Genomic DNA, 144,179 nt, shown 5'->3' with positions numbered 1-144,179 from the left:
TTTTATTAAAATGTTGCTAGATATGAAATAACATTCTTCTCATTGAATGGTCATAAATTGAGAAATATGAAGAAAACCAGCTTGCACAGCTGTGAATATCTAGTTATTGTAAACCAAATTTTTGCTTTTGAAAACTTCATTCATACATGAAGCAACTATGAAATTATTGAGACATGTGATAGTTTGAGAAGCTTAGGCATGATTTATTATTTTTTAATTCATCTTTTAGTACTTCACTGTTACTTAAATTAATTCTCATGCATTGGTCACATCAGTCAGTTCAATGCATTAATAAAATGGACATGGCCACACTCTGTTTATTGTTAGATAAATTTGGGAAACTGGAGATGACTATATGGATCATGTCCTCCAAGACCTCTGAGGCCACCTTGAAAAGCTAAGGCTTCTGGAAAAACATCACATGATTCACCTCCACCTACCTAAGTTTCCATGAAGACAGTCCTCTTATAAGAAAATCACTCTGCTAAATAAATGTTTATTACAAAGAGACTTGAAACTTTTTGTAGAGACAAATAACATTTTTCAAAACAACATATTCTGTATGGTTTCAGTAAGTACAATTTTTACTATACTCATAAAGACTTGGGGTTTCCGTTTTTAGTTAACTAAGGAATATTTTAAAGAAATTAGTATTTCAGTTTTTAATCAGAGTAAGGGAGAGGTAGGACTATCATGAATAAAGAAATTCTATACAGATATGGACCAGCTGTTCCTTATCTCCACTGGGAGAAAAAAATTAAATAAATTAGGAAAGAAAGCCCTCAAATGTGCAGAAGGACATTTAGATACTGAGAATGACTGAAGAAGGTTATGAAACCTCTATACCTGGAAGTCTTTCAAAGGACAATCCATACCTACCTGGGGTGACCAGGTCCTCCTGCACCAGAAGCTATCTCGAAGCCCCAATTAATCTAAATATTCTATTTTTGACAGATATACTCTTGGGGTTTCTCTGACAGGAAACTGACATTTACAGTTGAGGAGTGCACCTTTGATTGTTAAGTACTAAAATATCTGCCCAAATTAACCTGACCCAGGATGTGGACTTTGATCTCAAAATGGTTGAATTCCAAAAATACTGTCATTGTCTTTAGAAAAAACCCCAAGAGCTGGAGACAGCTTTTTAAGTAGTATAATTCGTGTGGAAGCATCTTTCACAGATTTCATGGCATAACCTTCCGTGAACCTGAGAGGGAAGATTTCATCACAGCCAGCAACTGGGAGGGGTTTTCCTTACATTCCTATTTATCCAGTTTAAAAAAAAAAAAAACAAAAAACAAAAAAACTTAAAACTAACTAAAGCACATTTAGGGCTCAAAAACTGTAGTACTTAAGAGGATTTATTTAAATCTCTCAAATAACAGCTTGAAAACAAATCCTGTTAAATGCTCCATTTCACTATTCTTGTCAAAAATTTTTGCTTGGCCCTTTCCCTTTTATTAGACTCTGTAGCTATCCATTATGTTGCAAAATAACATGTATGGTTGTTAGCAATCACCTGTAGCCATCGGCATTTCTGAAAGCAGTTAGAAAGCAAAGCCTTGAGATTTGCCAACATGGTAAAGCTGGATTATGAAGATATGATTCATCAGAGAAAAGAAACTGAGAATTTTTTTTGAAATGCTATGAACACACCCCTTCTTCTTCAGATCTTTTTCCCCATTAGCATCACCTGCAAGAATTATTTGCTCTATGAGTGGGTGCAAATACCAAGTTTTAAACCGAACATACACCGCAAAAGCTGATGGGCTTCACTTGTCCCAGAGGCAGGAAAGGTCAGCCAGGTCTTACTTGCAAGAAGACTCAAGGATTCAAAAAAGCTTTCGAACTGCTGAAACTGACATCTGACTGCCAGGGCTAAGATCCCTAAAATGTCCAGGAAGGAGGCCTCCCACAGGTTCCAAGCACAGTGCTTGGGTGGACACTGTACAAGATGGAGATGATGCTGATGGTCTGATGAGGGAAATAGGCCATCCTAAGAAGATGAGGTCAAACACTTAACCCAGGGACACAGTTGGTGGGGGAGGGGGGCAATTACAGGAGACAATGACTTTGAGTACCTCTCAGTTGGGTGATACTCAGATTACCTTCAAAGGAAAATGCCTATAAAAAATATTAAGTCATAGGGAAGAGTCAAGCTACTAGAGATGAGAAAGGAAGAAAGCAAGAGACAAAAGAGAGTATTTTCCCACTTTCATGTGGAGACCACTGGAACAAGACTGAAGAACAACTAGAACGAAGCCACTTGGAAGTAGCAACAGATAATACCACAGATACCTGGGAGCAGCATGGTTTTGCTGAAAGTGACAGAGCAGAAATGCAAGGTGAGATATGTGGAAAGCTGCTAAACCGAAGGCCTTGATGAGAGATCGCAGGATAAGTCTTTACTTGATAGCAAGCATTTTGGGGTATTAGGAATCCATTGATTTCGCTAAGCCAAAGATTATTGCTTTTCACCAATGTCATGATCCTGTCGTGGCTGCAGATAAGAATCCCAAAAGAAAGCAAGTGTAATGAAATACTAAATAATCTAAGCACTACAAGTTTTGGTCCCGGCTGCATACCTTCTTGTCAAGGGAGGTGCCCTCTGACCTGATTTCTCCCACCCTTCTCTTTATCTGCCCCTGACAAGAATCCCCACAGCCTCCCTGCTGTTGATGTCCCTTCATACAGCACTGGGGCACCATCCTGGCCAGCTGGTTCAAGCCTAGTTGGCTCCCACAGCAGCCTAGAGATCCAAAAGAAACTCAGAACCTTGCTAGACCAAACAGTGCTATGACCACTGGCAATATTTCCATCCCTGCTCTTCCTTCCATTTCATGCCAATTCCTGTTTCCCTTACTCAAATTAGCAAGTCAGCTTCATATGCAGATGTCTACCTGTACAGAAGAAGCCAGTCTTTCTTTTTATTAGCCACCCTTACACATTTAAAAGGCTGTCTTAGCTCTCTCTCACTTGATCTGGTGTGGGGGGGGAGGTAGGCGTCGCAAGAATGTACTGTCCACTAAGCCAACAACTTCCCTAAATTCCCCTTGACTTCCTCATGTAAATGGAGAGGATAATAGCAGGGATAGTTCTCCCACCTCTTAAGTAGGTCCTGCAAGGATTTTTGGAGGTTCTGTTCAGAAGAGAAGGATTACTCTCTTCATTTTGAAAGATTTATTTGCAAATCTGAGACAAAGAAACAGTTCAATTCAATATCCTGTTACATCCAGTAAGCACCTTACTAGAGGGGATGTTAAATGGGGCAGCAAAAATGCTTGCTAATCAAAGAAGCAGTGTCAGAATCTTTCTTAAGACATTATCACTGCCATTCTATTGGTATAAAATATAATAGCAATATTATTTTTATTCTTATTCTATAGGCAACAAAAATGAGGCTACAAAAGGTTAAGAAGCCTGCCCAAGATCACACAACTAATAAGGGATGACAACAAAATTCTAACCCAGTTTCTCTTGAACATACTGTAATAACATTACATGGTGGTCAAAGGTGTTGTGATAGTTGTGATTTGACAGACTGTCACAAGTATCTCCTATTGTTTTCCCTTAAAGTGAATATTTTATCTAATTAAATCAATATCCATGTGTTGACCCGCCTGAATATTTTATGTCCCTAAAAACTAAACTTTAGAGTTGTAGCATCTCAAATAGATATTAAATGGACATTGACCTAAACATATGGCTAAACCCTCTATATCTACAAGATCAATTATTTGTAAGTTGACTCTTCATGTTCTAATTCTCTAATAGATTTTGTAAAATTGAGAATCCATTCTCTGTTGTGTGAGGACAGCAGAGTCTGTAAGTATGATAGTCTTATATCTATATCTACTACTTGAGACTGTCTCATATTGTACATCCTCTAATACACAGCAGGCCAATTACAGGCCAATTAGGTAACGTGGAAAAGTCATTAGTGAAACTAAATCTAGCATATCTGGATTTTCAAGCAAGCACCATGCAAGGGAAACAAAAAAATCAATCTGATCCAGCTTCACTCTAAAGATATTACAATTCCAGTTATGCATTGCATCATGTCCAGTACAACACATCATTCTAAATACTAGTGAATTTTAACGTTCTGTCTAGGAATATCCCTGAATAATGACACATAGATTTGAGAAACCTTTATAGGGCAGCCAACTTTTAATTTTGTCCTAAGTATATTCCAATTAAAAGTCAAATGCCAACTGGATGCACCCAGAGAAAATCCTGTGTTCAACAACAAAAGCTTCAGCTGTGAGCTAAGGCAGTGAAGATTATATGGTTTTCAAAGGTGCTGAGTTAGTTGCTATTTCATGCCAAAATGAAGACAAAATCCCTGCGCTTAGGTGACCTAGGAAGTTCGGGTACAGGTGGGGAAATACAAAGAAGAATAAAGGACACTTTGGGAGTACTCAGGATGGAATAAATTTACCCTTCTCAAAGCAGAGGAATGAATACATAGTTTACTTAAATGAATAGGATTTGAGGCTTGTATGGATTGTCAGAAACTTGACTGAAAGAATTAATTAGCACATCTAAATTGGATCAATCATTTCAAAGCAAAGAAAGAGAAGAGTCACAGAAGGAATGCACAGGTGGTGCTCATCAAACATTGTTGGAAGACAGGATACCCTGCCAGGCCAACATGCATATAATAATTTTGACAGGTTATATAGTAAGGAGAACACAGCAACTGTAAGGTCCTACAATTAAACATCTGAATCATATATAAATTTCCTTGTTCTGATTTTATTCTTATCAATAAATATTCTAATATTTAGCTTCTTATGGAATTTTTCTATAGGAAGAAACTTCACTTGTCCAGTACTTGTTCAGTATTTTTGTAAATTAATAAATTAAATTTTCAGGTTTTATGAATAAGTTTTATATCACTTAGGGCTTTCTGGAAGAAAGTGATTAAAATTACCTTTGACTAATGTAATCAAAGGAGAACTTATTAGAAAGACAAATAGTTGGAAGACTAGAGAGTCCAGTCCTAGAAACAGGCAGGAACCAAAGCAGCTCCAGAGACCAGAAGCTGGAAATACTAAAGTTGTCTTAGAGCTGGAGCAACCTGGACAGGGAACAGCTTCTAGGCTGCTTGACTTCCATACCTCTCACCTGTCATTATGCCATATGTACAAAATCTAAATCCCAGAAGAGAATATCTGCTCGGCCAAGCTTACTCACATAACTGCTCCTGGCCATAGCAGAGTAATGAAAGTATATGGAAGGAGGAGCCTCTTCATCTGCAGTAGAAGAACAGGTACCAGAATTCGCTGTGCCACCAAGACAACACAAAAGAAGAAATAACCTCCTCTCAAAAAAATCAGTGCTGGTGGGAAGGAAGAAAAGATGTTTGATGGCCAGAACCCAAATGGCTACCACACATTCCCATGAGTTTTTTAATGGGACTCGAGAGTCCCAAGTCTGGTTACATTTGGGGCAAAGACAAATTTAAATTCTTAAGGCTCCAAGGGTGAGGGCCAGAGTCTGAACCAAGGCAAATTCACAAAAACAAATGTCACTTTATGAGTTTTGGGGTGAAGAGCTTTTATAGAATATACAGTCTTACTCCATCTCAACCTCCCCATCAATTACTGGTATTCTATTACACATTGTGTCTGAAAAAGATTGCTTGACCCGACAGTTTCCAAATTTACTTCATATCAGAATCACCTAAGAAGGTCAAACAATACAACTCCCAGATTTCCAGTGCTGCAAGGAGTTCTGGGGTGGGTTTAGGGATCTATACATTTATACAACCCCCCCCCCCACCAAGTCACTCTGATACAGCCCACTCTACCTTATGACTATTCTGAATACTAGAAATTTCTTCCTTCTATTGACCCCAAAAGATACAAAACCATAGATTAATACAGATTAGCACATATTTTAACTATTGGGACTAAAATGAATAATGACTCTTCCTTATTCTCCCAGCAGCTTTCAGAAATTTGAAAGCGACTATTCTGTCCCATTACACACTTCCTCATTTTCAAGACACCTCCAGGCCAGTCATTCCAAGCTTTTCCTATCTCTCCCATCATGACAAGATTTTAAGTCTTTTTACCTACCAGGTTACCCTTCTCTAATGCTCAATTTCACTCTATTACTCTTAGATATTTCAAGTGATCTGTGATCAGTGCACATATTATAATTTCTCTTTTGTAAACTAAGATCACACTAGCTTGTGGGTGGCTATATCTCACATGGCCCATTGACAATGATCTCTATTATTTTTGGTAAACAAGCATTATGACCAAGCTAGTCCCCTGCCCCAGTCCCCTTTCTCTAATTCTGTATTGTTACAGCTTGTTCAATTTTAATTTGGACTCACACACATGACCTTACAGTCAACTCAAAAAACTCATTTACTTAGGTTCTGCTTATCCTTCCTGTTTGTCAGTCTTTATCTATGCTACTAATTTTGTCCTCTAAATCAAAGTGACTGCAGAATTTCTACCCATGAGGGTCTATGACAGTGGGCAGGAATCTAGCTGGAGACAGGTTCTTAAAGAAGCATTTGCCAAACATATTAACAAGACTGAGAAAATTTCTCATGGAGGCTATTGAAATGCGGGGCATAGTTCTGCCAGTTCATCTCTTGATGTCACCACGCATCAAATATTTGATATTCGTCCCAGTCTCATCAGCAAATTTGAAAATCACACCTTTCATATTTTCAAGCAAACTATTGACAGAATGTTACACAGAACATTTTGAAGATAGAAATATGTTTATATTCTGATATGCAACCAGGTTAATACTGATTAATTCATCAGAAATGCTTGGTTATTGTTGTTCAACTTATTATTACACTACCAAATTTTACCTCCATACAGCCTTTGTATTTCTTCAATTCAAGGTTATCACGACACAGCTGGTTAAAGTAAAAATAAAAATAATACAGTTCTAAGATCTTCCTGTAAAATAGCTTTGGCAAAGAAAAAAAAAGATTAATATGTCTTGTTTTCAGTAAATCCATCCAGTCATTCAATGGCTATCCTACAATTTTGCCTGGAATTGACATCAATTTCCAGAGTTTACCTTTGAGTTTAGTATATTGAAAACTCCATGACAGCAGGGAACCATAATTGTCTTGTGTCCTGAGAGTCCTGCAACAGTGCCTGGAACCCTGAGGGCACTCAATAAATGTTACAATGAGTGAATCTTTGGTTCAATAAACCTACTTGTTTCCATTTTTGAAAAATCAAAGTGGCATTTATCTCAGTGTTTTGATTCCTCTACTATTTCTCAAGAAGTTCTCTGCCTAAGATGTGGCAAAATGGTATCCAGTTATGGGAAGGATCAGCCTTGAATAGACCCTGGGGCAATAATAGTCGAGTCCTATCCCTCCCAACCAGTGAGTTCATAGCTCCCACATCATGTGATCTGGAACAAATTTTGTGTCCTGAATATCTAAAGGAGTTCTTACCTTTAGACCCTTATTCTAACACTGACCATATATGTCAGAATATGCACTAGTATACACCTGACTACCCTTGCATCTAATTTCTTTTAACCTGAGTGATGAATAATCTAGGCATATAATTTTTCACTGGAACTAAGCCCTGGCACGAATCCCTGCTGCTAATGGTAGTGAACTCTTTTTTTAATTGCCAGCCAGAGATGAAATCTTGCTTCTAATATTCCTGTTACTAACTTTATGCAGCAATATGACCTATCAGTTACACGCTGTTGCCATGCCCTGCTCTACCAATTCACAGGGCCCCTTGGTACCACCAGAGTCTGAATGGAATTAGAATTTGCTATCTCCTTTGTACTGGGGGGCCTTCAATGCCCATCTGATTTCTCCACATGTGGGAGTAGATCTCTGGTAAGCTCTAATGTATTGTGCTTAGTTTCCTTAGCTCCCATTTTGCCAGTCTCTCTCTGGATTCCTAGCATGTCTCCTGTTCATGGGAAGAGTGGCCTCCAGAGTGTAAGCCATCTGTGCTAGGAGACTCAACATCATTTCAACCGTCTAGGTCTTCTCAGAATCTCTGTCATCCTGGGCTCTATTTTCCTTGTATAATTTCAGTTCTAGTCTATGTGGTTTGAAGATTAGTTTCCTTGACAGTTAACAGAAGCAAAAACAATTGAGGAATTCTGGTTCTTTTTCTTTTCTATTGATATACAACACCAGTTCTTAACATGTAAAATACACTTCCATATTTTGTGTTTTAATCTGGTTGTTGGCATTATTTTTATAGGCATTATTATTATGTCACTCTTTTAATCACCCATGATTAAATGTCCTTCTTTTGATGTTTTGTACACATTATTTTCATTCACTTATTCCAAAAATATTTCTAGGTGTCTGCTCTTCACCAGATCCTATTCTAAGTGCTGGTGATACAACCATGAACAAAACAAAGGTCTGTTCTTAGGAGCCTACATCCTAGTCTGAGGAGAAGGAAAATCAGCAAACAAGTGTAAATACAATGTCAGGTGGTAAAAAGTGCTATAATGAAAAGTAAGGCAGTATAAAAGGGATAGTACATAAAAGTGAAAAAGGAAGGTGTGTGAAGGTCATATTTGATCAGACAGCATGTAAGGGAGTGGTTAAAAGAATATCTGGGGGAAGAATACAGGAGGCAGAAAGGAGACAAAGGCAAAGACTTGAGGTGGGAATGTGTTTGGCTCGTTCATGACAGTGGATGAAGTAGAACGAGCAAGCAGGGGTGGCGAGTGAAATAAAATGGAATACTAAAAAATAGAAAAAGAGTAAGGAAGAAATAGAAGAAAAGTAAACAGATGGGACAAACTGAAAACAAATAGCAAGATGGTAGCTGTAAACCAACCATATCAATAAATACATATGATATAAACCAATTAAAAGTCACAGATTGTCAACTGGGTTAAGGAAGCAAGATTTCTATGAGAAACATACTTTAAATATAAGGATTCAGAGAGGCTTAAAGTAATAGAATGGTAAAAGATGTATCACATAATCACTAATCATAAGAAACTATATAATGGTATGGCTATATAATGCTAACAAAAGTGAGTTCAAGACAAGAAGTATTACCAGGCATAAAGAGGGATATTTTATAATAGTAAAATGGTAAATTCTTCAGAAAGATACGATACTCTTTTATTTTTACTGTGGAAAAATATACATAATGTAAAAATTACTGTTTTAACCACTTCTTGGTATACAGTTCTGTGGCATCAAGTACATTTACAGCACTGTGTAACGGTCACAACTATCCATCTCTAGAACTTTTTCATCTTCCCAAACTAAAACTCTACACCCACTAAACAATAACTTCCTATTCCCCTGTGTCCCCCCATCCACTGACGACCACCATTCTGTTTTTTTCCCTATGAAGATGACTACTCTATATAACTCATATAAGTGTAATCACAAAATATCTGTCCTTTGGTCTGGCTTATTACATTCAGCATATATTTTCAAGGTTTATCCATGTTGTAACACACTTCAGAATTTCATTCTTTTCAAAGAGTGAATACTATGTCACTGTATGTACATGCCACATTTTGTTTATACATTCATCTGTCAGTGGACATTTGGTTGTTTCCACCTTTTGGCTATTGTGAATAATGCTGCTTATACGGTTAGGCTTTGTGTCTCCACCCAAATCTCATCTTGAATTGTAATCCCCATAATCCCCACATGTCAAGGGAGAGAACAGGTGGAGGTAACTGGATTATGGGGCCGGTTTCCCCCATGCTGTTCTCATGATAGTGACTGAGTTCTCACAAGATCTGACGGTTTTATAAGGGGCTCTTCCCCCTTTGCTCGGCACTTCTTCCTGCCTCCTTGTGAAGAATATGCCTTGATTCCCTTTCACCTTCTGCTATGATTGTAAGTTTCCTGAGGCTTCCCCAGTCATGCTGAACTGTGAGCCAATTAAACTTCTTTCCTTTATAAATTACCCAGTCTTGGGCAGTTCTTTATAGCAGTATGAAAACAGACTAATACAGCTGCTATGAATATGGGTGTACAAATATCTGTTCGATTCCCTGCTTTCAATTCTTTGGAGTGAAATTGTTGGATTATATGGTAATCCTCTGTTTAATTGTTTTGCAGAACAGCTGTACTATTCCCACAGGGGCTTCATAATTTTACAGTCCTGCCAGCAATGCACAAGGGTTCCAATTTTTCTGCATCTTCACTAATACTTCTTAGTTCCTGCTTTTTCTGCTGATAGTCTAATGGATGTAAAGTAGAATCTCCTTGTGGCCAATAACTAGTGCTGTTAAACATCTTTTCATGTGCTTATTGGCCATCTGCAGATCTTCTTTGCTGAAGCTTTTATTCCTTTGCCTATTTTTATATTGGGTTGTTTTTTGTTGTTCAGTTGTAAGAGTTCTTTATACATTCCTGATATTAATTTCTTACCTAATATATGATTTGCAAATATTTTCTCCCATCCAGTTGGTTGTCTTTTCATTCTGTTGATCATGTCCTTATATGTATATATAACACTCTTAATGAACTCCGAAAAATATGATGCAAAACCTGACAAAACCAAAAAGATAAATGGACAAATTCACAATCACAGCTAGTTCTTTTAACATCCTCTCTCACAATTGGTTCTAGTTGATGGAACAACTAAAAAAGACACCTGTAAGAATAATGAAGACTTGAGTAAGCAACTTGAAGTAATTGACATTTATAAAATCATATAGTTAATAACTACAAAAGTAATTAGAAAATAATAACAGAAAGAGATCTAAAAATGTCAAAATATTTTTAAATGTAACACAGTTTTAAGTAACCCAAGAATAAATCATAAAGGAAAATGAAACAGATTTTAACTAAATATTTAATTGGCAATATAAATACAACATATCAAAATTTGTGTTATTCAACTAAAGCAGTGCTAGAGGGAAATTTATAGCTTTAAATGCATATACAAGGGAAAAATTATAAAAGTAGTGATTTTTCTACCTTAAACTAGAAATAGAAACACAAATGAAAGCCAAGGTAAGTAAATGGAAGGAAATAATAGATACCAGAACATAAATTAATGAAATGACAGACAAACAGCAGAGGAAATGAACAAACACAAAAGATGATTGTTTGAAAAGAATTTAAAAACTGATAAACTTATAAAAGACTGATCAAGAAATCAACACAGAAAACACAAATTAGTAAAAGGAGATATCACTCCAGATCCTACAGACATTAAAACTCTGTTAAGGGCTATTCCACTTCTGGAATGGTCCTTACAGAAAGATGCAAGAGACCATCACTCTTTATTTATTTATTTATTTATTTTGAGACGGAGTCTAGCTCTGTTGCCCAGACTGGAGTGCAGTGGCATGATCTCAGCTCACCGCAAGCTCTGCTTCCCAGGTTCACGCCATTCTCCTGCCTCAGCCTCCCAAGTAGTTGGGACTACAGGCGCCCACCACCACACCCAGCTAATTTTTTGTATTTTTAGTAGAGACGGGGTTTCATCGTGTTAGCCAGGGTGGTCTCGATCTCCTGACCTCATGATCCGCCTGCCTCGGCCTCCCAAAGTGCTGGGATTACAGGCATGAGCCACCGCGCCTGGCTGAGACCATCACTCTTATCCTAACAACTAAAACAAGGCAGATCAGTTAAACTAAAAAATCATAATATTTTAAAAGGAATTAAAATACTAAAGATCTCAAATGAACTAAACATCAGAAATTGAGAAGCCATAATATGTAAGTAAGGGAAGCCTTCCCGGTGCTCTCATCTCAGGCAGAAATGTGGAGGATGATGAATCTACCACAAGTGGAATTCGTATACAAGGTAATAAAAGCAATTATACTTTTATCTCCGAGCAGTGAACAACTGGAAAATAAAACAAGTTTTCTATTTAAAAAGCACAAAAGAATATACAATACTTAGGAATACATTTAACAAAAGAAGTGCAAGACCTGTCAAACCATTTCTGAGAAATATTAAAGTAGTCCTAAATAAATAGAGATAAAAATATTCACAGATTAGAAGAGTTCACAGTGTTAACGTGTTAATTTTATCCAAATGGTTGTGAAAATTCAATGCAACCCCAATCAAAACCCATAATTTTGTAAAGATTGACATGTGTATTCTAAAATTTATATAATAATATCCTAAAACAGTCCAAAACAGCCATACACATACACGTGAAGAAGCGAAACAGAGCTGCATAGATAATACTACAGGTACTTTGTTTCAAGTCTTTAACATAAAGCCACAGTAATTAAGTTGTATGCATGTGTTATTAGTCTAAAGATAAGCCAAAAAAAATCTATGAAACAAAACACATGAGGGTGTATATATTAGGATTTTTTTTTTTTTTTTGCCAAAGTGGTAAGACAATTTAATGAGGAAAGGAAAATTTTTTCAAGAAATGGTTCTGAAACAAGACATTCTTGTGGAAAAATAAATGAACTTCAGCTCTCATTTCACTCACACGAAAGCTAATTTGAGAAGGATAACAGACCTAAATGTAAGAGCTAAACTTATAAAACTTGGAGAAGAAAATACAAGTATCTTCATCACCTTGTGGTATGCAAAGTTTTCTTAAAGAGGATACAAAGCACTAACTATGAAAGTACATATTGATAATATAGACACTACCAATATTAATGACTTCTTAACAAAATGCACATTGAAACAAATGAAAAAGCAGCAACACACTGCAAGAACTATTGCAATACATACATCTAACAAAGGATTTGTGTTCAGAATCCAAAAAGAACTACTAAAATCAATAATAAAAAGACAACCCCATTTATTTAAACGGGTAAAAGACTTGAACAGACAATTTATACAAAAAGATAAACAAATGGACAACAAATGCATGAAAAGTGCTCATCATGGAAATGCATATTCAAGCTAGACTGTGGTACCATGTCACACACACACTGGAATGACTCAAACTAAAATACTGCCACCATATGTTGGTGAAAATGTGCGGCAGCTAGAACTAATACACTGCTGGCAGGAGTATAATAATGGTACAACCACTTTTGAAAACTGGCGGTTTCTTACAAACATGTGTCTATCCTGTTACCTAGAAATTCGTCTTCTAAATAGTTACCCAAAATAAATAAAATCATATGCCAACAAGAACGTTCATAGTAGCCTTACTCATAATAGCCAAAACAGGGAAAAAAACGGAATGTCTATCAGCAGGAGAATAGATTAAAAACAATAAAACAACTGTGGAATAATCATACAATAGATTGTTATTTAGCAATAACATAAAGAATGAATTATTGATATAAGCAACAACTGGATAAATCTTAAAAACATGTTGAGCAAAAATCCCCATATAGTTTGTTATTCCATTCATATAAAGTCCAGAAAAAGGCAGAACAAATCTAGGTGTTAAAAATCAGAACAGTAATCGCCATGGGGTTGGAGATTGCCTACAAAGGGGCACAAGGGAACTCTCTAAACCTTGAGTGAGTTGTGTTACATGGGTGTTCCCATTGTCCACATTCATTGAATTGTACACTGGCAATTTATGAATGAATGGTGGCTGCGAATTACAAAACAATAAACTGAGTTGAATAAAGATTCCAGGAGAATCCATGGTCAGTGTTTAGCACCTGTCAAAATATTTAGATATTTTGCATATATTTATACATGCATACAAACCCCAGTGACCAAGATGGGGCAGAGGAGAGAGGGAGACAGAGAATAGGAAAAGGGGAAGCAGAAAGTGGAGTGCTGTGGCTTGAATATGTCCCCTCCAGAATTCAGGTAGAAACCTAATCCCCATTATGATGGTATTAAAATGTGTTACTTTTGCGAGATGGTTAAGTCATGAGGGCTTTCCGTTCGTCATGAATGGATTAGTGCCTTATAAAAGGGCTAGGGGCAACCAGCCTAGGCCTCTTTTTGTTTTTTTCCTCTCCATCTCCTCCCAAGGATGCAGCAACAAGGTGCCATCTTGGAAGCAGAGAGCAGCCCTCATGAGACACCAAACTTGCTGGTGTGTTGATTTTAGGCTTCCGCTTTCAGATCTGTCAAAAATAGTTCTTTACAATTTACCCAGTATATGGTATTTTGTTTTAGCAGCACGAACAAGCTAAAACATGAAACTGGAAAGTAGGGATAACTCTTTGGGGAAGTTCTGCTATAAAGAGATTCCAAAAAATGGAGCATGAAGGAAATGCAGACGCAAAATTGGCTCAAGTTTTTATAAAGTCATGAGATATTTAAGCATTTTTGTACCATGAGGATTATTCAGAAAAGAAGGAACGTATGAAGATGCAGGAAAAAGAGGGCACACATGTGGAAGTGATGGCTTTGAGAAGGTGAGAAGGGGAGAATCCAGTGTACAAAAAAGGGCTCTTCTGAGCCCTTGTTTCTTTAAAACACTGTTTAAAGAAGTGTTTAAACCACTCTGTTTCTTTAAAACACCCCAAATTCAAAGAGATGGTGTGCTTAAAATGTTTATTGCGGTATATATTCAGTTAAGAAACTAATTATTATTGGCAGCTGCTCTTCCTTTCTCTTTCCCTTGATTACACAAATTACATGCCATGGGTGATTGCACAACAACTTACACTCCTTCATGCATGCACAGAAAGCAAACTTTGTACTAGGGAAGGATGATGAATGTGCATTAAGGGATTGTCACAAAAGGTTTTAGAAACTGATAACTTTAATAGTTATTCTCAAAAGAAAAGCACAGCAAAAAGTGGAAACGTAAAAAAACTTCTTGGTCCAATCCAGGTTTAAGGGCTGAGTAAAAGTTACAGTAGAATAACTGTTCATCATCCTTTCCTCATTTTGAACTGATTGAAAGCTCCAACTCTTACATAAGTGCTACAAATATCCTAAACTGCCTGTGATTTTCCTAAGCCTCACTGGTTTAGAATTAATATCACTAAAGCTCCATTCTTACCACATACAGGACTATCTCACAAAAAAAAATCCTGTGCTCACCATCGACAAATACCCACAGCTTGAGATTAATAGTCAGGATTTAGGAGGGCAGGAACCTTCTACAAAAACCACATGTGAAGGCCAAAGTGGATTTTTAATATTGGGGACAACAAGCATTAACTAATTTTTCCTACTGGAGTGCACTGTCCTTTAGTCTCTATTTTTGCTCCTAATTGTTCCTGCAGGTAGTAGGTTAACATGTAATGTACTTAGAGAAGGAAGCAATTGAACATGGCATAGATACTGAAAGAAAGGGCTCAATAAAAGAGCAGCATGTGCTCTAATCTGGCCTTTTACAACATCCACTATCAAAGAGCTTTGGGGGTTTAAGGGGATTAGATACCATAACCCATCTGTCAGGTCATTATGGAAGGAAACACTCCTGCTGTTTTCAAGGGAAGATGCCCTACTGTATATTATTATCATTAAGCATTTACAGAGTACTGTAGGCTTGCAAAGCACTTTGAAAGCATTTTTATTTGTTGTTCCTCATAAAATGCTGTCAACTCTAAGAATTATCTACAGATGAAGAAACTGAGGTTCAGGAAGATGGTGACAAATGTTTCAGTCACCCAGGGAGTGGCAGGAGCTATGAGGAGACTTGGAGCCTTCAGAAGAGGGAATACCTTCTATCTCCTCCTACCTAAAAACATGCCAAAGGGGTGTGTGTGTGTGTGTGTGTGTGTGTGTGTGTGTGTGTGTAAGGCCCAAACCAATTCTCTTGGGTTTTCCTGCAATCTTATACATTATTCCATAACGAGTACTTATGAGTTATTTTCTGTAGACACAGGATGTATCTTAACAGCAGTTGTACGTCATGATTGACACTGTTCCATATGGGAGGAGAAGCAGGATGCATTCAAGCATGAACATGTGTAAAGATGGACTGATATATCGCAGCTATCATTTACAAAACTGGAGATCCCAAATCTAAAGCATAATGAGGCAAAAATGAAACACTACATGCGCATTCATCCGTGTTGCTTGTAATTTGCTAGAAATAATTTAGCATTCCAGTAAATTCTAAGCAAGTGACTTAGTATACAGGGCAAAAGATAAAGACATCTACTGGAAAACAGCAAAGCTATCTAATACATGCTCCCAGGAGAGGAGCTCTGACACTCACAATAACATGAGTGCAGTTACCTGATATCATTTCTTTTGCTGAGATTCACCCTTCTATTTAGAACAGAATTATGGGACTTATTTTTGTGAGTCTTACAATGAGGGGATTATCATTTTCCTTTGAAAGGGAATTAATCTCCATTAAAATAAGGAGCAAATAGCACTGATATATTTAGACATTAAAGGGAGAAATTGCCTCAATTGTTTAAATATACTGATCAAACTGGATTACTTAATTAATGGCTATGTTTTGTGTCTTTTAAAGTTGTTGTGTCTTGAAGAAAATGGAGAAAAACCATTTTTCATACTATTTTTTAATCATGAGTTGGTAAAAATGATTACTGATATTCACTTATTTATTCTATACTGAGCATCATCTATATGCTAGACACGATCTCTTTCCCAAGGAGTTCACAGCCTGATAAAAGAGATAAGGTATATTCACATATAACTACATTACAATGTATGGGGTGATGGTTCCACAGCAAATTATAGGTAAATTACCCTGGAGCTTGAGGGAAGGGCCAGTGCTTGAGAGGATTATCATCTCATTCATGGAAGCAGGGGTCAGATTAGAAAGGAGGGGGAATATGGGAAGGCTTTACAGGACAGATTTCAACCAAGGTGCTTCTCCAAGGTTGTATAGGGATTGGGCAAACAGAAAAGGGAGAAAATGAGATATTCCAGGTAAAGGCACAGGGGCAAAGAAGGAGCTGGTAGGGGAGCTCTAACAGTAGCTGGTAGTAGTTCACAGTTACTACATGCTTAAGCTAAGTCATACATAAGTAGATGTAAAAGGAAGGAGGGGAGAAGGCGAAAGCAGACCAATTCGTGCCATGGTTCCCAAATCTGGCTAATCCAAGAGATCCTGAATCCTGGAGTTTCTGGTTTTGGCTTCATAGATTCAAAGCCCTTCTACCCTAGCCTTTGAATCTATGTAGCTATAATTATCCAGCTACTTGCAATCCTCTCTCATTCATTTATCCCTTCATTTCATACCCAGTGCCCTACCTCTGGTCCTTCTTATCTCTCACCTGGATTATTGTAATAGCTTCCTGCCTTGCTTTCTCATTACTGCTAGAATCATGTTTCTATAATAAAATGTATATACTTCCTCACTGCCCTACTTCAAAGCCATTAATGGCTCCATACTGCGTAACAAAGGACATGGTATACTAGTTTAGTCAAAATCTAGGCAAAACCTACCATTTCCCTAGGACAAAAGCACACTTACAAACACACTCTCTAAACATTCCCTAAAACCCATTCAGCCTCTGTCAGAATGCTTTGTGCTCCTCCTGTCTTCCAGCAGAAATATTAATAACATTTAGCATTTCATTCCTGGGAATCCATCCTAAAGAAATAATCTAAAATGTTAAAATATCTCTCTTTAGCCTCATCTCTTGTGATTTCCCACCTCACTCTAGCTGCAGCTGTAAGAAAGTACGGGGAGTTCTCATTGCCTCTGGGTCCCTTTGCAAAGGGTGTTCCCTCTGTCTGATGGTTTCCTGCTGGTAGATTTTTTCCTTCTTGCTTTTTATTTTTCTGTATTTCAGCCTTAAAGGATCAGTTAAAACGTCCATACTCTGTTGCATCTTCTCCATTCTGCTAAGCATTTAGCTATTCCCTTCACCAGTTTTCCACAGCACCTTGAACACATCTCCACTATCACGCTAATCACATTGAAATATAATGGCGAGACTCTGTCTCAAAAAAAAAAAAAAAAGAAAAAGAAATATAATGGCTTAGAGGTCCATCCCTCTATAAACCACAAGAGCCAAGAGAGCAAGAAGCATTTCTTGTCGATCTGCATGCTTTATCACAACATTTGTGAACAGTTCAAATGAAAATTATGAAAGCTTCACCCAGGAGTGTTTGGAAGTCTATAGCAGAGGTAGAATTTATAGGGATTGTTAAATGTGTGTGGAATAACTAACAGAGGTGTCAAAGGCAAGGTCAAGCCCAGGTGATGGTGAGGATGATCTTGACAAAAGAAATCAGACAACGCAGGATGAGAAAGTGGTTTAAAAAAGAACATTGACAAATTCAGCCTTGAAAAAAACAAGGCAGAAAAGACCTCTGAGTTCTAGGTATGGAAGAACCATGGTCTGTTCATTCACTCTCTCTATATCTCCTTTATCGTCTCCCTCTGGCTTTCCTAGAGTCAGAGGAGTGGGAAAGGAGTGTCTAGAGAAAGAGATGAAATATTTTCACACAGACAGTGCTCCTTATAGCTATTGACTATTCCTGGCCTCTTACACGCCATCTGTAGGTCCAAATGTTAACTTTTGTGCAGGATCTATTTGTGGGTATTTCACTGCCCCCTCAGCTCCCAAGAGAGGTATGGATCGGCTCATTCATCCCTCCTATAGGCTAGGAAGTCTGGATATTTCCAGCTCTACCTATGATTCTTCTTCCTTTAGCTCTTATGCTATTGAGATGCAGTGTGGGTAGCTGTTAGTCACTTGTATGACTACATAAGAATCAATAGAAGTGTAGCCAGTTTATTGAAAAGGCTGAACGTAATGAGTACAAACAGGAAGCAGCTGTATTTCCCTCCTACCAGTGCCTTTCAATATGTCAGATTCCCCTTGCCTATAACTTAATGACATTTCAGGCAGCTCCCATAGCTTTCCAATCATTTTAAACAACAACAACAACAACAAAAAGCAGTCTCATTTCAGTAATTATGAGTCACTTCTAGGTAGTAAAAGGCTCTGGTAAATTTTAAGATTCTAATTGCTTATCTCATTCAAAGCTTCTCCCCTCTCCCTAAGACAAACTCAGTCCCCACCTGATTCCAAGCTCCTGCAGTGGAGAAGCTGGGCATGGTCTGTTCTTTCACTCTCTCTCTGTCTCCTTTACCACCTCCCTCTGGCTTTCCTAGTCAGACCAGAAGGGAAGAAGATTCTAGAGAAAGAGACAAAATATTTTCACTTAGACAGTGCTCCTTATATTTCTCTATTGACTATTTTTGGCCTCTTACACGGCATCTGTAAATCCAAATGTTAACTTTTTGCAGGGATTTGTGGGTAATTCACAGCCCCCTAACTCCCTGATGTGGGCACTCTCTGGCTAACCTCCTGTGATCCGCATATTCTCTCTCTCTCTCACTTTTACATGCACGCACGCGTGCGCATGCGTGCACGCACACACACACACACACACACACACACACACACACACAGAGTCCCATCAAGGCAGCTGGAGCCTGGTTACTTCCAACACTTGCTCCGTGGAAACTGTACATCTGTGTGACACTACATGATGGGAGGATGGGCTTGTCTAACTGCTGCCCCTTCTCCCAGCACAGGTGGCTCCATAAGCCCCACAAAAAAAATCTTCATGAGTTTCCCAACGCTCAATAATGAACGGCCTTTTCTGTGTCTCGGAAGATCAGCCTTGTTAAAATAGAATGAAAAGAAAGAAAAAAGAAACAGTCAGTGCTCAGTTCTGAGTTTTAAAGTAGATTTATGAAAACTGATAGCAGAGACAAAAGTGTGAAAGCAAAAGCTTTTACTTGCAAGAACTAGGTTATTTTGCAATAAAGAATTGTTTTGTTGTTGTTGTTGTTTTAATTTAAAAAGTGTGGTTTGGAGAATTAAGCAAGGAATAAAAAGGCAGAGCACTGAAGGAGCTCAGGGCATAAGGTTTATGCCATAAACACTAATGAGAAAGCCCAAAAGAGAGCCAGGCTACTGCACTCCAGCAGAGATAAAGATTAAGAGGACTGGAAGAGGGAAAAGACAGTAATGAAGGAGAATGTGATGAGGGTAGAAGTCAGTGAGGCCCTTGCTGGGGACCCACGCCTGGGAGAGAAACATGGTATACCCAGAAACTGCCCAGCCTTTGCCAGAGCAAAAGCCATATGTCACCATCAAGCACCAGAGAGGCTCAGGGAATTATCTCATCATCCAAAGTCCATTCTGAGAGCAGCCAATGAACCACTGCATATGACTTGTGCTGAGAAATTACATCAGCTGTACTTTTCATCACCATCCAGGGAGAACTTACTATCTACTGCAGTCTACTTACCACTTGGCATAAGCTCCAATTGAATCACCATTTGTGAACAATCCACCCTTTCTCCCTGACCCTTTAGTGGCTCAGAACATGTGAAAGTTCCCAACACAGTGCCCTGGGATCTTAGCATGGTGGTATTACTGTGGGAAGAGAAGTCCCCAGCCCCGAGCTCCTACACATGTGTTGCACTACATAGATTGCTCTCACCCAATACCTTTAGCAGCCCCCATGCCAGAACACTGCCGTTATATACTGGTTTTCTTAGGATAAGGTCTAAACACACCATAAAACAACCCAAGACTTACCTAGAAGACAAGCATGACAACAACAATAGAAATAAAACCTGGCAATTTGAAAAATGCAGAATAAGGCAAGGCAAGTTTCCATTCTACTTACAAGTAGATACAAGTTAATCATACCAGTCACCTAACCCTTTCTTCAACTTGAATATGTGGGAAAATGGACTTTCCAGGGTAGCTGGGCATCAAACCAATTTCTTCCTTAGTGTCATATATTAAAAGCAGTATAACAATAATACTTTGTTCTCTTCCAGAAACTAAATTATGTAAAATAGGTTCCTTGCCTTATCAAAAGAAAACCTAGGAGAATATGTGGAAGAGATGTGGCTATGAGGAATACCAAAGTCAAATAAACACAAGTATTTAGAGATCTTATATATCGAATCTGGTAGCACTGAATTTTCAAAATTAAATACCTAAAATTTACCAGGTCACAGAAAACATCCATAGTGCATTTTCCATTTCTCTAGATATTCACAGGCAAGCATTTCAGTCAGCCTTAGAGAAATTTTCCAGAAAGTCCTAAAATGTGTTTGTGTTGACCATTTCAGAACCTTTCAGTGCTGACCTCAACAATTCCAAGTCGCAACTCCTCCCTCCTATTGCTTTCCATATCAAGAGGCAGCATGGCTAGAAAACCTTCAATGTTCAGTTAGTTTATTACAGTCCTTGGAGGAGTGACTACAAATAGTTTATATACTCTATTCACACCTGTAGTCACAAAGTACCTTTGTCGGCTACAAGGTATTACTCAATAAAGCACTGTTTTCTCTGATTTTCAACATTTTAATAAATATTTACTCAAAATCTACTTTGGTGTGCTAGGAGTTGAAGATACAAAGATGAGAAACAATCCTTGCCTTTAGGGAGTTCATAATCTCTTTTATTTAGTGTGTTTATATGGTGGCTTATTCTTTTTCTTCTATTCAATTTATCTAGATAAATGGGGCGTGTATGTTGAACTTTGTATTCATACTCTATGTCGCTGTGTTGCTGTGTTTGAGGGCAAATCCCATTCTCTCTTCCTCTCTTTGTAGCTCTCCATATGAATGCCCGAAGTCTTTCTTTTTCTGATTATCTCCCTCCCTTTACTTCAAGCTTCCTCCCTTCATTCTCTCTTCTTTAAAGAGTTAAGTGGGAATATATTTTATTTGTTAGAGTTGTTAGATTTTTGTGTTCCGATCTTAAATTTTTGCACTTTAAATTTTTCCATATTATTTACTTAACTAGCCCTTATGTAATTTTTTTCCATGTACATGTCAGTAGAACTTGACAGAAAAACCAAGTTCTCAATCTCCTGAACTAACTGGTCCCAGGTAAGATATATAAGATACATATACATAAACTCATACATAATGGAAGGATAATTATATTCATCACTCATTTTTACTCATTGATATCAAAAGTCTCATTATGATTTTCATTAGGATTTGGCTTGATTTCTTTTATGCTCATAGTATGTGGGCCAGGAAAATACAATTTAAGAGCAATAAGAAACAGATAAATACGAATGCTGGGCACAGTGGCTCACGTCTGTAATCCCAGCACTTCGAGAGGCCAAGGAGGGCAAATCATGAGGTCAGGAGATTGAGACCATCCTGGCTAACACGGTGAAACCCCATCTCTACTAAAAATACAAAAAAAAATTAGCCAGGTGTGGTGGCACGCACCTATAATCCTAGCTACTCTGGAGGCTGAAGTAGGAGAATTGCTTAAACCCAGGAGGCAGAGGTTGCAGTGAGCTGAAATCGTGCCACTGCACTCCAACCTGGGCAACATAGCGAGACTCTGTCTCAAAAACAAAACAAACAAACAAACAAACAAAAAAAACAAAAGAAGGAAGGAAGACAGAAATAGGAAATACCCCTAAAAGAAATCATGAAATGGACAGATTATAAGCAAGAAGAAAAATTCTGTGATACCTAGAATATCATGTCAACAAACGTGGCTCAATCACCATTTAACTTTATTTCATACTCCCATATAATTAACTCCCCAGTATAAAATAAAAATCAAGTTTTACAAATATATTAATCACACCCTATTTTCTAAAGCACTACTATTCTAAAATCAGTCAGATTATTTACTTTATTCATTCTTATTTTGGGGCTTATTATTATTATTATTATTTTTTAATTTATTTATTATTATTATACTTTAAGTTGTAGGGTACATGTGCATAACGTGCAGGTTTGTTACATATGTATACTTGTGCCATGTTGCTGTGCTGCACCCATCAACTCGTCATTTACATCAGGTATAACTCCCAATGCAATCCCTCCCCCCTCCCCCCTCCCCATGATAGGCCCCGGTGTGTGATGTTCCCCTTCCTGAGTCCGAGTGATCTCATTGTTCAGTTCCCACCTATGAGTGAGAACATGCGGTGTTTGGTTTTCTGTTCTTGTGATAGTTTGCTAAGAATGATGGTTTCCAGTTGCATCCATGTCCCTACAAAGGACACAAACTCATCCTTTTTGATGGCTGCATAGTATTCCATGGTGTATATGTGCCACATTTTCTTAATCCAATCTGTCACTGATGGACATTTGGGTTGATTCCAAGTCTTTGCTATTGTGAATAGTGCTGCAATAAACATATGTGTGCATGTGTCTTTATAGCAGCATAATTTATAATCCTTTGGGTATATACCCAGTAATGGGATGGCTGGGTCATATGGTACATCTAGTTCTAGATCCTTGAGGAATCGCCATACTGTTTTCCATAATGGTTGAACTAGTTTACAATCCCACCAACAGTGTAAAAGTGTTCCTATTTCTCCACATCCTCTCCAGCACCTGTTGTTTCCTGGCTTTTTAATGATCGCCATTCTAACTGGTGTGAGATGGTATCTCATTGTGGTTTTGATTTGCATTTCTCTGATGGCCAGTGATGATGAGCATTTTTTCATGTGTCTGTTGGCTGTATGCATGTCTTCTTTTGAGAAATGTCTGTTCATATCCTTTGCCCACTTTTTGATGGGGTTGTTTGTTTTTTTCTTGTAAATTTGTTTGATTTCTTTGTAGGTTCTGGATATTAGCCCTTTGTCAGATGAGTAGATTGCAAAAATTTTCTCCCATTCTGTAGGTTGCCTGTTCACTCTGATGGTAGTTTCTTTTGCTGCGCAGAAGCTCTTTAGTTTAATTAGATCCCATTTGTCAATTTTGGCTTTTGCTGCCATTGCTTTTGGTGTTTTAGACATGAAGTCTTTGCCCATGCCTATGTCCTGAATGGTACTACCTAGGTTTTCCTCTAGGATTTTTATGGTATTAGGTCTAACATTTAAGTCTCTAATCCATCTTGAATTAATTTTCGTATAAGGAGTAAGGAAAGGATCCAGTTTCAGCTTTCTACTTATGGCTAGCCAATTTTCCCAGCACCATTTATTCAATAGGGAATCCTTTCCCCATTTCTTGTTTCTCTCAGGTTTGTCAAAGATCAGATGGCTGTAGATGTGTGGTATTATGTCTGAGGACTCTGTTCTGTTCCATTGGTCTATATCTCTGTTTTGGTACCAGTACCATGCTGTTTTGGTTACTGTAGCCTTGTAGTATAGTTTGAAGTCAGGTAGCGTGATGCCTCCAGCTTTGTTCTTTTGACTTAGGATTGTCTTGGAGATGCGGGCTCTTTTTTGGTTCCATATGAACTTTAAAGCAGTTTTTTCCAATTCTGTGAAGAAACTCATTGGTAGCTTGATGGGGATGGCATTGAATCTATAAATTACCTTGGGCAGTATGGCCATTTTCACGATATTGATTCTTCCTATCCATGAGCATGGTATGTTCTTCCATTTGTTTGTGTCCTCTTTGATTTCACTGAGCAGTGGTTTGTAGTTCTCCTTGAAGAGGTCCTTTACATCCCTTGTAAGTTGGATTCCTAGGTATTTTATTCTCTTTGAAGCAATTGTGAATGGAAGTTCATTCCTGATTTGGCTCTCTGTTTGTCTGTTACTGGTGTATAAGAATGCTTGTGATTTTTGCACATTAATTTTGTATCCTGAGACTTTGCTGAAGTTGCTTATCAGCTTAAGGAGATTTTGGGCTGAGACAATGGGGTTTTCTAAATATACAATCATGTCATCTGCAAACAGGGACAATTTGACTTCTTCTTTTCCTAACTGAATACCCTTGATTTCTTTCTCTTGCCTAATTGCCCTAGCCAGAACTTCCAACACTATGTTGAATAGGAGTGGTGAGAGAGGGCATCCCTGTCTTGTGCCAGTTTTCAAAGGGAATTTTTCCAGTTTTTGCCCATTCAGTATGATATTGGCTGTGGGTTTGTCATAAATAGCTCTTATTATTTTGAGGTACGTTCCATCAATACCGAATTTATTGAGCGTTTTTAGCATGAAGGGCTGTTGAATTTTGTCAAAAGCCTTTTCTGCATCTATTGAGATAATCATGTGGTTCTTGTCTTTGGTTCTGTTTATATGCTGGATTATGTTTATTGATTTGTGAATGTTGAACCAGCCTTGCATCCCAGGGATGAAGCCCACTTGATCATGGTGGATAAGCTTTTTGATGTGTTGCTGAATCCGGTTTGCCAGTATTTTATCGAGGATTTTTGCATCGATGTTCATCAGGGATATTGGTCTAAAATTCTCTTTTTTTGTTGTGTCTCTGCCAGGCTTTGGTATCAGGATGATGTTGGCCTCATAAAATGAGTTAGGGAGGATTCCCTCTTTTTCTATTGATTGGAATAGTTTCAGAAGGAATGGTACCAACTCCTCCTTGTACCTCTGGTAGAATTCAGCTGTGAATCCATCTGGTCCTGGACTTTTTTTGGTTGGTAGGCTATTAATTATTGCCTCAATTTCAGAGCCTGCTATTGGTCTATTCAGGGATTCAACTTCTTCCTGGTTTAGTCTTGGAAGAGTGTAAGTGACCAGGAAATTATCCATTTCTTCTAGATTTTCCAGTTTATTTGCGTAGAGGTGTTTATAGTATTCTCTGATGGTAGTTTGTATTTCTGTGGGGTCGGTGGTGATATCCCCTTTATCATTTTTAATTGCGTCGATTTGATTCCTCTCTCTTTTCTTCTTTATTAGTCTTGCTAGTGGTCTGTCAATTTTGTTGATCTTTTCAAAAAACCAACTCCTGGATTCATTGATTTTTTGGAGAGTTTTTGTGTCTCTATCTCCTTCAGTTCTGCTCTGATCTTAGTTATTTCTTGCCTTCTGCTAGCTTTCGAATGTGTTTGCTCTTGCTTCTCTAGTTCTTTTAATTGCGATGTTAGAGTGTCAATTTTAGATCTTTCCTGCTTTCTCTTGTGGGCATTTAGTGCTATAAATTTCCCTCTACACACTGCTTTAAATGTGTCCCAGAGATTCTGGTATGTTGTATCTTTGTTCTCATTGGTTTCAAAGAACATCTTTATTTCTGCCTTCATTTTGTTATGTACCCAGTAGTCATTCAGGAGCAGGTTGTTCAGTTTCCATGTAGTTGAGCGGTTTTGATTGAGTTTCTTAGTCCTGAGTTCTAGTTTGATTGCACTGTGGTCTGAGAGGCAGTTTGTTATAATTTCTGTTCTTGTACATTTGCTGAGGAGTGATTTACTTCCAATTACGTGGTCGATCTTGGAGTAAGTACGATGTGGTGCTGAGAAGAATGTATATTCTGTTGATTTGGGGTGGAGAGTTCTATAGATGTCTATTAGGTCTGCTTGCTGCAGAGATGAGTTCAATTCCTGGATATCCTTGTTAACTTTCTGTCTCGTTGATCTGTCTAATGTTGACAGTGGAGTGTTGAAGTCTCCCATTATTATTGTATGGGAGTCTAAGTCTCTTTGTAAGTCTCTAAGGACTTGCTTTATGAATCTGGGTGCTCCTGTATTGGTGCATATATATTCAGGATAGTTAGCTCTTCTTGTTGAATTGATCTCTTTACCATTATGTAATGGCCTTCTTTGTCTCTTTTGATCTTTGATGGTTTAAAGTCTGTTTTATCAGAGACTAGTATTGCAACCCCCGCTTTTTTTTGTTCTCCATTTGCTTGGTAAATCTTCCTCCATCCCTTTATTTTGAGCCTATGTATGTCTCTGCGTGTGAGATGGGTTTCCTGAATACAGCAGACTGATGGGTCTTGACTCTTTATCCAGTTTGCCAGTCTGTGTCTTTTAATTGGAGCATTTAGTCCATTTACATTTAAGGTTAAGATTGTTATGTGTGAACTTGATCCTGCCATTGTGATATTAGCTGGTTATTTTGCTCGTTAGTTGATGCAGTTTCTTCCTAGCCTCGATGGTCTTTACATTTTGGCATGTTTTTGCAATGGCTGGTACCGGTTGTTCCTTTCCATGTTTAGTGCTTCCTTCAGGGTCTCTTGTAAGGCAGGCCTAGTGGTGACAAAATCTCTAAGCATTTGCTTATCTGTAAAGGATTTTATTTCTCCTTCACTTATGAAACTTAGTTTGGCTGGATATGAAATTCTGGGTTTAAAATTCTTTTCTTTAAGAATGTTGAATATTGGCCCCCACTCTCTTCTGGCTTGGAGAGTTTCTGCCGAGAGATCTGCTGTTAGTCTGATAGGCTTCCCTTTGTGGGTAACCCGACCTTTCTCTCTGGCTGCCCTTAAGATTTTTTCCTTCATTTCAACTTTGGTGAATCTGGCAATTATGTGTCTTGGAGTTGCTCTTCTCGAGGAGTATCTTTGTGGCGTTCTCTGTATTTCCTGGATTTGAATGTTGGCCTGCCCTACTAGGTTGGGGAAGTTCTCCTGGATGATATCCTGAAGAGTGTTTTGTAACTTGGTTCCATTTTCCCCCTCACTTTCAGGCACCCCAATCAGACGTAGATTTGGTCTTTTTACATAATCCCATACTTCTTGCAGGCTTTGTTCATTTCTTTTTCTTCTTTTTTCTTTTGGTTTCTCTTCTCGCTTCATTTCATTCATTTGATCCTGAATCGCAGATACTCTTTCTTCCAGTTGATCGAGTCGGTTACTGAAGCTTGTGCATTTGTCACGTATTTCTCGTGTCATGGTTTTCATCTCTTTCATTTCATTTTGTTTATGACCTTCTCTGCATTAATTACTCTAGCCATCAATTCTTCCACTTTTTTTTCAAGATTTTTAGTTTCTTTGCGCTGGGTACGTAATTCCTCCTTTAGCTCTGAGAAATTTGATGGACTGAAGCCTTCTTCTCTCATCTCGTCAAAGTCATTCTCCGTCCAGCTTTGATCCGTTGCTGGCGATGAGCTGCGCTCCTTTGCCGGGGGAGATGCGCTCTTATTTTTTGAATTTCTAGCTTTTCTGCCCTGCTTTTTCCCCATCTTTGTGGTTTTATCTGCCTCTGGTCTTTGATGATGGTGATGTACTGATGGGGTTTTGGTGTAGGTGTCCTTCCTGTTTGATAGTTTTCCTTCTAACAGTCAGGACCCTCAGCTGTAGGTCTGTTGGAGATTGCTTGAGGTCCATTTGGGGCTTATTATTAAGCCTTAGCCTTTGTCAAACTTAGCTCAGAGTACTGAGTGATGAACATTATCAACTGATTTTTCCTGAAACCTTTGCCTCCTTCCAATCTACTTCATGAAGTTTATGAATCCTCGGCTATAGATTGCTGCAGCTCCCTGTCTCTAACCTGCACAACATGTCTGAGTTCTCTCTGTGGGGACCTATGATCCTTTGTTCTGACGGCTGCCTTCTCTCTATGTTATGTGATCGGAGAAAGTTTTGAAGATCTTTTGGTCGCGTTTCTGCATTTGGAGCTTAAACTGAAAGTCAACTTCACCACTTTCACTGCTACCCAGAGCATCTGTGTAGCTCAAACATCCCCTGCCCTCTGCTAATCCCCACAATAGTCCTTACTGACTTCAGGCTCAACTCTCACAGTGGGCCATGAGTAATTTAGTTCAGTTGAAACTTAGGCAATATATACTCTTTGCTAGACAATCTGATAGGTGTCTGGAGACACAAAATGGAAAGACAGGAACCTTGTTATGATTAATTAGTGCACAATTTCATAAGAGGGAAAAACGTGAATAATCACAAGAAAGTTTTAATGCAACATTAGAAATCAGGATTATATAGCCTCAACATAAAAGACTGAGACACTTTTTAATGGGGACGGTAGTGGCAGGTGGGGACTTTTGACAGATTTCAGGTCAGAGGAGTAGTATTTCACAAAAGGAAAAGCAAGGAGATAAACAGTAGAGCTTCTTCTGAGAGTTTGCATGGGGTATATGGAGCACACGTTATGGATAAGTAAAGAGCGGCTCAAAGAGGTTACGTAAAAGGCTGAAGATGGCAGCACTAGTGTTCAAAGCAGAATTAATACACAGGTCTATCTGACTCCGAATTCATGTTCTCTACATTACTGCCTCAGAACAGATGTCATTTACTGTCTGTGTTATACACATAGAGCAGCGTGCGATGCTTGCTTAATTCCTTGTTTGGTACCTGTGCTTCCCACAGTATGTTCAATCTAATTTAAACTGGCTTCCTTCTCCCCATTGAAACTGCCTTTATGAAGGTGACATACAGCCTCATGTTGACTCATCCACCTCTCTTATCTTACCCAACTTCTACACAGCTTTCAACTCCTTGAAACAATTTCTCCCTTCATCCCTATGACTCCACAAACCCCTGGTTTTCCTCTGACCTCAGTGGCTGTTCTTTTTCAGTCTCCCTACTACATTCTCACCTCCTTCACCACCTCTAGCGCAGAAATACCTAGTCATGGCTGGGCGTCTTTCTTCTCTCTACCCTTTTTTCCCCAAAAATTAGCTGATTTCGACATCATGGTCTTAAATGTCCCTAACCTTGAACACCCAAATGGCAGAGGAGTGGCTAAAAATGTAAACTCTGGATCCAGGCTTCCTGGATTCTAATCTGCGATCCACTGACTATAAACGCTTAAGTTAGGCGCTTAACCTCTCTGTGCCTCAGTTCTCTTACCTAAAAATGGAGAAGACAATGGTAGCTATCTTTATACACAGCTACCTTCCCTACAACTTCACTTAGATATCAAATTTAATGTGTCCCAACTGAATTCTGTATTCTCCTCCCCTCATAAGCCTGTTCCTCCCCATGTAAATAAATATCATCATAAACTCAGATACTCAAGTCAAAACATTTAAGCACATCCTCTAGTCTTTCCCTTTATTGACTCCCGACAGCAGCAAGTCTCAACTGCTGATATGTATGTACCCTCCAAAATATGTTTTAAACTTCTCCAGTTTTCTTCATCTCCTCTTTCCCACTCTAACCCTAATACCATCATCTCTTACTTAGACAACTTTAGTGGCCAGCAAACTGACCTTATATTCACACTTGCCACCCTACAATCTATTTTCCATACAGAAGTAAGAATTATTTTCTTCAAAGGGTATAGCAGATCACATCTTTCCTCTGCTGAAAACCTTCCAGTGGCTTCCCACTGAACTTAACATCCAGACTCTACACCATGGCCTAAAACGCCCCATGTAAATAGCTCCTTCTTTTCCAGCCTCTCTGTACCACCTTCCCTGACTCCTCACGCAGCTGTCATAATGGCCAATTTCTGTTCCTTAAATATGCCATCTTGTGTCACTCCAGGACCCTTGAGGTTCCATGGAATGTTCTTCCACTGGCAAAGATCTATTTGCCACTAAACTGCTAGTACTTACAGAAGTGCCTGGCACGTAGTATGTGCTCAGTATGTACCTGTTTAACAAATTTATGGATTTATAGTTCTTTAAAGTTAAGATTTCATTCATTTAATTTCTATTTTAAATTACTAGGAGTGCTCTCTGTGTAAGGGAAACCTGAAGTGAAATATTTTTAAATGTGTAGAATCATTCTTAGGCTACAATTTTAAAAATAGGATTTTTGTCATTTTTATATAGGCAATTACAATTGACTTCTTATATAGGAGAGATAGATAGATGATAGATAGATAAGATAGAGACAGAAAGGTATCTATTATACATATATACAAATGATCTAAGAACATGCTTTTTTATGAAAAAAAAGGTGGCTCACTGAATACATAAAACCTGTTATAGTCTGAGATAACAATGTTAAATATAAAATTGGACCAAGGATCTAGAAATAATTACTACATTTTCAAGCCTAGGTACAAAAAGATAAGAGTAGTACCACACCACAAGGGTTCACAAGGCAAATGCCTTCTTTTGGCATTGACATTCCTAACACATGCCTGTCAACATTCTGAACAGCAAGCTATAGAAATCATACAGATATTTATACAGAATTTGTTAAATCCACATGCTCTTGCCTATAAAGACTTCTAAAAATAAATATTTTAACACTAAATCATTTATGTGCATTTTGTTTTTTTCTGAATTTTTCTTAATTTGCAATCACATAAAAATAACTTTCCTGAAAGCACAGAACTGTTGCATTTATTTGTAGCCATTACCGTTTTTTTTTTCTTTTTCTTCACCTACCCTGGTAAATGCTTCCCACTCCCGAGGCTGAAAAGTATCTGAAGATCTATAAATCATGAGTTTAATAAGTATAATAAGTCATTTGTTACAGTTATTTTTAAGACTTAACCTTATCGAGTTTTAACTGATATGTTTTGCAGGTACTCCTGCTGTTATATGGAAGCAATATAAGTTTAATATTTAGTTACCGCAACCTAAGGACACTTTGTTTTACTGAAGTATGAAAACTGTGAGTGGAAACGGTGTCCCTAAAATAATTAAGCCAGGACTTTAAACCACAAAATACAGCAAAGTTTCTAATTAAGGTTAATCTTTGAAAGTTCACAATTTAGTGATGAAATCTTCAGGCTTCCATTTTATGGGCAAATGTCAGTTGTTTATATTCAAACAACTGTCATTACATGTAACAGTAGTAAAATATTAAAGAAAACTTCTAGACATACCAGTTCTCTTAAAGTTGGATATATACTGTCTTAAAACAAAATTTAAAATCCACCATTTACACATTTAAAACTATTGCAATTTTTCCTAACCTTATTAGTGCAGATGCAGAAAAGGTATCCTGTTGAAAGCCATTTCTGACAGGAAAAGCAATGTCAATTTTTAGACATTCATAAATGTGAATCATAAGTGAAATCATAATGAAGTAACATATTGTGCATAGAAAATATCTAAAGACAAAAAGATGATCTCTATAGAATGCATCATCAACTGCCGTAACCCTAACTAATCACTGTGCTTCATCCATCAAGTTCAGAAGCAGGTGAAGTAACAGATTCCTAAGTAACACATGTACATGACCCTACTGCTTACAATGTAAAATGGCCACTTCAACATACTTTGTTACGTGTGCTTATGTTGCTCTCTCTTGGTGGAAAAGCAGTACTGTTCAAATTGTTTACCACTGATTTTTTAAAACTTTTTAAAAGGCTTTCAGGTTAAGAGAACCAGTTTGTTTTGATACAGTATTTTCAATGCCATTTGCACAAATTAAAGTGCTAATTGCTAACCTTAGAACAGCTAGAACTACTTTAAATAATTCTGAGTTTCTAAATTGACGTGAATTAAAAGCCGGTTGGAGCACACACTGAAATGTTTTCATTTATGGACTCCCAGGAGATTTCATCTTGTAATAAACAAAGTGCCAAACAAAATGAGAGCAAGAGGGTACTAACTCTGTAAGAATTCAGCTTTGAAAACCTGATTCACTGAAAGAAGATGAAAATATTGGTAGAGTCTCCTGAGTGCTCCATCCATTTATATATTTGCAGAAATAAACTATGATTCAGTTTTTTTAAAGTTACTGGATAAACATAAGTGGTGGTAGAAGTCCACACATGTAACAGAAAAAAATTTTTTTGTGATAACGGATTTTAAGATGAGAACCAGTGGCATGCTGGAGCCGGCTGGTACCAGTTTGTGAGAGCTGACTGTGCACATATCTTCCCAACTCCATGTTCAGTGGCATAATTTTGACAGTTGAAATCTATCATGGTGGGAGTTTTTACACTAGAGAAATTTTCAGTCATTGTAAGTAAAGGTTTTGTCTTTCTTTTTGTACTTGTTTCATTTTTTTATTTTTTGGAGGACTGCTTGTTATTTACCAGCATACCACTAGAAATGCCAAAGAACATGCCAAAAAGAAAATCTTTCTCCCTTTGCCTAATGACAATTTAAAATGTTTCTTAATTGCAATGGATATAAATGCCAAATAAAGGACTTCTCAGAGGAAGTCCCTCCTTTTAATATACTTATAAGTCAAACAATATATAGCATTTTATGATCAGAATAGAAATTGTTCACAATGACTACTTCCCCTCTTCCAAATCAAGAGTCTTTTCAGAGAGTGGCACAGCAGTTGTATTTCTAACCAGTTCTCTACAGTAGCCAAAAACAACTGAGTAACCTTTGGGAAATTGTTCACTTATCAAAATACTACACTCAACCAAGTGAAAAAATGTTTTGTATGCTGATGTATTTTAAATATGAGACTGGTAACATACATGTTCAATAGCATGAATGAAGATGTCAAAGATGGAAGCAAAAATTTGGCAAAGACTTGAAAATGATGCTTCATAAGCCAAGCCCCTCGTGTGCTCACTGGGTTACCCTTACCTTTAGAAGAAGGCAAGACGTGGGAACGTTTTAGGGTCTTCCTTTCACTTGGGAGATTTACCCATAAGTTCAGAGAGACAATTTCAGAAAACAACTGTTATGGCATTTAAAATCTTAGAGAAGGACCTCCTATCTAGAAAACATGAGAGCTTAACTTCTGAAGCATCACAGACTTCTGCAGCTCACATATGTCAATAGCATGGAAATGAACTCATAATGCACGGTCTGGTAGCTTGCGTTTGCATTAGGTACAGCGCACTGTGTGGGGAGGATTATCAAGGGAAGGTTTGATTGATTATTACTCCATTTCTGCCTATGCCCCCAGGACCCACTTGAAGACATTATACTTCAAGGTGACTATTCTGTTGAAGAGAATATAATATTAATTAATTAATGGTTACATATAAATAATGGAAAGAGACTAATTGAGCGATAGTTCAGCTAAATAGCCCCAACAATGTCACCAGCAGTGACAGCACCGCTGAGCAACTGATAAACAGTATCAGCCATGGAGGGCAGATACAGAGCCTTTTAAATTCATCTTTTCATGTATTTCCTTATAATGAAAGCCAATAACAAAAGCATGTTTTAGGCGAAAAGATGTTAAAGAAAATATAATCATTGAACAGCAAGAGTTATTTGTTTACACAAACACTAAAGCCTCAGAATAAAAAGATAGCTCATGATATAAGATTGTTTCCAATTATTGGCAGAAGGACAGAAAGATCATCATATCAGTAACATAGAAAGAACAATCATGCTGCAAAGAACAATCAATGGAAATGCAATTTTCAATGTTACAAATCATTAAGCTGAAGATATATGAGAATCAGTTTTAAATATAACATGCAATCAGAATCTGCTGTAAAACCAGATAAAAAATAACTTTGAAAAAAACTGTACTAAATCAATGAGGTATTTATTTAATAAAATAAAAATTCGACCTCTGGATACAGTCATCCTGAAGGCTCTATCATAGGGAATGAAAATGAGACTTCATCTCTTAACTTTAGAAATGCAAAAATCTTCATAACAATCTTATGGGGACTATAGTTATCATCCCCATTTCACATATAAGCAAAATGAGAAACAAAGTATTAAGCAACTTACACAAAGTCAACCCATTAGTAAGTGGTGCAGCTGGGATGTAAACTCTGGCAGTTTAGCTCCTGAGTCCAGCCTCTTAGCAACTACATTACACACCTCTCATCTGGATAAAACATAAAACTGTAGAAAATCCAGGAGCCCTTTCTAAAGAGAGAGGTTTTAGTTGGGTTTTCGAGGTAGATTGTCTTTATTTTTTCTTTTTGCCTCTTTCTACTATATGCCCTTATTTATAACCTAAAATATTAGATATGCAATTCTGCCTTCTGTTAAGCAAGTGACCCATTATACCTGATGTCCATAAGGGCCATTCCATCTGGAAACCAGAGGTAGTCTCTTAATTGTTCCATGCTGATAGTTAATAGAACATTTGATAGAATTCCTTACATATACCTTTGTTATTTAGCCTTATGACATTTCATTAGAATTATTTAGATGACTTTTTCCTGTACTAGAATTTGAACTCATGGAAAGTGAGGATGTTATTAATAATTTGTTTCTCTGTTATCTAGCATAGCAATTGACACACAGCTGGCACTCAACATATATTTGTTCAATAGAAATTACTTGCCACAGCGAAAGAAAGCCTGAAAGAAACAACCTTAGCCTGCATATTAAACGCACAGATAATTGCCTGTTTTAACTAAATGAACTTTTTAACAACAATGAAAAAAATTTTTAGACAAGTTTCCTGACCTCTATCCTTTATTCCTCATGTAAAATAGGTCACAAAGTCTAAACGATCCTTTCTCAGACACGTCTCCTGAATCTGGATCATCACCATGCCACCCGGGGTAGGCTCTGGTCCTAACAGGCCTGGACTCTGAGCAACGGTGTCCTGACTGCTCTCCTGACACCTGCCACTCCTAGGCCCGGCCACTCGCTGTCTCATCGCCCCCTCGCGGCCCTTCTCTACCCACCTCGGGACCTCTCAGGCCTCCTGGCTCCGCAGACCCTCCCTGTCCTAGATCCCGCCAGGGCCCACTTGGGTTCCAGCCGCTGCCTGGGACAGCCAAAGGCTGGCCCGGGCAGTTCTTCCCCAGGTCCTCCGGGGCGTCCCGGGCCGCGCCGGCCTGGCCCAAGGGCACCGAGGAAGGCGCTGACCCAAGGACCACTGTCCGAGAGACTTCCCCCGGCCCCCCCTGGTGCCGCGTCCCCACCAGCCCAGGGTGGCAGGTTCTACTCGGGAAGCCTGTTTTATGTCATCTTTCACGCCGATTTCACACCGACAGGGGTGAAGCTGTGGAACTTATACCTCGGCTGGGCCCCGCCGCCAACTCCCCTGGCATGGGAACTGCGCACTGGCCGGGGTTCCCCGAGGGGCGGAGCTTCCCGCTCTGCCCTCGGGCTGATGAGCCGAAGCCTGGCACGTGGGCCTGGATGACCTGACAGCCCTGGCCCCCGCCGCCTCTGTATCAGGGAGAGCGCCTGGGAGGCGCCGCTGCCTCTCTCTCCCCACGTGCCCACCTGCCTCTAGGAACTGGTGAGTTACTTCAGTTGTATGTGACTCTCCAGTGCCACAATTCAGTGTGTATACCAAACGGTGTTATTGAATAGATGAAGATGATTACCACCTGGTAATGAGTTTCCTTAGTCCCATTCTTACAGAACCTGAAACTCAACGCTAACCCCCCCAGACTTAGAATCACAAAGTAGATAGAATCTTTCTGACAATCGGGTGAGTTGGTTTTGTTTTTTAATATACAATGAGAAAATTACACTTTACTCCAAAGACTAGTGCTTGTTATTTTCCTCACAACAAAACTCTCAGATAGACAAAGTTGGCAACCCTATTTCTCTCAGCTAGTCGATAGAAGAACCAGGATGGAACTAAGATGGGAACCCACATCTTCAGCTTCCTGTTGCAGTGTATGTTCTATTACAGATGAAAAAGAGACAATAAAGTAGAGGATAGGTAGGAAGCTAAAGAAGCGAGGAAAGGAGAATCCAGGGTTTGTAAGGAGCTTCGTTTTATTTTCCCAAAGCTTGGAGATTACTTGGCAAAGTGTGATGGTGCTACACAGCCCTTAAGAAATTTGTAATCACCCATCTAACAAGTACCTAGGTTGGATCTGCAAACTACGTGGAAATTTCTAGCACGGGTAGGAAGAAGCAAGATCAATGTTTCTTAGAACATTTCAGGTCCTGAAGTGGCCCTCTTGCAGTTTACCAGAACATATAATTCTCAAGAGATTCTCAGTAGCCACAGAACTTACAGAAGTTGTCATTATTTACCTACTGCTCAGAAAAACAGGACACTGACTGTGGGCCAATTTTCTAAGAAAAAAAATTATTCCAAGAATGTAAATAATAATGTAGAAGTGCAATCTGCCTTTGCTCTTTCTTACAAATATAAGAAAATGTTTTCATTAAAACAACCAAAAAATAGACAAGATTTACCCAGTACCTTTAGAATGAGAGTAACGTGGCAGTGCTTCACTGGGAAAAGGTGAAGCTGAATGAGATGAAATTTAGAAACTGAGAAATGGTCAGGAAAAAACAAGAATTCAAAAAGCAAATAGAAGTATTATTTGACTGAAAAACCCGAGGCTAAAATATGAAATCAAGCTAATTTCCGAGGTATCTACTTATTCTTTGTTTCAAGACAAGTCTGACTTCAGTTTGGGAAGAGTCAAACACAATGGAATTAGCTAAATTTGCTTATTTTTCAAAGACCCCTCAATTTCTTCCCCAAATTTGAGTTTCCCTTTGTACTTCTCACATTATGATGTAGAACATTTACTGAGCAAACACCAATTTGGACTAAAATGATATTAGGTTTTGATGATCTACCTATTTTTAGCCTAAGGACTAAGTGGTTTTCTGAATTCACATTTTCATCGTTTTAATGAAAATGAAGCAATATTCTGAAATGGTATTTTCTTAGATTGTATTAAGGTTTATATACCTAGATTTTTCACATACACTATGTCATATACTTTTCCTCTAAATCCAATATATTATGAACACACGGATACTTTTTACTGCTAAAAGCATGCTGTAGGTTTAAAAAAATGTTTCTTGACCTTTTACAAGTTATTCTAACACTAACAGCAGCATAGTTGTAACAGGATGGAACTTGACTAGATTTATTAATACAGACTTTTATTATCCTTGATCATTTTTGTCACTGCAGTGTCTAGTAAATACTTAAAGGGTTTTTGTATGTTTGCACCCATTCTTAGAGAGGACAAGAGTTTGAATTTGCATATTCTCATTGTATGTTTCTTTACAATATCAAAGATTGAAGACTGCCTTAATAAAACATTTCAAAAACAATGAGAATCCATTGCTGTGCAAATAGTCAAAACACTACTAAGTCTAAAAAATCTTAGTATTTTTGATAACTGTATAAAATAGCGCAATTTAGGTCACTAAGTGCCATCAGCATATACTCCCTAAATACACCAAATAGTGGTATATTTATTGTATTTTTAAAGAAGGAGATTAATTTAGCAGTATTTCACATGGAACCACACAGAATAGAGTATAAAATTTCTTAAGGCCTAACATGTTACTTAAAGAAAACTTAGAAAAAATATCTGACTTGATAAATGCTCTCTCTCTCAAATATGACAAACTCTGAATAAATTCCAGCTTTGAAGGAAGTAAGTCTGCCATAAACAGGCCTTTTTGTTTTGTGTAAGAAGATACTTTCAGATGGCCAGCAAGTGTTTCTAGATATATCCTGTTATTATGCAAAGTTTTCATCTGCTGATGGATGACTTTAGACTCTTATTAAAGATGAACTTTCATCATATATGACCCAATAAATGATTAATATCTATTCATAAAGGTTTGGATGACATTCTGACCACATTCTCAAGCATTTTGCATTACTTCGCATATCGTGATTATGTCGCAAATATCTAATATAACGCATGTTTATCATTAGGGTTATTTACCTCTGGCCATCCTTCCTAGCCTCAAGGCATCCCTCTTGAACCCTTGTTCAAATATTCCCCTGGAAATGACCAAATTCTCAAGTGACAAGTGCAAATAAATTTCTTGCACCAGATTTGTCAGGGTTCATATTTATACCACCAGTCTATATTTGATAAATACATGATTAAATGCTTTGATTACTTTATTAGTGAATGAATTTGTGTATTTTGGTGTTTTCCAAAGTGTGCTCAATAGAAGTCTAGTCCTGGGAGATGCACTGCAATAAAAGATACCATGGTGAAATTAGTTTGGGAACTGATGCAGGTTCCTGTCCCTTTCTGGAAAATCTCAACGCATCTGAGGATATTAAAGACTCTTGAAAGTACTGAAAGTAGAGAAACACCTTCCAATTTTTATACTGTTTCCAAATTTGCCTGACCATGGTGATGGGCATCGTTGTCACTATACTGTATACATACCTGATGAATAACCATTAAAAGATAACTCTCTCCAAGTTAAGGATTATGTTATTCTCTACAAAAGAACCAAATGCTTATTTTGTTTTTAAGGTACTCTATAGTTTTCTAACACTTGAAATTATTCCAAGATTATTTTGTAATTTAAAAAAGTTTTTCATTCAATTAAAGATGAAATTATATATATAATTAAAATTATTTGATAAAATAGGGAGATAGCAAACTACCCACATTGGCCTCATCTTTAGCAGTCATTGAAAGAAATAAATTCAACTTTCAAAGCCTTTATAGAATATTTTAACTTTATAAAAATAACGAATTTTTAAAAATACATGTTTAAGAGTCAACCATTATACCATTTGGTTGTCAGTTCCAAAAAGCAAGGCATACATGCATTAACATTCTGATTTCCTAAATTTTTATCCAAAGTGCATCTTTTTTTAAAGGAAAACTATTCTAGATACGTTATACATAATTATCCTAAAGAACAATGGCATAAATGGCAATATGATATGCTTATTTTTGAGGCTTAGTATTCTAAGTTTTGACAGTAACAAGATTATAAATTACTGAAAAAAATGAACTTCATAGCTGAGATGCTGACATAATTCTAATCAGATTAGTAATACTTTTGCTATAATCCATGATGCTAGATACAAAAATGTCATTTCTAAGTTTTAGAACAGTTGGCCTTCTAGTTAACTATGAGAGGAGTTGACACAAATTATGTTGACTTGACCTGACTTTAATAACAGGCAGTTATCCCCATAGTGCGATTGCTGTCTGTAAACAGTAAAAATTACTGTAAAAATATATCTCATCAGTCTGAAACCTTAATTGGGAGCCAATCTCTTCTATTACACAAAGCCATTTGTGTGTGTGTGTGTGTGTGTGTGTGTGTGTGTGTGTGTGTAAAACAGAAATAAGCATTTGATGACATATTGTAGCTTTCTTAGGTTAAACTTTTTTTATTGTAGTAACATATCAGAGTAATTGAAATAACTTCACCATACAGATATCACATGCTGGAGCATGACAATGCAACGCTAATTGCACACTGTATTGACATTTCAAGCATATTTTCTGTAACATTTGCATTCATATACAGGTAGTAAAGCACATGGGGATAATTTGAGTCATGATTCATGTTAGCAAATGTATGGCTTTCAAGCTAATCCTCATACCCAGAATCTGTGGCAAAACCATTAATATTCAGATGTTGTAGCATGTACATTAGTTATTGTATGAAATGATTAGCTCAGGACCCAAGAATTGCTGTTAGCCTTTGAAACAGAAATATCAGTGTTATCTCATTACTTTTGTAAGGTAAGCCTTATTACTAATTTAGGAACTATTGGTCCATTGATTATAGCTGTAGATAATACAGCACAGTTAATGTAGAATGTGTAACTTGAGTAATTTTCCCTCAATATACAATACATCCCTTTATGATGAGGCCCCAAAAGCACCAAAAAATGGCAGCAATCTCCAAGTGTGCAGTAAATTTTAATATACCAATTTTGGTTGCAAGACTTATTTGTAGCCATGTAACTTGCTTTATATGGATCCAGACAATAAATGTTTTTTTAGGCATAGAGACTTCAACCTGGTTCTTAAAAATAATCTCAGCAGACAAACTGAACTTGATGCAACAACATATTTTATGTTTTATTATTGCTGAGGCAAAACCACACCACCATAAAATGCAATGAAAACCAATGTTTAAAAGGCAGGATTTCTCTTTTCTTGAGGCTTTGTTAATACAAAGATCAAAATTTCACCTTTGAACTAAAAAAGAAATAAAGAAAGAATAAGCAGTGTAAGTAACAAAATTGTCATCATGAATATATTTCTAAATTTTTATTTATTTGTAAGTCAACATTAGACCAAAATATTTAGGTAACTAATATGGCCCTTGAAAACTTAAATTTCTTGAGAGAAAAGCAAATTTTCAAAAAATCATCAGGTCATAAGAACACAATTAATTGTACAGGTATACATTTTATTATTTAACCCCTATGACCAGGTAAACTAAGACTCAACGTTTAAATTTGCATTACAGAAAAGGAAAGTCTTCTGTCACTCTTGAGGTATTTACTATTTTTTAAAGAATATACATTTAAGAATGAATCAATGTTTTATAGAAAATCAAATAATGGCATTTCTGCAGCTATCAATTTTTTGATACTTTTGAAAAAGTCAAGTAATGTATATGTTTAGATCTAAATAAATTTTTTAAACTATTAGTACTTTGGCATGCTAAAGAAGAAAGTATTTGATTATTAAAACATCTGAAATTTCAAGTTAGATACAAAATTCCATACTCATATATTTTACAAATTAAAAAGACAGTTAAAATGAAATCTTTTTATTGATGCCTAGAAGCTACTATTATCTAGTTGGGTGTAACTATTAGATGAAAAGTTTAGGTTTCTTCATTTGGGTTTGCTTTAGTTTTAGTTTTAGGGTGGAAGAAATAGTTGAAACTGTGTATTTAGACATCATTTTGACATATGATAAAATTTGTATAGATCTTTGCAACTTACAGATAACCAAGGACATTCAACCATGTTCTAGGCAGAGTTACCATTGCCATTTCTATATTTGATCCTGTTACAACTTCATTTTTATATATTTAAGGTAAATGCAATGCTACTAAAATAAAAATTTGTTGCTAGTAAAATTAATCAAAATATGAATAACAGTAGTTCCTTCAATAGACTATATAGAGCAAATGGTAACTAATCTACAATGCTGAATTATTCAAGTGAAAACTAATTTGCAGTCTCAGACTACGTTTGTAGGTGATTATTTAAAATAAAAAAGGTTGTTTCTTAGACAATTCTAGAAATTATTCAAATATTGCACAGTTCTAGAAAGCATTCCAATCTTAGATTTACTGAATGAGCAGGGATATGTTTTTCTATAGCAGAATGAAAATATGCTTTCATTGTAAGTAAACCCAGTTCCCCTATTAAAAACCTCTGATAAGATTAAAGTTTTTGGAGTTTTCAGATAAAGCTATTTTCTCTCCTAGAAAAGGGAGTCACACCTGTACTATCACTTATGCTGATATGTTTTAACCTATGAATAAAAATTTATAATAAAAACTGGGGAATATTTTACACCTCTAAATCATTTCCATGGCCTCTCGAGACTTCCATGGTTTATTGTTGTGTCTTCTCTTCTTAGTTGCTCATTAGGGAATAGCACTAGAGCAGACACAGTACATAGCATACCAGGTAGTATATATAAATAATGAACACAAGGCTTTTATTCACAACTTCATCATATCAAAATACATCACTCTAAATAGGCAAATGAAGGCAATAAAATTGTAATGCTCAAAATAAGTCCAGACATAAGTAGCTAGAGAAATGAAATTTATTTGTTGAAATCAATTTGTGGGGTACTTCCACACATTTAAATTTACTCAGTTTTAAAATTGTGTGTGTATGTGTGTGTGTGTTTTCTGGGAAGAGTATTTCTCCTAGTGATGGGCACTCTTATTTTTTGTTTTAAATAAAAATTTTGCTCTGGTACAAAAGTTGCAAAGCACACACTCCAGCAAATTAAGTAATTATTTGTGATTTAAGATAATGCAAATGAGTGGCCAACAAACTGGGCTGTTATCATATATCAGACACTTAAAGTTATATATATATTTTTTGTGGCCATATGAATTTAAAAGAAAAATGAACTCCATGAAAAGACTTATTACTTGTTGATCATTCTTATGGATCATTCGGTAATATCCCAATTTTTGCATTATTTTTTCTAAAAAAATCCATAACATATTTAAGAATTCACAACATGGAGTCATAAACAGTGTAGTCACTGTAATTTCCTTCATTCTGATACCCTTATCCTCTTCTTCCACAATAGCAAATTCTTCTTTGGGACGCATGCAGAGAGGAAAAGTATCTACCAAATGTGGATGTTAGGTAGTCATAAAGAATCAAGTAGCTAGCAGTAATTTAGGAAACAAACAAATTATTTCAGCCTAAAAAAGACTCAGAAGATGGCTTGGAAAGAAAAATACATCTAACTTATAACTTTAGGTTGCCAATTATTCAGGCTATGAATTAAACCAGGCCAATTTGCCCCTCTCAGTTCTCCTGCTTTGGGGCCACTTCCTGAAATAACTTTTAGAATAGTAAAAGGAGGTAAAACATTCATGAATTTCGAAAATAATTAGCAGCTGTGAGAAAATAAAACTGTTGGGGGAAGAAGTTTAAATACATTCTAAGAAGTGACGGCTGCACTGATTATTTCATTGTCTAAGTAATACGGCTTATATTTTTATGGAAATCTGAAAGCTCATTCTTGGTTTTAAAAACTGTATTCAAGAAAAGGAAGTAAACTGCTATGAAATTTATGCATAACAACTTTGGACAAGAACACTTCATTCTCTGCTTTGATTTTTTTAAAACCCTAAAGGGTACACTGATGACTTGTAATATGTGGTCATTGAAATCCTCTATTCACAGTCCTTTAACTGTTTTCTGTGGTGCAATGAGAAACTACTGTATTAGACTTTGCAATATAAATTGGTTTCAACCTTGAGAGATTTATAAAAATAAGTTTGTCTCATTATCCTATAACACTAAAATGAGTGAAACCTGTCAGCTCTTCTACTTCTGCGAAACAGGAGAAATTGCATTTAACCATGTTAAACCCATCAAAGTTATACTTTCCAAATAAAAATGAGTGGTGTAAGACATAAAAGCCATATAGAAAGATTTTGTTACCATCATTTTCTGTTCCTTTATGTGATTCTCTATGAAAAGTAAAAATGAAAGCTAGTTTACATTTTATTTTTAACCCATTGGATTGTCTTCCATTTTATTTATTTGTATCTTATTTATTTATTTATTTATTTATTTACGTTTTTGAGACGGAGTTTCACTCTTGTCGCCCAGGCTGGAGTGCAATGGCACGATCTCAGCTCACTGCAACCTCTGCCTCCTGGGTTCAGGTGATTCTCCTGTCTCAGCCTCCCATGTAGGTAGGATCACAGGCGCTTACCACCACGCCCAGCTAATTTTTGTATTTTTAGTAGAGATGGGGTTTCGCCATGTTGGCCAGGCTAGTCTCAAACTCCTGACCTCAGGTGATCCATCCACCTCAGCCTCCCAAAGTGCTGGGATTACAGGCATAAGCCACCCTGCCCGGCCTATCTTCCATTTTAGACCATAATATGATCTCACCAGATCCTTACTGAAAATGTACATTATTACAAGTAGCTAAATTTCCACATAGAGGAATAAAAAGGTTAGAGAATCAGGTTATGACTTTTCTAGTACTTTAGTGTGCTATGTTAATGATAAACCCGTTTTAAATTTCTTAATCTTATCATCAAGCAACACCAGGCTTCTAAATCTTTTTGTTTCATTTAAAATGGCTACTATATATGAGAATTTTTAAGGTATTATACTAAACCCTTTTTCAGGTCAAAAGGCATGTTATCTAGAAAATAATTTAACACTGTAATTGGATCCTCAAGATCAATTTGTTTTATATACTCTGCAGCAAAAATAACATTTCTAGTAGGAAGGAATTAATTATAAACCTAGCAAGTTCTAGACATTCACGTATTTTTGTAAACAATTTTAACATGGTTTATTACATTTCCAGAAAGGTTAAGTCTTATATTCCATTTTCTGCTAATTCTTATTTCATATATTATTTAATATAATAAATATATGTTATTTGGGTGCATATGTGCATATATTTTCACACATATATATGTCTTATATACATAAAACAGCACTTAATGGTCATGTTCTTTGCATGTTCAACTTCAGAGGAAAAAATGAATTGCTGTTATGTATAACCAATGGCGATCTTCCTTTCTGTTTCACAAATGGCCATATCTGGATGTAAACAAAACATTGGAGCGAGTCATTCCAGGTGAATTGTACTTCAAGTTGTAGGTTGGTGTTCTCAAGAAGAATTGGGTACTCCCTGGTAGTAAATACCTAAAAACGATAGTTAACAAATTAGATTTTTACAAGCAAATTATAACTAACTCACTAAAGGGTTATGTGATTAGCAATTTACGTATTCTATATGAGAAATGTTACTGTAACAAAAATGCAATTCATATAAAAAGATTTCCTCCCCCAGACTGTAGGAAAGAAGGAGAGAAGAGCTAAATATAGATGCAATATATGACGTTAGCATCCCAAGACATCCCATAAAGAGCCATTGTACTCAAATACTGTGAAACTGTTTATGTGGCTAATGTTAATTTAGAATTCATCATCAGTCCTTGTAATATGTGGAGCCAAATATTTTTTTAAAACATGTGATATGAGAATTTGACTAGCCACATTAACAATAATTGTTTGTTTTGAGGGAGGCAGAACCACTGATTGTAATTTAATAATAGATCATTGATGTATTATTATTATAGGTAACCTAATAGAAAACGTTAAAGATTAACATTCCTAATTAGAATATAAATTTTATATTCTTTGACCATAGAGTGCTCATGATTACAGAATATCAAAAACAATCAGCTGGACGCAGTGGCTCACACCTGTAATCCCAGCACTTTGGGAGGCTGAGACAGGCGGATCATCTGGGGTTGGGAGTTCAAGACCAGCCTGACCAACATAGAGAAACCCCATCTCTACTAAAAATACAAAATTAGCCAGGCATGGTGGCAGATGCCTGTAATCCCAGCTACTTGGGAGGCTGAGGCCAGGGAATCGCTTGAACCTGGGGCCCGAGGTTGCGGTGAGCTGAGATCGTGCCATTGCACTCCAGCCTGGGGGACAAGAGTGAGACTTCGTCTCCAAAAAAAAAAAAAAATCATGATTACAGGTTGCATGTAACCCTTGCAGCCAAATGTATTTCAAAATATGTGATTTTTTTCAGATTTTAGAAAGATAATATGGTGATTTATATATACTATTTATATTACTATATAACACCTCCATCAGAGCCTTGGAGCAGCATCTTGTAAACAAACCATTACATTTCTGTAGTAAAATGTATTAATATTCACAATAAATCAGATAAAGACTACAAATAACTTCATGTCAATTCAGGTCAGATTTGGCAGCAGAGGGGTTACATTTTTTTTTTTTTTTTTTTGAGATGCAGTCTGGTTCTGTCACCCAGGCTGGAGTGCAATGGCGTGATCTCGGCTCACTGCAACTTCTGCCTCCGAGTTCACGTGATTCTCCTGCCTCAGCCTCCCAAGTAGCTGGGATTACAGGCGTGTGCCACCATACCTAATTTTTTTCTTTGTATTTTTAATAGAGATGGGTTTCACCGTGTTAGCCAGGATGGTCTCAAATGAGTTATGTTTTGTTTTCGAGTTTTCAAAGTTTTGGAAATTAAATATTGCAAGTAAGAGATTGTGCACCTGTAGAATCTGTTTTCCTGTGAAAAATGTTGACTAGCATTAGGCCAGTCCAATCTATATGTCCAGAGAGAAATGGCCAAGGAAATCTATATAAACAAATGCAAACAACGCTATTCAAAATATAAGTCCTAGTAATGATGATAAGGAAATGCTATAAAATCAAGATAAAGATACTTATGAGGAATGTCTAAGAGCAGAAGCAGCAATATACAGAGATTTGTAATTAGTCGTGGGAAATAAACAGTGGGATGGATTCAAATCATTTATTTTCTTCACTTGACATTAGAATTCTCCAGGGATAGTATCATACTCCCACAGATACATGATAAACAGAGGACTGAGGGCACAATTAGCTGTCTATTCTATGTTAAATAATATTGATAACTATGATAATTCTATGTCAATGGAAAATTGTATTTATAGTTGTGTTAAATGAATTATGTAGAAAGAAATGTATTATAATCAAACTATATGCAGCATTCAGATTAAAATAGCAGAACTTTCTATAATATCCATAAATATCATTTTATCATGAATTATCTAATAATATCTTCTAAACCTATTACCTAATATCACAAACTATAAATAATTACTCAAATCATTAAGTTAATAGAGCAGTAAAATAACATAAAACAAACCAAATTAAATCAAAATTGGATAACAGGTGATGAATAATAAAACAAATGATTTCTCACATCACAGATTATATAAATTACTTTCTTACGATCACTTGGGTAATTTATATGGATTAATTACTATGTCAACAATTGGTGAGGTCATGATGACTGATTCAGTATCTTCTGCCATGAAAAGGCTATCCTTCCTATCTAGGGCAAAGTTGCAAAAGAAAACAAGGTGTTTGATCAAAATCCACTATTTCATAGTAGTTGAGAGTTACTCTACCTTCTACTGAAGATACATTCTGATTATACTGATAATTACACGGTAAACAGTAATGTCTACCAACTTTCTTTCAAAGAATTTCCAAGTAACAGTTACTATTGACATTTCAGTAACATTTACATATTCTTTTGAGATAAAGATCACTATTTTGCACATGAAAAAATAAAAGTACAAAGTCCAGGATCACAACTAACTTACACTCTTTTACTGAACAAATATTTAAATAGTGTTTTCTATGTGCCCAGCACTATTCTAATTGCTTTACAGATATCAACTCATTTAGTTCTCATAACAATTCTATATGGTAGATATTACTGTTAGCTCCATTTTACAGATAAATAAACTTCATGACGCATACAGGGGTCAAATGCCTTGCTCAGGGTCTCCTACCTAGAAAGTGGCAGGGCCAGGATTCAAATCCATACAGGCTAGCTCCAGCAGCAGAGCTCCTAGCAACCATACTATATTGTCATGACAATTCTACATAATTATCATTGTATACTAATTTCAGTTTTAAAACTAATGGGTACAATTATTATACTCATTTTTCCAGAAATGTGAAGTATAAAATAATCTAGAAAATAGAAAGATAATTATATATGCCGCAAACCTAAACTTTTTCATAGAAGAAGAAAAAGATGAAACTTTTTATTCAGACTTGAAAAGAAGTTCGGCATGAACTAAAAAAAGCATATAAAATTACATTGGAAGAAACACTTTTCTTCCCTAATGCAAGAGCTGTGGGATATTTTAAAGTGTTGCAGGGAAATACAATGGATTATTTGCCTTAATATCTCCATTAATATGTCTTGGGAAATCCAACACTAGCTGAACATCGAAGATTGTTTTTGAAATGTTCCTTGCAATGAAGATAAATAATTTGATTTTTTTAAAGCAGAAGACTATCTCAAGGAAGTGGGTTTACGGATTAAAGAATTTGTGTAAGGCACTAAAAAATGGGAAAAGTTTAGAGCTTACCTATTTTTCTAGCTTATTATTTACATATGAAAATGGCTAACTCATTGCTAATTCATGCCAAGGAGAAATACCTCAAACTACCCTATTTGTTTCATAGCCTCACTCCTCATCCTCCTCATCCCTAAGGCAGGTGTGCACATCTTTACATAACCATTATATTAAATGCAAACATAGAGCCCGCATTTATGTAATTCCTGATTGATGTAGAATTAGTTTGTCTTTTATATACCAATTTATTGCTGACCGGGAGGATCTCTGGAACATGAAGCATATCAAGACTGGTAGAAATTAACCTTGAAAACATAAGCTACACCCACCTCCTTTTCCTCTTCCTGGAGTTAAGACCAGGACCCCTGATTTCCCCAGAATAATTTTAGGACCTGGTTTGGAAAACCAGGGGTAAATAAAGTCCATCAGAATATTTGTCCTGTCTTTTAAAAATATTTATATTATAGTGAAATATAAAACATGAAATGTACTATTAAACAGTGTTTTTCTTACCATTTTTAATTGTATGATTTAGTGCATTAAGTACATTCACAATGTGTGTAACCATCACCATTAATTTCAGAACTTTTCATCACCTCAAACAGAAACTCCTTACCCTTGAAGTACTAACGCCCCATTTTCCCTCCCTTCCTACCCCTAGTAACATCTATTCTATATTCTGTCTCTATGAGGTTGCGTATTATACATGCCTCATATAAATGGAATCACAAGATTTGTCCATTTGTGTCTGGCTGTGTAACTTAGCATGTTTTCAAAGGTCATCTACATTGTAACCTGTATCAGAATTTCAGTCCATACTGTGGCTGAGTAATATTCTATTACATGTGTATACCATATTTTATCTCTTCAACTGTTCATGGGCATGGGTTGTTTTCATCTCTTGGCTATTGTCTTATAAATAATGCTTCTGTGAACATTAGTATACAGGTATCTATTTCTTTGTTTTTCATTCTTTTGAGTAAATACCTCAGAGTAGAATTGCTGGGTCATATGGTAATTCTATATTTATTTTTTTTAGAAACTCTCAAACTGCTTTCTACAACTGCCACACAGTTTTACATTTTTACCAGCAATGCATGAGAAATCCAAGTTCTCCACATCCACATCCTTGCCAACACTTATTACTTGGTACTTTTTTGATAATAGCAATTCTAGTGGATGTGCATTGTCCTGTGGTTTTAACTTCAAGATTTTTGGGGAAAAGCCCCAGTTTCAAATTCTACTTTTGCCACATTTAAATCCAATATGGATTTAGATAAACCTCACTTTTCTCAGCTGTACAAAATTCCAATAGTTTCTGCCATATATGGCTCACAGAGTATGGAGCCAATGAAATAGTGTACATGAATGAAATATTATATATAATTTATATATTATGAACACTGGCCTCAAAAACAAGAATATCTCTGTTCTTAGATAGAGATATCCAACTATCTTAACCTAAGGGCATAAATAATACCATATATTTAACTCGTTTTTTAAACTTTTAAATTATAAAATATAAGGTATTTTAAAAAGTACATAAAACATAAATGTTCAGTTTAATGAGTATTATAAAGTGATTACTTGTCATTACCACCCATGTTAAGTAACTGAACATTCCTAGCATCCCAGAGCCCTGTATTATAGTACCCTCACTCCTCATAAACTTAACCACTATTCTGACCTTTATGGTAATTACTTCCTTGTTTACTACCCAATTATACATTCCTTAAACACTATCATATAATTTTGCCTGTTTTTGATTTTTCAATAAATGGACACAATATATATTCCTTTGTATCTGGTTTATTTTGCTTAATTTTATGTTTGAAACTAACCCTATATGTGTAGGTGCAGTTTGTTCATTTTCAATGTTGTATACTATTCCATCGTATGAGTATTAGAAAAAAATGTGCCCATTCTTTCATGGACATTTGGGTTGTTTCCAATTTTTAGCTATTATGAGTAAATGCTACTATAATCATTCTCGTAAGGGTCTTGTGCACATGTGCACACATCTCTGATAAGAATTTACAGGGAGAGTAGCTGTAAAAAGGGTAGGCTTTAGATGTAATGAGAAACTGCTTGTAAAAGGTACCAACTTTCACTTTACAAGCAGGGTAAGAGAGTTCCTATTACTATATGTTCTCATCAACACTTGTGATGGATACGCAGTGATTTTGAGATTTGGCATTTCCCTGATTATTAATTAGCTTAAACACTTTTTCAAATGTTTATTGGTCCTTGTTTTTCAGTTATCTTCCCCATTTTTCTATTGTGTGGTCTGCTTTTTTCTTATAAATTTGTAGGAGTTTCTATATAATCGTGTAATAATTTTTTATAGATTATATTGGTTGCAAACACTTACTTCCATCCTGTGGCTTGCTTTTCCACCTCTTAATGGGGCCTTCTGATGAACATATGTTTTTAATTTTAATATAATCTTTTCACTTATTATGAAATTTTTTGGTTCTATTAATCTTTGCATACCTCAAGGTCATGAAAATATTCCCCTGTATTATCTTCTGAAATCTTTATGCAGTTTTACCTTTCACATCTACAAACTAATTTCATCTGGAAATGGTTTTCGTTTATGGTGTAGGTAAAGTTAAGTTTCTTTTTTATTATTTGGAAATACAATTGTCCTAGAACCGTTGTTTAAACAAACTTCCCCTTCCTCTCTCATAAATCAGGTGTGCACCACTTTTGTCATAAATCAAGTCTCCAGGTAGGCCTGGGTTGGTAAATGGTTTTTCTGAATGGTTCCAATGGTCTATTTGTCCATCCTTTTGCCAATATTATACTATCTTAAATTACTTTAGCTTTATTGTAAGTCTTGAAACACTGTAGTTACTAAATCCTATGATGTTATACTGCTCTATTTCAAGATTGTCTTATTTATTCTTGGTCCTTTGCTTTTCTGTATAGTGACAGAACAAACTTTGGTCAAATTCTTCTCCCCACCAAAAATAAAAAATAAAAATTGGTTGAGATTTATAGCAGAATTACATTGAATTTACAGATGTATGAAATTATTCGAGAAAAACTGACATATCGATAATATTGAATGCAATGACGACTAAGACATACTTTTCCATTTTTCACATTTTCCTGCATAAAGGTCACACACATTTCTTGCTAGATTTATTCCTAAGTATTAGATATTCTTTCATACTTTTGAAAAAATATTTAAAATTTTATATCTCAGATATTTGTTGTTGATAAAGAAAAGTGCAATTGATTTTCTTATATTGACTTTGATTTATATGATTTCATCAAAATTGTTAAATTCACTTTATAATTTATCATAGATTTATTTACATTTGTATGAATACAATCATATCCATTTACTGAGTTTAGTTCTTTCTTTCAAACCTAATGCCTTTTCTTTTTCCTAATATATCCATTTAAATCTATAAATATCCCTATATTACTGATTTAGCCATATTCTACAAGTTTTATTTCTAATATTTTTGTTATCGCTCAGTTCAAAATATTTTTTTATGTCCATTATAATCTCTTATTTGATTCGTGGGTTATTTAAAAGTCTATTTTTTCGGCTGGGTGCGGTGGCTCATGCCTGTAATCCCAGCACTTTGGGAGGCGGAGATGGGTGGATCATGAGGTCAGGAGATCGAGACCATCCTGGCTAACACGGTGAAACCCCGTCTCTACTAAAAATACAAAAAAATTAGCCGGGCATTGTGATGGGCACCTGCAGTCCCAGCTACTCGGGAGGCCGAGGCAGGAGAATGGCGTGAACCTGGGAGGCGGAGCTTGTAGTGAGCCAAGATCGCACCACTGCACTGCAGCCTGGGCGACAGAGTAAGACTCTGTCTCAAAAAAAAAAAAAAAAAAGTATATTTTTTGACTTTCCAAAGCATAGATTTGCTGTTTATATTTTTCTGTTGTTTTCCAGCTTAAAGGCATTTGGTAGGAAAAAGTCCTCTGTATAATTTCAATCATCTGAAATTCTGTGAATTTTTTTTTTTTTAATTCCACTATATGGTTTATTTGGCAAAATTTCCCATTGTGCCTGGTGTACTGAATTCTGAAGTTAATACATTTACTTCTATATATGACAGTTAAGTCTGTTAATTTTATTGTTAAAATTTTTATATCTTTACTGAGTTTTTTTCTGAGAAACGATTATTAAATCTTCCTCTATGGTTGTAAATTTATTTCCTTTTTGTTTCTGTCAACGTTTGCTTTGCAAACCTTCTCATGCATTGTTACTCCTAGGAATCTAGAGTGTTGACAACAGCCACCACCTTTGGCAGTCCCTGAACTCCTATTTTATCCCTTAGGCCCACACAACTGTCAAAAGCACTGCTCAGCACTAACAAATACTCACTAACAGGTACTGGGTTAGCAAGTACTTTCAAGCAAATGTGATATTTTGTACAGCATTTCTAGTTATCATCAGAGGCAGGATTTATCCAAATATTTAATGTTGTATTACCAAAAGCAGAAGTGCTAACTTGGTGGTTTTTAAAAATTTTTTTTTAGCTATGGAACCCTTTGTGAAATAAGCTTATAAGAAAGCTCAGTACATGAAAGGTAGAAACCCAGAAATGTCTCTTGGGTATGCACACTATTATTTTTTTCTGAGATTGCAAAGTTGAAGGCCACTCTCTTCCATGTAATAGATGCCACATACTCTTTAAATCCTCTTAAGAAATATCCTGTAGATCTTTGGTAAAGATAAACGTGGTCCCTAAACCTGTCTGCTGTTAGCTCTATTTCCTATCTGTTTTAATTTTATAAATAAATTAACCAAAGATGAATCTCCTCATAAATTATTTAGGTATACTTCATAAGTTATTTATATTAGGTACATTTACATTTATTTATAAACATTATAAACATAAATTCATGTTTATATTACCAAGTACACTTCATAAATAAAATGTGTCAATCTATGAATAGATATTAAATGACTTCTACATTTAAGTAAAATGCTAAAGAGTCCATTTCTTACCTATGAGGAAAATAAATATGGCCACTTTTTACATGTTGTTAAATTAACGTGACACTGACTTCGGTTTTAATAGCTAGACATTAGGGAGAAATGTTTACTTCTCTTCACTCCTTGTGTTCCAATGTAGAAGAATTTCCACTACTGTGAACTTCCTGGTCTCTTACCAGAACCAAATTATCTGATTTGTGGATTTAAAAGAAAGAAACAGGAATGCTTGGCGCAGCCTCTTTGTCTTTCTGGCTCTGCCTTTCTGCAGAAAGGATGCATCTTTTCTTGCTCTCCTGCCAATGCTAAAAGAACTAGACTTTATGGGCTAGTGACAGTGGAAGGTTTGTGTTGATTCTGCTCTGCCTTTGACTGGGTGGATAAGTTGAATTCCAAAATTCAGTATTAGAAAACTCACTTGGCTCACATCTACACCATGTGCCCTAATGTAACTTTTATTAGCAATAGTGCTATAGAGTAACAAAGCAACAGATGATGACCGTATGTCTGACTCTGGTATTTTTCTATCATATGGTTCTGAGCTTGGATAGGAATGAAAATGTATTTACTGACATCTCAAAATGAATATAATCACAATAGTGGTTCATTCTGACCATTTATCAGAAGTCCAGAAGTTAAGATTCCATGGTCAGAAATAATCTCTTTTGACCACCAGCAGGAGAAGAAAATAAAAAAGTCTGAAGCACCTGTAAAGCATACCTTTTTCCTCCAATGTAACCAAGAAGACTCATCCTACTTTGTGTACCCACAAAAGCTACAAGGTCCATCAACAGAAATTAGTTTATGAAATCTAGGATTGTGGGAATTACATTAAAGAGTCTCAGTGAATTCCTTCTTAGACTGAAATTTAAGATTTTCCTGACCATGCTCCCAGATTATCACCCCTTAACAAGAAGGCTCTTCATTTATATGGTATGATGTCCAAAAAATGGTTATCATTCTTTTAAATCATATAAAAGTATTAATGAAAGTATTAAAAGTTTTATTTCAATAGCTTGCTTCAGTCAAACCATTAAAACTGTAGAATATAACTTTGATATTTAAATTTTTTAAATATTAATGGTTACCTTTACCACTGCTATTATTGTGATCAACCAGCTTCTATTTATAGAAGAGTTAAAAGAGGTTAAATGTCCTGCAACACTACAATGACAGAATCCAAGACAAACAAAAATGTAAAATATTTCTCTTAATACTTTCTATTAAAAATATTCTGAGCCACTCTGCTGATACAGGAAACATTTGTAATAAAGTTATTTTTATTATATTCCCTGAGATTTTTTAAATAGATCAATTTCTAGGTGTTTTCAAGAAAAGAAAATCCAAGCTATAGGGGTTCCATTTTCCTCATTGTTTATTCAACTATTCACTGACATTTTGACTATCACTTAGTTTTTCAAAGTCATGGCTTAACTTCTTCTATCCTGCATAGTACTACAACTTACAAATACTAAAACTAAAGTTATATATTCATCTTTATTTCTAATGAGAACTACAGTTGTCTTGAGAAATGCTAAAAGGTACTTTCTTTACTCTGTGTGTTTTTACAGCTTAAAAACAATACTGCTTTTCATGCTTTTTGGACAACTATTTTAACTGAATGTTTATGAAACTAATTTTTCAAATAGAACTTGACAAAACTTTACCTGCTACATATTTGGTAATGAAGGGAACAGCAGAGGCAAATTGAACAATAAAAATGAAACCAAAGGTATCTTCCCAACTGTAGTAGGCTCAAGGATAAATGTTGAAATCTCTCTATTAGAGAACAAAAGTTAAACATATTACCACATTTTTGGATGCTCTTGCTCTGGACTTTTGAAAGTGAAGGTATATAAGTCAAATAACTTCATTTCCAAGTATGTTTTATCACCTTTAGGTTCGTGATTGCTGTCCTTGTTCAGTCCCTTAAAGGTAAATACTGTACTAATTAAAAATATTTTGCAGATAATAGCATGTATGAACTTCAGTCTTTAGCTTTTTCTCTAGTCACGTAAAGAAAAAAACACTGTTAATTTCAAACTCTGATTTAGCATTACTTTATATAAAACTCTCAAGGGTTAGAGAATGTGAACAAGTACCTGGAATTACCCCAGTCAGGACCAATGCCTGAAAGCGATCCTCTTTTGTCAGCTGCATATTTGTAAACCACTAGCAGGCACTGTTTACAAAGCTCCACCAGGCGCTGGCAACACTGGAGCTGCAAAGGAGTCACCACCTCTGGGCTTTTATTGAAAATACTCTCCCAAGAGGATCTGTTGGCATGGAAACAGACATGATCTCATGTTGGCTGTTAAAAATGACAACCAGCTATATCACTTCCCTAGCAACAAGCCAATAAGGGCAATAGAAATGGCCTCATACATTTGCAATAACTATGAATGGTTTAAAGATATATAATAAAAACAAATTAGGAAATTTATTTTTGTATTAAAGAAACACAACATCAAATACATATACTATTTGTATGTGTGTGTTTGTACGTGTGGGGGTGTGTGTGTGACAGTGTGTCTCACTATGTTGCCCAGACTGGAGTACAGTAGTTATTCACAGGCACAATCATGATGCACTACAGCCTTGAACTCCTGGCCTCCAGTGATCCTCCTCATTTTAGCCTTGAAGTAGCTGGGACTACAGGCATGTGCCACCATGCCCAGCACTATTTGTCCTTAAAGCTTTTAAAGCTGCCAACTCTGGACGGCTAATAGGATAGTTTTCCAACACCTCTTAAAAAATGGAGTTACTCTATATTAAGGTATTTGTAAAATACTGAGCTAATTTCTCAAAAATTAAGTATTCTTGGAATTTAGGCTTTCTTGGAATCTGTATTTACCTTAACATTAAGAATGATCCCTTGAAATGATTAAAAAGTTGCTAAAACAATTGTTAACCTCTCTTCACTAAGAGAATTTAGGTTAATACTTGATTGTGACCATCCCTTTCAAAACACTTTTAGACATAACTATATCCATATTCCTAGAGCACAGGTTCTGTGTGCTAGAAGTAATGCTATCTTAACAAGTACTGCCCTACTGCCATCCCAGAAGCAGCATGCCTTCTCCTTCACTGAACTCAGCTTATTCCAAAGCAGGTAATGGTGCGTACTTTCTTGGTAAACTTCAGTTTTGTGTGGGGTGGGTGGGTGGGTGGGGGGGTGTGTGTGTGTGTGTGTGTGTGTTAACAATTCCGAAGTTAACCATCATGGTATCATGGTTTATATCAGGAAATACCTCACTACTCCACCACTACGGAGAGAGAGACAGACGAGAGAGAGAGACAGAGAGAGAGAGAGAGAGAGAGAGAGAGAGAGAGAGAGAAATTTATTCCACAGACTTATTCCTTGAAACTCTTCAAGCCTCCAGGGGAAATTTTGGTTTGAGACTTGGTAATGATTCATATCTCATTTTACATAAACCAATTCACATAACCCTCAGAGAGAGAAGCACAGACTTTCAGAAAGGAAAAAGTATTCAGGACAATATTTTCCTGAAGTAAACTTCCCAATGGGAAACACAAAGACTCCACTTTCAACCTTCTGTGGATATTTGATATATCTGGAATTTTTTAAAAAATGCCTTAGAAACAGAAATGTATTTTTTACTAGAAAAGCTACTGTTTATTTTTTCAGAGAAATGTGGCCCCAAATAGCATGTCATCAATGAATGAAAGGTTTTCTTAAAGGGAGTAATACTGAAATGAATTAATTGAAAGAAACAAATTTTCTTCAGTGTTCTGAAATGTTCAGGGCTAAATATAATAGGCTTTTAAAATACTGGGGTTTTTTAATTGGCAAAGGAATGAAAGTTATTTTTATTTAAGAAATAGTAATTTGATGGTTAAATTAACTGTAAAAACAAAATTTAAATTATTGCTAGATGGAAGAAAAACTAGATATGACACATATGTGTTTATCAAGATTTATATATGTAGATAGAGACATAAAATCTACTTACCTAATTTGATTAAAAAATGCTGGAAAAATAAATTAATTAGGGAATATGTTTATAATCAGTATACTTTGATTTAGCAGACCCTATAAAATTTCATATAAATGTGAATACATACAAAAAAATCCTATGTTTTTAATGTCTGCCTAGCACTTTTCTTTCTGCTGGGATTTTGGGTATGTCTATAAAAGTCTACCTCCATCACCACCCTCTACTCTCAACTTGGATATATTTATTTATTGATACTGTGGAGCTATTTGATCAGATCAACTATCAGGTCACTCATGGTAATTTTTCTTTAGAGGTAGGGAAAGAACAAATTAAATGGAAGAAAGCTGAAAGGGCTTCTTCTGTAACACTCTAATCTGATGTTAACTTCTTGAATAATACGTAAATTATAATATGACCAGCTTTGGCTTCTCATTCTCTCATTCTCCCTTAAATATTTAAAATAAATATATGAATCAAGGTCCTATACATATTGATTTCCAGTGTATATATTTACCACTACTAGCCAAGACTACATTCTACTCTATGTATTAATCCATATTTAGGTGTCAGCATACCAAAATACTCAAGAAAATGAAAGCAACCTGCTTCATTTGGCCCTAGGGCAGTGGTGCCCCCTCTACACAAAGGAAACCTGAGTATAGAACTGTATCCCCTATTCTTACCTGCCACCTGGCATAGCTGAGTAGATGTGAAATGTCTCTATACGACTACAGTATTTCAGCTTTCAACACTAGCAACACAGTTTTTTAAAAAGGTGAAAGGAGGTAAAAATAGTTAAAATACCAGTACTTTAATCAAAGAACCCCAGGTCTCTTCTACCTGCTTTTTGAATCTAAATTCCAAGGAAACAGGGTCATCAAAATCCATGAATTCAAAAAGAAAAATTAAATGATTAAAAAGTTCTTTCTGGCTCTCCCTAATCCTCACAGCAATATAAAAGGAAATCACTTTAAATGACTTTTTTAGTAATATAACAGTAAGATATAGAATACTGAATATTTCTGGCAACAAAGGAAAGTTATTCATGCAATCCAGAGACTTAGAAATCCTCACATTATTCAGTAATCCAATAATTTTCACCCACTTTCTCATCAAAACATTTCATAAAGCAGTTATCTAAAGAGTGAAACTGATTCATTCCTTTCTCCACTGGTACAAGCCCTGACTGAGTAGCCCAAAGTTAAGTGGCAGAAAGGAGAAGGGAAAAGTTGTGGTGGGTGTCCCTAGAATTGGCCCAGGGGTTTTACTGATGCATCAAACAGAAAACACCCTTGTCCCTCCCTTTTCCTCTTCCAGGCTGCTGAAGTTTATACATACCAATACAGTAATCACCAACAGAAAGATTAATAACCTAAAAAGTATAACAACAACACATCCAGTTGAACATGATACAAGAACAGGGAGATTCACATCTTTTTAAGTAGTCTATATATTATGCATAACTTTTCGAGTAGGCATAATCCAGCCTAGAAATAGACTACTGCCTTAGAATATTCCCTAAAGTTTCTTCTTGCCCTAAGATTCTAAAAGAAAGGCTTTTACATGGCAAACCCCCACAGGAAAATACTTTTGACTAGGGAATCCAAGCCAGATTCTCTTCTTTGGGGTTTACATATTAGGATTTTGAGTGGAGATGGGGCTTTCCCAAACCATGCATTCCTTCTCCCATATTACCCTGGCTCCTCTCTTGGCTTTACCCCCACAGACTCCTACTCTTCCTGTAACTCTCACCTGAAATGCCACTTCCCATAGCCACCATTCCCCAGCTCTCAGGCCTAAGTTTGAGTCCCATGGAACCTCAGACTTCCTCTATCCCAGTAAAACATGGTAGATAATTTTATTTATGGAAATTCCAAGAGCTATTTCCCTAAAGTAAACATATTCCAAAGTGGGCATCATAACACTCCCAGGAGGCTGCATGTGATCAAAGGGTTACTGGGCATGGGCATCAGCAGCCTGGTAGAGGAAGAGAGGAAGAAGGGTGTTTTCTGTTTGATACATCAGTAAAACCCCTTGGCCAACTCTAGGGAAACCTACCACAAAGATCTACATTACTCTGGTGTTTCTGGAGGTAGACAGGGATGGTTTACTTACTTTGTTTTATTGTTGGGGATGTTGATAGGCAAAGGCAACAATCAAGGCCTTGGATTCTTGGACATAATCAAAGACTTGGATTATATTTTTCTAAGATTTTACACCTAACTGCGAAAGAAAGTTGAACTTTATATTAAAATCATTCCTTAAAAACTGAGAAGAGTAGATTTTCACCATGACTGTTAGGCCTTCAGACCAAAGGTTAAAGGAGTATACACTGAGAAGGCATGATTCAAAGGATAAAGAAGAACTACTCTGGGTCCAAACTGAGAATCAAACACACACAGTACTATGTGACTTCACTAAATTGAGGAAGCCTAAAAAACTCATTAATGCAAAATAAAATCCGATATTAAACTCACCTCTTTAAACTACTAAATTGAAAGAAGTAGATGAGAGTGGAGTCAAATTGGTCTCAAAACTACTCCTGCCTCACCTGCACAGGCATAGTAGGCTAGGGATTTGGCTAATGCTATGGACTTGCAGTAAAACAAGCTTGGCAACCATTGGCAAATCTGCTTTGGGGAATGTCAATGAAGCATAGAGTTAAGAGCTTGGGCTTTTGACTCAAGACTACCTGGATTTAAATACAGGTTCATACAGTTACTATGTTTATACTTCAATTCCTCATCTGTAAATGACGGTAATAGTTTACTCAAAATACTTTTTGTGGAGATTATACAAATATTTAATATGTAAAACAATGTCAGATATTTAGTAAGCCGTCAATAAATACTACTTACTATCCCTATGATTACTACTACTAATAGACACCACCAGAGAAACTGGAAGGCAGTACTGTGCCAAGGATAGGAGAAAAGGATTCTGAATCAAGTTAAAGTATGTTAGCAAAATAGTTCAGGAAAGAGGAGCCCTAGAAGCAAAGAAGCACCATTTCATGGGTATCTTTAGAGTCTGGTGTTGGAGATTATCTATGGACTCAGAGCCACAGCACTGATTTCACTAACAGATTTTCTCATTGCTCTCCATGGTAGAGAGTAGCTGGGATTCATACATGGCATCAAGCCAATGGATCAACCAACAGAAAAAAAACATTTCCATTTTAAGTTCAGATTGGGAGAACTTTTACAGAGAGCCATCAACTAAGGGGCTGTGGAGTTCAAATGTTTCACTTAAGTCTCTGTAGAAATAATAGCCCGGATGATTCTCAGATTTCATCACACCCAGAGTGCCTTATTAATTCTCCCTGTTGGTGAATGGTAGCTAAGAAAAAAAATGGTAGAAAGACTGAGTCTCCAAATGATATGAATGATTCTGTATCACATGACTAGAATATTTAAATGGAGAATATTCTGAGATCATTTCAGAATAGAACAGTCTGTTAAGGTTTTACAGAAGAGGCAGGTATAGAATGGGGCTTTACATTCGATTCAAATAATACAGAAGGTACCAGAAGGCTGGGGTTATAGAAAGCCATCCAATCAGATATTAAATGACATCAACAGTTCAGAGGAAGAAAAAGACAAATTTTTAAGAAATCTGAAAAAAAATGAATTTGTTTTTTCTGGAGCAGAATTCAAGTAGGAGAGTAATGAGAAGGAAGACTGGGGAAATAAGAGAAAACAGCATATTAGATAGCCTTGTATCTGTAGATAAGAAGTTTAAACTTAAATTATAAAGGAGGAAAATCACTACAGATTTTAGGATATGATTCTGACAGTAAGATGGATATGAGAAACAAAAAACTGGAAACAAAAATGCCTAGAAATCTATTCATTTCACTTAGCTGTCTTACCAAAAACAGGCTCATTTTGTCTAAAATCCTGTCATACTTTATCTGTATCTCTTTTATAATGATGATTTAGTCCATTCTCACACTGCTAAAAAAGACATACCCAAGACTCAGTAATTTACAAAGGAAAGAGGTTTAATTGACTCATAGTTCAGCATGGCTGGGGAAGCCTCAAGAAACTTACAATCATGGCAGAAGGGGAAGCAAACATGTCCTTCTTCACATGGTGGCAACAAGGAGAAGTGCCAAGTAAAACGGGGAAAAGCCCCTTATAAAATCATCAGATCCATGAGAATTCACTCACTATCAAGAGAACAACAGCATGGGGGTAACCACCCCATGATTCAGTTACCTCCCACCAGGTCCCTCCCATGACACGTGGGGATTATGGGAACTACACTTCAAGCTGAGATTTGGGTGGGGACGCAGACAAACAATATCAAATGATTTGCTTTGTATGTATCATACTTTATCTGCTAGAGATATCAGAGTTTATAGGTTAAGAGCATGAACTCTGGGGTCAAGGCTAAATGAGTTCAAATCCCAGTTCCACTAGGTCCTTAGCACCTATCTGTGCCTCAGTTTCCTTATCTATAAAACAGAGATAATATAAAACCTGACTCAAACTGATGTTATGAGGATTAAATCACTTAACACATGTAAAGTGATCAGAACAATGCATCTCACACAATAAGTAGTATGGTTAGTTATTATCTGTGTCAGATTCAACACTGTATCTCCAAAAATATTAGCACAAAAGTAAGTACTTGATGATTGTTGAAAGAATGAATGGAAACAAGCTAGTTTAGCCATGTGGGAATGTGACAGAAAAACAATAGGATTTAGCAAATGATTAAATAAAGACAGTGAGGGAAAAGGAAGATGCAGGTGCCCCTGTGATATCCAACTTGTATGACTGAGAGAATAACAACAGGATTAAGGGAAGCCAAGAAAGGAAGCCATTTCGGAATAAAAGGACGTGGAATGTTTGGTTTTAGATATCTTGAGGCTAAAATGACAATGAGTCACAGCAGCTTTAGCAGCACTGGGATTCTGGGGAGGAGGAGAAGTCTGGCCATAATTTTAGAAGGTGACTGCAGAAGAACTTCAAGGATATTGCTTTGTATTTTCTTTAATTAGGACTACCTTCTCTCCACTGAATTCAAATTAATTAGGTGGTGTTGTGTTCATATTCATCATCTTATCTAAATCACCTTAATTGATATAAATTATAGTTGAGTACTAAACATTACATGCAGTAAAAAGAAATCCATATTTTAAAAGATCATTCAAGCATTTTATTAGGCTACCTCTATAACTAAATAGTAAAATATTAAAAATGATGATAATAAAAGATGACTGAGAACTTACCCTGAATCACAGAAACAGTTCCACAGCCCTTGGCCATGACTCCAGAGTAAGCGATTAAAAACCCGGTTGAAAATCCGATATAAATTTACTTCTTCGACATCAGGCACCTTCCAGATGCGTGGAAGAACCGTACGAATGCTTGTTTTCACTATGTCCAAAACCTAGTGGAAAAACCAAAGTACTCATGATCTAGGAATGTATATCTGTGTCTAAAATTCAAAGATGTAGCTTGAGCCCAGGAGTTCCAGACCAGCCTGGGCAATATAGTGAGAACCTGTCTCTACAAAACTTTTTAAAAAATTAGTCTGGCATTATGACCCACATCTGCAGTCCCAGCTACCTGGGGGGGCTAAGATGGGAAGACTGCTTGAGCTCAAGTGGTCAAGGATGCAGTAAGCCATGATGAAAAGTAAAATAAAAATAAAATTCAAAGAGGAACACACACACACACACTGAACAACAGTATAGAACAAAAAGTCTAGAAATAGGCCCATGCATTTATGAAACTTCAGTATATGACAGAGGCAATAACTCAGATCAGTGGATAGAGATTTTGAAATTATAATCTTTATGGATTAGATGAAGAAAAGATAAAGCTGAATCCCTCATTAAAAAGAATCAACTCTAGAGGGGCTAAGGTCTTACATGTTAATAAAAATAAACTATTCTATATCTCAGGGGAAAGTATAGGAGAGTATTTATTGAACCATGGGCTAGAAAAATACTACTTAAGTCACAAAAAGATATGGACCATAAAAGATTAATAGATTTTGATTATATAAAAATTAAGAACTTCTGGTCATTAAATACACCTTAAAGAAAATAAAAGACAAACTTACAAACTGCAAAAATATATTCAAATAATATATGTCCAAAAAAAGATTAGTATCAGGAATATATAAAGAATGTTTACCAAAATTTTTAATAGAAAAAAAAGGACAAAACATTACAAACAGGCATTTCAGAAAAGAGGAAATAAATATGCCCAATAAACATAAAGAACAAAAATTAAAGTTATAATAAGATATCCACGTAGTTGACAAAAATTAAAAGTCTGATGATATCAAGTGCTAGAGAGGATATGGAATCTGCCGGGTCTCTTAGACATTGCTAGTGTGAGTACAGATCGGTGCACAAATTGGAAAACAGTCTGGCATTATCTCCTAAAGTTGAAAATTAATATCCCTATGGCTCAGCAGTTTTACTTCTGAAATAATCTCTCACAGGTAAAAATAGGAGGTGGCATGTACAAGAACGTTCATAGCAGCTGTTAACAATTGTAAACACCTAGAAACAATCAAACTCTTCAACAATAAGAGAGTGAATAAATGAACAGTGGATACTCACCCCCTCTGGACTATTACACAGTATTAATACAGTAGTCGAAATGAATCAAATATGACACACAAGACAGAACATCTTCATAATAAATGGTAAGGTAAAAAATGTACTAGAGGCCGGGCGCGGTGGCTCAAGCCTGTAATTCCAGCACTTTGGGAGGCCGAGACGGGTGGATCACGAGGTCTGGAGATCGAGACCATCCTGGCTAACACGGTGAAACCCCGTCTCTACTAAAAAAAATACAAAAAACTAGCCGGGCGAGGTGGCGGGTGCCTGTAGTCCCAGCTACTCAGGAGGCTGAGGCAGGAGAATGGCGAGAACCCGGGAGGCGGAGCTTGCAGTGAGCCGAGATCCGGCCACTGCACTCCAGCCTGGGCGACAGAGCGAGACTCCGTCTCAAAAAAAAAAAAAAAAGTACTAGAGACTAAATATATAGCATGATACTATCCCCTTTTTTTGAGGCAAGGTCTTGCTCTGTTACCCAGGTTGGATTTCAGGGGCACAATCTCAGCTCACTGTAGCCTCAACCTCTTAGGATCAAGCTATCCTCCCATCTCAGCCTCCTGAGAAGGTGGGACAACAGGCACACACCACCATGCCCGGCTAATTTTTGTAATTTTGTAGAGAAAGGGTTTCACCACATTGCCCAGGTTGGTCTTGAACTTCTGAGCTCAAGTGATCTGCCCACCAAGGTTGCCCAAAGTGCTGGGATTAAAGGTATGCGCCATCACCCCTGGCCATGATACCCTTGTAATAGAAGTAAAAACAATTAAGTTTTAAAAACACATGGGGAATACACATAAACATTTTTTATATATATGGTATATATACCATATATATATGGTATAAGGTATATATATATGAAAGAAAGAAAGAAAGCCAGAGAGAGCAAGAGAGAAAGAAGAGGAGCAGAGGGGAGGGGAAGGGAGGGGAGGGGAAGGGAGGGGAGGGGAGGGGAGGGGAGGGGAGGGGAGGGGAGGGAAGGGAAGGGAAGGGAAGGGAAGGGAAGGGAAGGGAAGGGAAGGGAAGAGAGTGAACACTGAGTTCAAGAATATAGCTACCGGGGAAATGGGGAGCCACGGGGATGGAAGGGAATCATTTGGTTATATACGTTATTTCCAAGAATCTAGCTTTTGATTTGGGTGTTGGGTTCACAGGTGGTATAGTAAACTTCAAAACACTAAATAACACTAAATAAAAGCAGGTCATGCACAAACCAATCATGAAAGAGTATCGTGAAATAAGGACTATGATTAATCTGGACCACTGAAATCCTAGAGGTCCTAAAAAATTTGTAAACCCCAAAAAACTCTTTTGTCTAATTCACATATACTTGATACTTATGCAATGTAGGTATTTCCAATAAAATTCTTTTGTAAAAAAACAAAACAAAACAAAGAAAAATAAAATATCAAATAGTAATATTCTGATCTCCATTCATCAAAGTGGATTTTTCACTTTTTATCTAGCTATAATTATGGCAACTGCCTATAAAAATGAAAGTGAAAGATGAAAAGGGAAAAAGACTTTCAAACATAAAGACTAAATAAAGACATTTCTCTCAACAGACACAAACATGAAGAATTGGAAGCAGATGAAAGAATGATTTGTTTCTCTTTAAAACAGCAATATTTAAAGAAATGATGTTAGTTATCTCTGATCAAGGCAAATTTAGAATAAACATTTGTTTAAAAATAAATTTAGTAAAAAGTTTTCAAGGTGATATTTATAGAAGACTAGGAACTACAGCTTCTCACAGGGAAATGCGTGAGCAGCAGCATTCCTTCCCTTCCTGTTCCAGCTTCCTGCACTGTGATGGGGGCAGTAATACAAATCCTACTGTAGGTTAGGGTGTGTCCTAGGGGAAGGGGCAGAGGATGAGGAGGGAAAATGCAATCTGTAATAAAGTTGTGTGTGAAAAACTCATGGAAAGGCTCATTATTACAGGTAACAAATGCTTCATTATAAAGAGGAATATCTTAAAACCTTTCACAATAATACTGAAATGTGAGTATCAAGGCATTAATTCCTGCCTTTTAGTTTTTACAATTTTAATTTAAGCTATTAGTTTAACTCTTTATATTTTTTAGTGTAGAAAGCAGTGCGCTCATGACTATGTGATATAAGAATCAACACTAGCTGTAAATGAGAAATTTAAATCATCTTTCTTCTCAATTTTCCTTTCTACTTTCTGTCAATATATTAGTAAGTAATAATAGGCCAAAAGTCATAATGCAGAAAGGAAAGAATAAGAAAGTAGACAAGATAACCCATATATTAGTCTCAAGGATAAATATGAGTTATATAAAATAACCGAAATTGAAAAGTGTTATTGATACTGACAATTTTAACATTACCTTAAGTTCATCAGTATTCATATTATATTATAAAATGATTATTCAACTTTAAAATGATAAAGGATTTGAGATCATGGAGTATTCATTCATTTCTTTTTAAATACACTTCAAGGGCAACTAACATGTATCATCTGCCTGCTCTATGCCAAACACTGTGCTAGGTACATTACTTAGATTATTTTGACCACTACTCTGCATATATTTTCTTCTTAATTTAGAGGGAATTTTAATAGCATGACAGTACCATATTCTAGCCCATACATGACTAAAAGCAGCAACTTCAGAATGGAACCAGGGAGTTAGGGATGGGGAATGCTTCTGCTCCATTCCTAATGTTTTCTTCAATATGGAGGTGGAAAAATCTGCAGGCATCATGGTACTCCATCAGGCACCCCTATCTAAGAAGCAATTTTCCAGATTGGTGAGACTGGCATGGTCTGGGCAAACTAGGCACATTCTCCTTCCTGTCCAGAGCAAACTACTGGGAATACACATTCCTCTTTGCTTCTCTTTGCTTTCAGTTTTCAAGAAGCCTCTCCAAGAAGGCAAGCTTTGGTCCTGGGAGACCCACCCCTAATTGGAGGACATTGAACAACACAAACTGAGGGAACAGGAACCCAAATCCTTCAACTCTCCTCTGAGTCTTCACATAAGCTCTTTCCTCTGCCTGAAACAGTCTTCTCCTATCTCTTCATCTGATAAACTTCCATGTTTCACTTCAAATGCCACTTCTAAGGGAAACTTTACCTGTCACTGAACTATTGTTTGATATCTTAATGCCCAGTTCTTCCTTTATTAGCAATCATCCTATTTTATTTTAATTTCCTGTTTAATTAATGGAGAGTGTTATACATATAAAGGGAGGAAATTGTGCCCATCTTGGTAATAAAGTTACCAGATCCCAAGGCTTAAGACAACGTCTATCATTTAGTAGGTTCCTGTCTTAGTGAGTCATTCCTTGCAAGAAAGTAACACCTATGTAGACAAGGTAAAAATCATTGAGAGAACTTACCATGTGCCAAGCACTGTTCCAAGCACTTTAACATATATTAACTCATTTAATCCTCAAAACAAAAACATGAGGTAGATACTATTGGTCCACAGTCCCTTTCCAAAAATCTCAAGCCTAGATTCCATAATCATACATATTATTATTTCTGCAGGAAAAAAATGTAAATATTCAAACCAAGAGATAGACAAAATAAATACATAACTTCTTGTCAGGTCATTGTCACCAAATGAATTCAGGTGGGTTAGATTTTGCTGCTTAGCGGTTATGAAAATTTTTTTGGTTGTGAAAACATTTTGGATCCCCATTTTATGGATGAGAAAACTTAGGCACAAAGCAGATAAGCAACTTGCCCAACATTACCCAACTCATTGTATCCAGACCTACCCTCTTAACCACATCCAGCACTGCCTTACAATTTAGTTTTTCCAGATGCCAGTAGCAAAAGCCTAGAAGAGAACCCCATTTCTTCTTAGATTCAGATTCATCTCTAGTCCAATGGTATTTTGAAGGAGGGTGGGATCACTGTGTACAAACAAGGTTGCCTAGGCACCCCCTCCTTTATGGCTATGGAGTATGGAATAGTTTGTTTAGAAGGCTATACAGATGGGGAAGCAATGACTGTACTTTTAGCAAAACTCTCACTTAATAATTTTAAGAAAGCACAGATCAGATAGGCAAGAAATCAGACTGGAATGAGATAAATTAGTGCCAGTTCTACTTGTGATGCTTTTTTGGATTTCTGGTGCTTTGGGGATTGAAGAAATTGGGTGGAAGATGAATAATTTGTGAAACACAAAAATAAATGATCAGCAAGATGCCCTTGTGTTTATCTGTGGGCTTAAGTGAGGCTAACTTACAGAATATAGGTATCCATTTCCTTACATTATGACTTTTAAAAGCATCCCAATCCAACATTAAGCTCTCCAAGGGAAAAAATAAATAGGAGATTCAGTCAATGACAACATTAATAAAATGAAAAGATTTGTCTTTTCCATATGAAATATAGCACATTTGAAGGCATAAAGCACACAGACAAATTCATATTTTGCAAGAGCATACAGATGTTGAATGACAAACTGCTCCATATGGCTGAACAGTTGGTCCTAAATTAAAATAATGGCACAAGGTGAAGGCGGTTTAGAAATAAGATTAAAATCACTACATGCTGTACTAATGATGCATGCAGCAGCGATGGCTATAGGGTAAAGGCATCTTTGCTGATACAAAACGAACAGCTCTGAACAGCATCTATGTCAGCCTGAATAAAACAGAGATGGAAAATAGTATCATCAAAATGCATGCAGAAGCAGCCACGGTAGGTATTAAAAATAAATTGCTATTTAGAGAAGTAATACTTGATGAACAAGGATCTCTTAGCACCCTAAAATAAATGCAAACCTTACTATCATTAGTGATTTCTCTTCACCCTCCAGTCTTAGTTTATGTCTAGGTATCACATCAGATAGTAAGCTTTTCAGCAAATCTGGCATTCTTCGCAGCCCACCAACACGGCTATATTTTCATACTTCAGATATATTCCTCACAAACTATATAAAGCAACTGCATTCTTGGCAGAAAGCTAAATTATGCAAGTATGGAGTTACCACAACATGACATTAAATAAGATTAACTACTTCTATTTTCACCTGGTGAGGGTTCTTTTCAGGATTTAATTCCCATACCCTTGATCTTTACATTTTACATCCATTAAGGAAAATATGAAGGCAAATAATTTTTTTTTATTTCCAAGAACAGAAAAAAGGAAAGCATGTGGAAGACTCTGTGTGTATGTCATTTTAATCTTGGAGCTTTACAACAGGCTAATAAACAACCACGAATGCCTCAATCCTGGGACAGGAAAAGTGAGATACATATTTCAAGAATTAAGATACTTAAATAAGAGTCTTGTGCCACCATACCTTGAATAGTGCCTGGGGCATGGCAGTCCCTCAATAAATATCTGTTGAATGCATGATTAAGTGAGCAAATAAATGAATGAGTAAACAACTCTCAAAATCCCTAACAGTGTCTAGCATATTATTTGTATAAAATTGGCAACCAATAAATGTTTGTTAAATTAAAATGTATCACGCACAGCCTTTATGGCAGCCATGGAGATGTGCCACTTAAATTAACATGTTTCAAAGAACTCAGTTAGCTGAAGGCTTCCCCACTGGGTATCCACTGCAATATTCAAACCATGCTTACACTCTCCCAAGATAGTTCCCAGGCAAGGATTAAGCATGGCTGGGATACGAGTGAAGAGCTATTTCTGCTCACTCTGATCCCTCCAACACCAGTCTTTGTTCTGGGCTCCCCACCAGCCTGACCATGACTTTCTCAGAGATCCATTAAAGTCTGAGGTTCTTCCTACCCAGTCCTCCTCCCTTGCATTTACTGGAGTCAGACCTGCATTGTAGTCCTAAGGCTCTTCCTGCCTACTACTTGAGCTCTCTCTCCCCATTATCCTCCTTGGGTGTTTTCCATTAAAAAAAAAAATAAAACCTTTCACTGTTAATTCCATCTTAGTGTCTACCTCCCAGAAGATTAAGCTGGTAAAGCTTTTCAATGATTATTGACTAACATTACAGCCAAAAGAAGGATGGACCTGATTAACATGCATCCAATGTAAATTAGTTAAGTCATTAGCTTTCTAAACAGATACATTTTTATAATGTCTAATTCTGCATTCCACAGCTGACCTACATTTCCAGGTTTCTTTTAGTTTCTTAGATGCAGTTTCTAGCTTTATAAGACAATAGCACAAGTTTCTGATAGCCAAATAAATGATCAACATGTTATAGGCCAACAGACAATTTTTATACACCATTTCTATATATTCTATACAAAAGAATACCCCATATGAAGAATTCTTAGTAAAATAAAATACATCAGAGAAACAGTCTGACATGGGGAATCTTAGTAGAAAAGAAAACATTTCAGCCTGTATTTTACCCCTTCTAAGTCTAGAGTACATTCCCTTATGATGTCTCGCTTTATCACAAGGACCCTTCAATACTTAACGTTGTAAACCTCAGAGAAGTTCTGAGAAGTCACCTGTCCAAGTTAAAGGCCATAGGCAATACTGAACTCAAGTCCATACTGCCTCATGAGATGTCCACTACAATTTCATGTAATGAAAAGACATCTAGTAACTCTTTCTATTACATGCTTTTGCCTCTCTAATTTCACCATATAAAGTATTTTTTCAATGCACTTTGACTCATTATTATATTAGCTCTTATATTGTCAGGCAAAAAAAATATTTCAGTCAGTTGCTGTCTGGTCACTTTACCTCTGATTTTATCTGAAATAAACTTCAGGTAGGGAAGAGGTAGAGAAAAAAATTATATATTAAATATATGTATATAAATAAATCAGCTAAACACATTTAAATTTGTTCCAATGATCATTTCCAAAATTACCTCTATATTTTACTCTTATTCCTGTCTGGGGTAAATTTTAAGTATTTCACGTAATTAATTCTAATGCTACTTATTAAGTAGACAAACCTTTTTAAAAAAAAATCCCAATGAGAATCTGTTTACACGAGAGTTCAATACCCCTGTTGCTGGCTGGTTTGCACTGCTGGCTGGCTTGATGATTTGTATTCATGATATGTATATTTGTTAGGCTTCTTTTTGTGAATATAAATAAACCTATAAATTTTGGCAGGGTTAACTTTATAAAAATGGAAAGTTTTACAAAACATTATAGTAAAGTTTTAATATAAAGCTCCTTATATTAAAATAGTTACTCATGGGTAAGGGGTCTTAAATTACCTGAATAAGGGGAAGAATGTCATCACAGAATGAAAGCTGCTGAAAGTTGTCCTCTGCTTATTTTCCCAGACGTGCCTCACCTTTCACTACATATCTGAGAAATTTGAGCCTGTTTTGGGAAAGCCTCTTAAAGAATAAAATTGTTGAAGGAAGAAAAGGAGCCCCAATAATCATGAGAATAGCAAGAAAAATTGCTACAAACAAGTTGCACCTGTTTAAATCCTAGGCTTCCACTTGTTTTCACAGCCTGGGAGTAGCATTCCTCAGCGACTTTCAGGGCTCCGTAAAATTGGGCATCTTTGCAAGATAAACTTGCTCTAGTTAAGATCAGCCCTTTCTGTTCTTTTAAGGGCCAAAATTCAAGATATGAATTTTTCTGCCAAAAATATAATTGTCTATTAAATTATCTATGTAGAAGAATGACAGTAAACGTTTGGGTAGTGCAAACTGTGGGACTTTAACAAGCTTTTACTGAAGACAGAATACATCATTACCTTCTGCAAGCACAAGGGAAACCCAATACCTTTGATTTATACCAAAGGAAGAAGCCGCAAAGAAGCTAAAAAAAAAAAGACTAGCAGGGTACAAAAATGGTAATAAAGCTCCTCCCCTCACATTAGTGCTTCCACTCCCTCCACATAACAGTGTATGATTAATACTTAAAGGTGGTTGTACCTCTGAGAACTGGAAGAAAAGATTACATAAAAATAGTTCACTCCTACATTCTTAGAGTAAATCAGTATCAAAGAAGTAGATACACTGGTATATGTACTCAGTAGTAAATTTATAAACAAGCATTTATTTTTCCTCTAAATGTAGAAAGTCAATTGAGCATAACAACCCTATTGAAATTGTTTCTTCCAATTCACAAATATTATTATTCACATATATCATTTAATCATCCCATCAATGTTTATCAGGCCTTCTCACATCACATGTATCAAACAGAATAGCACTGTCTTCTTAATTCCTGTTCAAATAAACATATCACTAACTAGTAAGGAAAGATGGCCACGGGAAGCAGCTACCTTGGTATTGAGTCTAGAATTAAAAGTCTAGAATGGAATCAACTTAACAAAAACTGACAGAAAGCCCCCTGAAGGTAACTATTAAATGAGACCCATCCTCTGGCTTTTTAGAGTTATGGAAAAATTATCCATAAATTTCTCAAGGGAGATCATAAGTTAACTGAATACAAAGTGCCATGAAGATTGAAGTAGGGAAAGATACCTGGTTGTAGGGGACTCCAGATGCTTTGTGAAGGAGATGGAGCTGGATCTTCAAAATATGTGGTGTGTGAGATTGTAAAGAAGGGATTCTACTTAGCAAGGACAGCCGAAGCAAGGTCCTGGGGTCAGGGAGAGACACTCTCTGCCTCTTTCCCTTATTCCTACCTCAACACAAAACAAACGCACAACACTGTTACTTCACAAGCCCTTTCCATGGAGATGCCTTATCACTGTGATGAATGCTCATGTACAAAAAAAATATTTTATACATTCAGGCAATTATTCTGTAGGATGGAATGCTGGAAGTGGTTTTGCTGACTTATAAAGATTATGAACATGTCATTTTAATAGATATTACAAATTATTTTTCTAAAGACTTGTACCAATGTACTCTCTTTCTCTCTAATAGTATAGCAAAGGCCCTTTTACTCATACTATTTCCATCACCGGATATCACGTGTCTTATTAATTTTCGCCCATATGATGTTTTTTACTTGCTTTTTCTTCTTCATTAGTAAGGTCAAGGATCTATTTACGTGTTAAATGGCTATGTGAAATCCATACGTTGTCTTTTAATGGTCTTTTTATATGCTTTGCCATTTTATGTGTCAATACTTATAGGCAAGTTTCTTTTGCTGATTGATTTGCAGAAGGTATTGGTTCACTAGTGTTACTTTTCATTTTATGTGCTACACTTATCTGTCCTCCTCAAACTCCTCCTCTATCCCCCACCCAATTGCCCTCACAACTTCTGCCTTTTAAGATATTTTTTACCTTTCATAAGATTTTATGTAATCAAATCTGTTGATCTTTTAATTTAAGCCTTCTAGGTTTTAGGTATTTTCTTAATATGTTTTCCCACTCTAAGATTATAAACTTATCCTTCTGTATTTTCTTCCAAATCTTTAATATTTTCTTTTTTACATAGAAAACTGCAATTATATGAAGTTTGTTTTTATATGGTGAGAATTAAGGCTCCAACTTAATTTTCTTACAAATAGATAGTTGCTTCTGTACCACTGAGTGGAAAAACCATCTTTTCTCTATTGGTTTGAAATGCCACATTTATCCTGTATTATTAATATCGTACTATTTTTTTAAATTAGCAACTTACCCACACTTCTCTCTCTTCTAGATTACAAAACTTTTACGGACTTAAGGAAATTCAGGGTTCCAATTCGAATAAAAAGTCCGTATCTCCACTAATGGAAACCAAAGTCAGCGACCTGAAAACATACTCAGGGCTTCCCATGTGTTTTGCAATCTGCTTCTGTCACCAGCTTTACTATACCCTCCTCAACAGTGTACTCTACGTGGCACATGGCAGGACACTAAGCAAGTATTTGTTGAATGAGATAATGTGCAACAGTGAGTTCAGCTTACTCAGATAAAAGTATATAATTTAAGAGTCATCATGTAATCAGCATCAAGTTTCAGCTTATTCATGATAATTCTGAGAAAGGGCAAATGATAGTTTGTATTATTGAAGGAATTCAACAACTTCACTCTGCTACTAAAATAGCCTATCTCCCAGAAAACAGTATTACAGTGCAGTTGACGGGCCCTTCACCGTGCTGGCCACTCCACTCTTCCACTCTCCAAGACAGCTATTATGTACCTTATACTCTCTCCCCAAATCTCCAGAAGCCCTCCCCACCAGAAGAAAACTTTCCTGTCTTCCCACCACATTCCCATGCACCTGCCTTCCCTCCTGTTAGAATAAATGCTCTTGATTAGGAAAATCCTCCCCCTCTCACAGCTTACTTACTCAAGAACTTTTTATCACCTCTCTTTCCTGTGCCATTCCTCTCTTCTAAATCGTTCTCATCATCATACAAACTAAAAATACCTTCATCTTAAAAAAAAAAAAAACAAAAAAAAATCCTTGTTGGCCCACATTCCTCTCCATCTACCACCACCACATTTCCCATTCCCCTCTATAGCAAAATTCCTTGAAAAAGTGCCTGTAGTAACTGTGGTGTTTTGCTCTCCACTTTTCTTCTTCTTGTACATATTCCAAGTTTTACTCCCCACCACCCCGCTAAATTTATGATTAGGGTCATCACTAACATCCACATTGCCAAAAATTACAGTCAGTTCTCAATGCTCAGCTTATAACCTCTGTCAGCAACACGTGACACAATTGATTACTCTGTCCTTAAAATAATTTCTTTACTTGACTTCAAGGACACCCAGTTCTCATGGTTTCTTCATATCTTACTGGCTGTTCCTTCTCAGTCCTCTTTGGTAGATTCTCCCCATCTCTCTGATTTCTACATGTAGGAGTGGCCCAGGCCTTAGTCCTTGAAACTCGAGGTAGTTTCATCTAGCTGACACCTTAAATATCTTAGAGACTCCTAAATTTTTGTTCACCATACACAATCTTAGCCCTAAACTCAAAACTCTTATACAACTATACACTCAACATTTTTACTTGGATGTCCAATCAATATATCAACATCAACATGGTCAAAATAAAATGAAACAACAGAAACAGCAAAACCCTCCCCCTCTTTCTCCAGCATCCATCCATTCAGTTACCACCCTAGCTAAGCACCCATTAGCTCGTGCCTCAGTTACCCTAACAACCTTCTAGCTGGTCCCTACTTCTATTCTGCCAAATTCCCGCTCCTCCAGTTCTATTCTCCACAAGTAGTTCTCGTGATTCTCTTAAATTCAAACAGGCTATGTAACTTCTCTACTCAAATTTTCCAGTGGTTCCTCATCAACTGGAATAAAACCCAGTATCTTTCTATAGCCTATAAAGTTGTGACCTAGGCCCTCCCTATCTGTCCAACCTTATCTTTTACCAAGACCCCATCACTCAATCTTTTCCAGCTAAAACAGACTATCTTATGAATATATAAATAAAATGGTGCCTTGCTCTGCTTCATATACCCATCAAACTAATTTCTACCTCAGCATCTCTATATTTGTTCTTCCCTCTGCCTGAAACATTGTCTCTGCAGAGATCTGTATAGCATGATTCTCACTTAAGTCTCTGCTCAAATACTACCTTCTATTTTTTATGTCAATTTATTTTTCTTCATAGTACTTAGTACAGTCATCCCTCTGCACCTGTGAGGATTGGCTTCAGGACCCCCCACCCCCAGACAGCAAAATACATGGATGCTCAAGTACATGATATAAAATGGTGGAATATTTGCATATAACCTATGCACATTCTCCTGTATATTTTAAATCATCTCTAGATTACTTATAATTACTTATAATATCTAATACAATGTAAATGTTATGTAAATAGTTGTTACACTGTTGTATTGTTTAGGAATAATGACAAAAGAAAAAAGGTCTGTACATGTTCAGTACAGACACAGCCATCCTTTTTTTTCCAAACATGTTCAATTCCTGGTTGGTTGCATCCACGGATGTGAAAGCCACAGACATAGAAGGCTGACTGTACTACCTTACATTCTATTACATATTTATTTATTATTAGACATCTTAACTAGAATGTAAGTTCTATGAAAGCATGGATTTTTTACAATTCACTTTTGTATCCTCAGAACCTAGAAGAGTGCCTGACCCATAATAGATACTTAATAAGTATTTGTTGAAGAAATGAGTAAACAAATGAGCAAATATAAAGTCTGTCTATGAATTTGGCTTAATGATCCTAGCTTAATACATAATCCAAGAGAAAAAAAACTGTTTTTGAGCATTACTCACTTTTCGTTGTTTTACAGAGTCCAATTTTATGAGCCAATATGAAGCTACTTTGGTTTTATGATACTTCCAGTTATCGATGATCTGTTTGGAAGGATGAACATTAAGAAATTTACAGGTTGAAACCCATTTTTTAAATTAATTTGTGTAATGAAAGCACTACAATATTACTTGCAACAAATAATGCCAACTTTCGTAAAAAGACATGTGCAAAGATTTCTAACACAAATTAAGCCATCTACGTCCAAAGCTTTCTATTCTAGTTGCATTAAGAATACAATCTCTGTGGCTCACACCTGTAATCCCAGCACTTTGGGAGGCCGAGACAGGCAGATCACTTGAGGCCAGGAGGTCAAGACCAGCCTGGCCAATATGGCAAAACCCCATCGCTACTAAAGTATAAAAATTAGCTGAGCATGGTGGTGCATGCCTGTAATCCCAGCTATTTGAGTGGCTGAGGCACAAGAATCACTTGAATCCAGGAGGTGGAGGTTGCAGTGAACTGACATTATACTACTGCACTCCAGCCTGGGCAACAGAGTGAGACTCTGTCTCAAAAACAAAAAACAATCTCCAATGAATGAAAGTCAAATACCTTCAGAAACATAAGATTTGGCAAGAAATCCAAGACACAGATTTTTCATTTGTATGTTAGAGGCTGATTTATGACATCATTCATAGTAATAAAATATTGAATAATGCATTAGAAAGCAGCCTATATAAAATGAGAATTCTACTACTTTGTTTTGTTTTTTGTGCAAGTCTGCAAAACTTCTGAATATATAGTCTTGTAATATATACTGTAATAAACAGATTAAAATGTTCACACATAGTGAACATATAGTAAACAATTTGATGTCTGATATAATTATTAATTATATTTTATTAATTATATAAGCCTATATACATTCTTTATAGAACAATCACGATAGTCACAAATATTAGTTTTACTCTCTGTTTAATTTTCTTCTACCTGATTAAAAAAGATGGGATATAACTAATATCTCTAAGAAATACATAAAATAAAGTGCTACAAAGTCATTGGCTATATGTAGAAAATAACTTTATCAAATAAGATAACATAGGTAAATAAAAGCACACCTAGCATAATCCTTAACATCCAATGCTTTCCTTCATTTCCTTTGATGTAACTAAGTAGCACCTAGCTTGCAAACAAGTTACCATTTTCACTTTTTAAAAATATATATCAACAAAATATTAATTAGGGGCTTTGCTTATGACTGTGTCATCAGTACATAATATAAATTGCAATTATGGGTATTTTTCAGCAAGAAAGTCTCTTTTACTGTTGTTTGTTTGCTTTTTGTTTCTATACACTTGTTTTACACGGGTCTAAAGTAAATGCTAAAAAACGAAAAGTCCAAGTGCATGGCTGTAGTTTTTATCCTATAACTGGCCACTAGATGGTGCCTTCTCCTCTGGGAAAAAAATACATACATTTTATGTATATAATTTATAAAATTATATTTATAAAAAAGGTCCAAAATATATTTTTAATATATTTATAAAATATATGTGCCCCCACCAAAAAAACAAGGTTCTACTACTAAATAATTATCCAAGAATGAAAAGGATGTTTGAATGAAAAAATGTAACCTTGCGTGAAGAAATGCTCTTTCACCAAAATTATCTGAAATAACGTGGACCCTCTTTCTAAATTAGGAGTAAGTCACTGATTTTAATGCGAATTTTAGGGCCCTCTGGCATTTTAGAATGTTCCACTGGGTGGTGCACATGTGTGTGTAACAAGAAAAACACACAGCTCCGCATAAGTCATTTCAAAATTCTGACTCCAAAAATGTGACATTCGAGGTGTCACATTCAAATATTCTTGACATTTTATGCCACAGCCCCACATTTTTCATCATACCCCATTCCATATTAGTTCTTTCTAAATCTTTATAGAGGCAAGTTTAACATGATATTTGCTTAATCATTAAGAACAATAATTATTTAACACTAATTATTCTCACTTGATGAAGACTTATTAAAATAGCACTATATACTAAAAGATATTTTGCACTGCTGATTATAATCTGATCTCACTGTTCATGAATTGTAACAATTAAAATAAACCCCTATATTTTCTAAAGCTAGTAGAGGTTGAAAAGACATCAATTAAATTTACTATGTCATTGAGCATAATGCCTTCAGGAAATAAATTTTAATATTTTTTAAAAAATAAAAAGGTACCAGCTCCTTGGCATTTTAGACACATCAGATACTCACATCTTCTATCAGAAGTTCTGATTCTGCATCTGACTTTCCTGGAAACCGGATCTTCATGTCCTTGAGAACAAATAAGGTCTGACTTGTTAGATCATCTTCTTGTTCTTTTGTTTTCAGTTGCCGCAAAGACTCACTCTTAAATTTGAAAGAATACAGATATTTGGAGGGGGTCTTATTTCATTGTGCCAGTATAATCTGAAAGATATTTCTAGGTAAAAATGATGCACTTTTAACTGAAAACAATAACAATGAAAAAGGAAGAAAATTTTCTTTTACACTTGTGAATTCTTTGGATTAAATGGATACGAATCCCAAGAGTGTCTTTCATACTTCCACAAGGTTATACTTATTTAGCTAAAAGTACTAAAATAAAAATATAAATACTTAAAAAGGACTTCCTGGTCAGTTTCATTTGCTACATATACCTTAGGCAATTTTTCTTGATTAGAAAAAAAAAATTCATTGTTACCAAGTGAAATTCATTCACTTGTATTTCCTGACTTCCCTTTGGAAACACGATCCATATTAAATAAACAAATTAAATAAATCCTTAGTCTACATGAAGGTAGTTGGAGCTATCTGAGCATCTAAAAGTAGCCTTCTTACAAACTAAATTCACTATTTTCTCAATACCAAATCTCTGGGATTCATGCTAACAAGGGAATACTCAATGTTAATTTAACATACAGAACACATTATAAATAACATTGTACTTAAGTGCTCCAAGGATAATTTATCATTTTTTAACCTATGAATCAACTGTCCCATTAAGTAAAATTTTCCAAACTTCCTCAAATTTAAAGAGAGACTGCATAATACACTGCAAAACCATGCATTTACTCAGGTAATTTTCAGTAATATTATCCTACTACATTAGCAAACAGAAAATAAAATAATGCTATTCTCAGTGTTCATCTTTGAGTTCTGTGATAGAGTGAAGTCTGCACCTTTTAAGAGTCATACTAAATTGTAGGCTAAGGTAGGTGAATAATCCAAATTTCAAGAGGTCATGAGTTGAATTATGGAAAGGATCTAAGGTTCAGTCTGTCCTCCTCTCATCTGATCCCCTTTGCCTGAGTACAGAGCTCCCTATAAACTTGAAAGAGCAAAACAGATGACCTACCACTTGAGAGTTTGTAGAGCAGGCATCATTACTGTGAGGCAGATGCCTCATGTAGGAGGAGGCACGGTTTAAGGAATGTGACCGAGACGCAGAAGTTGGCCGTGACACAGATATCACTTGTTGAGCAGAAAATGGGCGGGTGTCCCCACTGGAAGGCGACTGAGCAGAGATGGACCGAGGGCAGCTGACTGAACGCCTTATGGAGCCTATCAGTGATGGAGAAGAGGGATACTACAGTAGCAGTATTAATACAAGTTTTTTACTATATTAAGTCTGTATAAACTAAAGATTATAGCAGCTAGTAGTGAAGTGGCAATAAATGTCAAAGCATAGGCATCATCATGGGAATATGAGTTTGGAATACATTTTTCAACAACAGTGAACTTGTTGCAGAAGAACCCCTCTGATGTATAAAAAATGGCTCTTTTGGGAATAATACTATCAACAATCCTTCAAAATTATATCCTCAAAACATAAGATAAAAGAACCAGAAGAAAGGAAAATTAACATTTATGGAGCACCTTCTATAAGCCAGGCATTGTGCTAAGTGCTACACTTTTATCTTAGTCCTCATGGAAACCCTCTGAAGTAGGGCTCTCCATTGCTCAGAGGCTTAGAGAAAGAACTTTTTCAAGGTTATACAGCAATAAAGTGGTCAAGATCGGGTTTCAATCCTGACCCTATCTAATTCCAGTGTCTTCCCTGTTTCTATAATTCCATGATGCTATCCACTATCCCTTGGGATTTGACTGGCCACTTATAAGAATCTGTGTATATGTTAGAGATAGAATATTTTACAGCAAGATTCATAGGGAGGGCTGGAAAGGAGTATAGAAAGTGGACAGGCTAAATAGGTTAAGTTACAGAATTTAGAACCCATGACGGAAAAAAACAGTAATAAAACAAAATTCAGATTATCCTAATGGAATTTAAATATAGAATTGGTTATTATAAAGAGTAGTACTGAACAGAGAGCATTCTAATTTACAAGAGTAAATAATTTTTTAAAGTAGGTTAAATTCCAATAGAAAAAGACTTAAGTGAAGAAAAAAATATATGGATCTATAGGTTTGTTATCAGAAAAAATATCTAAGAGAAACCATAAAATATCTTCCCCAATGCATATTAGGAACATCTAATAAAGAAAACCAACTGTTCCAGATAAATTTTGACTCCTGACACAGGGCAATAGATCATCACTCAATACTATCAATATTTTCATTATTTTTCAGTTCCTATGGTCTATATATCCTCTGTTCTGTATTCTTTCTCTGCTTGGGGAATATATCTTCATTAATTAAATAATTTCGTAAAATTCACATGAAACCAGGTTGAATACCCAAATATTTCTCTTCATTAGCTGTTGAAAAAAAAACTAAACCTTTATAAAAGGAATCGACATAAGCCTTATATTTAGGGATATACTTCTAAATTAAATTTTGGAGAAGTATACTTATTAAAGCTATAAAAGATTTTTTTTTTAATTCTCTTTGTTCCAAAGATTAACTTCCTTCTGAAACTGAAAACTGTCACCGCTTTTCAAAATGACACTGCCTCTATATTTCTAGAGAAGGGCAGAAGGGCTATGTGAGGAACATACCACCAGTCAACCTTTTTTTTTTTTTTTAAACAAAGAACTGCACATATTTAATGTGCACCAAGAGTAAACTTATACTAAGAAAATACCCAAGGCATGTGCTAGTAACTGTACTGTAGTCCTGCTCCCTTTGAGGGGTTATGGTAATGGTTTGGTTGTATACAACCTGATCACTGGGCAGAAAGAAAATATCCTTTGTCTTGAATCATTACAGATTCCTTTTTTTTTCTTTTGCCTACACATGCTAGAAATTCAGACAGAATAACTAAGTAGCTAGACATGCCAATGATGTTTGGGTAGATTCACAAAAAAATCATTGTAACTTGCATATCCCTTTGAAGCTGAAATAAGTTAGAATTTTTCAAACTATATATAAGAGAAAGTGTTACATATAATCTGGATTGTGTCCTTGATCATCAGCATCACTCTGAAGACAAAACTCAAGTAGGATTTGTGGCTGAAATGTTCCTTGGTGTAAGATTAAAGAGAGAAGATAACACAAAGTAAAAGGCTTGTTACAATTCCTCATGAATATAAAAATAAAACATAACTAATAAAAAAGACATGTAACTAAATTAGGCTAGATTTCAAATGAAAGTTCACACTTCAAAACATTTTTAAAATCTGTATATTTTAGTGCACTATTGTCTGATCTCAATTTGTTAACCTATTGGTCTGAGAACAAAGAACAATCTCAGAGCTATAAGAATGTTAGCAAGTTTTTCTCCAACCTGTCCTCATCTCCCATCAGTTCATGCCATTAGGGAGGTACACATCAGCTAACAGGAAAGGGAATTAAAAACTGGCCAAATTTAGGCATAAAAACGTGAGCTTCTGAAACCAACACAGAGCCATAGTTACACAAAGACACACTGAAAGTATTTAAGGAATCCTTAAGAAAAAAGGAAGCAAATCTTAATAGCTTACAAACTGTATAACAGGTGCTCAATAAACATTTCTTAAATGAATGAGTAAATAAATAAATGAAATGGAACACAATACATTAATTCCCCTCCAAAGACATAAACCCTGAAAGATATGAAGTAGTAGCATGTTTCTTTAGAGAATAACATATAAACAAAGACCATTCCTGTAAAAGCTTCATCTATTGGTTCTGTATTCCTCATACATTTTGCCATAAGTGTTTAAGGCCAGTTTTAAAATATCCACATTATCAGGGAAGTTAACATATTAAATACATTGCTGAGGGTAAAAAGGGCTCACAATTGTGTTCACTGCATTATTGAGCTGGTTCCTTCAGCGGAACCCTAGGACAGTGGAGCACAAGGCAAACAGAGATATGACAGACAAGGGTTCAGAAAAGTCCTGGACTAGAGGCAGCATCAGGAAGGGGTTTTCCAACTGAATCTAGGCAAACAGCAATCCCACACTGGACATTTGGGGATGAAAGAAAAATCACAGACACAATATTGCACATTTGGAATTGAAGAATAAATGAAAGAAGAGACAAAGGAAGAGAAAGATAATGTAAAAAGAAATACAGATAGAGAGAAAAGGAAGCAGAAAAGGAAGGAGATGGAGCAGTGGTTGGCTGCTCTCCTAAGTAGTTCCTATGCATCATAAGCCCTGACTTAAGTACTCAACGGTGATGAAAACGGGAGGGAACAAAACTTCAACTATTTCACAATTATGTAACTTACAGATACATTCAAGTCAAATGCCTAAGGAGATACATACTTTAAAAAATATATATAATAAGTGATAGCATAAAACAAAGTGGGTGAAAGGAGTAGAGGGGCAGAAATTGAATGAGAAGAGAATATATTGGCTTAAGAGACACGTAATCATCAGATCAGCCATGAGGCACATTTTACAAAACCCAAGCAAAAATCTGGCACCTAAAAAAAATGATGAAATACAGAAGAACAGATCCTTAATCCAGCCCTTTCATTTTCTATTTGCAGATCTTGAAAGGGATTAAGGGATGTGCCCGAGTCTGGTTAGGGAAGGAAGGGGGATGGAATCCAGGTCTTCTCACACACAACAGGGTTCATTTGGCCCAAGGACCTTTTATTGAGTTTAATAATTTCAGTTCCATAATTCTTTATACAACATCTAAATTAGAAGAAATTAACTTACTGGGTTGTTGAATAAATTTGTAGTGGTTGGAGGGTTTAAGATTATATGTAACTTGCTTTTCTCTTTTCTTATTTTGGTACTCTTCTTTTTCATTTTCATCAGATTCTGAAGAGCTGCTGCTACTATCATAACTGCTGTCACTGCTGTAGTACTTCGGTCTTTTCATTATCTCAGTACTCTCAGGCATAGAACACAGAGGCTAAAAAGACGGAAATGTGTTATTTTGTTAGAATTCTTAAAAAAAGGTTTACTGATATGATTAGTTACTATTTTAAATTTCCCCCTATACTTGCTGCTTTTTACTGAAGGTTGAGAATCCCCCCAAATACTATTGCTGCCATGCTGCTTAGCCTACAGTGCTATGTATTGATTATTGTTTCTGCAAAATATTCTTTCTTAAATGATATAATCATGATGAGGAATATGTTATTCCCACATGACTGGATTAAAGGGCCAGAGTATCTATAAACAAAGAATAACAAAATAAAGGGAAAATATTTGAGATAAAAATATAAAAATCAGAAATAAAATCAGCTTTTCTTCATTCCATAAGAGATTACTCATCAAGACTTAGAGATATACCTTTGTCATATCATTAACATTCAGAGTTACTCTATAAATGTGTATGCATGTGCACACACAAGTGCATCTGTGTATGTGTGTGGTGTGTGTCTATGTGTGTGTGGGGGGTGGGAGGAGAAAGAGGGGCAAGAAGGATAAAGAGAATAAGAATACTAAACCATTTTCTGTGAGCCTATCCACTCAGATAATGTGCAGCAAGAAGTTAGGTATCCCTCACATAACTGACTGGCTGTGGATATTTATAAAAATAGAATTTTTAGTTAACTGTCCACCTTCCAAACTGCTCAAGAACAACTGATGTCTTTTCTCAGAGTATTCCTAACTCTGGCACATAGCTTCTGGCCATAATAGAGTGACATAATTTTGCATTGCCCATGCTACATTTTAAAAATTAATAATATAATATGAAGATCAGTAGGGGTAAACTTCCACAGGGGAAGGATAAACTCCTCTAATATAAAAGGGAAAATCTGTAAAGACTGAAAATGCCATGCTATTATGTGTCACTATCCCTATTAGAATCACTCGTTTCTAGTCCTCCCAATCAATGTGTTTCCAATGATGCCAGCTGCAGGAATGGAAGGAAAGGCACATAGGACAGTTTCACATCAGAAAGAATGTGCATAACCAAGAACAAGACAGTTTCATAACTCAGTCATTCTAAGAGACTATTTATTACACACACCATATGCCTCCTATTCCTGATGGGAGAGGGTCCTTCAGCTGTATACTAGTTGCTTGCTCTCTGTTAAATCAAACAAAAATGTTTTGATGTTAGCATACACTATAATGAAATCCTTGGATAGCATGGGATTTCACTGAAAGAAGGTATACCCTCTAGTGTAACAGTGTAGAATAAAAATAGAGAAACAGCATTTCACGAAGTGCCTGGAATACAGAGTGAGCCAAAATGCATGATCTTCTTAAATGTACAGCCTTTGCAAAGGATGAAAAATAACCAAAGCAGGAAAGTAGTTTAATTCACTAAGGTACCAACTTGTGTTTAAAAGTATGTGCTATTTCTGATGGTCTAATATTTACTAAGTACTGACAATGTTCAAAGAGATATGCATAAAAACATTTAACAGTAACACAATCATCAAACATTTTGACAATCTTGGGGAATATGAATTCTAGAGGAAGGTTGTTTCCTCAGAAGTTTAGCATACCCAGAAGAAACAGTGGCACAATCAGGCTTGCTAGTGGTGCCTTCCTTCATGTAGCAAACAGCTTTAAGTGTTCTTAAAGAGCTTGACTACATAATGAGTTATTCGACCCTATAAAGAATCACAAGGGGAAACGTACAGCTGAGCCTTTGTGTCTTATATGCACTTGGGACTTTTTGACCAATACACTGTTCAAGCAATAATTAACTAGCAGTCACAGCAACATAAACTCTAAATAGTGTCTTAACTACAAAATGGAATTTGTAAACTGGCATTGAGTTACGGCACAACCATAGTACTTATTTTTTATGTCCAATTTTATTATGAAGTAGGCCATCTATAAAAAATATAAAAATGTATAAAGAATAAACACCCACATGCCTATCACCCAGCTTAATAAAAAGAACATTGCTAATATTCTACTGCAATTACTTTTGCACCAACCTAACACTTTATGTGATATTATTCATGTAGCTAATGTTTCTTAGATTCTCAAGTAAGTGAAAAGCTATTATTTTTCCTACTACAAGTACCAGTTTTATTTAACTTTGATTATCTCCAATTATACTTCTACCAGTAAAGACACCGGAAATCAATGTTTTGTGTGTTATATCATCCCTCTAAAAAGGAACAGCTGCTTTGAAGTTTGGCTCACTTTGGACCCTTGGTAAACAACATAAAATTAAAAGTTATAAAAATGCTTCTACTTCAGACTGATTATCCAGACTTCAACAACTTTGAAATATAGCTGGCTTTAACAACTACAGGAAATATCTAGTTCATTTCAACGAATACATTGTTACTTCCCACTACTTGCCTAGAATGAAAGGGACTGAACAAATCAGACAAAGTGAATTCTTCCTCCCAAGAGGTTATATTTTTGTTTGGATGACAAGCCTTATATAAATGAAACACAGGAAAATATAAGACAATATAAAGCTGTCTCAAGGCTTCTGCATTTGCCATTCTGCCAGAAACATTGTGCCTCCAGGATATCTCATGTCTGGTTTGCTGAATAGCAATAATTAATATACAAAGCTTAGAAATTTCCCAGTGTTTCCCAAAGTAATGCCATGACTCATGCAAGTATTTACTTTCACAGATACTCTAAAATATACTTCTTCCAAAAGGGGTATCAATGACATATTCTACAATGCCTCAATATGGAGCACATAATTCGGAACAGTCTCTGACATCCAAGATCTCCACCAGCTAATCTCTTATCTCTTAAACAGGCTCACCCATATCATTTCACTATCCAAGAACCTTCCACTTGAGTCATACCAAACTTTTCATGTTTCTACAACATCCTATACAGTATCATAACTCCATAGCTTTGCCTTTAATGTCCTATATACCCTAAATGTTCTTCCACCTCTTTTTGTGTGTGTGAGACAGAGTCTCGCTCTGTCGCCAGGCCACAGGGCAGTGGCACGATCTCGGCTCACTGCAACCTCCACCTCCTGGGTTCAAGCGATTCTCCCGTACACGCCACCACGCCCAGCTGATTTTTGTATTTTTAGCAGAGATGGGGTTTCACCATGTTGGCCAGGATTGTCTCAATCTCTTGACCTCGTGATCCGCCCACCTTGGCCTCCCAAAGTACTGGGATTACAGGCATGAGCCACCGTGACCTGCCTCTTCCACCTCTCTTAATGCTTAGAGTACTACTAATTTTTCAAGATCCAGTTCTAACAGCACTACCTTTCTGAAGCCATCCACATGCTACCAATCCCTTTCTTCTCTATGCTGCTGTAGTACTTTACACTCCCTTTATTATAGTACTTCCCACATTACTCCCTGATTTTTTAATTACCTGTCTGCTCTTCTACTAGCCAATGAGGTTCTTATGGATATATTTAACAAACTGAACTAATGGATTTTGAGAACCTACTGTGTGTCGGACACTGGCTAGGTTCTAGAGATGCAAAGATATGAAAATCTACTTGCTGCCCTCAAGGAACGTGCAGCCTCGTACTGAGGCAAACATGCAAATAATTACTTGTCACAACTGCTCCACAAAAGTGTTATTTATGGAACAGCAGGAGAAAGAGAGAAGGTAAGGTCTAAGCTTAACTGGGGAAATGAGGGAAGGTTTCACACAAGCAACAGGGGTTCAGCTGAAATAGGAAGGAGACTCTAATCAAACAAGTCAATGACTTTTTTTTTTTAGTAGGAAGACATTTCAGAAGCACGGAAAATCATGAAAATATGACAGAAGACGAAGCGTCTAAGGACAAAGAGATAGCACAGTAATTCTGAAATATAAATGGAATGGAATGAAAAAAAATCCAAGATTTTTCTAATTCAACTCTTTCCTACTCTACTAACAAGAACTTTGACATATATCAGAAGAACAGCACTGGACGCAGTGGCTCATGCCTATAACCCCAGCACTTTGGTAGGCCAAGGCAGGAGGACTGCCTGAAACCAGGGGTTCAAGACCCGCCTTGGCAACACAGCGAGACACCATCTCCTTAAAAAAAAAAAAAAAAAAAAAAAAGAAGAAGAAGAAGAAGAAATTTTTTTAAATTAGCCAGGCATGGTAGCATGTGCCTGCTGTCCCAGCTACTCAGGAAGCTGAGGCAAGAGGATCACTTGAGCCCAGGAGTGTGAGGCTATAGTGAGGTATGAACACACCACTGGACTTTAACCTGGGTGAGAGTGAGATTCTGTATCAAAAAAAAAGGGAGAACATGTAGATGTCATCTACATGACAGTTTTCTACTTATTTCTAGGAATTACACCTATTTTAACTAAAACAAAATCAGCGTTGCTAGGTCAGCAAAAGATGGGGCTCCTAATTAGGGTCTCTAGATTTCATGATTTGCCTTATTTATAATGCTACCCATTTATCTGATAATTATCTGTCTAGAGGTATGAGGCAAACTTAATATTTAGTTTAGAATAAGAGTACGAGCTCTGGGTCCCTTTTGGCCCTGACTCATGGTATTTTCACTGACATCAGGAAAATAACCAAAATGACAAATGAAACTAGTAAAACAAAACAAAACTCCTGAGTGTAAGATACCATCATCTTCCAAACTCTACCTGCACTGGGCACACAGTCCTTATGGTTCCTTTATTTATTTATTTATTTATTTATTTATTTATTTTATTTATTTATTTTTTTTTTGAGACGGAGTCTCGCTCTGTAGCCCAGGCTGGATTTCAGCTCACTGCAAGCTCCGCCTCCCGGATTCACGCCATTCTCTGGCCTCAGCCTCCAGAGTAGCTGGGACTACAGGCGCCCGCCACCTCGCCCGGCTAGTTTTTTGTATTTCTTTAGTAGAGACGGGGTTTCACCGTGTTCGCCAGGATGGTCTCGATCTCCTGACCTCGTGATCCGCCCGTCTCGGCCTCCCAAAGTGCTGGGATTACAGGCTTGAGCCACCGCGCCCGGCCCTTATGGTTCCTTTAAAGCAGCACGGGTCATTCTTATAGTGAGAAGCATCAAGGGCTAGTAGCATCTACTTTGATAACTAAGGAAGGTAGAGATATACTGCACCTTTGGTCCTCGAGTCTTGGTAGTTTTTCCCATCAACTTTTCATCATCAATTTCACATTGTTCCAGAAGATCCAAAATATCTTCCTCCTTCAAAAAATATTCTAATTAAAATTACAATCACTAATGGACTCTAGAATTTTTCCAAGTTGATTAATCTCCACAAAATAATGCAGAGCAAGGATTCCCAAAATTATTTAGTGAAGACTGCTCAGAACAAAGGAGAAATATTAAAGGGTCATGGCAAATTCTCTTGAAACTTTCACTAAAATCTGGCATTATAATTAATATATAGCCAAAATCTATTCTGTATTAATTATCATAAACAAATGTACCTTTATAGTACAGTACAGTATTAAAATCTTAGAGTATAATAATTCAATAAACTAGTTCATTGGACACTAAAATTTCTGGAAAGTTCAAGCTAATTTCCAGATTTCAAGTTTATGAATCATTTCTATACAGATTAGTGTAAAATAATATTAAACCTCCAGACAGAAAACTGATAATTGGACTAACAGTTTCACTTAGAAACATTCTAACGTGAGTATCTGCTGACTGGGCACTATTTAATGAAAACCTTTCAAAATTTCAATGATTGCACAAACGTATTTTTAGAACTTTATAAAGGTTTTCATTCTATAGTCATCAAAGGTGGCAAAAAGTCACAAGTGCCCTAACACCTCTCTTGTGTTCTTCTAGAGTCATATTCTGAATCAAAAGGAAATTTTATAAAAGCATATACCCCGGTGGATATTAGGCAAGTCAGAACAATACAACTATAATAGGTACACTGAAAGAGGTATAATCAACTGTATCATTGAGTTATTTAAGAAAGGATGCTAGAAAAGGTTTTTGAAGAAACTAGAAATCTCACTGTACAGTAGAAATGTGTAAAATAAGTTACTCTTTGCCCCAATCTAAGGAAATTTAGCTATTGAAATCCCAAAATACTCTTCTTATACATTTTTTATTAAATAATAATCTTACAATGAATTCCATGGATAGCAGTACAATATAGCCAAAAAGAAACTCAAGGAGTTCTGCTTCTGTTTAGGAGAAATATAACAGATGATACATTCATCATAACAGCCAGAAAAGGCCAGATAAACTAAACAATCATATTTTCTAAAACACCAGAAAGCTGTAGGTAAAAAGTAATGTAAAGAAACTAAATTCCAAGGAGAGACAAGCTCTTCCTAGGTGAGCAGAGATGAGTGGCCATTTTCTTCTTTGGGGTCATCTGTCATGTCTGGACATATGTAGGCAGAGATCAGGTCTAAACTAGAGAGCTTCTACTAGGATAAAAAGAATCTTCTTGAAATGCTCCCTTTTAGAATCCTGAGCTACTATATTGAGAGGTCTGACTACCCTGCTGAGAGACTGTGTAGGGAGGAAGAGATACCAGCCAGCTCCCAGATGTTCCAGCTATCTTATCTGACACACCAGGCATGTGAGTGAAGCTACCCTGGATTTCTAGCCCCAGTTGGGCATTCAGATATATGCTACTATATGATTCACCCAAGGAAAGACAAGCAGAAGAACCACTCAACTGTGCCCAGCCAAGATTGCAGAGTAATGAGCAAATAAATGAAGTGGTCTGTCGTGCTATAATAGAAAACTGATGGACCTTTTACTAAGGTGTACAGATTAGTGTGTGTGTGTGTTTCATTTACTTCCTCTCATATGCCAGATCTATGTAGTATCAAGAAAAAGTACTATATAATGTTTGTTATAATCCAAAAAATAAGAATGCTACAAACCACTAGGTTAATTCCATGGGTTTCTTTATCCAGTTACAGATACACATCTATGTAATAAGATATATTTTTATAATATATTGATATTACTACATAATATCACAATTCTCTACTCTACAATTTGTCTTGGTAGATATCTTATTTATGAAGTAAGTTGGTTCATCATGAAATGTTACCAACTGTTAAAATAAAAAGCTTGGGGAAAGCATATCTTAAAAGTAAGATATTTTTATATGTTGGACCAAGGTGGCTTGTCTGTAAAGACATATTGTTTAGCTTTATTCTTTTTTCTCTATATAAACATTCATTCTCTTACCTTCATCCTTTTCAAAGGATTATTCAACTCTCGCTGGAATGAAGCTGCTCTTCCTGAAAGGAAGGTCTGAAAGGCAACAGCTAACAAATTTTCATACTTTTCAAGTAGTGCTTTATCTTCAGGAGGATAAATTCGTCTACAACAAAATCAGATAAACCAAATTTTTAAAAAGCTGTCACAGCTCAATAGTTAACATCAACTCCACAGATAATCCTTGACCACCTATTCTATACTAGTCATATTGCCAGGTATAAGCATTTCTATACTGATTAGTACAAAATAATATTAAATATTAAACCTCCAGAGAGAAAACTGATAATTGGCCTAATAGATTCACTCAGTAACTTTCTAATGTAACTATTTGCTCACTGGGCACTAATTAACGAAATTCTTTCAAAACTTTAATGATTGCACAAGAGTATTTTTACAACTTTATGAAGGTTTTCAGTCTATAGTGATTGATAGTGGCACAAATCCACAAATAAAGTTTATCTAGAGAATTAGCATTAAACAATGCAGTTCCAGAAGGCACAGTATAAGGGTTTAGTTAGGGCAAAATGGTTGGAGAAGAATGGTGATTGGGCAAATTGCAGAAATACTGAACTTTGTAGGAGAGTGTTCAGTTAATAAGGGATACTACAGGAGTTTTTTACTTAGTGTGGTTACCAAAGTATACAAAAATGTAGGCAGTGGTTTTGATGATCTCTTTTGTAGTGATGGAATTTGCCTCTCTAGTAAAGTGGGTAGAGGTGGAGTGGGAGGAATGTGTTCTCATCACTACTGTTGATGGTGTTAAGGCCATGAAAGAACATCTTACCATGAGTGCAAGAATGCCCTTACACATTCCTTTATCCTGCTCAGGCAATGTCAAAAGTTGGAAAGTGGGCAGTCTTTCCAAGAACACAATGAGCTGGGTGGGGTGGGGAGGTTTGCTTCTGTCAAGGGTGATATTGTGGAACGGTTCCAGTTTAACACAGCCCACATCTCTCTCCACTGTCCCATACCTAACTCCTTCAAACATTTTCATTATTTGCTTGGTTCCTGAAAAAGTACAGTAACCACTATAGATTGGCAGGAAGAATACCAAGAGACCTGAATTCTGACATTTTTTAAACACCACATTATAACTAAATACAGTCACAGGATAACGGCGGGTTAAAAGGACCTCCTACAACCACCCAGAGGCTGGCTAGCAGGAGCATTGTCAAGGCTGAACCATCTCCTTGCTGACTACCTTTCTTTCTTGAAAGACAGTAAGCAAAAGTACTTGCTTGGAATCAAAGAAAAATGCTTAAAATAAGCACACAAGATTAAAACATGAAGGATCATTGCTTTGATACTTCATTTTTTCAATCTATACAAAAATACCAGCACAGTTACCTATAATTTCCCATATGTCGATTTTCATGTTCTTCTCGTGAGATCTGCTTTCGTACTTGAGCGAGTCTCTCTTTCTGGAAATGAGAAAAATTTTACAAATAAAACCTGACGAGTGAATTATGCAATTTAAATTGTGGGTACTTTCTTAAAACTTTCATACCAACTCTTCTTTCCGCCTCTCCAACTGGTGTCTCTGCTGTTCCCAGTCTGAGGAGCCTGGTAAGAGCCTTTTAATTGAATTTTGACCATAGAGCCTCCTTTGAGCCTCAGCTTTTTGTTTGGCCAAGTTTCTTCTTTTGTCACTGGTCCTAAAATATAAAACATAAGACCAAATTCTAGAATTCGAACAAGTTCTGATCTTATCCCGGTGAGGAGAATGTGCAGAACAGGAGACATAGTGAAGCTCAGAATCAACGTTTATTAAACTTATATATTCACTTACATTATATTCATCTAACCATACCTCAAATATGGCACTCTGGCAATAGATATGGTAAATAGAAATTCTGAAGACACAGAGACAAAATGGAAACAGTGTATGTTTTAGAGGATCCGAGAGACCTAGTTTCACATTTTGTCCCAACAATTTACCACTATACAATCTTGGGCTGGTCAATTAACTGCCTACTTTGGAGATAGTTTCCCTGTCTAAAATGTCAGCAATACTGTTTCCTCCTTGAGTTCTTATAAGATTAATTTGTGGTATCATTAATAGGTACTTAATAAGAAAAGGTTCTCTTCTTCTTCAACCCAATTCCATTTATACTGACCATTCTTTAATATATTTTCATTTCTGACCAAAATCCCAGCCTAACAATCATCATTTATTTGAAAACATCTGCATAGTCCTTCCCATTCTTTACTCAATTATGAAAATTCACTTCTAACTCTCTGATTTTCAAGGAAAAGTCCTGTTTTGGGATTATTTTCCTCTAAACCACTTTCTCTCTCTTCCCTGCCACGTAGCTGGTAAAATAACACAAACCTGAGGATTTTTTTCTCCAACCCCTCCAACTTAAACTCTACCATACCATCATTGAAAGACCTAGCAGAAATAGGGTTACTCCAAGAAAAAAGGAAAAGCAAGGCCAATTTGGCCCTCGCCTTTGGGGGAAACAAAAAAACAAACAGAAACAAAAAACAAAAATAAAACAGAGTTCTATCCTTAAGGTTACATTTCCATGCTTCTATTGTCATTAGGCTGGTAGGGCCTAGATAAGAGTGAAAACCAAAGGAAAGGGAACAAGAAGGCCATTTGGCTAGCTTCTAGTGCAGAGGTAAGAGAAGTGCTTACATTTACATATTGCCTCATTTAATTCATCAGGAGATTGCATTAAGAATACGGGTCCAGGTCAGGCGCGGTGGCTCACACCTGTAATCCCAGCACTTTGGGAGGCCGAGGCAGGCAGATCACGAGGTCAGGAGATCAAGACCATCCTGGCTAACACGGTGAAACCCCACCTCTACTAAAAATACAAAAAAATTAGCCGGGCGTGGTGGCAGGCGCCTGTAGTCCCAGCTACTCAGGAGGCCGAGGCAGGAGAATGGCATGAACCCAGGAAGCGGAGCCTGCAGTGAGCCCAGATCGCGCCATTGCACTCCGGCCTGGATGACAAAGTAAGACTCTGTCTCAAAAAAAAAAAAAAAAAAAAAAGAATATGGGTCCAAGGCCCAAATAATAAAGAGTGTTCTTTTGCCTCAAGTATGTACCATCACAACTTGACCTTGCAGGAATGTTAGGAAACTGATCTATTCTCTTTCATGACTGAGGGAAGAGAGAGATCCTCTCATATTGTTTTATACTCAGAAAAGGAAAGAGAAGTGAAACTAAAGGCGGGTAGCCTGGCACGTAGGAACCAGACCTGAAACCAAGGAATCAGACCCAAAACCAGACCTGGGCCTGCCTGACCTAAGTCTGGTAGTTAAAATTCAACCCCTGACCTAGCAACTGATGTTCTCTATAGATTCCAGACATTGTATGGAAAGACACTGTGAAACCTCCTGTTCTGTTTCACTCTGACCATCAGTGCTCACAGCCCCGTCACGTACCTCCTGGCTTGCTCAACTGATCACGACCCTCTCACGCGGACCCCCTTAGAGTTGTGAGCCCTTAAAAGGGACAGAAGTTGAGCACCTGATGAGCTTGGATTTTAACACGTTAGCCTGCAGATGCTCCCAGCTGATTAAAGCCACTCCCTTCACTATCTCGGTGTTTAAGAGGTTTTGTCCACGGCTCCTCCTGCTACAGTTCTTGGTTCCTGACCAGGAAAGCGAGGTGATTAATGGATGGCCGAGGCAGCTCCTTAGGTGGCTTTAGCATGCCATGTGGAACATCCCTGCGGGGGACTCCAACCAGCTGGAGTGACAAGGATCCTGAGAGCGCTTCCAATTAGGCATTTGCCCCGTGGGACGCCTCGCCAGAGCAGTGTGTGGCAGGCCCCCGTGAAGGATCAATGCAGTGGCTGAACACCAGGAACTGGCACTTGGAGTCTAGTCATCTAGAACTTGGTAAGATTAGTCTTTGGAACTTGCCCACTCCACTTGAGTGGAAGCGTGGCCTGATCACCCACGGTGTGCCTTTATCGGCGCTTTGGTTTTGGTTTTGACTTGGTTTGAATTGCTTGACGGGACTGGTCTTGGGAACTTGCCTACTCCATTTGAGTGGAAGTGTGGCCTGATCACCCACGGTGTGCCTGTACCGGCACTTTTTTGTTTGTTTTTGACTTGACTTGGATTGCTTGATACTTTGGTTTTGGTTTTGAACTGGCTTGGATTTCTGGATACTCTGATACTGGTTTTGATTTTGGTTTGGTGTAAACTGCAAAAGTGTGTGTGTGCCCCCTTTACCTGTTCTTTGTTTTGTGGGGTGCGTGTGGTGTCAGTGTGGTGTTTTGTCTCGAAGAAGCATAGGTCAGGCACAAAGTAAGCCCATCCCACTAGGAACTATGTTGAAAATTTCAAGAAAGGATTTAAGGGAGATTACATTGTTACTATGACACCAAGAAAACTTAGAACTTTGTGTGAAATAGATTGGCCAGCATTAGAGGTGGGTTGGCCATCAGAAGGAAGCCTAGACAGGTCCGTTGTTTCAAAGGTATGGCACAAGGTAACCTGTAAGCCAAGGCACCCAGACCAGTTTCCGTACATAGACAGTTACAGCTGGTTTTAGACCCCCTCCCCACCTACAGTAGTTAAGAGAACAGCAGCATAAGTGGCTGGCAGAGGGAAGGAAAGACCAGCAGAGAGAAAGAGAGGAAAGAGACAGAGAGAAAAACAGGCAAAGAGAGAGAGGAAGAGACAGAGAGGAAGAGACAGAGAGACAAAGGAGTCAAGAAACGAGAGAGAGACAGAGAAAGAGAGAGGCAGAAAGAGAGGAAGAGACAGAGGCAGAAGGAAAGTCAAAGAGAGAGAGACAGCAAGTCAAAGAGAGAAAGAGAGAAATATACAAGTAGTTAAGAAAAAAAAAAACAGTATACCCTATTCCTTTAAAAGTCAAGGTAAATTTAAAATGTATAATTAATAATTAAAGGTATTCTCAGTAACCCTGTAACACTCTAATACCACTTTGTTGTCAGTGTAAACAAGGGTGTATCCCTAAAGCACTGAGTCCTTCCTATCAAAAATCCTTAACCCAGTAACCTGCGGATGGCCCAGATGCATTCAATCTGTAGCGCAGCTGTTTTGCTAACAGAAGAAAAAAAAAGGCCATCTATACCAATTCTAAATTAATTTAGACTAAACAAGGTCTTATTAATAGCAAAGGATAATTGAAATCCCAAACTTACAAGGTTTTCAACAAAAGTAAAGTTTGCTAAAAGTTAGCAGTGTAACATGTATTATAGTAATTTCTAATATTGTGGCCTTAGACAGTCTAGTCCCCAGACATAAAGGAAGTTCACTTTGGAAAAGAATGGTTATCCTAAAAAAAAAAAAAAAAAAAAAATGGAAAAAAGAGGGGGAGACAGAATTTAGGTAAAAAGGGTGTTATATGGTAAATTCTTGTCCTGAAATAAATTAACTGGTTGCTTAAAGAAATGTTTGTAATAAGTCAGAAAGTTGAGACATGTCGAAGAATTGTCTACGAAAGTCATGAAAGAAAAAAATGTTATGCAAAAAATGTTGTATAATTTAAAAGTAATAAGGCCTCCTGAGTTTATGTGCAAGGTGTATAAGGAAAGAAAAATATACCTTTGGTAAAAGGATTATAAGGAGGCATAAGAATGTGGATTTTTGCCTACATTAAAAGGTTAAAAAAACTATTGTTTTGAAAGTTTAAGCAAGTTTTAAAACATTGATTGTAAAGAAAATTATGTGCGTAAACATATTAGCTAAAGTTAAAAAGGTATCATCCAGTTTTTCTGTGAACTGGACATTAAAGCAAAAATGCAACAGGTTTTTCTTAAAGCACCAACCTGCTCTTTAACAAAAATTATGAAAGGTTAAAAAGAGTCTATAAAATCTTACGTTATGCTCAAACATTAAAAATTTGATAAATACGTCTACAAGGTTTTATTAAAATTAAGTTTAACATTAATAACACACTAATATAAAGGTAAAATTTAGCTTATCTGGTATAAAAGTCATACAAGAAGCATTATTAAATATAAAATGGTGCTTAGTTCTCTTTGGTCTAAAAACTAATAAAAATAGGTGCTAAAGGAAACATTCATTTTACTAGAGGATCACAGAAGTTAAAGACTTAAAACAAACTTTGGCAATTAAGACAGCATACCAAGATGCAAATGCCTGGTTGGAATGGATCAAATATTCCATCTGCACATTAAACAGAAGCAATTATTATGCTTGTGCACATGGCAGGCCAGAGGCCCAGATTGTCCCCTTTCCACTAAGGTGGTCCTCCAGTCCACCAAGAATGGGCTCTATGGTAGCTCTTTTCCAGGATTCTACAGCCTGGAGTAATAAGTTGTGCCAAGCTCTCTCTGCTATATCCCAAAGTCCAGCACCCTGCAGGTCAGCCTCTGAGGGCCATGCAGCCTCCGTCTCCGAACACTAAGTTCATTTCATGTCTCTCGTGACAGGGAGGAAACTTAGCATTCCTTGGAGACCTGAAGGGATGCAGTGAGCTTAAGAATTTTCAAGAGCTTCTTAATTAGTCAGCCCTTGTTGATCCCCGAGTGGATGTGTGGTGGTATTGTGGTGGACCTTTACTGGGCACTCTGCCGAATAACTAGAGTGGCACTTGTGCTTTAGTCCATTTGGCTATCCCTTTCACCCTGGCATTTCATCAAACAGAGGAAGAAAAAAAGAATAAGACATCATAAAACCAGAGAAACCCCTTAAAGGTCTTTCAACTCTCACATCTATTTAAATGCAATTGGAGCCCCACAAAGAATACCAGATCAATTTAAAGTCTGAAATCAAATAGTTACAGGATTTAAGTCAATATTTTGGTAGACAATAGTCAATAAAAATATAAATTAGATAAACTACATCTATTTCAACCAACAGCAACAAGGTTTTCATAAGTTCAAAGAAAAACTCAGGTTGGCCCCAGTCCTGAGGCTACCTGACCTGACAAAACTATTTACACATTATGTGTCCAAAAAACAAAAAAAAGGTAGTTGGAGTTTTACCCCAGACTATAGGGCCTTGACCAAGGCCAGTGGCCTATCTCTCAAAACAACTAGACGAGGTTTCCAAAGGCTGGCCCCCATGTCTAAGGGCACTGGCAGCAACAGCCCTGTTAGCACAAGAAGGAGATAAGCTAACTCTTAGGCAAAACCTAAAGTACCCCCATGCTGTGGTGACTTTAATAAGTACCAAAGGACACCATTAGCTAATGAATGCTAGACTAACTAGATACCAAAGCTTGCTCTGTGAAAATCCCCACATAACCATTGAAGTTTGCAACACCCTAAAACCTGCCACCTTACTCCTGGTATCAGAGAGCCCAGTTAAACATAACTGTGTAGAGGTATTAGACTCAGTTTATTCTAGCTGGCCCAACCTCCGAGACCATCCTTTAAACATCAGTAGAGTGGAAGCTGTACGTGGATGGGAGCAGCTTCACCAACCCCTGCAAAGTGACTATGAAAAAGACGACAAATGCTGCTCCAGTCAAACCTGGAAGCTGACTGGTCCACGCATGGCCAAAGCATGAGAAAACTCATCACGGGACTCGTTTTCCTTAAAATTTGGACTTTTACGGTATGAACTTCAACTGACCTTCTTCAGACTGAGGACTGTTCCCAGTATATACATTAAGTCACCGAGGTAGGACAAAAGATTGCTACAGTCCTATTATTTTATGGTTATTATAAGTGTACCAGGACTCTAAAAGAAACTTGTTTGTATAATGCTATTCTATCCAAGGTATGTAGCCCAGTCTCTAAAAGTTATGTTTGTAGAGAAACTGTAACAGGAGATCAATGGCCATAAGAAGACCAAGAATTAGTACCTACAGACCCAGTTCCTGATAAATTCCTGGCTCAGAAAATATCACCCTGATAACTTCTAAGACCTAAAAGCCTCAATCATTAAACAATACTGTATAGCAAGAGTGGGGAAGGACTTCACCCTTCCTATAGAAAGACTCAGCTGCCTCAGGCAAAAACCGTATAATAGAACTACAAAACCAGCCACCTAGTGGAGTTCAAACCATACTAAAAAAAATCCATTTAGTAAATTCCCAAAGTTGCAAACCATTTAGGCCCACCCAGAATCCCTCTAGGACTGGACAGCCCCCACTAGGTTATACTAGATATGTGGACACAGAGTCTATCCTAAGCTACCTGACTGGTGGACAGGCAGTTGTGTTATTGGCACTATTAAACCATCTTTCTTCCTACTGCCCATAAAAACAGACGAACTCCTGGGCTTCCCTATCTATGCTTACCATGAAAAGTGAAATGTAGCCACAGATTATTAAAAAGATAATGAAATGGCCTCCTAAAAACATTATACAATACTATAGGCCTGCCACTTAGACACAAGATGACGCATGGGGATACCAGACCCCCATTTACATGCTCAAGCAAATCATATGGTTGCAAGCTGTTTTAGAAATCATCACTAATAAAACCGGTCAAGCCTTGATTGTTCTAGCCCGGCAAGAAACTCAGATGAGGAATGCTATCTATCAAAATAGACTAGCTCTCGACTACTTGCTAGCAGCTAAAGAAAGGTTTGTGAAAAATTTAACCTTACTAATTGCTTTCTACACATAGATGATCAGGGGCAAGTAGTTGAAGACATAGTTAAAGATACAACAAAACTAGCACATGTGCCCGTGCAAGTGTGGCATGGATTTGATCATAAGGCCATGATTAGAAATTGGTTCCCAGCACTAGGAAAATTTAAAACTCTTATAATAAGAGTTATAATAGTAATAGGAACCTGCTTATTGCTCCCTTGTTTGCTACCTGTACTTCTTCAAATGATAAAAAGTCTCGTCACTACCTTAGTTCACCAGAATGCTTCAGCACAAGTGTACAGTATGAATCACTATCAATCTATTGCACAAGAAGACATAAGTAGCGAAAATAAGAGAACTCCCATTAATAAAAAGTAAGAGTCTCAAAGGGGGGGAAATGAGGGAAGAGAGAGACCCTCTCATATTGTTTTATATTGTTTTATACTCATAAAAGGAAAGAGAAGTGAAACTAAAGGCAGGTAGCCTGGCGCCTAGAACCAGATCCGAAACCAAGGAATCAGACCCGAAACCAGGCCTGGGCCTGCCTGACCTAAGCCTGGTAGCTAAAATTTGACCCCTGACCTAGCAACTGATGTTATTTATAGATTCCAGACACTGTATGGAAACACATTGTGAAACCTCCCATTCTGTTCTGTTTCACTCTGACCACTGGTGCTCGCAGCCCCTGTCATGTACCCCCTGGCTTGCTCAATCAATCACGACCCTCTCATGTGGACTCCCTTAGAATTGTGAGCCCTTAAAGGGACAGAAGTTGAGCACCTGACAAGCTCGGATTTTAACACGCTAGCCTGCTGATGCTCCCAGCTGATTAAAGCCACTCCCTTCACTCAGTGTCTGAGGGTTTTTTTCCGCAGCTCGTCCTGCTACAATGACAACATTCAGGCTTGAGTGGCAAGAGGTCCACAGGTGGTCAGGTAAAAGTAATAATTTGAGAAAATAAACAAACACATCCAGAAAACTGCAAGTCATTCAGGACTACTGGAGCTCTGGGTGAATGCAAGAAACTCAGCTTCTCACATGGGCTTGAATACTAGGTTATTGAGCCTCAAATTTAACTTTACACAATGGAGGACATACATTTTTTAAAAGATGGCATAATTATATTTGTATGTGTTAAAGATTATGCCCTTGGCAGTATATACAGTGGCTTAGAAGTAGATGAGAAAAGAAGCAGGAAGTTAAGATGAGATGTTATTTCATTAACAAATATAAAGTATGAGGGCTTGGAACAGGGGAGCAACGAAGGGATTAGAGAAAAAGGGTATGTTTAGAATAATATTTTGGAGGAAGAATGGATATGCTTTGGTGACTAATTCAGTATCAAGAATAAGAAAGAGAGATGAACTTTTGATGACACCAAGACTTCTTGGTGAGTCCACTGGCATTTTCAATGACGAACACAAATTTGGCTCTGAGATTCCCTAATTAAGGGTAAAGGAAATGCCATGGTTTAGATAACTCTTTAATTTTTTATCTTTTTTCATTTTATTATATCTAGAACAATCATTTTATCATTCTATCATATATCAATGAATATATTATCATATATCCATTTAAAATGGATAAACTTTGTCCACTTTATCTAGAATGATCATTCCTATATAGCATTCAGTTTAAAAGAAAAAGAAGAGAGGAAAAGGAAATAGAAATGAAAAGAGGAATAGAGAGGAACAAAGACTAAACAATCCATAGAAAAAAATAGAGGAAGCAAAAAAAGGGAATGAATAAGAAGAAGGGAAAATAAAGAAAGATGAGATGATATGATGAGTACTCTATGAAAGAAAGAAACATAGATCTATATGCATATCGACAGTAAACAAAACACTCATAGACAAGGACAAGGTAGCCTATTCAAAGGAGTATAAACTTTATCTGACAATGTGGAAACAATCTGATCAGAATATTAGAGCTTATAAATCTCTCTTCTGATACTGGCATCTCTCAGTATCAGTATCACACAAACAGTTTGAACACACACAAAGAATAACAAAAATAAGGACACAGAAGCTCCTTCAGACACATTAAGAAACAAAGAAAATCCAACTACCCTGAGACATTTTTTTGCATAAAGGAATGTTCGCACTTTCTGGCCTTTAGGAATATTGTCATTCTAAAAACTATTTTCATTTCTATGAATATTCACAGGCATAAATCAGCACTAATGACTCTCAGTACTTACATCACAGGCCAGAATAAAAATTTAACCAAAGACCAAAAAGATTACCATTCACTTAGCATTTTAATTAGCGTTTTCTGTTCAACTGTATCCATATACTGACCTAAGCAGTTTAGTTTACCACTTTCTTGAGTCTTTTCCACTACTTATTACCCTATAATTCCATCCAAGGCATTTCTCTGATCACTTGCTTCACATGCTGTATACTCTAGGAATGTGGAACCACTAGAAGTTCTACCAACTTGTTTTGCTTTGTCTCACTTCCTCATCTTTCTACAAGTAGTTGAATGAAATGCCCTCCCCATACCATTGTCTTCCAACCCAAATTTTATTTAGTACTCACTATTTGTTAATTCCAGATATGGCCCTGGGGATACAAAGAGAACCAGACAGGGCCATTACCCTCAAGCAGCTGACCAAATAAAGAAAGTGGGAGCAATGGCATATAAACAAAAACACAGAGTATGATGAGTACTATTTTGAAAAGTAGGGGGAAGCATGATGATAGCGCAAAGGAGTAAGTAAACCATTTTGCCTCAGCAAAGGCTTCAAATAGAATGTCAGGCTTGAGCTAGGTTTTATGAATGTGCTGACAGAAAATGCGGTATTCATACACATACAATAGAATGTTATTCAGCCTTAAAAAGGAGGAAATTCTGACACATGATACAACATCGAAGAACTTGAAAACATTATGCCAGTTACTTTAAGCCAGTAACAAAGGGACAAGTACATATGATTCCACTCTTATGAGATACCGAGAGTAGGACACTCAAATTCACAGAGACACAAAACATAGTGATGGTTTCCAGGGACTGGGGAGAGGGAAGAATGGGGAGGTAGTGTTTAATGGGTACAGAGTTTCACTTTTGCAAGATTAAAAGAGTTCTGGAGATGGATGGTGGTGATAGTTGCACAACAATGTGAAGTACTTAATGTCACTTATACACTTAAAAATGGTTAAAATGGTAAATTTTATGTTAAGTGTATTTTACTACAATTTAAAAATATCAGTTGGCATTCACCAAAAATACAAAGGTGAACAAATACTAAATGAGAACAAGTGCAAAGGTACAGAAATTTGAAACTGTACCACAAAAGAGTTCTTAGAAAAGTCATTTCCAAGGCAAAGCAAAGGAACAAGAAATGATCAGGTTGGAAAGAGATGCTAAGGGCCAGCTCAAAAAGTGCTTTGCATATAATATAAAGATCAAAAAGTGCCTTGTACATAATTCAAAGGAGTATAAACTTTATCTGACAATGTGGAAACAATCTGATCAGAGTATCAGAGCTTATAAATCTCTCTTCTGATACTGGCATCTCTCAGGGTTCTGTCCCTGCCCTTCTCAAAACATACAGTCCAACTGTGTGACCTCATCCATTAGATTCAAGGGCAATCTATACATGAATATCAATCCAATAGATATCTCTATCTCCTGGGGCCCTGTATATCAAATTTTCCATTTAACATTGTCTCCAAGCATCCCAAAATTAGCATGTTTAAAACTGAATCATCTTTCTTTTCCTTTCTACCTTCCCTCGTTACTTTTCTAAGCCTCTTTCTCGCCTATAATCTTCATCTCAATGAACGGCACATCATCAGACAAGTCATCCAAGCCAGAAGCCTAGGAATCATAGGAGGCACTGGATTCCCAGTACCTATTGCAGTGGTAGTGGACTTGGAATAAATGGTTGTTGAATGATTTGCAGAACAACAGAAAGGAAGCTGCAAAATGGGATGGAGGTTAGTGCTGGAAGCAGGAAGGAAGCCAATAAAATAGCCCAGGAGAAAGATAAGAAGTTTTCAACCTTGGAGAGGAGATGGAGAAATAAAGTGATAGTCAGAAATTTGACAGGATTCATTCAATTCATAATAATGTTAAGTATAACTCCCAGCTTTCTATACTGCACTTTCATGTGAATCATTTTGCCATTAACTTTAGCAAAGCAAACTGGATAATTACTATTGTACTGTACTTATCTATGAGCATATATATTTCCCTTTTAACAATTAAGCTACTTAAGGTGGGGAAATTTTATTCATTTTTGTATCTCTAGCTTCTAGCAAGTTATAGGCTATTTAAAAATGTCTAGTAGGCCAGGCACAGTGGCTTACACCTGTAATCCCAGCACTTTGGGAGGCTGAGGCAAGTGAATCACCTGAGGTCAGGAATTCAAAACCAGCCTGGTCAACATAGCGAAACTCCATCTCTACTAAAAATACAAAAATTAGCCGGGAGTGCTGGCAGGCCCCTATAATCCCAGCTACTCGGGAAGCTGAGACAGGAGAATCGCTTGAACCTGGGAGGCAGAGGTTGCGGTGAACCGAGAGCACGCCACTGCACTCCAGCCTAGGTGACAGAGACTCTGTCTCAAATAAAAAAAAAAAAAAGTCCAGTAAATACATATGAGTGATTTGCTTTAACTTTTGTTTGTTGGAGGTATTTGATATTGTTAGCAGACAAAAAAAAAAAAATAAACCCAGCAAGAGGAACATGATCGAAGGAGAAAATAATTCAACTTTGGCAATATTGAATTTAAGTGTTATCAGAACACTATCCATTCATTCATTTGTTTACTTGCTCACTCACTCACTCACTACATGTTTATTGAGTATCTATTGGACCAGGGCATCCAGGGTACATGGTCAGCAGAGAGCTGTAAATGCTGGACTAGAGCTCCAGAGTGGGTCAAAGCTAGTAAGAGGCACCCCGATCCATATTGCTACATATATGTCAGACTCAAAAATGATGCCACAAAAGGGAGTAAGACTGACACAGGAGAAAAGAGGGCTGAAGCAAGGACAGACACTGTGAGAAAATGACAGGCAGGGAGCAGAAAGTAAGAGAAATCGTAAGAGAAGACTAAGGAATGCTCAAAGTTAGGTAAACTCAGAGACTAGTGTCAGAGAAGGCCACTGAGACTAAATGTTCAATGATAGGGTAGCATTAAATGCTGCAAGCCTGTAACCCATGAATTAGTTGTAAACAAGGGACAGACAAGAAATTTAACTTAATTTAATTTATTCTAATTAACAAGTATTTCAGACCCAAGGACTCATGGGATTGTGAATGTCTTTTCTAGGTTCTATTTTAATGATTGTAATAGAATATTCATGGAGGAAAAAGATTCTTCTTATTAACCCAGTAACACCATCACAGAATGACTGGATTTTCCTTTTATTATAGAAAAAAGAACTTTTACTTGTTCTACATATAACCCTTTTCGTATTTCCTTGTCTCTGAAGACCCCAAGCCTAATGTTTAAAAAAATTATTTGAAGCTGAACTCAAACTGCATTCTGTCATCCAAGTTAAAAAAAGGATCAGTTCTGATCCCCTCCATGTGAGGTTCTGTTTTCACAGCAGTTGTGATGGAATATCCTGAACAATTTATATTCTTCTGAATTTCCTTGAGACTAAAAGCATATGTTCACAAAATGAACCTGAAGGTCATACCATAAGCAAAGCGCTGTACTAAGCATTGTGAAGCAAGTAAAAGTATGTACTCTTCAACTTCAAGGAGCTTAAATCTAATTGAAAAGAAAAACCAGCTGCGCCCAGGTAAAACCCCACAGAGGATAAGAGAGTAAACAAAGTGATAAGCCATATACTATGCAGACAAAAATTCCTTCTAGAGCTCCAAGAAAGGAAAGATTCATTTTGGCCAAAAGGAAGACTTCATAATAAAAGATGGGATTTGAGTCACAGGCAATAAGGAAAGGCATTCAGACTACAGAATAGAATAAATAATCAGTGAGAATGGGCAAGCTATGTGGGAAAAATAATGAGGCAATCAGCCTAACTAAAACAGTGTGGGTTGGAGAGAAACAGGAAATAAGATAGAACAGCTAAGGTTAAGTTATATTAGAAGCTTAGGCTACACGGTGGTAAATGGAACTCTATTTAGGTTCTTGAGCAGAAAGATAACATAATGAAAGGAAGATCATTCCCAATAGTCTGATTAAAATTAATGTAAATAGGGGACTTCTGGATTCACAGAACAATTTGTTCTATCCAAAATTAAAACACTCCATATGAAAATTAATTCTATTTAATAAATAGACAAGAATTTTCCTAGTGTTCTTAGTTCCTGCTTAAGTTACTGTGACATGCCCAGTGAAACTCAAGTCTAACACATGCACCCATGGAGCTCTCCACCCAGCTGGAGGAAGAAGGCACTTCTGAAACATAAGCCTCATTAGCATATGCTCTAAATGTTAAGAACTGTGCTAAATTATCTGTGGAACAACACCAAGAAAGATAAAGAAATGAATTTCTACTTTCCCTTAGTTTTAGGTCTAGAAATTTCTGATTGCTTAAACTATACATACCTCACTTTTAAAAACACCAAAAACACCCACAGATAATGTCCTGAATTGATACCATAAATGGCAAAGTCAAAAGACATGCACGCACAACAAAAAAACTAAACACAAGGCTTATTTAAGTAATAGTAGTAAACTTTCATGCAAAAAAACATGTATAGGCATATTGCTTGGAAACATCTTAAATTTGAAAATTGCTTGGAAGCATACCATAACTCTGCTAGAATTCTTGAATGACAATTAGAATAAATTAAAATCATAAAATTACTGAGCTTAAATCACCTCAGAGGCCCTTTAATCCAATACTCGAAGCTCTGTTGGAACATTTCTAATGACAGGTAACTCACTATTTCATGAAGTGTTTCAGTCAAACATCTAAAAAATTCATTTTGTAATGAGGCAAAAGCTTTTCCCACATAATAGCATTTCAAATATTTGAATCCCATGATCATGTACACTGCAACCAGCCCTACATCCACACCAGCCAAGTCTTCTCTCAAATTTTACTTACCTCTCTAAATGGAAAAGTTAACTCTCACTGAACAACTGCCTCTCTTTTTTGTTTACATAGGGAGCATGATATAATGGGAAGACCTCTGGGGAGAAAGTTAGGAAATCCATGTTTGAGATTTCTTTTTTAATTTCCTGAATGAACTCTTTGTGCTTTAGTTTCTTCTTATAAGATGAGGAATATAATCTAGATGGTCTCTTAAAGTATTTAACAATTTAATCTTGTACACTATATTAAATAATCATACCTACATTGAAATTTAACCTCATTTACTGCAGGCACAAACTGTTGCCTGGGAAGCAGGAAAAGCAGTATACAGGAGTAGGGAGGAAAGTTTTTTTTAACTATATGAGTTTAAAGAATAGATGGAATCAAGAAATGAAAAATACAAAATGGATGGAACCAAGAAATAAAAATTACAAAATGGATGGAATCAAGAAATAAAAAATCCAGAATGGATGGAATCAAGAAATGAAAATTACAAAATATAAAAATAAAAAATACTATTCTGAAAAGCCAATTTTATGTACAAATGATTAATCTATGTCAAACGTGGAGATAAATGCCCAAAAGATAGAGAAAATATTTTACCTTACCTTATGTTTAGTAGCTTCAATGCATTTAGCAGCACTCCCCTTTTTACATCATAGTCTATTTTCTGATCAGTTCCAAAGCTTGGGGCTCGGTTAATCTGAAATTTACAAAGAAAACAATATTGGAAGGTAAATAAATATTCAATACATATTTGTTAATTTAATGTGGGATCTCTAGCCAGTAGAACAACCCTACAATAAACCTCAAAGCTTTACATGGTAGATGGCCCAGCTATTATTGCCACATCTCCATTCCGCATCACCCTAGGGCAACAAATTGCAAGGGACTGACTACTGGCACCATCTCCTTCTCACTGCTGCCTTAGTTCAGGAGCTTTACTGTCAGTATAAGCTGACCTCTCCCTCCATTCCACTCTCTCCATTACCCCATGCAATTTAGGTTTCTTAAGTTTAGAAAAGTTAAAAGTGATTTAGCCTAACAAAAAGGTAATAGTGATATTCATGTTACCAACACAGTAATAATTATACCAACACAGTAATAATTATATACATCTATATATTTAAAATATAGAAACTATCAGTGCTCCCTTTTCACTGCTTCAGATCTTCAGGAATTCATTAAGATGAAAAATAAAAGAGCTGGAGTGTTTGTTTTTGTGTTTGTTGAGTCTTGTTACTGTTGTCATTGTTATAAAAATATAACTGGAATAGCCGACGTTTAAGAAAATTTCTTAATCAGTTAAATCAGTTGGTTAGAACGCTGCTGAGTTCAACACAACAGTTTAGCTTCTTGACCACCAACTAATCCCTTAGGCTATCTCAAATATATGTGTGTGTGTGTGTGTGTGTGTGTGTGTGTGTGTGTATACTAGTCACAGTTATACATATCTGTCACCACAAGAGACAAAACAATTGAAAGCATGCATTCTACAACTTGCACCTGAAGAAATATCACAGTTACTAGTCACAGTTATACACATCTGTCACCACAAGAGACAAAACAATTGAAAGCATGCATTCTACAACTTGAATCTGAAGAAATATCACATTATAATCAAGAAACTACCCAGGAATATAACATCTTTAATTAGAAATGTATCACAGGTTCACTGCAGAAAAATAAGTAAAAAGAAGGAAAACAAGTAACAAAAGATTACCTGTAATCCCACTACTTAACACTTAGTGTCTTGTTAACCACGTGGTAGATAGTATTCCAGATATTTTCTATGTATACATATTTAAAATATTCATTTTACCTTCCAAATGCATATCTATACGAACCATACTTTATTTTACATTCCAAGCTTTTCTCTTAATAATGTATCATGAAAATCTTTCATCATGCCATCATTTTGATGGATGCATGGTACTCCTTTTATACAGATATGCCATGTTGTATTTTGATTCCTTTGTTGATTTCTGATTTAGAAGGTGACAGACACGTTCCTGTATTTGTGATATAGTCTCAAGGAGAAGGAAATAGCTTGAAAATGGCAATAACATCCATTTATTCCAGGTCAATTTGAGAAAGGGAGTTTATTAATCTATTACGAAAGCTCTAAGCATTTCCCTTTACAAGTGCAGAGAAAGGGTAAAGTAATATATCTTATAGGAAAAAAGTTTCAACCATACTGATTCAAATATCTGGAGTTTATAATACAATTAATGATGGTGTTGCCACTATATGTTACATGGTTACAAAATAAACCAGACATTAAAGAACTGATGAGTAAGTGGTACATTGGAATGTTATCTGTCTTTGTAGAATTCCTCAGAGACTCCATTCCAAATTTCAGTGTGGAATTGTGTCAGGCATATCCCTCCTCCAGGATGGTACTGAGGTCTCAGTATAAAGCCATCTCAGATCTCAATCTCTCTCTCTCTCTCCTTACCTATTTCAAATTTTTCCCTCTACTATAAGATAAATTGGTCTGTGAAGAGGTATACCCACACAAGATAAACTGTTAATAATATGTGGAAAGGCAGGAAAACTTTTTCAATTTAAGTTTTCATTCAGGGTTGTTCTTTTTTTTTTTTTAAGTTTTATGAGAAAGGTAAAGAAAAAAAAATAGAAGAACCACAAATGGCTGACAGAAGAAACTAAAAATTAGTGTTCCACCCAGCCAAAATTCTCCTCTATAGTGAGATGATTTATTTGGTTCTCATTTCCTACCCCAATTCTAAAACAGACAAAACATAGTAGATGTTAAAATCTCAAAATTCAACAGCTTGTAAATGCATTAAAAATGAAAATTATTATAAAATGTATTAAATTAGTAAACACTATTTTCAACGGTCCTAAAAATAGTTTTATCAAAACAAATAACAATCACTTTTTCCACAAATTAAAGTATCCATAATAGCTTCTGTGCTCCTAAGTTAGTGCTGTTCCCTCTGCACCACAGCCTTTCCCCACCCCTACTTTATCTCTCTCAGCCCCTAGCCCCTATCCCACCCTTCTGCAGCCCTACAAACTTTGCTCAGGTGTTTCTTCTGTAAAGCTTTTTTTTTTTTTTAACTCTCCAATACACACAGTTACGCAGAGATATTAATCACACTATCGTTTTTGTTATTTCCCTTTTACCTACTAGTACTCATAACTAATACCATAAAATGCACATCTGAATAATGGCTACACCAGTGCAAGTACTCTGTCTTCTTGTATCCCCACCACCTAAGACAATGACTATAACTTAGTAGGTTTCTGTTTAATTTAAGAGTACTTAAACTATTGGTGGTATATTCATACTCCACCCAATTTCCATGTTTTTCCTAAAAAATGTTTTCTACTTAATGAAAATTTGTGCAATTCTGCCACTAGCAATCAGTCCCTGAAATTACTGTTTAAAAGTTATCACATACCCAGAAGCACCTTCTACCTTATTCCACTTGATGGCGCCAAAAGGTTTTTAACAATGTATATTAGACCCACTAAAATTTCAGCAGGGAGCAAAACACAAGGCAAGACTGAAGATTCTTTTAACCGTTTTAATATAATAAATGTTCATTATCCACAGCTCTTGGTTATTGTGGAGTGTTTTAATGGTTCTGATTGATCTAGAAACAATGAAGGAAAGAGTAAAGAATGAAGAAACATTCATGCAAACAATGGTTATTTTGATTCTTGTAAAATCCAGAATTCAACCATTCAGTCAACTCTGATTTAGCAAGCTAATGGAAAGCTCTAGTGAAGCAAATGGTTTTTTTTCTAAAAAGGAAACTAAGAGATCTATAAAGTCATTATTTCCTAATATCCTCCTTATGCACATGCCTCACTTTTTCCCCACTCCATCAATGACAAAATAAAAGTACAGGGGCAGAAGACAATATAGCTAAGAACAGTAAAGGACTGCTGCAGAAAAAGCAAGAAATCTAAAGCAAATGTCAGGCCTTAGCAAGATGAAGGGTCCATAGTGCATAGTCAAGTGTTTTCATATCCAAGGAATGGAGGAAGCAGAGAATAAGTAAAACTCCTCATATTTATCTTATCTCTAAGACCCAGGCTGGAGCAAAGTCTGAATATCCAACAGAGAGAACTGTATTTCCTTGGAGACACAATACATGTTCTTGTTTCACGCGTGCGCACGCACACACACACACAATCTTTGGCTCTCAAATTAGAAAAGTATAATTTCTTGGAAATGTATTTTTAGTATGCTCATCTCACCTACCACTCATTCAATTTGCTTATGCAATCCGTGATATTACATACACAACTTCTAACTTACAAATCACTAACAAAAAGAGAGACAATTGATTTAAAATGAAAGGTAGTGGCTGATGACATCTTCTATAGCAATATGTTCCTGATTAAGTTTCCCAAACATGATATTTAAGTGGCCACGAGAAGGTGTGTAACCCCAGATCAAGGAGCTTAAAAGGAACTGCTGGATGGGATCTTCTGGACCACATGACTTCTAAGGTTTCTTCTGGGTAATATAAATGTAACTAGCAGGAAAATATATAAAAATTGTCAACAGAGATAATTTTTACTTTCTCCCTTTTACTATTTCGTATGTGTTACATGACCTTTTATCATCAAAGAAAGATAATGATAACTCTCACTCTACCAGGGACTGGCAGCAAACCTGAAGGCATACAGTTGACAGTCTCCCTGAGGGAAGCCCCAGGTATATAACATGGCCTTAAAGGAGACATTTACCACCTGGGGTATCGGATACTGAATACTGATTAATGAACCAATTGGAGCCTCTCGGAGAGTTTGAAGGGGAGACACACTGAAGGCAAGATTCTGAAGCCCAGGCACCCACAGAGAGGAGAGACGCTATCCAGACCTCATGACGTGGTAGAAGCCAGGAGGCTGAGAAAATAGTAGAGCAAGTAAGCAACAAATCAGTAAAAGCACCTTCACACTTCAATCCCAAATACCTGGCCTAGAAATTCACTTGACACTAATTTTGGAAAAGTAATATCAAACACTTTGATTCATTCTTAGAACTATTGTAGTCCCTGAATTTTTATCCTCTTCTTCCCACTTACTCTATTCAGGCTTCATTCTAGACAGTTAATGGGACAACTGTGTTAAGTACAGATTTTTAAAGCATTTATTTTAATACATAAGGACAGTGATAACTCCTCTTTTTTTCTTAAAGAATGCCTTACCTCCAGAAGCCATGGCTTTAGTTTTCTATCCAATAAAATATCAAATCCCAGGACTTCAAAGCAGACACTTTCGCTTCCTGGAGGTTGACCAGGTCTACACATTCGATACGCATGCAGGACATGAGGTTCTGCTACAATCAGGGTTTTTACCACCAATTCCTATAAGATTGTGATAAAAGAGGTGAAAATGCCTTTGTGTCTCATTTCATATATGTAAATATAAGCAGGGCCCACAAACTGGCAGCCTAGCCAAGTTTACAAGGCTCTGTGGCATCTAGCCCCTGCCACAGATCTAACTTCATTCTTCACTCTTATCCCTGCCCACTGCGCTCCTCATGCTTGCTTTGGGTTCCTCAAGTAAGTGACGCTTCTTCCTATCTTAAATCCTTTGCATTAGCTGTCCCCTCTTGTGGAATACTCTTTCCCCTATATTTGCAACTCTGGCTCTTAAGACATTCAGAAAGGCTTTCCCAACCCCCAAGTTAAAAGTAGCCACCCTTCATTTCTTACCGCACCACTACACACAGCATATAACCAGTTGATATTTTTCTTTTTACATTAGAGCAGGGACCTTGTCTGACTTACTTATAACACCATTCCCAGTGCCTACAATAGTAGCTGGCATTCAGTAGATATCCAAGTAAATCCAATTAACTTGTTTACTTTGTAAACAAGTTATTCATACTTGTTTATATGTTAAAACAAGTAAGGCAGTTGTTAAAACAAGTTAAAAACAAGTAAGGTAGGAGCATAGGCTAGCCCCATCCAGAAGAGATGAAGGTGATAGGGAGGAAAAATTCCAAGGAGAGTAAATTATTTCACAAACACCAGTATAGAAACTCTACTTAGATAAAGGCTGAAAGGGCTGGAAGACAAAATCTATGAGAGTTGAGTTTCTTTATTTAGTGACGATTTTGTAGTGTATAAGTTTTATCTGAGAAGAGTGTTACCAATTAAAAGATTGGCTCTCAATATTTTCTGAGAGAAATCACATAATACTACTGGGATGAGTTATTAACCCTAATTTTTAAAAAGCTGTTTTACTGAAGTTTCAGAACAAGCTGTAGGAGAAAAGCTGTCTCACTTATTTTTGCTCAGAAGACATTGTCATTTTAACTCCCTCTCTACAGGTATAGGCAATAGGAAAAGACAGTTAAGAACCTGGCTCTAAAATCAGGATTCTTGTGTTTCTTCCTGGGTTTGTAACTTGCTAGCTGTGCAACCTCAGTCCTGTTGCTTAAACTTTGTGAGTCTCATTTTTCCTAAATATAATCTGCAAAAGGTTAATGTCAGAACAAAATGAGATGCCATGTAAAACTCTTAGCATAGTGCCCAGAGTACTATTATTGTTACTGTTATTCTATCATTCCTCTAGAATTCCACCTCATATGTCAGGTTAGACTCAAATACTCTACTACCTGGTAGAACAATATTTATTATATGAGTGATAAAAGAGAAGACAGACGTTAACCTCACTGTTACCCAGAACCACAATGCAGTTCATATTTGAGAATAACTATCAGAGGTCCCATGAGAGGCTGTTTTCAAAACATTTTGTTCAAGGTAACAAATTCATGACAGCACCATAGTATATAAAATAAATGATAAAAAGTCACTTTATATAAATCTTCGCCAATATTACTGAAACCACTTGAGAGCAGGAAAAAGTTAAAACTTTGACTGATAAGTGTCTGTATGGAACAGTATAGGCTGAGGGAGAGGGTGGGGACTGATTGTTAATCAACAGACCCTGAATTACAAATATGTTTTTGCTATGTAGAAAATAACCTGCTTTTAGATTGTAAAGGCAAGTTTTCAGCAGAAGTGAAAATCAGGAGTCATATAAACAAACACAAACGAAATTCCACTACTGTTTTTGAGAATTTACAACATAACATCACTGCTTTGAAATGTGATTTGTAGATTTATACCTTAGGTATATAAAAAGCAGTAAGGATATTTTTTTTTAATGATTATGCTCATTTTTAATCTCCATGGCTTGATTTTCTACTGATTTTTATTACTGACCAGAACAAAAGTACACGGCTCTGTTCTTCACACAGGGTATTGATGAATGCTACTTTTTATATATTGATAGTTACTTTTTGGAGAAATTGCCCCCCAAAAAGAGGTTATTAAAAATAAGTTATAAATTAAATTCAGGGAATTTGTGAACTAAGACATCAAGATAAAAATTTACTGCATAATTGCTTTCTCCACCTCCTCCTGTCATTCTCTTTTTATATTATCCCATTGATTTATCTTAAACAGTTATCTATATAAAGTATGCCAATTCTTAATAAAGACAGCCAATTTTCATATAATTACATAAATACAGACAGGTGTTTGACAAGATAATTATAATAAAAGTACTTGAAAAAGGTAGGTTTGTTAACTGATTGTTTATAGATGATTAATATGCATTCTTACTAACATAGCCAAGAAAGATGCAAAATTTATTCACCTATAGACAAGACCATGAAATGTGTCAGAGCTTAATAGGCCCACATTGGCTATGTTTGGGTCATATCTAAAAGTTATACTTCAGGTCCTAACAGAAAGTTAATTTCCATATCCTCTCATTAGTATTAGTCTTGCTTGTATACCTTCTCTTAATTCAATTGTGAGGAAAAAACGTCACTTAAAACCAATATATGTAAAGCTAACGACCCTCATTATTCTCCCTGATTCTCTCCATACATGCCTCACCAAAGCAGCCCAACAGGTTCTACCTTTTCACAAACATGTCCCCAAAGAGCCAAATCCATATGAGGGTTACAAATGTGTACATTTGTAAAAAAAAAAAAAAAAAAAAAAAAAAAAAAGAATGCCAGAGGGTATATAAAACTTTCTTGGTCCCACTGAGCAATACACCAATTCATTGAATTACCATCAGATGGAAGATGGTATGATCTTCCATCAATGAACTATGGTCCAAAATCACTGAATTTCACCATTGTGATGCTTCTGACTCACTATGATAGTAAACTGTCATTAGAATGGTTTTTGGAATTTCCATGAAATTGGCCTTGAGAACATAATTACATAAACAAATAAATGCAGCATTGTTATGATTCAATTTCTCATTTACATGCATTTCATCTCTCAGGAAGTTATAAATGAAAGTTAACAAATTGGTGGGTATCTGACCAAATCCAGATGACATTTTTGTTTGTCAAGTCTCAACATCTTTAAAATTTTTGAGTCCATTGCCAACATTTAAAATCATTTATGCCATTTCTGCCATTTACACATAATTTATCAACAAATTAGAAGAATAAGCCTCACTGGGCCTAAAATATCACTGGCACCAATAAGCTGGTGCTGAGTGGTGGCTACCTCCTTCAGACCTCTCCTGACTTTCAAATTATCACAGTTCCCAGAACACCCTAGTTTTTTCTATCTAGAGACCACTTCACTCCTTCTTACTTGTCTGACACCTAAGGACCTTTGGATTTATGGCCGGTGATATAGAAAGTAAGGTAAAAATGTCAACAAACAAAATAAACAAGGGTGAATAGAGTCATATGCCACATAACAGCATTTTGGTGTACAATGCATAGCATATTCAACAGGGATCACATAAGATTATAATACTGTATTTTAGGGTACCTTTTCCATGTTTAGGTATACAATCTTTACCATTGTATTACAATTGCTTACACTATTCAGTACAGTAAATTTTTTTTTTTTTTTTTTTGGCGACCAAATCTTGCTCTGTTGCCCAGGCTGGAGTGCAGTGGCACAATCTTGGCTCACTGCAATCTACACCTCCCGCGTTCAAGCAATTCTCCTGCCTCAGCCTCCTGAGTAGCTGGGATTACAGGAGCGCGCCACCACATCCAGCTAATTTTTTATATTTTTGGTAGAGACAGGGTTTCACCATGTTTGCCAGGCTGGTCTCGAACTCCTGACCTGATCCGCCTGCCTAGCCTCCCAAAGTGGTGGGATTACAGGTGTGAGCCACTGTGCCCAGCCTAGTACAGTAATGTTTTGTACAGGTTTGTAGACTAGGAGCCACAGACTATACCATATACAGGCTATATGATAGCCTAGGTATGTAGTGGGCTATTCCTATTCTAGGTTTGTGTAAGTACAAACTGTGATATCTGCACAATGATAAAATCACCCAAGGATGCATTTCTCAGAATGCATCCCTGTTGTTAAGCAATAGGCTGTGTAACGGCCTGTTTTTTTCTCTCTGGTCCTCTCAATTATAGGGAACCAAGTTCAATCAACTCTTAATGAACTTTCATGGCCTGACGGTGCTTCAAATTATTGCTGAGGACAGACCGTTATAATTGTGGAATGGCATAATCTTACTGAAATATCACTCCAAAACTTAGCAACATCATGTTGATTTGCTTGAAGGAATTCTGTAAACCATTTGATGGAACGTTTGCTGCCTTTGTTCTCAGTTTCATCCCGTTCGAAACGTTCATTATGCTTGTTCACCGAGTAGTTTGTCAGATGCATGTATAACTGGGTCTGTAACAAGTAAGAACCAAAGTGGTTACCACCTATGACATCCTAGAACTGCAACGTTTCAGAGGAAAAATAGACACTCAAAGACTAAAAAAAGTTTTAAAGTTTAAACTATATAGATGAACAATTTCATGATTATTTAGATAATATCCCAATTAAATGGAATGGCACATTTCCCTTAAAAGGGTTGAGAATGTAATCATCTACAGAGTTACTTTACATATTATTCAAAATATGTCTACCATTAAAAAGTATCAAATTAATAAGAATATAGAGTAATTAAAATGTGAAACTACATATTGCTAAGCAAGAAAAATGATCTGAGTTTGTTCTTGTTAATTTGTTTTTAATGTTTTTGGCTCTGAGAGTTTTCATTCAAATCTGTTTTGGGAAAGGAATTTTCTGAGAGAGTATTCTACGTCTTTTTCAAGAAAAATAAAAAATGAAAACTCAAGTAAGTCACATAGAGAGGCAGGACTACCAAACACAACCTCTGCACACCCATACTGACTAGGAGGCCCCTTTAGCTTGGTACCAGAGTGCACTTATAGCCAGCAGACAGAAGGTACCACATAATACTGTGCGGATGTCCAGTACAGTATCGTGCTCCATACTGGAGCTCTACGTTTTTGTCTCGTTATAATCTTACATTTGTTGATACTATTTTCCTTAAATTGAAAAAGAATTCAAAATTTAAAACTCCTCATAATTGTCAATATATATCTAATGCCTTTTTATCAAGCTAACACAAGCATTCATAAAAATCTATCTTTAATTCCTACCCTCCTCATGATCCTAAAGATTACTTTAGATAGCAAAGTTACATCACAATTAAAATATACTTCATTCACATGATTATTATTTTGATTTGTTAATAGCCAACTATATTCATGTCATATTTTATTTTTGCTGCAGTTCCTTAGGCCTATGGCATTGAAATCTTTGAAGCAAGAAGGCAGAAATGATAATTTGAGTACATATTGTTTATTAATCCATGTGCCTACCACTAATTAAGAATTTATTTTTTTCATTCATTAAACAATATTTAAGGAACACCTACTATCTGCAGCAGTCTCTGCTGGGCACTGTGGATACAAAGACAACAAAATAAACAACAGTCTCTATCCTTAGAAACAGGAAAAGCTTTAAATTAAATGATACTTAAAAGAAAAAGCATAAATCTTATGCTTACCTAATTTTAAGTGCTTAATTTAAAGAAAAAGGAAATTAACCAAGCTGGGGCACTTCCTAGTTTCCAAAATACAAATTTTCTTAACTTCTAAAAAGAGATTTGGAAAACAATCTTGTAAGGAAGTCTGTATTTGGCAAGAATTTCTTAAAATTAATAATACTAACACCACCACTAGCTATTCTAGTGAAAAATTAAGTAAGGAAACTTTGTATTTTTCTTAAACAGTATCTTTGTAAATGGACTGGAAATTCCACAACTTCACATTTACCTTGACAAAAATAGGCATCTAAGCAGTTCACTGCCAGTTAGTCATTTGCAAGAAATAGAACCAAAAGTAGCTATGAACCATACAGCAATCTGCAAGGATTGGCCAACCACTACATTGGTAGCAAAAACGGAATGTTTATTATATTTCAATGTTTGAAATTCTGTCTTATAATCTGCTTATATGTAGTTGATGAACATTTAATTCTTATAGAAATAATACATATATAAAATACATGCTCACTATTTTAAAAATTTGAAATAGGAAGAAGGAAAAAATACGTAGTAAGCTGCCATCCAGAAACAACCAATGAGAGCACTTTGGTTTAATTTTTCTAGTGTTTTTTTCTAAACTTACCTTTTACATAACCATGGTCTCACTTTACAGACACTTTTGTATTTCACTTTTTAATATTTTCATATCTCAACCTAGATATTCAATCATGAAATTCTAGAGATCTATGAGTGATATAGACATTTATGTAAGAGAACATCTTTTTTCTATATATGTAAAAACCAAAGCCAGGAGCTTATGTGATTCAAAAGCACATACAAAACGAGACCTAGAGGCCACACTTCCTTTCTCTCAATCTCTCATTGAGATTAATCCCACTGAATTTAAGCTAATTATATACACATAGGACATTAGAATAAAGCACTTTATCACCCAAAAGAGCTTCCAAGTCTTATTCTTTCCAATACTATCAAAAGATCACTCCCACCTTACACATATATAATCCACTCTTACCCATGCCAATTATTTAAAGTATAATCTATGTATTGACAAGTCTCAAATTATGTTTGTAGTTCAGAAATGTCTTCTGAACTTCAAACTTACACTGTATAATCAAATGCCTACAGAACAGATCCACTTGGAGGTCACACAGGCCTTTAAACTGAATACATCCACTTTCCACAAAACCTTTAATAGTTCCTGTATTCCCTTATCACCATTCCCTAATACACCATCCATCGGATGTCAGAAACCTGAGTTTTATTCTTGATTTCACTTTCCCTTTCTCTCATTCCACAAATCCAACCTGTGACCATATTATATCAACGTTATCCATGTTATCTCAAATATATCTCAAATCCATGCTCTTATTCTTGGTCCGGACCCACTGCTACTATTTCAATTTAAGTCCTTTTTCCTTCCATATGTGGTCAGACTAGAATACTTCACATGTTATTCAAAATATATGTAACTTCTTGTCTCTCTGACTCTAATCATTTCCATCCATCTCCACCTCCATCTCACATTCCAGACCAGGGGACATTCCTTCTTTTGTTTGTGTAAAACCCTTCAATCCTTCCTTTTATCTTAAGTTAAATTCTAAAATCCTAGACAAGGCCTACAAAGCCTTAAAGGATCTAGCTTCTAGGACTCACCATCCTCATCTCTGAACAGTCACTCCTTCTTATTCAGCCAAACTGACCTTGTCTGCTTTCTCCAGACATGCCACACTCTGTCTTACCTCTGAGCCATTCTTTTGCCTGAAGCTCCATCCAACCCTACGCTGCACCCGAATCTGGCTAACTCCTCATTATTCAGATTTCAATTTATAAAACACTCCCTCTCTAACCTTTATCTCCAACTGGATTATGTGCCCCTGCTATGCACTGTCATAGCACCTTCAGTTTCTTAGACCATCACACTTACCATCAGATATTATAATTGCTTATTTTATTTTCTGCCTCCCCACTAAACTGTTGCTTCTGTGAGGTCAAGCACTGTATCTGTCTGGTCACTGTTTTTTTAAAAACTAGCACAATGCCCAAAATGTGGTAGAGTTCAAACATCACTTGGTGATTGGCTATATCTAGACCTTATAACCTTTAATAATGTTTCTTTCTTTTAACTTCTTTTCCTATGAAAGGTTTGACAGTTTCCTTATTCTTCCTTTGCCGGGTTTACTACATTTTTCATTTTACTGAACATAGTACCATTTATGATCAGCCATTATTTAATGTTGAAAAAATGACCACATTTAATGGAGTTAATTGTGTGCATAATATTAGGGGAGAACAGTAACCAGGTCTTTGACAAGTTGGAAAACAATTAATTGTAATTTTAACTATAGTTAGTTACATCCAAAAGTAGGTTTAGAGGTTAACTAAAGTTTAAGTATGCATAATAAATTATAATTTAACTTTTATAAGCTACAAATTACAGTTATTATTTTCATGATAAATTTAGCTATAACTTTTATAAATATGTTATGGCTGCACAAAAAAGTCTTTATTGAAAAATATCTACACAAAGCTCCATTTAACAGGCTTTAAAATGCACGCTGAAACTGCTCATTTGTCTCAACCTCACATTGGTCAATGTAAGTTGACAGCCTTACTTCTCTTTTATTGCAACAGAAATTAATAACTACTTTCTGATAACTTTTGCTTTTCGGTTTCATATACTTTCTCCCACATTCAACATGTTCACACCCTACGTGTTATACAAAGCCTGCTCAAATGTCACCTCCTCCATGAGAAGCTGAACACAAACTGCCCCAACACAGCTCCAAAACACTTAATCTGTACTTCTCCATTGCATGCTAGTATCATTATTATACTGAATCAAGAATCATTGCATATTAGTATCATTTATAATATAGTCATTTCTATACAGGGCCACTGCACACAGATGTTTGCTTTGAAATCCAGCCTTGTGCTCACAGCACAGAGAGGGTACTTTTTCCCAGTCAGCCTTCAATTAGCAGATACCTTTATTTTCTAATGTCCACAAAGCTGCTTGTAAGTTAAAAGCAATCTTACATATGCACACAATTCTTCTAGACCACAAAACCCGAAAGCAGGAACTTTCATTCATACAATCTATATGCCTAATGGAAGCTTTAAAAGGTATATGTTGAACATCCATTTATTCTAGGTCAATTTGAGAAAGGGAGTTTATTAATCTATTACGAAAGCTCTAAGCATTTCCCTTTACAAGTGCAGAGAAAGGGTAAAGTAATATATTTTATAGGAAAAAAGTTGAATGAAAACGTAAGTTCTGTCTGGTATCACTTACCAAATTGGACTCATTAGGTGGAATGTACTTCTCTGTACCCATTCGCACAAGTCCATCATGATAGAGAAATATTTTTAGTGGATCACACGATGTAACCAGAATATAAATTCGTAAGTCAAACTTGTAACCTTCCATTAGGAAAGGCTTTTCAATGTATTCTTGAACAATCAAATGATCCTGAGATGGAAGTTTGTCACCATTTCTTATCAAAGAAATCCTATGTTTAAAGAAAAAAATTAAAAGTATGATTTGACATAGAGCAAGATGTTTAAAAAGTTACAGATATACTCAAGTGGAAAATAGTGGAGTAAGGGACTCCAAAAGTCTGTCCCTCCACAAAAGCAATGAAGAGCAAAAGAAATCATAGGAATCAACTTTGTAACCCCACAAACTAAGCAAAGGCTTGCAGCAAATGGAATACTTAACTAAGAAAAAAACAGCTGGATCTGTGCCAAAGAGCTTTGTAACACTTTAACTTAATCTAGTCCCATCATCCACTCACAGCTCAGTGGCAGCCTTGAACAGCCTCATTTTCAATACCAGTACTGGTCCTGGACTGGGTAGAATGGGCTATTCTTATGGTTGGTTGTTTTGACCTGTCTGGTGGCTTCCTGGAGGACCTCAAAGGGCTTGCTTTCATCTTGCCTAACTTGGAACTTTACCAGTACTGAGGCAACTACTTTCAGAGACAATTGTTGGAAACATTTACTGTCTAGGTTGTCGAGGGCAACAGGTGGGCAGACAATAGACCAATTAAAAAGACTGGGAGGAAGGGCTGAGCAATGAGAATCTTTGAAACTTTGAAAAGCTCTGACATATTCCCGGGAATCTAGATGACCAGTTACATGCCCAAGGTTAGCAGCATGCTCAAGAAAGACCCGAGAAGGCCCTAAGCTGTCCCTTCTGGCTAACCATCAGACTCTGTACAAGCAGGAAATTAAGGCTAAGGCAGAGTTGTAAATTATTTGTTTGCATGCTGAAGGCATGTCCCAGCAATCGCACACACAGTCATCTATTGAGAGCTTTTTTGTTGTTTGTTTTGCTCTGTTTAAGGAAATCTCTGTCCAATTATTAGCTGACCACTGAGCTAACAGAACAGGAACTTCAGTGGCCATACACAGCAAAGAACACAGACTACAACTACTACAATGAGGTGCAACAACAAATTACATAGAGGGGGAGAGTCTGATTTCTAGAATTGCTATAGTATAATACTCAAAATGTTCAGTTTTCAACAAAATATTATGAGGCATGCAAAGGAAAAAGAAAGTATGGCCCATATACAGGGAAACTATCAATTAATAGAAACTGTCACGAGGAAGCCCAGACATTGGGCTTACTGGATAATCAACTATTTAAAATTTATTCAAAGAGCTAACAGAAACCATGTACGAAGAACTGAAATAAACTATGAGAACAGTGTCTCATTAAATAGGGAATATTAGTAGTGATAAAAAATTAAGGAAAAATAAAGGAACCAAACAGAAATTTTAGAGTTGAGAAGTACAATAACTGAGATAAAGAAATTCACTAAAGGAGATAAACAGTATACTTCACAAGGCATAAAGAGAATCAGAAAACTTGAGGATAAGCCAACTGACATTATCTAGTCTGAGGAACAGAAAGAAAAAAGAAGAAAAATGAAGAGAGCCTACAAAATCTGTGAAATACCATCAAGCACAGCAACACACACATAATAGGAGTCTCAGAAGGAGAGAAGACAAAGAAAAAAATTCAAAGAATATTTGAAGAAATACTGGCAAAAAACTTCCCAATTTGATAAAAACATTAATCTACACATCCAAAAAGCTCAATTACCTCCAAGTAGGATAAACTCAAAGAGATCCATATCAAGATATACTATAATCAAATTGTCAAAGAACACCAGAAAGGTGACTACTCAGGTAAATATAAAAGTTCTGGCTGGGCACGGTGGCTCACACCTGTAATCCCAGCACTTTGGGAGGCTGACGCACGTAGATCACCTGAGGTCAGGAGTTCGAGACCAGCCTGGTCAACATGGAGAAACCCCATCTCTACTAAAAATACAAAAATTTGCCAGCCATGGTGGCATACGTTTGTAATCCCAGCTGCTCAAGAGGCTGGGGAAGGAGAATCACTTGAACCTGGGAGGCAGAGGTTGCAGTGAGCTAAGATCACACCACTGCACTCCAGCCTGGGTGACTGAGTGACAGAGTGAGACTCCATATCAAAAAACAAAAAAGTCTCTCTTATTGTAGTTTTGGTTTTTAACTCCTCATTTTTCCTAATGAATTAAAAGACAACTGCTTAAAACAATAGTTATAAATCTATGCCAATGGACACAGAAGGTGCAGAGATATAATTTGTGACAATAACAACATAAAGGGAGTAAATCTATACAGGAACAAAGTTTTTATACACTACTGAAACTAAGTTGGTATTAATATAGACTGGATTGTTATAAATTAAGATGATAATGGTAATTCCAGGGTAATCATTTTTTAAAACTCAACAATACATAGTAAAAGAAATGACAAGGGAATTAAAATGGTACAGAAGAAAATATCTATTTAACACAAAATAGGACAATACAGAGAAATTGAGGAACAAAAACTGCAAGATACATAAATCAAGTGGCAAAATGGCCTAAGTAAATATTTCTTTTTCAGTAATTACATTAAATGTAAATAGATTAACTCTCCAATAAAAGGCAGAGCTTGGCAGAATGAATTTTTAAAAAACATGGTCCACCAATATGCTGTCTACAAGAGACACCCTTTAAAGTCCAAGACTCAAATAGATTGAAAGTGAAAGGATGGAAAAGATATTGCAATAAAACAGTAACCTGGAGTGGCAAAATTGTTATAAGAGACAAAGAATCACATTATATACTGATTTTTTAAAAGTCAATTCCTCAAGAATATGTAACAATTAGAAACATTTATGTGCCTAATAACAGAGCTCCAAAATACATGAAGCAAACACTGGTAGAACTGAAGGGAGAAATACTGCACCAATATCAGCTGGATTCTTCAATACTCTACTTTCAATAATGGACAAAATAACTAGACAGAAGATTAGCAAGGAAACAGATACAATTCAATAGATGAGAGGGGTGTTCTTTACCTAGGTACTACTGCATTACTGGATTATACGAAGGTATAATCCAGAGGCCGAGACTTGATCATTCTGTAAATCAGAGATAATAGGAAAAATAATTTCTATTCAAACTTGTATATATTTTCTTTCTCTGGGCTACTGATATTTGCCACAAAGATTTAAATTTTTTCCATTCCTTCACTTACTTATTCATTGATTCATTCATTCAACAAATGTCTATTGAGCACCTATTAAGTGTTAGACACTATTCTGGACCATGGATACATCAGTGGAAAAAATTTTCCCATGAGATAAACCCTGGGAACACATAATGCCCTTTCAGTTATCTGCTTTTCCAGTTATTTGTTTATATTGCCATCAAAATAAATGAAAAGATTATTTATGTTTTAATATCGAATATAAGTATATAAATATAGATATTTTAATATTAAATTTTTAACATTAAAATTGAGAAAAATGTGAAAAATCAATTCCTTACCACCAGAAACATTCCTTTAATGCTAACACAGAGACAGCCAACTCAGCATTAAGCAATTGGTATAAAATTCCCATTAATACTATTAGTTAAAAATTACCAAAGCACATTTGCAAGTAATTTATGATTGGATTATTAAGTTATGATTAAAAGTTAAAAGAAAAATTTTGAACAATAATTTACCTGGTAGCTATATTTCCAAATATCTTTTTTCCTACAGCATTTTAAATTAAAATGACTCAAGTGTATTTTTTTTTTTTTTTTGACAGAATCTCGCACTGTGGCCCAGGCTGGAGTGCAGTAACCTGGAGCGTGATCTTGGCTCACTGCAAGCTCTCCCTCCCAGGTTCACACCATTCTCCTGCCTCGGACTCCTGAGTAGCTAGGACTACAGGCACCCACCACCACACCTGGCTAATTTTTTCTATTTTTAGTAGAGACGGGATTTCACCATGTTAGCCAGGATGATCTGTCTCCTAACCTCATGATCCGCCTGCCTCGGCCTCCCAAAGTACTGGGATTACAGGCGTAAACCACCGTGCCCGGCCAAGTGTATTTTATTAAAAGCAGCCTCAGCCACATTTTCTTCGAAAAAGTACATTGCAGAAAAGTAACATAAGCAAAAGGAAACAAGAATATTACTTGCACATTCTATTCTCAGTTAACATGTCTAGTTCTTGGAACTTCAGTTTAAAATGTGTTCCACTCATTTTTAATCCAATTACCATGGCTACATAAAGAAAAAATTTATTTAAAGGCAAAGAAGATACATATTTTCCTTCAAGATTTCTAGCTATGAAAAGAATAACTCCCTTTTCATTTCTTTCTCCAAGTCAGTTGTAGCCCTACTGTAGCAACTGATTTTACTCTCCAAGTCTATTGAAATTATTATAAATGTGAGTTTTATGTTTTAGAAAAAAACACAAAATAGCTTTTTCCCCTTATATTTTGTTATCTCCTATTAAAGCCTCACAACCTGTTGATTAAATTTTTTAACTGAATTACAGAAGCCTGTGGGAGAGTTTAAAAGAACAGAGATCATTAAATATTTGGTTCCAAAAATGCAATAGTTAGAAACTTATTTCATTATTTTTTCATGTTGGTACTCAACCATGAGTAATTAAGCACATTTATTCTCCCTACTCCCAAATTTTTTTTATTTTTATATATTCCAAATAAAAGTAAACCTACCCATGACCCATTGCACCATTAGCTGGTTTCACTATAAAAGTTTTCTGCTTCCGTTTTTTCTTCAATTCTTTCACATAATTTTGGAATTGAGTATATTCAGCAGGGAAGATCCATGTTCGAGGAACGAAGGTATAATCCAGAGGCCGAGACTTGATCATTCTGTAAATCAGAGATAATAGGAAAAATAATTTCTATTCAAACTTGTATATATTTTCTTTCTCTGGGCTACTGATATTTGCCACAAAGATTTAAATTTTTTCCATTCCTTCACTTACTTATTCATTGATTCATTCATTCAACAAATGTCTATTGAGCACCTATTAAGTGTTAGACACTATTCTGGACCATGGATACATCAGTGGAAAAAAAAAAAAAAAACTTGCCCTAATATGTACTAATTTACATATTAGTATATCAAACTTTTTTTTTAGAGTACACACTATTTGCTAGGTACTGGGGATAGTAAGATAAATGAGTATCATCTCTGCTCCCAAGGAATATATAGATAGGCTATTAATATTAAACAGTGTGATAGGTACACTAAAGGCATATAAGGCAAGGTAACATGTAGGAGTCAGTAACTGTGCCTCAGGGATGGGAGTAGGGAGTAGGGAATTGTTCAGACAAATACTACTTATATTGCTTCTTTACAAATAATTTTGAGTCTCTGGGTCACCATAGGGAACAGTTTTTGATTACCTTTTATACTACCATTTTTTAGAGTCAGAAAGTTTACTAAATCTCTGTGAATAATCTTCTTTTAAAAAAAATTCTCAGTTTATCACTCAACTTTCTTAAACTTTAAAAAAAGGCAAAAAACCTAGCCAACAGGAATATAAACTGCATAAAAATTTTTCAGTTTATTAAGTAAAAGACTGGAGTACTTATTATCAGCTTTTCCATGAAAGTAGATTGCTCCTCTAAATATTGGTTGCAGAGATAAATATCTGTGCATGTATATCCCTGGGTGAGCATATATACATGTGTCTTTGAGTAAGTGTGTGCATACATGTACCTAGTACAATCCCTGGCACATAGTAAATGCTTAATCACCAATATGAAAACACACAGAAACACACACACACACACACACACACACACACACACACACACACACACACGGCATATAAGGCAACGAATTAGTTCCTGCAAAATTTAACTGAAAATAAACAAGTATCTCTTAGATGACATATACAGATAACTCTTACATTTAAACGAAAAACTCTGTTACTAAAGAGGCAGCAAGTTGAAGTAAAGAGGCCTGAGATTCTGGAGACTGATTCTTACCCACCTCTGCTATTAACAATTTGCTTGAGTTTGTGCAAGATATTCATTTATCTGACCCTCATTTACCTCCTCTGCAAAGTGGAAGACTAGAACCAGAGACATTCTAAGACCTTTCTAGCTCTAAAATTCTATCACTCTCATCTAAATATCATTTCAAATCAATGTAACCTTGTGAAAGATACCACTACAGTATTCGTATTATAAATTTTGAACAGGTCTTCTCCATTACAAGAAAATAAAGATTACTTGGTCATATTTCTTGCTAAGAAATCCTTTCTACAGATCTCCCCCATTCCTGGAAAATGGTTGATCCTCTGGAAAATAAAAAGGTAAATATTAATATTATCAGCAAATTAATTATATTCACGTATATGACAATGCAATATCCATCCTTTGAGTTTTGTTTTAATAAACTGCCAATTATTAATCTAAAAGATTTAATGACCTATAGTGAATTTGTAGAATTAAAGAGTATGGTAATCAGAGAATAAAACTACAAAATTTTAAAGAAATCACAAAAGAATATTTACATAGATAGTAAAGTTATAATTTTCTAGGTTGAATAGTGATAATATCCAAATTACTTTTGTTATTCTAGATGCACTATATTCACAGACATCAGCACTGGTAAAAATGACTTATTTGCTCACTACAGTCAATTTTATATTACATTCTAAACTAATAAATGAAGAAGGTCTATACAAACTGTCAATTCTCTAGAATTCCTTATATTCAGCTTTTTAGTTTGAGGTCTATTTTCTTCTGAATATAAGTTTGTATTATGTTCTAAAAATAAAAGAATGAAACCAGATTACATATAGCTGACCTCACAAGGTATTTCTGCATCCTGGTCTCCCTATGCAATCTATTCTACAACTTTAAGTGCAATGTAAAGTACCATCTTAGGAAAAGGGTATTTTTTTGGTTGTTATTGCTTGTTTTTTGAGATGGAGTCTTGCTCTGTTCACCAGGCTGTAGTGCAGTGGCCTGATCTCAGCTCACTGCAGCCTCCACCTCCTGGGTTTGAGCGATTCTCCCACTTCAGCCTCCCGAGTAGCTGGGACTACAGGTGGCGCCACCACGCCCAGCTAATTTTTCTATTTTTAGTAGAGACGGGGTTTCACTATGTTGGCCAGGAAGGTCTCGATCTCCTGACCTCGTGATCCACCCGCCTTGGCCTCCCAAAGTGCTAGGATTACAGGCGTCAGCCACCGCGCCCGGCCAGAAGAGGTTTTCTCTATTTATTCTTCCCTAAAGATAGAAAGAGGTTAAAACTTAAGTCTGCAAAAGGTGCAGGCTTCATGCAAAGTGTCAATACAACTGGATAGAAACAAAACAGGCTATTCAGGTGAGTTAGAATTGAAATTTAATAAGGTAACAGATTAAGAACCTATCTAAAAAAAATTATGGTGGAATCCATATAACTTTCCTCATACGACTAACTGGTCATGATTAATTTCCTACCTGATAATTTTGCAGCTCTGATATTTTCTCCTGCTGAACAGCAGAATCACACCATATAAGATTACTTGTTTCATCCTCATCTGGAGTTTTCATAAATCCCATTTCATCTATTACTAAACGAACTGCAAGTAAACAGTTAAGTTAAACCAAAATTAAAATACTTCTGAAATATATTCATTGCAGAAACATTTTTCTATATAAATTTTAGTTCACAGTATTTCATTTGAAAAATATTAGTTACAGCATAACCTTATTTTTAGTTACAACAGTTTTATCTAGGGCCAAATCATACTCAGTAGCAACTGAGAACTGTTTTTCGGTTGCACCCAAAATCCTTCCTTTCGATCTTCTCAGGTTTAACAGGTACACAAAACTGCCAAAGGGTCAAGTGATTATTTATGGCACAAGGAAAACACACACAGCTGAGACAATACCTCTACTCAGGAAAATGTACTTTTTATAGCTTTTTTTTACAACCTTAGGTTAAGTACAAAAGAGCAAAGGTAAAAATATCCCCTGATTATCAAACCTATGCCATACTTTCCACCTCCCTAGTTCAAATTATTTTTAGAGCTTAAAATCAACTCATCTGTGTTTACTTAGGACATGAAATAATAAAGCAATATTCACAGGAGAGATTTGGATTTGGTTCTCCACTGCTCCCAACCCTCTAATCCTACTGAAAACGTTTACGCTCAGAGGAACATTTCCTTTTTAGTACAAACTATTCATGTGTTCCTCTCCAATCTAGATTTTACAATTAACATATTGGCATTTTTCTTCCATTGAATTTCAAGTATGGAATAAAGATAAGTAGAAGACTTCAGGTAATTTGTGGTTTCCAACAGAATCCTGAGTCTTAACAGAATGGTGTAGTCTCAGGTGACAGTGTACAATCACAAGAGTTGGGGAAAGGAACATTCCTCTCTGTCACAGACCACCATGCAGCTTTGGCATCCTGAGGACTCAGCAGCTGCTGTGCCACCTACAGTTCATGTACAGAGCAAGGGCAATAGCAACACAGACTAGGAGACTTCCTTACCTGGCTCACAAGCAAAAACAATAACAAATTCAGAAGAGCATGTCAGGAGCACACCTGTTCCTGAGTATATGAGACACACTGCCTGCACCGTCTCAAAGATACCTGGGAAGACCTTGGTGAGATAAACAGAACTTCCGGCAGTTAGGTTTAGAAGGAACGTAGGCTGGGCGCAGTGGCTCATGCCTGTAATCCCAGGACTTTGGGAGGCCCAGGAGGGCAGATCACAAGGTCAGGAGATCGAGACCATCCTGGCTAACATGGTGAAACCCCGTCTCCACTAAAAATATAAAAAAATTAGCCAAGCGTGGTGGCGGGCGCCTGTAGTCCCAGCTACTGGGGAGGCTGAGGCAGGAGAATGGCATAAACCCGGGAGACTGAGCTTGCAGAGAGGCGAGATCGCGCCACTGCACTCCAGCCTGGGCTACAGAGACTCCGTCTCAAAAAAAAAAAGAAGAAAGAATGCAATGTGTTACTTAAATTTGGGTATTTACATATACACAAACCCATGAGGCTGGGAACATTCAGGTTACATACGAATATTGGAAAGATCCATTTTTTCTTTACATTCATAAATTCAAATTTGTCAGATCAGTCATATATAAACCTATTTTATTATAAAATTCAAAGCTTGGAGAGCTGACAAAATTAAACTTCAAAGAAAAATACAATGCCAACTCCCTTTTTTCAGCTAAGCTGTCTAATCATACTAGTGTTTGAACTGAAATTTTAGAAATCAATTGGGATCTTTTTAAGGATATCATCCTCTACCGCACAGAAAAAGAATCCTTCTAACATGTTAGAAATTTTATAGAAGGCGTTTAAAAATCCATTATATAAAAGATAGCTATCTCTCTGGATTTCTACATTGTTTTTAACACCATATCAGTTTTTCCAGCAATTATGAGAATCCCATGATTGATTTTAAGCAAACCTACCAATTTCAAACTTTGTCCCGGCAACATTTGCTGTAATGGTTCCCTTCTTTTTCTTCTTTCTGACTTTCCTTTTCATTGTGCTTTGATAAGGTAATTCTGTATTCAAATCCAGGGGACAGGGTCCCTGAATAACTTTAAAAAAATGTAAAATAATCACATAACACTGAAATAACAAAAATCTATACCAGACAACACAAATACCACCCCCGCCCCACATCAAGCGAAAATGATAAATTCTGGTACTTTAAAAAGTTCCCAATTAATTTTTAATACTTTAAAAAAAAATAACAGTAGTGATGTAAAACACCTCCATACTTCATAACATAGTTAAGTCAATTTCCCTACCTCCTTCTTGAGGCAGAGATGGCATTATTGCCTGTGCTGATTAGCAAGCAGTGCGTGCTGCTGTACCAAGCTCTCAGGAAATCTGGAAATTCCACATTAGTCTAAGTAGGATATGGCCCCAAATCACTGAAAGTTCTTATCATATTATCTTGGTAGAATCCTCAGATTTCAGGATACCAAAGTTATGGGATAACAAGGTACCTGGAGTGATTTTAAAACAAGGTCATTTAGAAAACAACTTTTTTGAAAATTTTTTCATATATGCCAAGACTATTCTTTTTAAAAGTCAAGTAAGGTGAAAGTTAATGTGTTCAATCAACAAATAATTGTGAATCAGTTTATTAAACCTTATGCAAAATGCCAAGTGATGGTTTCCTATCCTCAAAGAATGCATAGTCTAGGGGAAGTTTTATTAAGTCACGTATCACATGTATATTCAATAAATAATATACTACACACAAACAATAACAGCAATAACAATATTCACTACTATTTATTGAACACTTACTATCTTAGGCATTTATATTATACCATTTAATCTTTCAAAAAACCTGTAAGGTAGAAGCTTTTAAGTTGAGCTTTGAAAGGACAAATTATTTTGTGTATCTTTACAAAGAAAATTTCAACACAGAGATTAAAATGAAGATCCTTCTAATGTCAAGGTCAGAGTTTCTTATTTAGAAACCCAAACAACCTTCAACCCAATGCCTGAAGCACTGCTTTTAATATGAGACAGTGAAAAGTGACAGGCAGGGTAGAGGTCACATATTGACAGAATGCAGAGAAGTGATTCCTTTACAAGGGAGTATGGGGGATAACTTAATAAAGTAAACCACATCTTGAATTGTGCCTTAAAAAATGAGAACAGTTTTGAAGGACAGAAAATGGGCGGGGTCATTATTGTGATGATTTTATTCAGGCACACAGAGGAATGCAATAATGAATGAACTAATTTGATCTGGCTACATCTCAACATGGCCGACAGTACACTTTGCTTGTATTTTCATTGTAAACATATGAATGTAGGCATTTATGCCCTAACAACACTATATTGCTTAGTCTGTACTATCAACTTTCCAATTTCTCCTTCCTATTGTAAGAATCCTTCAGTTCTTGTAAAATATCAATAAACACAATGAAAAATGACAAAACTAATTATGATAAGCAAAGGTATAATATCAACACCTTTATTAGATGTTCAGGTTTATCGGAAATTCAGAAACATCCAACATTCAGCTACATAAAATGTGACTCCTATATCACCCCAAATATTCATTATTATTAATGTTTCCATATTAAAGAAAATTTAGGGTTTTATTTGTTCTCAGGTATCATTTTTACTAAAATGATTCTCTAGTATAATTCAATATCAAAACTGGAGAACTTTTATATATTACAGACCAACTGTAGGTAGACACTCTATTAAGCCTTTTAAATATTTTATCTCATTAACAAACTTTAGGTATCATTTCTCCCTATTTTCCAGATATAGAAACTAAGGCTAGATAAGTTAAATAAATCAAGGTAACACAGCTTAGAAATAGAAAACTTAGACTATAAATCCAATTCTAATTATTCTATTCAGTAAGCTCCCCTATTTTCAGACCCCATGCTAACATAATATATAGACATATGAGAAGTTTGCAACCCTACTGCAGTACATGCCACAAGATACGGCTATATTCTGGGAATCTGCAACACTTCAAACAGTGAATTCACAGTTAAACATCTCTAAACTGATATCAGCTCCCAATATCAAGCTGGAAACAGACTAGATCACTTCTCAGAATAAAAGAAAGGAGTAGTGTAGCTTAGTTCCGTTTCTTTCTGGAGGCTCTTTGAAACCTCAGGGAAGTAACTATTTGAGTTTACAAGTTTTTTGTCCAACATCTTGTTACTGGAGTAAACAAAGATCCCCTTTACAGTAACAGAATACTTATTACATTGAAAGTAGGTGACAAAGTCAACAAGACTTTGAAAACAATGTTTGCCTAACTATACTAGATTCTAAAAACAAATTTGTTAATTTTTGACTTAAATAATAAGCCAAATGACTGACTTGTACAGAGTTCAAAACAAGAACTTTTATCCCTTCCCCAAGGCATACAGGAATCTAAAGTTCTTAAAATTATACTATCCATGTATGTGCTTTACTTAATTCCATTTACGCTTTAGTCAAAGTGCTTTAACAAACTCAAGAACTTCATTCAACCATGGCAATTCTAATCAGCTTTATTCTAAGCAAGACATGTGAGATGACAAATTTATCCAACCACTCAGTTGAAACCATAGTTACCTACTTTCCAAAAGCAGAAAACATGTTTCAGTTACTTCTGAAATGCTTTAAGCCAATGGCTTCTCAACCTTGGCTGCAAAGCAGAAATGCCTGAGTGAGGAGCTTTTGAAAATCCTGCTGCGCAGGCCACACCCCAGAACCCAGTGAGGCCCAACCATCAGCATTTTTAAAGCTCTACACGTGATTCCAGTGCAGCCAAGGCTGAGAACCTCTACTGCAAGCACGCGATGACAAGGAAACAAATAATAGCTAATTATAACAACACAAGAAATTATAAGAACAAAAGTAAAAGAAAACTCATAACTTTTTTTAAAAGACCAAATAGGTAAAAATTACCTAGAAAAATCCTGTTTTCCTAGCTAGTTCAAAAAAACAAACTGAGAAAAAAAATCGAAGGTGAGCACAAAATGATTTTTAATTTAAAGAAACAATTTATTTACAAAAGGAATCAATTTTCCAAAATTTCAAGCAAATGTTAACACTGAACATAGAACTGCCAAGCACCAACAGATAGACAAAAGTGAAACAAAACCAAAATAACTCCAGTACATTTGTGCTAGAGTATCATTTCTTCCCTATTCTTCCGTTAAGCTTCTACCACACTTAAACTCCACATAAAATACCACTTTTTCCTGAAAGCTTTCTCTGATTATATCTGAAGAAACTCATTTCTCCCTCCTCTGGGCTATCAGAGACCTTATTTTTACCCCTATCACAATCACCTGCCAAAAAGATGGTTTTCTTCCATCTTGTTCACTCCTCCGTTCCCATGTCCTAGAATAGTGATTCATAGTGTTCAATAAGCACTTGTTAATGCATGCTATGGTTTGAATATTTGTGTCCCCCAAAATTCATGTTGAAACATAGTCCCCAATGAAACAGTGTGATGAAGTAGGACCTTTAGAAGGTGATTGGGTCCTGAGGGCTACTTCCTCATGAATGGGATGGACTTTATAATCAAGGCTTCACACAGCATCAAACCTTTCCATCCCTTCTACCATGAGAACACAGCATCCATCTCCTTCAGAAGGTGCAGCAACAAAGTACCATCTTGGAAGCAGAAACAGCAGCCCACACTGTCAATGAACCTGCCACCACCTTGATCTGGACTTTCCAGCATTCAGAAATTTGAGAAACAAATTTCTATTGTTTATAAGTTATCCAATTTGTGGCGTTTTGTCATAGCAGCACACACGGGCTAAGACAGTGAGTTAATAAATTAGTTAATTAGCCAGGCACCATGGCTCATGCCTATAAATAATCCCAATACTTTGGGAGGCCGAGGCAGGAGGATCACTTGAGACCAGGAGTTTGAGACCAGCCTAAGCAACATCTCTACAAAAATTTAAAAATTAGTCAGGCGTGGTGGTGCCTGCCTGTAGTCCCAGATACCTGGGTGGCTAAGAAGGAACGATAGCTTGAGCTATAGGGAGATCAAGGCTGCAGGGAGTTGTGTTCTTGCCACTGCACTACAGCCTGGGCAGCAGAGCAAGACTCTGTCTTAAAAAAAAATCAATCAATCAATTCATGAGAGCTGAGAGAAAAAAGAAATAGTCATGGAGCTCTGAGAAGCAAATACATATAATTTACAATATATTACTTTTCACTTTTAAAAAATGTTATTTATGTATTTTGTTTTATTCATTTATAGTTTTTTAGAGACAATCATAGCTCATTGTAATCTTGAACTCTTGGGCTCCACAATCCTCCTGCTTCAACCTCCCAAGTAGCTGGGACTACAGGTGTACACCACCACAACTGGCTTTTATTATCATTATTATTATTATTTATTATTATTATTATTTTAGAGATGGGGTCTCACTATGTTGACCAGGCTGGTCTCAAACTCCTAGCCTCACGTTATTCTTTCACCTCAGCCTCCCAAAGTGCTGAGATTACAGGCATGAGCCACCGCGTCTAGTTCACTTTTTTTTTTTTTTTTTTTTTTTTTGACACGAAGTTTCACTTTTATTGCCCAGGCTGGAGTGTAATGGCGCAGTCTCGGCTCACTGCAACCTCCGCCTCCCAGGTTCAAGTGATTTTCCTGCCTCAGCCTCCCAAGTAGCTGGGATTACAGGCATACACCACCACGTCTGGCTAATTGTTTTGTATTTTTAGTAGAGACGGGGTTTCTCCATGTTGATCAGGCTGGTCTCGAACTCCTGACCTCAGGTGATCCACCCGCCTCGGCCTCCCAAAGTGCTGGGATTACAGGCATGAGCCACTGTGCCCGGCCCTAACCCACATTTATAAGCGGAAAAAGCAAAGTATGTAAAAGTTGACATATTACACTGCCACTTGAGCAAACCAACAGAGGAATATATGGAACATATCCACTGAGCAGTTGTGGCCTGCTATGGCTAGGGGTGGGGCTAAGGGAGACTTACTTGTATATACACCTTTAGTACTCTGTGTATGTATTACCTGTTCAAAAAAGTAAAATATATGTGATAAAATTCTGTATCAACATTATCATGTTGATAACCAAAATCATCAAACTGTGTTTTCCATTTAGGTGAAAATACTTCTATTTCATTTAAATGAAAGTATAATATGGTAGAAAGAGCACTGAACAAGGAGTCAAATCAAAGTCCTATCCTTTAATTTGCCACTTAGCAGATACAAATTCTTAGGCTGCAAAAGTAGAAGATTTATTCTTTCCACCCCTAAAGTCTAAAATGGCAACCAATGAAGATAACATTGCTGATACATTTTATGGCAAAAGATGAAGACAAAACTTCCTTTATGTAAAAGAAGGAAACATAAAAGAAACTCAGACCTTCTCCAGCAACCCCACAATCCATACCCCAGTAAATATAATATATGAGTTCTTTGTACATTAATTTTTAGCTCACCCAAAGATGACTAAAACAAACAAAAAGTCAAGAGGATCCAAAATTAGGGTTAAGTTTAAAATACATAAAATAATATTAAATAAAAACATAATAAGAGAAGTTTTGTGGTGACAAGAGGAAGGAGAAAAGAACCAGTACAAATCAGTATCTACTTCCACATAACTTTATTTAGTCCACCCAACTAATACCCAGTACCTTTTATTCCCATTTTATATATGGGAAAATGTAGGCTCCAAGGTTAAGAAACTTGCACAAAGTCACACATCTAATAGGCTGAAGTGGTTTGTGTCTTCTACCTATCAGAAGAAGTATGGGAAGAAAACCCATATTCCTTCCCATTTTTTGTGCTACCTTCAAAATTCAGCCTTTAAATATAAGATATTGAAGATTTCGCAAAGATGCTTGATTTTGTTTGATTGGATCTACATTAAAAGCTGGAGCCCAAAGACATAGTGAGAAAGGCAGTCCTCTGAAATCCAGGAAGATAGCCCTCACCAGGAACCTAATTGTCTTGAACCTTTTTTATCTTAGACTTCCTAGCTCCAGAACTGCGAGAAGTAAATACCTCTTGTTTAAGCCACCTAGTCTATTATACTTTATTACAGCAGCCTGAGCAGACAAGACATTGAGTCCAGTCTACCCCTGGCTTCACACAGCAGATAATTAAACTCTATCCTGAGCTTGCTATGGATTGTAACAATGATAATGAGGCAGAGGAAGAAGACGACAAAGAGGAAGAAAAGGATGGGGTTGATATCATCATTTATGTAAAACATCCTATGTGCCAGGTACTTTTTGAGATTTTTACATATAAAACTCTGACCGGGGGGCGGAGCAAGATGGCCGAATAGGAACAGCTCCAGTCTCCAACTCCCAGCGCGAGCGACACAGAAGACCGGTGATTTCTGCATTTTCAACTGAGGTACTGGGTTCATCTCACTGGGGAGTGCCGGACAATCAGTGCTGGTCAGCTGCTGCAGCCCGACCAGCGAGAGCTGAAGCAGGGCGAGGCGTTGCCTCACCTGGGAAGCGCAAGGGGGAAGGGAATCCCTTTTCCTAGCCAGGGGAACTGAGACACACAACACCTGGAAAATCGGGTAACTCCCACCCCAATACTGCGCTTTAAGCAAACAGGCACACCAGGAGATCATATCCCACACCTGGCCGGGAGGGTCCCACACCCACGGAGCCTCCCTCATTGCTAGCACAGCAGTCTGTGATCTACCGGCAAGGCAGCAGCGAGGCTGGGGGAGGGGCGCCCGCCATTGCTGAGGCTTAAGTAGGTAAACAAAGCTGCTGGGAAGCTCGAGCTGGGTGGAGCTCACAGCAGCTCAAGGAAACCTGCCTCTCTGTAGACTCCACCTCTGGGGACAGGGCAATAACAAACACAGCCGAAACCTCTGCAGACGCAAACGACTCTGTCTGACAGCTTTGAAGAGAGCAGTGGATCTCCCAACACGGAGGTTGAGATCTGAAAAGGGACAGACTCCCTGCTCAAGTGGGTCCCTGACCCCTGAGTAGCCTAACTGGGAGACATCCCCCACTAGGGGCAGTCTGACACCCCACACCTCACAGGGTGGAGTACACCCCTGAGAGGAAGCTTCCAAAGCAAGAATCAGACAGGTACACTCGCTGTTCAGAAATATTCTATCTTCTGCAGCCTCTGCTGCTGATACCCAGGCAAACAGGATCTGGAGTGGACCTCAAGCAATCTCCAACAGACCTACAGCTGAGGGTCCTGACTGTTAGAAGGAAAACTATCAAACAGGAAGGACACCTACACCAAAACCCCATCAGTACATCACCATCATCAAAGACCAGAGGCAGATAAAACCACAAAGATGGGGAAAAAGCAGGGCAGAAAAGCTGGAAATTCAAAAAATAAGAGTGCATCTCCCCCCGGCAAAGGAGCGCAGCTCATCGCCAGCAACGGATCAAAGCTGGACGGAGAATGACTTTGACGAGATGAGAGAAGAAGGCTTCAGTCCATCAAATTTCTCAGAGCTAAAGGAGGAATTATGTACCCAGCGCAAAGAAACTAAAAATCTTGAAAAAAAAGTGGAAGAATTGATGGCTAGAGTAATTAATGCAGAGAAGGTCATAAACGAAATGAAATGAAAGAGATGAAAACCATGACACGAGAAATACGTGACAAATGCACAAGCTTCAGTAACCGACTCGATCAACTGGAAGAAAGAGTATCTGCGATTGAGGATCAAATGAATGAAATGAAGCGAGAAGAGAAACCAAAAGAAAAAAGAAGAAAAAGAACAAAGCCTGCAAGAAGTATGGGATTATGTAAAAAGACCAAATCTACGTCTGATTGGGGTGCCTGAAAGTGAGGGGGAAAATGGAACCAAGTTAGAAAACACTCTTCAGGATATCATCCAGGAGAACTTCCCCAACCTAGTAGGGCAGGCCAACATTCAAATCCAGGAAATACAGAGAACGCCACAAAGATACTCCTCGAGAAGAGCAACTCCAAGACACATAATTGCCAGATTCACCAAAGTTGAAATGAAGGAAAAAATCTTAAGGGTAGCCAGAGAGAAAGGTCGGGTTACCCACAAAGGGAAGCCTATCAGACTAACAGCAGATCTCTCGGCAGAAACTCTCCAAGCCAGAAGAGAGTGGGGGCCAATATTCAACATTCTTAAAGAAAAGAATTTTAAACTTTTAAAAAGAATCTTAAAATTTAAAAATTTTAAGACTAATAAAGAAGAAAAGAGAGAGGAATCAAATCGACGCGATTAAAAATGATAAAGGGGATATCACCACCGACCCCACAGAAATACAAACTACCATCAGAGAATACTATAAACACCTCTACTCAAATAAACTGGAAAATCTAGAAGAAATGGATAATTTCCTGGACACTTACACTCTTCCAAGACTAAACCAGGAAGAAGTTGAATCCCTGAATAGACCAATAGCAGGCTCTGAAATTGAGGCAATAATTAATAGCCTACCAACCAAAAAAAGTCCAGGACCAGATGGATTCACAGCTGAATTCTACCAGAGGTACAAGGAGGAGTTGGTACCATTCCTTCTGAAACTATTCCAATCAATAGAAAAAGAGGGAATCCTCCCTAACTCATTTTATGAGGCCAACATCATCCTGATACCAAAGCCTGGCAGAGACACAACAAAAAAAGAGAATTTTAGACCAATATCCCTGATGAACATCGATGCAAAAATCCTCAATAAAATACTGGCAAACCGGATTCAGCAACACATCAAAAAGCTTATCCACCATGATCAAGTGGGCTTCATCCCTGGGATGCAAGGCTGGTTCAACATTCGCAAATCAATAAACATAATCCAGCATATAAACAGAACCAAAGACAAGAACCACATGATTATCTCAATAGATGCAGAAAAGGCTTTTGACAAAATTCAACAGCCCTTCATGCTAAAAACGCTCAATAAATTCGGTATTGATGGAACGTACCTCAAAATAATAAGAGCTATTTATGACAAACCCACAGCCAATATCATACTGAATGGGCAAAAACTGGAAAAATTCCCTTTGAAAACTGGCACAAGACAGGGATGCCCTCTCTCACCACTCCTATTCAACATAGTGTTGGAAGTTCTGGCTAGGGCAATTAGGCAAGAGAAAGAAATCAAGGGTATTCAGTTAGGAAAAGAAGAAGTCAAACTGTCCCTGTTTGCAGATGACATGATTGTATATTTAGAAAACCCCATTGTCTCAGCCCAAAATCTCCTTAAGCTGATAAGCAACTTCAGCAAAGTCTCAGGATACAAAATTAATGTGCAAAAATCACAAGCATTCTTATACACCAGTAACAGACAAACAGAGAGCCAAATCAGGAATGAACTTCCATTCACAATTGCTTCAAAGAGAATAAAATACCTAAGAATCCAACTTACAAGGGATGTAAAGGACCTCTTCACGGAGAACTACAAACCACTGCTCAGTGAAATCAAAGAGGACACAAACAAATGGAAGAACATACCATGCTCATGGATAGGAAGAATCAATATCGTGAAAATGGCCATACTGCCCAAGGTAATTTATAGATTCAATGCCATCCCCATCAAGCTACCAATGAGTTTCTTCACAGAATTGGAAAAAACTGCTTTAAAGTTCATATGGAACCAAAAAAGAGCCCGCATCTCCAAGACAATCCTAAGTCAAAAGAACAAAGCTGGAGGCATCATGCTACCTGACTTCAAACTATACTACAAGGCTACAGTAACCAAAACAGCATGGCACTGGTACCAAAACAGAGATATAGACCAATGGAACAGAACAGAGTCCTCAGAAATAATACCACACATCTACAGCCATCTGATCTTTGACAAACCTGAGAGAAACAAGAAATGGGGAAAGGATTCCCTATTTAATAAATGGTGCTGGGAAAATTGGCTAGCCATAAGTAGAAAGCTGAAACTGGATCCCTTCCTTACTCCTTATACGAAAATTAATTCAAGATGGATTAGAGACTTAAACGTTAGACCTAATACCATAAAAATCCTAGAGGAAAACCTAGGTAGTACCATTCAGGACATAGGCATGGGCAAAGACTTCATGTCTAAAACACCAAAAGCAACGGCAGCAAAAGCCAAAATTGACAAATGGGATCTCATTAAACTAAAGAGCTTCTGCACAGCAAAAGAAACTACCATCAGAGTGAACAGGCAACCTACAGAATGGGAGAAAATTTTTGCAATCTACTCATCTGACAAAGGGCTAATATCCAGAACCTACAAAGAACTCAAACAAATTTACAAGAAAAAAACAAACAACCCCATCAAAAAGTGGGCAAAGGATATGAACAGACATTTCTCAAAAGAAGACATTCATACAGCCAACAGATACATGAAAAAATGCTCATCATCACTGGCCATCAGAGAAATGCAAATCAAAACCACAATGAGATACCATCTCACACCAGTTAGAATGGCGATCATTAAAAAGTCAGGAAACAACAGGTGCTGGAGAGGATGTGGAGAAATAGGAACACTTTTACACTGTTGGTGGGATTGTAAACTAGTTCAACCATTATGGAAAACAGTATGGCGATTCCTCAAGGATCTAGAACTAGATGTACCATATGACCCAGCCATCCCATTACTGGGTATATACCCAAAGGATTATAAATTATGCTGCTATAAAGACACATGCACACGTATGTTTATTGCAGCACTATTCACAATAGCAAAGACTTGGAATCAACCCAAATGTCCATCAGTGACAGATTGGATTAAGAAAATGTGGCACATATACACCATGGAATACTATGCAGCCATCAAAAAGGATGAGTTTGTGTCCTTTGTAGGGACATGGATGCAGCTGGAAACCATCATTCTTAGCAAACTATCACAAGAACAGAAAACCAAACACCGCATGTTCTCACTCATAGGTGGGAACTGAACAATGAGATCACTTGGACTCAGGAAGGGGAACATCACACACAGGGGCCTATCATGGGGAGGGGGGAGGGATTGCATTGGGAGTTATACCTGATGTAAATGACGAGTTGATGGGTGCAGCACACCACCATGGCACAAGTATACATATGTAACAAACCTGCACGTTATGCACGTGTACCCTACAACTTAAAGTATAATAATAATAAATAAATTTTAAAAAAAAAAAGAAAAAAAAAAGAAAAGTATCAAGCAGGTACAACACATTAAAAAAAAAAAAAAAAAAAAAAAAAAAAAAAAAAACTCTGACCTTCAAAACCCTAAAAGATAGATTATTATCCTCCTGGGTAATTGTTTAAAGAAAAGAGGTATAATGAACAATGATATTGAAAAATAAATTATAAGAAAATGTTAAAGTAACAATTTTGCAAATATGTCTCAAGATAATCTTCTCTAGATCCCTAAATTGTAATTATCTGATGAAAGATATTTCTACTATTCAAAAAAATAGAAAAATAACAAATGTTACAAAAAAAAAATATATCCAAGTAAGCTTTTACTTTGAGGTAAACACTCTCCACACACATTAACATTATTTGCAGAGAGGTCATTACAATTAACAGTCAGAAATCTATTACTTCCTAAAATTTATAAAAATAAGGCATTTGATTTTTACATGATGCGAAAAATAGTATTTCCAAATATCAGGTCATGAATAAAGTTTTGTCCATTTTTGTATTATCATTAATTTCATTAAATTTCAGCACTTGGCTCCCAAACCAAATTTGATATATTTTTATTGTCAAAAATCATGCTTTTTCTTACATGAAAGAGAATAAAAGTGAATGAAACATGCCACTTTTTAAACATCAAAAATTAAAATGCTTATTTGTTTTGAATATTATTCAGACTGGATTTAATGTCAGTTCTAGATTAGTGCCTCTTAAATTGTAATGTGCACACCTGGGACTACTATTAAAGTTCAGCTTCTGACTTGTTAGTTCTGAGGTAGAGCCTGAAAGTCTGCATTTCCGACAAGCTCCTAGGTATGCTGGTCTACAGACCACACTTTGAGTAGCAAGGCTCTGGATGACCACAATGTTTATCATTATGCAGATACAATTTTTTTAACTTAAAGCCCTTCCTTAAAACATGTAAAAATTAGAAAATTATAACATGATTGAAAAAATCATGTAGGTGATTGTGAAATTATATATTAATGTCTAAAGGGTTCCATGAGTCAAAAAATAAAATAGGTTGGGAAATGCTGAACTTGAGCATCAATATCATCTGCAAACTTCTTAGAAATGCATATTCTCAGGCCCAACCCCAGAACTTCTGAATCAGAAATCTAGAGGTTAGGCCTATCAATTAACAAGCCCTCCAAGTGAATCTGATGCAGGCTAAAGCTCTGAAAATCACTGCACTAGAAGGCCAACAGCTGGTGACCAGGGCAGATCCTAGAAAGTGGGAGAACACCGCAGCTGGAGTCTATTCCCTCCTATTGGTCTTTTGAAGCAGAGCAGTGTGGGTGACTTAGAAATCACCTGGCCAAGTAATGACTGGAGGAGAAAGCATTTGTCCAGCAGGACTCTCACTTTTTTTTCATAATCTGCTTTGGAGAGCATCTAGAAAAGAAGAAATCTGCTACAAATGATCTCACTTGCTACTGCCAGCAGCCCTGGTAAGTGAGATGAAGTTTGCTAATCTAGAAAGACAGTTTACACACCTTGTTCGACCCCAAACCAGCTACCAATGCTCACTAACCAACACACTGATTTTGTAGAAACGCAACCCACCAAAATAATTAAACTTATGAGGATTAACAACAACCACAAAGATTAATAATACACCCTCTATGGAGAGTCAAAAAATTGTAGAGGGAAGGGAAAGGAGGAATGCAAATCAACATCAACAAGGGAGTGAAGACATTGCAATATACTCATACAATAAAAATACTATACATCAGAGATACATGCTGAATCACAAATGAAGATTTAAAACAGCTGATGAACACATACGTATATCATTTACATAAAGTTTAAAATTATACAAAATAATATATATTTCTTATAAATTATGAAATAATTATGAAATAAGCATGTAAAGAAATACATAGGAAGGATAAACACCAAGTCTGATACCTCTTGAGAGGAAGGAGGATGCAATAGGCAGTTCTACGGAGAGTGAGCACCTGTGTTCTTATGCAAAGAATGTAATTCTTAACATAAAGAATAAATACGCAATTATCATGGTTTAAGCATTTGAAATAAGAGGTAGAAATGAAATAACCACAATACTCTAGCTTGAATCATTGTGTGTCTCTTTTTAAGTATTGTGATATAAATCATACTGCTGAAACTTAGGTCTGATCCTGACTCATAAGCAATGTGAAGTAACTGAAGGACTCTAAGAGGAGTAATATAATCCAGATTTATTTTTGATAGATTACACTGGCAGTTATTGTGGGGGCACTAGTGGAGACCGAGAGTCTTAAGAGGATGTTACAAAAGTCCAAGAGAGAGATGATAAGAGCTTGATCACAGATAAAAGCAACAGACATAAGGAGAAAGAACACTGCTATTGCAGTATTAGCAGAATAGCAGCAGGACTTGGTGACTGATAAGGAAAATGTAATCCTGGATAATTTTGCAGATGTAGCTTAAAGAGTTGGGTAGAAGATGGCACAATTCATCAAGAGAAGGTTTGCAGACAGAAGAGCCAATTCGAGGGGTGAGATTATTTCAGCTTTGTATTTGCAATAAGGGTGGATGAAAATAAACAGAAAATAAGACAATAGAATTAGTGGAGATAAGACATAAGGGAATCCTCTACTTTTATAGGTAAAATGGTTTAAATTAAACACAAAAGTCCCTTCCAAAGCATAACTGCTCCTATTTCTGTCCTTTCTGCCAAGAAAGGACAATAGGTTTCAAAATGCACAGCTGCATGACTGGTATACAAATGACATCACCCAAACAACTCCCATAACAATAAAACATTGCCATTACTCATTGTGTGTACAAGTTGAAAGAGTATTTAGAGAAGCTACTTACTCCTTGAACATAGTAACTTTTGTCTCCCTTTCTCTGGCTGGGTCGATTACCCAAAGCTGGATCTGTCATGTTCTAGAACTGAAAGAACCATTTGATCAACTACTTCTAAAAACCTGATAGGAGCCAAATATGATATTACATAAGAATAAACACAAGAATTATTTATTCATTCTAGTAACAATTAATCTTGACCTTGAGTGACAGTAGCTCCCACTAATGTACTTAATACTTATTTATTTTTCAAATTGGCTGTATTCACAGAGCCTGGAACATAGGAGTTAAACTGCTGAGCTACCATATCAGGGAAATACAGTTCTCTAGAAGATTTTTTGAATTTAAAATAATAAAATTTAAACTGTGCTAATTTCTAACACAGTTAGAAATCAGACAAATTTGTCACAGTTTTCAAATCCCTCTAAATTAAATTTAATACCATAAAAATTAAGCCATGGTCCAAGAATTATGCAAAGTTGGGAAAAGCCATATGGAAAAAGGTAAATGTATAGTATGTGTAATTAGAGCAACCACACAAAATGTCTACTAAACTCTGAGGCCTGTCTCGTCTTTGGAATTTAGCCTATTGTGACATGAAAAAGCAGGGACTGATAAATGGGTAATGATAACACAGCATACCTTCAAGGCATTTTCTCTTATTAATATTTGTATTTCCAGTACCTAGGATAATGAAAAAGCAGAAAAGCTCACTCAATAAATGGTGAAATGAATAAAGTTCAAAGCAAATAACAGCTATAACTTGGTTATTAAAGTAACAGAAGACAAGGTTATTTCATAATGTATTCATCAAGCACTTAAGTAGGGTCAAAAGCCCCTTTGGGTATATTTCTCCTACAATATAATATTTCAGTTTTAAATAGTTCTCCAGTAGCCTTAAAAAAAAGTCTTACTTGCTCCCTATGAATAATATGTGATGTAATCAGTTAACTTTTGCATATCTCATTCACTTTTGTCAATCCATTTACCTCTCCCATTTCCTGACCCTGCAAAGAACTATACCAAACCAAATAGAGTTGAACTTCATATCCTCAAAACACCCAACCTGTGCCTGACTACACAAAGACTTCTCTTGTTCTGAGCTGTGGAGTTGAAACTTAGGGTCCGTTAGACTTGTCTTCTGATATTTCAGTAACTTTGATCACAAGGTTTAAAAGAGAGGGACTAGGGGAAGCAGAGAATTTCTAAAACAGCCAGTTCATTCTTTGCCAAAAAATGCACAATAGATATCAAAATGTGCAGCTGCTTAGTTGGTGAACAACTGACATCACCCGAATGTCATTTGATGCCAGCATTTATAGTTTTTAGTGTCCAAAACTTAACTCTTTAACTTCCCCTGAAAACCTGATATTCCTCTTATGTTCCATATCTTGGTAAAGGGTATCACTACATAGCCAAACATCAAAGAGATAGATACATCAGAATCATCTTTAACTTTTCCTTGGACCTCTTACTTTGATACTTATTCAATGCACAGC

The 144,179-nt window shown here is 36.5% G+C and overlaps 1 protein-coding gene across 3 annotated transcripts; it reads right to left on the bottom strand.

Moving 5' to 3' along the window:
- Positions 1-39,258: 39,258 nt before the first annotated feature.
- Positions 39,259-129,202, bottom strand: TTLL7 (tubulin tyrosine ligase like 7). Of its 3 annotated transcripts, XM_005542913.4 has the most exons (20): positions 129,086-129,202; positions 128,741-128,872; positions 126,764-126,885; positions 125,546-125,613; positions 124,013-124,171; positions 119,245-119,461; positions 114,599-114,763; positions 110,276-110,434; positions 105,695-105,789; positions 91,072-91,219; positions 90,912-90,985; positions 89,532-89,667; positions 87,459-87,545; positions 82,203-82,401; positions 78,506-78,711; positions 77,383-77,517; positions 75,136-75,216; positions 61,725-61,885; positions 54,629-54,802; positions 39,259-44,291 (listed from the first exon to the last, which is right to left on the bottom strand). In XM_005542913.4, the coding sequence occupies exons 1-20, from the start codon at positions 129,108-129,110 to the stop codon at positions 44,171-44,173; spliced, it is 2,664 nt and encodes an 887-aa protein (XP_005542970.1). In that variant the 5' UTR covers positions 129,111-129,202; the 3' UTR covers positions 39,259-44,170. The 3 variants fall into 3 exon arrangements, with proteins under 3 accessions (XP_005542970.1, XP_045224274.1, XP_073859249.1); XM_045368339.3 differs by lacking the exon at positions 110,276-110,434 and having other exon boundaries at positions 43,174-44,291; XM_074003148.1 differs by lacking the exons at positions 39,259-44,291; positions 54,629-54,802; positions 61,725-61,885; positions 75,136-75,216 and having other exon boundaries at positions 77,488-77,577.
- Between the last annotated feature and the right edge of the window lie 14,977 nt (positions 129,203-144,179).

This window comes from Macaca fascicularis, chromosome 1 (assembly GCF_037993035.2).
Source record: "Macaca fascicularis isolate 582-1 chromosome 1, T2T-MFA8v1.1".
Classification (NCBI taxonomy): Eukaryota; Metazoa; Chordata; class Mammalia; order Primates; family Cercopithecidae; genus Macaca; species Macaca fascicularis.
This window is presented reverse-complemented; position numbering and strand designations above follow the sequence as displayed.

Excerpts from the sequence above, each read along its gene's own strand:
- TTLL7 (XM_005542913.4), bottom strand. The coding sequence starts at position 129,110 with ATGCCATCTCTGCCTCAAGAAGGAG. Across the intron at positions 119,462-124,012 it reads AATGGTGCAATGGGTCATGG|GATTTCTTTGATAAGAAATG; the intron begins GTAGGTTTACTT and ends CTTTAAACATAG. Across the intron at positions 105,790-110,275 it reads TAAAGCCATGGCTTCTGGAG|ATTAACCGAGCCCCAAGCTT; the intron begins GTAAGGCATTCT and ends TGTAAATTTCAG.